Raw genomic sequence first — 144,179 nt, 5'->3', positions numbered from 1 at the left:
AAAGATGAGAACTGGTCAGGGAGGCTTCCAAGAACATTAAAGGAACTGCAGGAATTTCTAGCAAGTACTGGCTGTGTGCTACATGTGACAACAATCTCCCGTATTCTTCATATGAATGGGGTAGGGTGGCAAGACAGAAGCCTATTCTTACAAAGAAACATCCAAGCCCGGCTGAAGTTTTCAAAAACAAACATCAAGTCTCCCAAAAGCACGTGGGAAAATGTGTTATGGTCTGATGAAACCAAGGTTGAACTTTTTGGCCATAATTCCAAAAGGTATGTTTGGCACAAAAACACTGCACATCGCCCAAAGAACACCATACCCAGAGTGAAGCATGGTGGTGGCAGCATCATGCTTTGAGGCTGTTTTTCTTCAGTTGGAACCGGGGCCTTAGTCAGGGTGGAGGGGAATTATGAACAGTTCCAAATACCAGGCAATTCTGGCACACAAACTTCAGGCGTCCATTAGAAAGCTGAAGATGAAGTTCACCTTTCAGCACGACAACGACCCAAAGCACACATCCAAATCCACAAAAGCATAGCTTCACCAGAAGAAGTTAAACGTTTTGGAATGGACCAGTCAGAGCCCAGACCTGAATCCTATTGAACATCTCTGGGGTGTTCTGAAGAGGGCTGTGCACAGGAGATGTCCTCGCAATCGGACAGATTTGGAGCACTTTTGCAAAGAAGAGTGGGCAAATATTGCCACGTCAAGATGTGCCATGCTAATAGACTCCTACCCAAAAAGACAGTGCTGTAATAAAATCAAAAGGTGCTTCAACAAAGTATTAGTTTTAAGGGTGTGCACACTTAAGCAACCAGGTTGTGAGTTTATTTTTCCCCCTCAAAGATTTTTGTTTTTCAATTGAATTGTTCACGTTATAGGTCACATTAAAGGTGGAAAAAGTGTTGTCACATGTAGCACACAGCCAGTACTTGACAGAAATTCCTGCAGTTCCATTGTTGCTGTAGGCCTCTTGGAAGCCTCCCTGACCAGTTCTCGTCTTTTAAATTGGAGGGACGTCCAGTTCTTGGTAATGTCTCTGTTGTGCTATATATTTTCTCCACTTGATGATGACTGTCTTCACTGTGTTCCATGGTATATGTAATGCTTTGGAAATTATTTTGTACCCTTCTCCTGACTAATATCTTTCAACAATGATATCCCTCTGATGCCTTGGAAGCTGTCTGCGGACCATGGCTTTTTCTCTGAGATGCAACTAAGAAAATGTCAGGAAAATCCTACTAGAACAGCTGAACTTTATTTGTGATTAATCAGTCACTTTAAATGATGACAGGTGTGTAATGACTTCTATTTAACATGAGTTTGAATGTGATTGGTTAATTCTGAACACAGCCACATCCCCAGTTATAAGAGGGTGTGCACACTTATGCAACCAGGTCATTGTAAGGTTTTTATTTTTCATTTTTCCTCCTCGAAGATTTCAGTTTGTTTTTCAATTGAATTGTTCACATTATAGGTCACATTAACAGTGGAAAAAGTTCTGACGTGATTTATCTTTGTCTCATTCTTTTACATCACAAAAACATGGCATTTTAACAGGGGTGTATAGACTTTTTATATCCACTGTAGCCATTCCGGGGCAATCCAAATATCCCTCGGGGTACAGTAAAGATTGATGAATGTTGACTCTGTTGTTCTGTGTGTGTTTCAGTGGGCTGATTGGGCGCTCCTGGGCCATGGTGTTTATGAGTGGGGGCTACAGAGTGAAGATCTATGACAACCAGCCAGGCCAGGCTGCCAGGGCCATCCAGGAGGTCAGGTGAGTGCTGGAAAACAAGGCGAAACATTACCAAAATATATCATAACCGCATCGACTCATACATGGTCCTCTGTAGCTCAATTGGTAGAGCATGGCGCTTGTAATGCCAGGGTAGTGGGTTCGATCCCCGGGACCACCCATACGTAAAAATGTATGCACACATGACTGTAAGTCGCTTTGGAAAAAAGTGTCTGCTAAATGGCATATTATTATTATTATTACATAACATGCATGACCAAAATACCCCTCTGTCCTCTTTTCCACTCACACCGAAGACACACCAAAAAACATGATCAAATGTTATTTGCCACATGCGCCGAATACAACAGGTGTAGACATTACAGTGAAATGCTTACTTACAAGCCCTTAACCAGCAATGCAATTTTGTAAGTTTTTAAAATATATTTTTTAAAGTGGTAAGTAAAAAAAAATTAAGCAAATAACTAAAGAGCAGCAGTAAAATAAAATAACAGTATGGAGGCTATATACAGGGGGGTACCAGTGCAGAGTCAATGGGCGGGGGCTCCGGCTAGTCGAGGTAATTGAGGTAATATGTACATGTGGGTAGATGACGAGATGACACAGCGCTTTAGGTGAACATGGGCCTCTTCCCTGTGGTGTTTCTATTATATGTAACAAAATGTAACTTTAACCCAGTGTATTTTGAGCTCAAGGTTCTGGAAGATGGGAAAAGGTTCTTAGAGTGACATTTGTAATAATAATGAATAGTTGATTGGATAATAATATTTCTACCAACTGAGCTACTCAAAGCGCTTTACATAGTAAGGGGGGAATGCACCTCATCCACCACCAATGCGGGGACCATTTTTGTGCCAGAATGCGCACTGCACGTCAGCTAACAGGTGGAGAGGTGAGGAGTGATATATGCCAATTAGGAATGAGTGGTGCAGCGGTCAAAAGCACTGCATCTTAGTGCTAGAGGCGTCACTACAGACCCCGGTATCACAATCCGGCCGTGATTGGGAGTCCCATAGGGCGGTGCACAATTGGCCCAGCGTCGCCGGGATAGGCCGTCATTGTAAATCAGAATTTGTTCTTAACTGACTTGCCTAGTTAAATAAAGGTTATATATATATTTATTAGGTGGCCATGATGGAATGGGGCCATGTTAGGAATTTAGCCATGACATTGGGGTTAACGCACCATTTGTAGGGAGAGGACTACTAGCCTATTCCAGAAATGCTCCGTTATGATTCATTTAGAAGAGTTTCACATCCAGCATCATACAGACACTTTGAGGTTGGGCACTAAAAATATTCCAAACAATCTGCTAGTCGAATAAATAGCTATTTGCTACTGTATATCCTAACTGTTTGAGACACTGTATGTCTTGTTTGCTTCAAGTCTATACCAGTACTTCCCAACAGATATGTGAAGTATGTCAAACATCTGGTGGTCCCAGAGGAGAGGGTTTGGAAACCTTGTTCTATATACCATACTGTTTTGCAATGTATAATGAGATTTCCTCAACTGCACATTGGTTAAATAAAATAAACCTTTTTGGACTTTAGGGGGCATTCTTGATCTTTTATTTTCTACAGGTAACTGCCAAAATAAAGGAAACACCAGTATTAAAGCCTGGTTCACATTTGCAGTTTGAAGTGACTCAAATCCAATTTATTTGCATATCTGATTTGAAATTTGTGAATGTGCTAGAAAGCTAAACAGCTACATAGCTATCTAATTGACTGCTGTGGCTAGCCTAAAATGACTTGTTTTGAAAGTTGGATCATGTTATCCTTACCCCTATGATTTTGAACATTCAAAGCAACTGGGAAACACCCATGGCAGGCATTGTCACCTTAGCTTGCTACATAACTTCTGAGCGACAGGAAGCACAAGCACCACCACCAATCAGCCTACACCACTGCACACACACCTGTTGTTACTATGACAACTAGCGTAGCCTTGTCAGCAAATTACTGCTGTCTGAACACACACAAATCCGATTTGGTCACTTGTAACTTGCTGTTTGGACAGTCAGTAGATCAAAACGGATTTGAAAAACAAAACTGATTTGAGCATTAAGGCCTGCAGTGTGAACAAGGCTAAAAGTGGAACTGACAGCATTTTAGCAACATGAAATGTTATTCAAATCTGTTCATATAAACCCCCAGGAAGAATATGACAACTTTTTATTTATTTTCTGACAAGCGAGCACTTAGATATAGTCCTTTTCACGTTTTCATAAATTCTTAGAATACTAAGGCAAATTCTATAGCAATATAGAGTGGGAAAGCAGCCATGTGTTTGGACAATTAATAGACACTGCAGTAAATAAAACCTAATAAAAACATCTGTCTCGTCCAGGACCAGAGTCTACGCAGCCGGTGCACCATAGCCAATCGGAGCTTCAGTAGGCCTTTATGCAAATAAGCCATTTGCCACACGGGCCTGCCATCATTCAATTTGAACTGGACTGTGTGTTTACAGGCAGTAGCAACAGTGTGACTTTAGATCATTAGAACGCATTCGCAAAAAGTCACAAAATTGGATTTCTGTAAATACCACGGGAGTCCTCATACATTTGGGAACTTTACAGTCCTATTGATCAAACAACCATGAACAGGTAGGCTCTCTCTCCCTCAGTTATGCACATCAACAACAAGATCAACAACTAATGCTAGCTAAAGCGAGATGAGCTCAAATCTAACGAGGGAATATTCGATAAACCCTCAAACTTTTTCAGCTAGTTGGCCGTCAAAATTGCACTTATAAACGATGGGGAATAGTAGCCTGCTCATCCATCTACAGCTTGCCTGCCAATGCATGCTTGTCCCAACCAAGCACCCAAGCTAACTAGCTAAAGTTGGCTAGCTTCTAGCTAGCTACTTCCAGACACAAATGAGAGAACATCTCACTCTGACCATTTTACTCGGCCTTGCAGAGCTGGTTAGGCTGTTTACATGTAATCTGGAGCTAGCTAGCAAAGCAATTCGCATTTCTTGCTAGCTAACCAAATGACACCTACATCTCTAGCTGTGTAGCAAAGATTTGTATAACTAACCCAAGATAGACCACAGCCTGTCGTTTCCAATGGGAACAAATGAGTCATAGTGGGCAGAACAAGCAAGGAAGTGGGCAGAGCCAAGCACAAGCTAGCGAGATCCTATTGGCACGTTCTAGCAAACATTTGCATATTTCCGTTAGGGAACGCCTACTCTGTGAAGTGCGCATGTGCAATAACTCAATACCCCTTTGTACTCCTAAACAACGCAATTTTTTTTACACTTTGGCAAAGGGTAAAGTCTACAAAACTTAGTCCACTCTGTTCATAACAGATTCTAGTTTTGGTTACAGAAAACTGTATTAAGATCAAATATTTCATCGATGAGAAAATGTGCACAATGTCAGCCAAAATCCATCTCGTTGCATATTCTCCCACTGCCGGCTACTGGGCTTTCTCTCACTACCAGTGGATGCTTCACATTTATATATCCGGTGAAATATCTGTCTCATTGTTCTATCTGTGTAGCCACTGAAAAACTATATGAGGGGAAAAAGTCAGTCACTCACCCACCCACTTCTCCAATGACATTACATCCTCCTAGCAGCTAGCTAGTGATCTAGCTAACGTTAGGCTCCGTGTTTTTAGCTTGCTACATAAATAGATACACTAGCCTATTAGCCACGTGACTTGTGATCATTGCCCTTGCTAGTTTGATTGTATTGACATTCCCAGCCTTAGTTACATTTGTCAGTTTTTGTCCAAAATTTGTCCATTGAAACTGAAACAGTGCATCCTAAATGGAGGCAGCAAACAATGTACTAGGCCAGCTGTGATTTACAACCTGATAGCAATATTTTTTTGGACTACCAAGAAATGTATTGGTGAATTACATTAATCATGCATTGAACTGCATCCATCTATTCTGCTGACAATGCCTTACTGTACGTCTATTTTGAAAACATCTTATGAAGTTGTTTTTGTAGCATAAACTGGGAATTTGATATTTTTGACTGATATTATGATTGTCTGTTTGTTTCATATCTGCAAAGTAGTTAAAACGCTGTCAGTTCCACTTTAAGTGTCTTAATAGGGCATTGGGCCACCACAAGCCGTCAGAACAGCTTCAATGTGCCTTGGCATAGATTCTACAAGTGTCTGGAACTCTATTGGAGGGATGCGACCCCATTCTTCCTCAAGAAATTCCATGATTTGGTGTTTTGTTGATGGTCTCAGGCACCACTCCAGAATCTCTGTCACGAGAATTTCTATCTCTAATTAATCAAACTTAATGCTCTGAATAATTCCCAGAGGGTGTAAGGCTCTGGTTTAATCATGAATTAAACAAAGGTCCACAACCAGCAAGAATGATCTGTATGTTTAATCATGGAGAGCTCTGCCGCCAAAATACACATATACAGCTTTTATACTTCACACAAAGGCACTTTGCTCCGCCCATCTTTAGGAGGCCTTTAACCAGTTTCTCAGTCCCCTTCATCCTGGAATGTTTGTCTCAGCAGTTTCTAACTCACCCCCTCTGTTAGTGGGTTTATAATGATAACCCTAACACAGTTCACACAGTCATCATCAGTATTGGGGTTAACAATTTTAGTCATAATCATAATTCCTCTATCAGTCTACCCTTTGACTAAATTTTTACACCCTTAGGATAAATGTATTTACAAGCATGACCAATCTGATCTTCATACGTCAGAACTAATAAACATTTCATCCAATTGCGGTCTTTCAGGGTCAAAGTCCTCGTCATCCACCAAGCCTGGAGGATCATTTTTCCCACTCCCCTGGTCAGAGTCCGGAGTCGGTCCATCTCTCATCATTTGTTGAGATACTGCATTCACCAACGCCTTACTCACCAATCCCCGGACACAGGGAACAAGACAACAATCACATAATACAAGAATACCCATACAAACGCTGCTATGGTTTTCCATTTACCAGACATTTCATCAAACCACCCTATCCACGATGTACTAACTTCTGAGTTCTCAGCTCATTCTTCACTTAGAGCAGTTAATTCTGCAAGAGCTCTGGTGACCGTCCCATCCGGTGTGGTGTTGTTAGGGATAAATGTGCAACAATGGCTTACCATTCTATAGACACCGCCCCTTTCTGCCTGATCTAGAGCCAACCTCTTTTCCTAAGTCATGAGTGAGATGGCGGATAATTGTTCAGAGATCCCTTTTACTGCATCCCTAGTCTGGCCAATAAATAATTGTTGGTCGTAATAGATATACAGTGGGGAGAACAAGTATTTGATACACTGCCGATTTTGCAGGTTTTCCTACTTACAAAGCATGTAGAGGTCTGTCATTTTTATCATAGGTACACTTCAACTGTGAGAGACGGAATCTAAAACAAAAATCCAGAAAATCACATTGTATGATTTTTAAGTAATTATTTAGCATTTTATTGCATGACATAAGTATTTGATACATCAGAAAAGCAGAACTTAATATTTGGTACAGAAACCTTTGTTTGCAATTACAGAGATCATACGTTTCCTGTAGGTCTTGACCAGGTTTGCACACACTGCAGCAGGGATTTTGGCCCACTCCTCCATACAGACCTTCTCCAGATCCTTCAGGTTTCGGGGCTGTCGCTGGGCAATACGGACTTTCAGCTCCCTCCAAAGATGTTCTATTGGGTTCAGGTCTGGAGACTGGCTAGGCCACTCCAGGACCTTGAGATGCTTCTTACGGAGCAACTCCTTAGTTGCCCTGGCTGTGTGTTTCGGGTCGTTGTCATGCTGGAAGACCCAGCCACGACCCATCTTCAATGCTCTTACTGAGGGAAGGAGGTTGTTGGCCAAGATCTTGCGATACATGGCCCCATCCATCCTCCCCTCAATACGGTGCAGTCGTCCTGTCCCCTTTGCAGAAAAGCATCCCCAAAGAATGATGTTTCCACCTCCATGCTTCACGGTTGGGATGGTGTTCTTGGGGTTGTACTCATCCTTCTTCTTCCTCCAAACACGGCGAGTGGAGTTTAGACCAAAAAGCTCTATTTTTGTCTCATCAGACCACATGACCTTCTCCCATTCCTCCTCTGGATCATCCAGATGGTCTTTGGCAAACTTCAGACGGGACATGTGCTGGCTTGAGCAGGGGGACCTTGCGTGCGCTGCAGGATTTTAATCCATGACGGCATAGTGTGTTACTAATGGTTTTCTTTGAGACTGTGGTCCCAGCTCTCTTCAGGTCATTGACCAGGTCCTGCCGTGTAGTTCTGGGCTGATCCCTCACCTTCCTCATGATCATTGATGCCCCACGAGGTGAGATCTTGCATGGAGCCCCAGACCGAGGGTGATTGACCGTCATCTTGAACTTCTTCCATTTTCTAATAATTGCGCCAACAGTTGTTGCCTTCTCACCAAGCTGCTTGCCTATTGTCCTGTAGCCCATCCCAGCCTTGTGCAGGTCTACAATTTTATCCCTGATGTCCTTACACAGCTCTCTGGTCTTGGCCATTGTGGAGAGGTTGGAGTCTTTTTGATTGAGTGTGTGGACAGGTGTCTTTTATACAGGTAACGAGTTCAAACAGGTGCAGTTAATACAGGTAATGAGTGGAGAACAGGAGGGCTTCTTAAAGAAAAACTAATAGGTCTGTGAGAGCCGGAATTCTTACTGGTTGGTAGGTGATCAAATACTTATGTCATGCAATAAAATGCAAATTAATTACTTAAAAATCATACAATGTGATTTTCTGGATTTTTGTTTTAGATTCCGTCTCTCACAGTTGAAGTGTACCTATGATAACAATTACAGACCTCTACATGCTTTGTAAGTAGGAAAACCTGCAAAATCGGCAGTGTATCAAATACTTGTTCTCCCCACTGTAATTAATCCAATCCACAATTTTGTTTATTGTCACCCACCAAAAGAACGTGATAGTAAATCCTTCCCCTAATTCTTTCATAGCTTGGTATCCATCCGGTACCCCCCTTGATACCCCAATCGCATCCATCTAAATAGGGCTATTTGTCACGAGAATATCAAATCAAATCAAATCAAATTTTATTGGTCACATGCGCCGAATACAACAGGTGCAGACATTACAGTGAAATGCTTACTTACAGCCCTTAACCAACAGTGCATTTATTTTAAACAAAAAAGTAAGAATAAAACAACAACAAAAAAGTGTTGAGAAAAAAAGAGCAGAAGTAAAAATAAAGTGACAGTAGGGAGGCTATATATACAATAGAATAAAGTGACAGTAGGGAGGCTATATATACAGGGGGGTACCGTTGCATAGTCAATGTGCGGGGGCACCGGCTAGTTGAGGTAGTTGAGGTAATATGTACATGTGGGTAGAGTTAAAGTGACTATGCATAAATACTTAACAGAGTAGCAGCAGCGTAAAAAGTATGGGGTGGGGGGGCAGTGCAAATAGTCCGGGTAGCCATGATTAGCTGTTCAGGAGTCTTATGGCTTGGGGGTAGAAGCTGTTGAGAAGTCTTTTGGACCTAGACTTGGCACTCCGGTACCGCTTGCCGTGCGGTAGCAGAGAGAACAGTCTATGACTAGGGTGACTGGAGTCTTTGACAATTTTGAGGGCCTTCCTCTGACACCGCCTGGTATAGAGGTCCTGGATGGCAGGGAGCTTTGCCCCTGTGATGTACTGGGCCGTACGCACTACCCTCTGTAGTGCCTTGCGGTCAGAGGCCAAGCAGTTGCCATACCAGGCGGTGATGCAACCAGTCAGGATGCTCTCGATGGTGCAGCTGTAGAATTTTTTGAGGATCTGAGGACCCATGCCAAATCTTTTTAGTCTCCTGAGGGGGAATAGGCTTTGTCGTGCCCTCTTCACGACTGTCTTGGTGTGTTTGGACCATGATAGTTCGTTGGTGATGTGGACACCAAGGAACTTGAAGCTCTCAACCTGTTCCACTGCACATATTGAATTTCTATCTCTAATTAATCAAACTTAATGCTCTGAATAATTCCCAGAGGGTGTAAGGCTCTGGTTTAATCATGAATTAAACAAAGGTCCACAACCAGCAAGAATGATCTGTATGTTTAATCATGGAGAGCTCTGCCGCCAAAAAACACATATACAGCTTTTATACTTCACACAAAGGCACTTTGCTCCGCCCATCTTTAGGAGGCCTTTAACCAGTTTCTCAGTCCCCTTCATCCTGGAATGTTTGTCTCAGCAGTTTCTAACTCACCCCCTCTGTTAGTGTGTTTATAATGATAACCCTAACACAGTTCACACAGTCATCATCAGTATTGGGGTTAACCATTTTTGTCATAATCATAATTCCTCTATCAATCTCCAATAAGTCTTCAATTGGGTTAAGACCTGGTTACTGAGACACACAGAGAGAGAGACACACACACCCTTTAAACCCCATATGATCCTTTGAGACCCCTATTTCAAAGTCACTAACCAGGTTTCCATCCAAACTTTTTGAGAGTAAAGTACATGTCAGATAAAAAAATATAATGACAGGCCTGATTGAAACAGAACATTTGTTGGTAAACTTTCCAAATGTCGATAAAACAAAATACGCTAGACAAGGTGGGATCTTTTTTTGTCAGTAAAATGTATTATGCGACAAATGTTGGTGGAAGCACTTTTATGCGCAAATATTAATATAATAACCATTTATATCGAGGTAAACTTGGAGTCACGCAATGACATGTTGTGTGGTCCTGCAGTGTATTATGTTTATTAGGCTACAGATGAAATAAGTGATGAACTTCACAGGGTGGTGAAAGTGCAAGGTGATGAGCTTGACGCTCCTTTCCAATAAATATCGAGGGTCTTATTCTAGTGACATGATCATCGATGCTTGGCTGCCGTTTTGACAAATAAAAATAATCTTGCTTTTTTGTCGAGCTGTTGGCTAGAGTGCACATGCCAATACCAGAGTGGGCACACTCGCTATAACGCAATTTCTTTGTGAGAGAACCATCAGTAGAGTTGAAAATGCGATGGAAACACATTTAACTTGTATTTTTTATTCAGTACATGGAATTTAACAGCAAAAGTTATTTTTATGTGCACTACATCATCACGCACAGCCTTTTATCCGCAACAAATCAATTTGATGGAAACACATCTCTGGTGGGAAAATGCACATATTGTTTTTATGCAGAGTTTCACCAATTGGATGGAAACCTAGCTACTGAGATCTCTTATTCTAGCCATGGTAGCCAGAATAATGGGCAACTGGGCATTTTTATACATTACCCTAAGCATGATGGGATGTTAATTGCTTAATTAACTCAGGAACCACACCTGTGTGTAAGCACCTGCTTTCAATATATTTTGTATCCCTCATTTATTCAAGTGTTTCCTTTTATTTTGGCAGTTACCTGTATCTTGCTTGCTGGTTACCTTTTAAACAAGCTTTCACACACCACTGAAACAACTACACATTCATTCCCTCATACCACAGGCCTCACCATAGAGCTACCGGAAAGATATGTTATTTACACTCAAAGGTTTTCATTGAATTTCCGGTGTAGCACAGTTGTTAGTCCCGTGTAGCTCAGTTGGTAGAGCATGGCGCTTGCAACGCCAGGGTTGTGGGTTCGATTCCCACGGGGGGCCAGTATGATTTATTAATTAATTATGCACTCACTAACTGTAAGTCTCTCTGGATAAGAGCGTCTGCTAAATGACTAAAATGTAAAAATTCACTTTGAAATACAGTCTGTTTGGATCGTTGAGTGATTTGATCACTATTCAAAGCCCGAGAAACCATAGCATAGGGAATGCACCGTTGCATTTGGTATTGGCTAGAAAACCAACCCGACAACGTTCAGTCTCACAGTATCACAGTGTATTCATTATGTATTAAGGTGGCACTTCATATTCCACAGGTCACTGAGTTTTCTGTGTAGTTATGGGTTATTGAAAAAGCTTTTGGGGTTTATGTGTGTATGTTTGCACACTTGCTTGCGTGTATGTGTGTTAACCCTTTCTCCCTCTCTCTGCTGGCCTAGGAAACAGCTTGAGGATCTGCAGGAAGAGTGCATGCTGAGGGGGGATCGGAGTGCCTCAGAGCAGCTAGCCCTACTGAGCAGCCACGATGACCTCTGCCAGGCACTAGAGGGAGCCTTCTTCATCCAGGTACAGTAGGATGACTGGTATGAGTATCATCTATGAGAAAAATGCTGGAATGGCAATAACACTTACCTAGGGTGCACAGGGCCGTAGGAGTTTAAAAACTCTAAAATGCCATTTGGTGAACAGCAAAAACAAGCAAAAATTACCCTAGCCATTATCACATTGGTTGCTGTAGCTTCATTCACCTCAGTCGATCTACAAACACATAGCCTATTAGTTATACAATTAGCCGCTGCACATTAACTCCGCGCCAGGATTAAAAACTATAATTTTGTACATACAGAGGGATCTGTTAGCATAAAAATAATTGTATTAACAAAAGGTAAACAAATATGTTTGCTTTACATAACCTTTGTTGTTGTTGCTGTTTTACAGCTAATTTCCTGCAATTCTAAACATTTTGCAATGGGGTGGGGATAATTCTTTGCAGTTTTAAAAGCTAATTTCCTACAAATCTACACAATTTGCCATGACTTATGCCATCTTAATATGTGCCCAGTCGGTAATTTGGCCATGACTACTACAAGTTCAGATAGCTGGCTAAGTAGACTAATTTACCAATCTAAAACATTTTAACTGGCAAGGGCTAATTGAGTGACTGTCAGTGAGTGACATATAACAAGAGGAAATCTGCTGATGCACAACCAAGTTTCGAAATTGCACTTTGTGTATTACTATTCTAACTCGCAACAGTAAGTTGAGACCCCAACTGAGTTCCCAAAAACAGTTAATATATATTATTTTTCTTAATTCTAAAAAATTAGAGGCCCTGAGGGTGCATCTCAATAGTCTAGAACAAAAGCCAGGAGACACTTAGGATACCAAGGAGGTTTGCCCATCCCTTCACCAGATCTGCCCATCCCTTGACTACATAGAGCCAATTTGCCCCTACCTAGACAGGTTGGCTATCAGAGCTTCCCTGTAATTGAAGGTGTAGGAGGATGTGGTATGGGAGAGTCCACATGACTGTTGAATTCATCACAGAGTGGTTAACCATCTCGTCACTCATCTGGTCTTAGTCCCGCTCTACACACGCTCACAAACACACCACGCGAGCCAGGAAGTGTGGTCTTTAAGCCAAAGACAGGAGTCACATTCCATCCGACACACCAATATAGACAACACTGTCTCTCTTTAAGGGAAAGGAAGGCCTGCTCAGTGGGCACATGGGAGATAGGTACATGGTATTACACATAGGTTTAATCATTACAGTGTATCGATTCAAATCATCATGTAATACTGTGGCGGAGAACAATAGAGGGTGTTTTAGAGAGTTACAGGGAAATGCTTCTGGGAAATATTGAGTATCTCCTTTCCCTGTCTGAGACCGCACTTTCCTGGTACAGATACGTTTCCTCACTGAATGCAGTTCACTCAGTGTTTCCCTAGTGTTTTTGTTTTTAGAAACACTGTCAAATCAAATGTATTTGTCACATGCTTTGTAAACCACAGGTGTAGACTAACAGTGAAATGCTTACTTACGGGCCCTTCCCAACAATACAGAGAGAAACATTTTTTTTATAGAAAAATAACAACACAAGGGATAAATACACAATGAGGAATAAATACACAATGAGTAACTATAACTTGGCTATATACAGTACCAGTACCGAGTCGATGTGCAGGAGTACGAGGTAATTCAGGTAGATAAACTCAGCATAAAAAGAAACTCACTGTCAACTGCGTTTATTTTCAGCAAACTTAACATGTATGAACATAACAAGATTCAACAACTGAGACATAAACTGAACAAGTTCCACAGACATGTGACTAGCAGAAATGGAATAATGTGTCCCTGAACAAAGGGGGGGTCAAAATCAAAAGTAACAGTCAGTATCTGGTGTGGCCACTAGCTGCATTAAGTACCGCAGTGCATCTCCTCTTCATGGACTGCACCAGATTTGCCAGTTCTTGCTGTGAGATGTTACCCCACTCTTCCACCAAGGCACCTGCAAGTTCCCGGACATTTCTGGGGGGAATGGCCCTAGCCCTCACCCTCCGATCCAACAGGTCCCAAACCTGCTCAATGGGATTGAGATCCGGGCTCTTCGCTGGCCATGGCAGAACACTGACATTCCTGTCTTGCAGGAAATCACGCACAGAACGAGCAGTATGGCTGGTGGCATTGTCATGCTGGAAGGTCATGTCAGGATGAGCCTGCAGGAAGGGTACCACATGAGGGAGGATGTCTTCCCTGTAACGCACAGCATTGAGATTGCCTGCAATGACAACAAGCTCAGTCCGATGATGCTGTGACACACCACCCCAGACCATGACGGACCCTCCACCTCCAAATCGATCCCGCTCCAGAGTACAGACCTCGGTGTAACGCTCATTCCTTCGATGATAAACGCTAATCCGACCATCACCCCTGGTGAGACAAAACTGCGAATTGTCAGTGAAGAGCACTTTTTGCCAGTCCTGTCTGGTCCAGCGACGGTGGGTTTGTGTCCATAGGCGACGTTGTTGCCGGTGATGTCTGGTGAGGACCTGCCTTACAACAGGCCTACAAGCCCTAAGTCCAGCCTCTCTCAGCCTATTGCGGACAGTCTGAGCACTGATGGAGGGATTGTGTGTTCTTGGTGTAACTGTGGCAGTTGTTGTTGCCATCCTGTACCTGTCCCGCAGGTGTGATGTTCGGATGTACCGATCCTGTGCCGGTGTTGTTACACGTGGTCTGCCACTGCGAGGATGATCAGCTGTCCATTCTGTCTCCCTGTAGCGCTGTCTTAGGCGTCTCACAGTACGGACATTGTAATTTATTGCCCTGGCCACATCTGCAGTCCTCATGCCTCCTTGCAGCATGCCTAAGGCACATTCACGCAGATGAGCAGGGACCCAGGGCGTCTTTCTTTTGGTGTTTTTCAGAGTCAGTAGAAAGGCATCTTTTAGTGTCCTAAGTTTTCATAACTGTGACCTTAATTGCCTACTGTTAGTGTCTTAACGACCGTTCCACAGGTGCATGTTCATTAATTGTTTATGGTTCATTGAACAAGTATGGGAAACAGTGTTTAAACCCTTTACAATGAAGATCTGTGAAGTTATTTGGATTTTTACAAATTATCTTTAAAAGACAGGGTCCTGAAAAAGGAAAGTTTATTTTTTTGCTGAGTTTATGTACATATACAGTACCAGTCAAAAGTTTGGACACTCCTACTCATTCAAGGGTTTTTCTTTATTTTTACTATTTTATACATTGTAGAAGAATAGTGACCAAAAAATTATATATTTTATATTCTTCAAAGTAGCCACCCTTTGCCTTGATGACAGCTTTGCACACTCTTGGCATTCTCTCAACCAGCTTCACCTGGAATGCTTTTCCAACAGTCTTGAAGGAGTTCCCACATATGCTGAGCACTCGTTGGCTGCTTTTCCTTCACTCTGCGGTCCAACTCATCCCAAACAATCTCAATTGGGTTGAGGTCGGGTGATTGTGGAGGCCAGGTCATCTGATTCAGCACTCCATCACTCTCCTTCTTTGTCAAATAGCCCTTACACAGCCTGGAGGTGTGTTGGGTCATTGTCCTGTTGAAAACAAATGATAGTCCCACTAAGCGCAAACCAGATGGGATGATATCGCTGCAGAATGCTGTGGTAGCCATGCTGGTTAAGTGTGCCTTGAATTCTAAATAAATCACTGACAGTGTCACCAGCAAACTACCCCCACACCATCACACCACCTCCTCTATGCTTTACGGTGGGAAATACACATGCGGCGATCATCCGTTCACCTACTCTGCGTCTCACAAAGACACTGCGGTTGGAACCAAAAATCTTACATTTGGACTCATCAGACCAAAGGACAGATTTCCACCGGTCTAATGTCCATTGCTCGTGTTTCTTGGCCCAAGCAAGTCTCTTCCTATTATTGGTGTCCTTTAGTAGTGGTTTCTTTGCAGCAATTCGACCATGAAGGCCTGATTCACGCAGTCTTCTCTGAACAGTTTATGTTGAGATGTGTCTGTTACTTGAACTCTGTGAAGCATTTATTTGGGCTGCAATTTCTGAGGCTGGTATCTCTAATGAACTTATCCTCTGCAACAGAGGTAACACTGGGTCTTCCTTTCCTGTGGCTGTCCTCATGAGAGCGAGTTTCATCATAGTGCTTGATGGTTTTTGCGACTGCACTTGAAGAAACGTTCAAAGTTCTTGAAATTGTCTGTATTGACTGACCTTCATGTCTTAAAGTAATGAAGGACTGTCGTTTCTCTTTGCTTATTTGAGTTGTTCTTGCCATAATATGGACTTGGTCTTTTACTAAATAGGGCTATCTTATCTATACCCCCCCTACCTTGTCACAACACAACTGATTGGCTCAAACGCATTAATTCCACAAATTAACTTTTAACAAGGCACACCTGTTAATTGAAATGCATTCCAGGTAAATACCTCATGAAGCTGGTTGAGAGAATGCCAAGAGTGTGCAAAGCTGTCATCAAGGCAAAGGGTGGCTACTTTGAAGAATCTAAAATATAAAATATATTTTAATTTGTTAAAGCAATTTTTTGTTACTACATGATTCCATATGTGTTATTTCATAATTTTGATGTCTTCACTATTATTCTACAATGTAGAAAATAGTACAAATAAAGAAAAACCCTTGAATGAGTAGGTGTGTCCAAACTTTTGACTGTTACTGTAGGTAGGGATGAAGTGACTAGGCAACAGGATAGATAATAAACAGTAGCAGCAGCGTATGTGATTTTATTTATTTTATTTTTTATTTTTATTTTTTGGTCATTTAGCAGACGCTCTTATCCAGAGCGACTTACAGGAGCAATTAGGGTTAAGTGCCTTGCTCAAGGGCACTTCGACAGATTTTTCACCTAGTCGGCTCGGGGATTAGAACCAGCGACCTTTCGGTTACTGGCACAACGCTCTTACCCACTAAGCTACCTGCCGCCCTAGTAAAAAGAGTAAAAAGAGTAAAAAGAGTTGGTGCAAAAAGGGTCAATGCAGATAGTTAAATAGTTAAGCAATAGCTCCCCGGACTAACTATTTAGCAGTCTTATGGCTTGGGGGTAGAAGCTGTTCAGGGTTCTGTTGGTTCCAGACTTGGTACACCGGTACCGCTTGCCGTTCGGTGGCAGACAGAACACTCTATGACTTGGGTGATTGGAGTCTTTGACTATTTTTAGGTCTTTCCTCTGACACTGCCTGGTATAGAGGTCCTGGATGGCAAGGAGCTTGGCCCCAGTGATGCACTACCTTCTGCAGCGCCTTGTGGTCGGATGCCGAGCAGTTGCCATACGAAGCGGTGATGCAGCCAGACAAGATGCTCTGCATGGTGCAGCTGTAGAGCTTTTGAGGATCTGAGGGGCCCATTCCAAATATTTTCAGCCTCCTGAGGGGGAAAAGGCATTGTCGTGCGTTCTTCACAACTGAATTGGTGTGTGTTGACCATGATAATTCCTTAGAGTTGTGGACACAGAGGAACTTGAAGCTCTCGACCCGCTCCTCTACAGCCCCATCGATGTGGATGGGGGCGTGCTCGGCCCTCCGTTTCCTGTAGTCTACGATCAGCTCCTTTGTCTTGTTGACGTTGAGGGAGAGGTTGTTGTGCTGGCACCACTTTGCCAGGTCACTGACATCCTCCCTATAGGCTGTCTCATCGTCTTCGGTGATCAGGCCAACCACTGTCGTGTCGTCAGCAAACTTAATGTTGGTGTTGGAGTCGTGCGCTGCCACGCAGTTGTGGGTGAACAGGGAGTACAGGAGGGAACTAAGCACGCACCCCTGAAGGGCCCCAGTGTTGAGGGTCAGCGTGACTGATGTGGTGTTGCCTACCCTCAGCACCTGGGGACGGCCCGTCAGGAAGTCCAGGATCCAGTTCCAGAGGGAGGTGTTCAGTCGCAGGGTACTGAGCTTATTGATGAGCTTGAAGGGCACTAGGGTGTTGAATGCTGAGCTGTAGTCAATGAACAGCATTCTCACGTAGGTGTTCCTCTTGTTCAGGTGGGAGAGGGCAGTGTGGAGTGCAATACAAATTGCGTCGTCTGTGGATCTGTTGGAGTGGGTCCAGGGTGTCTGGGATGATGGTATTGATGTGAGCTATGACTAGCTTTTCAAAGCATTTCATGACTACAGATGTGAGTGCTACGGGGCGATAGTCATTTAGACAGGTTACCTTGGCATTCTTGGGCACAGGGACTATAGTGGTCTGCTTGAAACATGTAGGTATTACAGACTGGGTCAGGGAGAGGTTGAAAATGTCAGTGAAGACACTTGCCAGCTTGTCAGTGCATACTCTGAGGATGCGTCCTGGTAATCAGTCTGGCCCCGCGGCCTTGTGAATGTTGACCTGTTTAGTCTTACTCACATCGACTACGGAGAGTGAGATCACACAGTCGTCCGGAACAGCTGGTGCTCTCATGCATGATTCAAAGCGAGCATAGAAGGAATTTAGCTCGTCTGGTATGCTCGCATTACTAGGCAGCTCGCGGTTGGGTTTCCCTTCGTAATCCGTGATGGTTTGCAAGCCCTGCCACATCCGACGAACTTCAGAGCCAGCTTCACTCCTTCATTTATGCTGACCTCATTCTGAATCAATAGGCTTTATAATTGTTTTCCCACTTAAGACTTAAATGAGGAATATCTTCTCCTTTAGGCAAAATGTGTCCCGCCTCAGTTGGTCATTGTTGGTTTTTGTGTCTCTCTTTATGTGAGCGAGCGTCACGAGTTTAATCTGGTGACGTTCAACTTTGTCATTAAGTTATTATTCTACTGTTAAAGGCGTCGTAACTATTGCAAGGGTGACTGACAGACGCACCTTACCTTACCACCACCTTACATTACTGACCTGACACAGACCTGAACCCAATGTTCCCTCAAATATTTTTCTGCAATGAGCAAATGTCAGGTCTGCTGAGCGCAAACTTCAATGTTGTGAAAATTCTATGCAACTTCCAGCGTACATTTACTGTGAACACTGAGGCTGTACCCGCTTTAAGTTACAGTTTCAGACAGTGGTCAAGTAGGCTACTGTGGCTATTTGATCATAATGTAGGCCTACCAGAGTGGCCTACCATTAAAAAACAATGGAGAAAATGCATCCCATAACATTTTAACATGGAAATAGCTGTTCTATCATTCAGCCTACAGTAGCAGCCAATGTGTGGTGTTCAATGTAGGCTTACATTCCATGATACTTTTGATAAAAACATGTGGGGCTTGACATTAACCCATTTATCCACTTGTCCTTCAGACAAGGAACATGTTGCTGTGTTGTTTGATACAAGAAACCACTTTACAAAATAAAAAGCATTATTATTCCCATACCATTAATACAGAGAATCAGACAAATTATGCTACCCTCTGCCTATTGGCTACTTAGCTTATTCAAAATACAACACTACCCCTTTAAGACAAAAAAAAGCTCTTTACCCAACTCGCTTTTCAAAGATGTCTAGAAATGTAAACGTTTTGTGCTCTTGTAGGAAGCAATCACTCCCCCATTGCTGACTACAAATGATCTATAACTGGGCTAATAACTCAATAACTAGCAAAGGGTATGAACAAATGTGCACACGTGGCTACAGGCAGCTCTCGCTTTGATCTCAAAACAAGCGCATCTACGACCGCTCATGCTGTAAACACAGACCAGTTCAAAGTGAATGGCACAGATCCATTTATGGCAATGGTCTATTTGCATATAGGCCTACTACAGCTCTGATTGGTTATGCCAAACCGGTCTGTGTAGAGTATGGGCTGAGTCGTGCGTGTCAATGCAATAGAATCCTACTCTGATGCCTTCTGCTTACAACAAAATCTCTTGCATACATAGTTTTGCATACTAAGTCTTGAATTGTTCGTTTTGTTTCAGTATGTTGCATTGAAAGTGGCTAATATTGCGTTGATTCGATCACAATTCCCACAGTAAAGGGAAACGTTGATAGTGTTAACTAACGGGGAAAACTCTAGAAAGTTGAGAAGTTCAAAGTCGTGCTTCTCTGCGCGGGCTGATATTTATTCTGCATGGCAGTCCAGGGGGAGCTGCGCGCTCCTGCACACGCAGTTTAGAGGGAACATTACCTGCAGCCATTGTGTAGTTAATATAAGCTGGTTAGTTTAGTTAGAAGGTGAAAGAGCATCATGGGGAGGGAGCATCATGGCCTTCAAGACACTTGTCTGTGCATATTATCATGGTGAGCGATGAATTAAACAGGACTACGCACAAGCAGTGTTCTTTTATTAATATATAAGAAGCGATGATATTATCATGTCAAATATATATTTTTTCGATGTGGTTTTTGTGGTACACATAACATTCTCATGACTGGGGACCATGAGAAGTACTGAGGGAAATATATTGTAAACCACCATTCCTTCCATCATTGGAGTTGGACATTTCCCCTTACTGTTCAAATAAAGGGGAACCTCATGTTTGAAGGTTTTCAGTGGAAAACAATATTCCATTTCAGTCTTAAGAAATAGGCAGTATTATAGGAAGATTACATTTTTACATTTTAGTCATTTAGCAGACGCTCTTATCCAGAGCGATTTACAGTTAGTGAGTGCATACATTTTTCATACTGACCCCCGTGGGAAGATGTCATGACATGTCTTTATAACTATGTGCTCAAGACATTAAATCTCATATCATATGCCATAGCTTAGTTAACGACACAGCCGTATAGCTGGGAAAGTAGTTTTTTTACCCAAATAAAAATGGTGTGAAATAGAACAATACAATTTTCCCAGCAGAAAATGTTTCATTTGAAAGTACACCATGTTTGTTCTCATCAGTCTTTACATTGTATTTCTGTATGTCCTAATATTTGTTCATAATGTTGCACTGAAGGTCCCTGTTGGTCCACTGCGATGACCTTAAATCTGTTAAATGTATTAACTTTCCTGTCACATTGTCTCTGATAAACCAACGTGTGTGTCTGTGTACAGGAGTGTGTGTTTGAGGAGATCGAGGCCAAACGAAGTGTCTTCCAGGCGGTGGAGAGTCATGTGGGAGAGGGCGTGATCCTCAGTAGCTCCACCTCCTGCCTGTTGCCTAGCAATGTCTTCTCCCAGGTCCAGAACCGGAAGCGCTGCATCATATCTCACCCGGTCAGTACAGCGCTACCACAAACACCAAGGCTGTGTCCAATATGGCACTCTTTACATGGCACTACTTTTGGCCAAAACCCTGCACAGCATAGGGAACAGGATGCCATTTCAGATTTGCACAAACTCTCTCTCTCCGAGCCAGTACTTTTTTTTGTTTGCACAAGGGAATGACCCATCCATTCCAGCTGTGGCATTTGTAGCCTTCAGGTTCTAATCCCTAGGTTGCAACACTATATTTTATTGCAATCCGTGTTGTTATCCAGCCCTTGTCTAGTCTTAAATAAGTATTATAAACGCTTCTGGACTTTACCCCCTCCCCTTCCCTCAGTCTCCTAACAACTAGCTCAGAAATTCCACCCTTATCATCACCTTGATGCTGAAACACACACACGTGCAGTCCTTCTATGGCCGGAGAGAGACGAGTTCACCTTTACCTGGGAAGGTGCGCGTACGTGCATGTATATGGTGAATGTTTAGCCTAATCCCCCAATGGTTTTACCTCAGTGCCAGTCCTATCAGAGAGGCCTTCACAGCGGACAATGTGTGAGATAGCCCCTGTGTGTATAATGGCTTACAGTGTAATGTGGTCCAACACAGAGAAAGGACAACACACCCTGGATGTGTAGCATAGCATCTCAATAGTCTCAATTAGCTTCCTCCCCCTGTCTCCTCTCCCTCATCTGCACTGATGTGAGGGAGCTGTACTAGTCTACGTCCACCGTATTGTTTATTTATTTTTAATCCTATCAAATAAAGAAAATAGCACGGTTCCCCAACTGGCGGGCCGAATTTGGCCTGCTGGTGGTTTTATTTGGCCAAGTTTTCTGAGCAAAAACAAACTATTTTTATTTTATTGTTGGACATAAAAGACTGTAAAAATACCAAGAAATCAGCTCCAAGTGATTTTAGTTTAAGAAATCTGTTCCCAAGTATTCCCACGCATAAATAAAGTGACACGTGATCATATACAAATGTAAGCAAGGTTTGAAATGATCTGTTTCGGCATCTTGCAGTCTACAAATTATTTGTAATAATTATGTTCCGGCGCGCGGCTGAATCTAGTCGATGATGCCTAGAATAGAGGAAATGAAGAGATGGTCTCTCTCTGTTGTTGTTTTGAGCTGACGAGTTTCGCCCCCTACAGGTGAACCCGCCCTACTACGTGCGTCTGGTGGAGCTGGTGCCACACCCAGAGACATTGCCGGAGGTGATGGACACCACCCATGCCCTGATGACTGCCGTGGGCCAGGCTCCCGTCAGGCTGAAGAAGGAGATTGACGGCTTCGCCCTGAACCGTGTGCAGTACGCCATCATCGCTGAGTCCTGGAGGCTGGTCAAGGTGGGAGGCAGACTGAATACTGTGCAACATACCCTCCTCTCTTATCACTGTATTGGTCTCTTAAATAGTTAGGAACCAAGGGATTATGTATCATGAGTGGAGGTGGATTTGGCTGATGTTGACATTGGCAGTCCTTGTAGACAAGAGTCCCTCAGTCCTTGCAGCTTTGAACTTTGGATCCTTAATACCGGTAGTTCTGTTGATGGTCGTGTTTAAATAGGAGTGGAGGGGGAAGTGTCTGTCAGCTGGCTAATCTCCATGCTATCTTTCTAAAACTGTATCTGTGATACAATGGGGGCTAAATGAACCTCCAGCTCTATTACCACCACACGGATGGAGGATGTGAGGGGATGAATCCTTCCTGGAGACACATGCACTCAACTTAATTAATTGATTGATTGATTTAATTGGGAGATTTGTGTGACAGTTTGAGTTACATACGCGCATCTCAAGTCGAGATTCGTCCCGATGTATTTTATTTCCTAGTGCTTGTTTAAAGAGCTGAACTCTTAGGGCTGGTTTTCAGATCTGAGATTAAGCCTAGTCCTGGACTAAAAACAAGCTCAATGGAGAATATCTATTGAAAGTGATTTTTAGTCTATGAATAAGATTACGATCACTTAATCACTCTGGTTAAACAGCCCTACTGTATGTATGGAGAGCCAACAATGTCCCTTTGATTTTCTATCTACAATCCCACCCCAACAGACTGTTGAACAGGTCATATCACTGTACCAGCCTGATACTGAGGCTAATACCTTGAATGGTACACCACTGTATTCTGCCCTGCTGCACTGTTCACCCCTTCAGACATGAATTGGCTCAGCCACATGGCAGCAGGGAGGATAATGTGTAAGAAATCCCATCACTCATCCCAATGCTGACAGAGAAAAGAGCTAATGGCTGCAATCTAGGGCTTATGTCAATCAGTGAGCTCTATTATCTCAGATGGAAGATCAACCACAGTCCCTCTGTCTTTGTCAGCACACAACTATAATGGAGCAATCCCCTGATTACAAAATGTATTTTTTTGTCTTTTTGGGGGGGGTTAGATTTACAATAGACTCCCCACATTCAGCTGCCTGACACCGTATGCGTTGTCCCTGCAGTACAGTTACAGTACACCTGAATGACAGTGTATCAGATGCTCATGGACCGGTCTGAACTGGTCTCCCAGACCCACCCAGCGCTAACGGCTAGGGTACTGCTATCCTGTAAAAAAAAAACAGTAGTTAACCAGGACAAGAGAAGCACTTACAACAGGAGCTGCTTTTGCCACAACAGCAGGCTAGGAATCAGCTGAAATAGACATGTTCACAAAAAACAAAGGTGTTTGTACATAACCTTTACACTCAATACAGTTAACGAGGCATCATGGATTATGTTTATGTCTTGGTATCCATATAGCCTACCGCCCTCCTCTCATTTTCACTCAAATGGACTGTGTGGGTAGAGTGAGCCAAGCGTGAGAGAGCTGTGTGTACTGTCTAATAGGTGGGTGTGGGGGCAGTAAGGGGAACCCAAGAGGATAATTATTCTACTTCCATGGTCTTCCTTGACCTGAAGCATACAACAACAGGGTTTACATCCCAGTGGAATGCACACAGACAGTCGGAACAGGCCGACCTACTCGATTAGCGCTTCAGTCTGGATGTGCATTAGCTTAGCTCTTCAGTCTGAATGTGCATTAGCGTGTAACACTGTAGTGTCTTTAAAGAGTTACTCTCGGCTCATAGACGGGTTAAGTGAGCCTTCAGAGTGAAAGTCACAGCTCTTGTGAGCTCAGTCAGTCCACTCAACAAAGCGGTGTGGTCACGCTCCAATGGAAATCCAATGGAGTCTGTTACTGAGAACGCCGGCGTTGTTTTTAGTTCAGAGAAACGGTGCAGGGAACTGAGCATCTTCACGTTGCATCCATTCCCCACCCCCCCATATGCATCCCATCTGTGTGTAGATATTTACGTCTTAACACTGCCCTGTAGAAACTCAGACGCATGTCTTTATGACATTCCTTACTGAAACGGAGCCAGGCAGTGATTTGTACCTCCTTCTTGTTGAGCTGGTTGCCATCTAGGTGAACCAGCGAAACTGGCTGACCTACTCTGTGTCCTCCAGCTAGTGATTTATATGGGTTAATGTTTAGTATCCCAGTATTGACTGAACATGAATGGTAGTTAAAGAAATTGTATGGAACCTTTGTGGAGGAATAGTGCTAAACTTAAGCAATAAGGCCAGAGGATATGTGGTATATTGCCAATATACCACGGCTAAGGGCTGTTCTTAAGCACGACTCAACACGGAGTGCCTGGACACAGCCCTTAGCCGTGGTATATTGACCATATACCACAAACCCCCGAAATGCTGTATTGCTATTATAAACTGGTTACCAACGTAATTTAAAACAGTAACAATTAGATTTTTGTCATACCCGTGGTACACGGTCTGATATACCATGGCTTTCAGCCGATCAGCATTCAGGGCTCGAACCCCATACAGTGCCGTGAAAAAGTATTTGCCTCATTTCTGATTTTCTCTATGTTTGCATGTTTTTTTTTATACTATATGATATCAGATATTCAACCAATACCTAATAATAGGTCAAGGCAACCTGAGTAAAAAAAAAAAAAAAGTATACTTATTTCATTTATTTAACAAAGTTATGCATCACCCAATTCCCCTGTGGGTGAAAAAGTAATTGCCCCCTTACACTCAATAACTGGTTGTGCCACCTTTAGCTGCAATGACTGCAACCAAATGCTTCCTGTAGATGTTAATCAGTCTTTCACATTGCTGTGGAGGAATTTTTGCCTAATCTTGCATGCTGAACTGCTTGCATGCAGAACTGCTTTAAGTCAGCGACATTTGTGGGTTTTCAAGCATGAACTGCTCGTTTCAAGTCCTGCCACAACATCTCAATTGGGATTAGGTCTGGACTTTGACTAGGCCATTCCAAAACTTAAGATTTGTTGCTTTTTAACCATTTTCATGTAGACTTGATTGTTTTGGATCATTGTCTTGCTGCATGACCCACCTGCGCTTCAGCTTCAGCTCACAGATGGATGGCCTTACATTCTCCTGTAGAATTCTTTGATACAGAGCATAATTCATGGTTCCTTCTATTAAGGAAAGTCGTCCAGGTCCTGAGGCAGCAAAGCATCCCCAACCCATCACACTACCACCACCATTACTTGACCGTTGGTATAAGGTTCTGACTGTGGAATGCAGTGTTTGGTTTTCGCCAGACATATTGGGACCCATCTCGTCCAAAAAGTTGACTCAAGTTAGCCAAAAAGCACCTGGATGATCAAGACTCTTGGAAGAATGTTCTATGGACAGATTAGTCAAAATTTTAACTTTTTGGACGACAGGGGTCCCATTATGCCTGGCAAAAACCGAACACTGTAACATTCCACAGTAAGAACCTTGCATGGTGGTGGTAGTGTGATGGTTTGGGGATGCTTTGCTGCCTCAGGACCTGGACTACTTGCCTTAATAGAAGGAATCATGAATTCTGCTCTGTATCAGAGAATTCTGCAGGAGAATGTCAGGCCATCCGTCTATGACGGAGCTGGGTCATGCAGCAAGACAATGAGCCAAAACACACAATCAAGTCTACATGAAAATGGCTAAAAAGTAACATATTTTATGTTTTGGAATGGCCTAGTCAGAGTCCAGACCTAATCCCAATTGAGATGTTGTGGCAGGACAGTTCATGCTTGAAAACCCACAAATGTCGCTGAGTTAAAGCAGTTCTGCATGGAAAAGTGGGCCAAAATTCCTCCACAGCGACGAGAGAGACTGATCAACAACTACAGGAAGCGTTTGGTTGGAGTCAATGCAGCTAAAGGTGGCACAACCAGTTATTGTCATAAGCGTCAGTGAAATGCGGTGGGCGAAGTCAAACACAGGACACAGAGCTGGTCAGAAAACGTACTTTACTAGAAAGTAATCTGAGAATACACAATCTCCACACAGGGAGGAAAATAACCCGCACACTAACGACTGCCGATAACAATAACAATCACACACAACACACAGTGTAAGGCAGAGGGTTAAATAGGGAAGACAATACTACATAATGGGAAACAGGTGTACACAATCAAGACAGAACAAGTAGACCACAGAAACATAGATCGGTAGCAGCTAGTACTCCGGTGACGACGAACGCCAAAGCCTGCCCGAGCAAGGAGGAGGGGCAGCCTCGGCTGAATCCGTGACAGTTATTGAGTGTAAGAGGGCAATTACTTTTTCACACAGGGGCAATGGGTGTTGGGTAACTTTGTTTATGAAATAAATGAAATAGGTATGTAATTGTTGTGTTATTTGTTCACTCAGGTTTCCTTTTATTTAATATAGGTTTAGGTTGAAGATCTGATAACATTCAGTATCAAAAATATGCAAAAGTAGAGAAAATTAGAAACGGGGCAAATAATTTTTCACAGCACTGTAGTTTATAATACCTTTCACTTTCAAACTTTTTTTTAGTCATTTAGCAGACGTTCTTATCCAGAGCGACTTATAGTTAGTGAATACATATTTTTTTATACTGGTCACCCGTGGGAATCGAACCCACAACCCTGGCGTTGCAAACGCCATGCTCTATCAACTGAGCTACATCCCTGCCGGCCATTCCCTCCCCTACCCTGGACGACGCTAGGCCAATTGTGCGCCGCCCATGAGTCTCCCGGTCGCGGCCGATACTTTGTTATTTACCAGTCTGGGTCAATATCAATTTAATCACTGCCAATTAGCTAATGCAGATATTTCAGTATTTTCTGAATATATTACAGCATTTCTGAACTGAATCTCCTCAATTCACATGTAATAATATTGACACACTTTGCTTATCTTAAAGCCAGCATCAACTCAGCTGTTGGCATGTTATCATCGTTTACCTAGATACACACACCTAGCCTCGGTGCATGACAATGTAAATTCACCGTAGGGTGTGGCTCACTGTGATGTCACAGTTTGGGAATCTGGTCTATCTGTCAGAAAATGTGTTGATGTGGATGCGGTGGGTGAGTCAATCGCAGGACACAGAGGATCAGTCAAAGCGACTTTACTGTACTTGTAAATAGACACAAAAAGAAACGGCCTCAAACACAGGAGGCGAACAAAATACGCGCAGTGCGTAAAACACTAAACTCAGACAAGGCATCGAACCTACAACACACGACATGTGGAACAATAACACACAACTACAAAACATAACACAGGGAAACTTATAGGTGACATAATCAGGACAGAATACGAAACAGGTGCACTAAACTAGACATGACCAAACAAACATCGAAAACATCAAACGGTGGCAGCTAGTACTCCGTGGACGACGAACGCCGAAGCCTGCCCGAACAAGGAGGAGGAGCAGCCTCGGCGGTATTCGTGACACTATCCTGCATGGTTTGGCCTAGAACTCTCCTGTTGATATGTCTCATTTCGTCATTAGCACTCAGACAGAGGAAGTTGGAAACATTTAATTGTACGGTATTGTACTGTTAACACCAGGGGTTGGGCTACCTGGTAACTAATAGGAAATTATATGGCATCAATAGAAATGTACTAGTCACATAGCCTATTTAGAATAATTCAACTTAGTTGGTAACTACCTGGTATCTAGTGGTGTTATTATGATTTGACCTTGCAAGTACATAGGCCTACCTGGTCATTTGCTGTAAAAGTTTCAGAAAGCTGAGTGTTATGGTCTTATGTAGACCTAATGATGGAGAGTTCAAGTGAAGTGTCACTGATATTAATATTACATAACATACCCCCCAATCACACACACACAGAACTTGGCCTTTGAGTCCAAGCCAGCATCGGAAAGCGGAGTGGCTGAGAACGCAGCCAGTAGCCCCCAGTGATTACAGCAGAGGAAAGGACCCTTTTCACGGCTGTCCCCCGCCTGGACGCCGCCTCGCGATGCCAAGATAACGGGCCCGTTGTTGGCCCGCGGGAAGCAAACAAAGACGACCCTGTCCCCCTTCCCCTCTAGATCTGTGTGCGAGCTTTGATTTCCCCCTGGTTAGCCAACAGGTATCTGTTGAGCAGTAATCTGACCCTGTCCCAGGCCTGGAGTAGCCTTAATGCTGCTCTGCTCTGGTGGGATGAAAGGAGAAGGTTCTTCTAGTCTACTGCTCCCTCAGCCCTCCTGACAGACAGACAGACAGACAGACCAGTGGTTGTTGGGCAGGTAGAGCACTTCAGTGGGGAGCACAGTGTCCCTAGCATCTTATTAGGGGTGTCATTTAGGGTGAATAGCCCCTCGTCTGTGTCCTCCTTGGTATTCCGATTTGGGGGGGGTGGGGTCTTTTTCAGTCTTTTGTTGAATCTGAGGTCATTGCTTCCTACCGTTTCAGGACGGTGTCATCTCAGTCAAGGACATTGACCTGGTGATGTCAGAGGGGCTGGGAATGCGTTACGCATTTATTGGTCCCATGGAAACCATGCACCTCAACGCAGCTGAAGGTAAGTTCCTCCTTTGACTTACACCAAATAATAAATATTTATATACTGTCCTGTGTGATTGTGACAAATTAACCATGTACGATGGTCACACAGTTGTGTGAGGGGCAGAGCTTATGACCAGACCGTGATATTAGGGTTCAAAAAGGTCGCTCTGCCAGACCCTGAACAGCTGATGAGAGGAGGGGGAACTGTGGCTGCCATCAAATGCCTTACATGTTTCAGTCCCTTTTTACCATATAAGTATATATTGGGGGATGACGTGGTTGTGTGTTTTAGAGAGAGAGAGTGGGAGTGTGTGGGTTGGTGTATGTGTTTGTGCGTGCGTGCGTGCGTGTGTGTGTGTGTGCTCACGCGTGATTCTGTGAGAGTCTGAAACATCAAATAGATGGAAAATATGAAAGGGCAGTGTGAAAACTGGAAAGTGACACTGCTCTGGCTGCACCACCGTGCTCAGAGAGAGAGAGAACACTTTGACAGAACAAAGCTGTCTTTTGATCAACACAGGTGAATGAACTCCCTCACACCAGTCATCTAAAACCACTGTCACCAGGGGAGAATACATGTTGTACAGTACTCACACGTTCTACTTTACCTGTTTTGATTTTCTCTTAATTATCATTTTATACCAGTCCTCTGGTGTTAGTCCATGGTCATATTCCCAAGTGGCAAAATAAGAGGCCTTTGTTAGCCACATTCTAACAGTGGTACTTCAGTGGAGCATGTAGTTTCTAAGTTACCTGTGTGTTTTCCTTTCTACCTTTGCATCCAATAAACATTCAATAAAAACAACAGTGGCATGTGTTACATTATGTTGCTCAGGTCCTCCAAAGGTTACACACTCCTGTTATCACTGTAGGTCCTCTAGTCCAACCAGTCCAATCAGATAGTAAAACACTCAGGTCCACTCCTGTTATCACTACAGGTCTTCTAGTCCAACCAGTCCAATCAGATAGTAAAACACTCAGGTCCACTCCTGTTATCACTATAGGTCCTCTAGTCCAACCAGTCCAATCAGATAGTAAAACACTCAGGTCCACTCCTGTTATCACTACAGGTCTTCTAGTCCAACTAGTCCAATCAGATAGTAAAACACTCAGGTCCACTCCTGTTATCACTATAGGTCCTCTAGTCCAACCAGTCCAATCAGATAGTAAAACACTCAGGTCCACTCCTGTTATCACTATAGGTCTTCTAGTCCAACTAGTCCAATCAGATAGTAAAACACTCAGGTCCACTCCTGTTATCACTATAGGTCCTCTAGTCCAACCAGTCCAATCAGATAGTAAAACACTCAGGTCCACTCCTGTTATCACTATAGGTCCTCTAGTCCAACCAGTCCAATCAGATAGTAAAACACTCAGGTCCACTCCTGTTATCACTATAGGTCCTCTAGTCCAACCAGTCCAATCAGATAGTAAAACACTCAGGTCCACTCCTGTTATCACTACAGGTCTTCTAGTCCAACCAGTCCAATCAGATAGTAAAACACTCAGGTCCACTCCTGTTATCACTACAGGTCCTCTAGTCCAACCAGTCCAATCAGATAGTAAAACACTCAGGTCCACTCCTGTTATCACTATAGGTCCTCTAGTCCAACCAGTCCAATCAGATAGTAAAACACTCAGGTCCACTCCTGTTATCACTACAGGTCTTCTAGTCCAACCAGTCCAATCAGATAGTAAAACACTCAGGTCCACTCCTGTTGTCACTATAGGTCCTCTAGTCCAACCAGTCCAATCAGATAGTAAAACACTCAGGTCCACTCCTGTTGTCACTATAGGCCCTCTAGTCCAGTGGTTACCAACCAGGTGTGCTAAGACCCCTGGGGGTACTTGGCCCGTCCACATGGGGTACTTGAAGAGTCATGAGACCATTGGTAAAATGCACATGAGGGGGTACTTCAGGGGTATTCCGGGCAGAGCAAAATTCCGTTGTTGGTACAGTAACCGAAAAAGGTTGGGAACCACTGCTCTAGTCCAAACAGTCCAATCAGATAGTTAAACACTCAACAGTCCACTCTCTGCTCTGGCTGAGTAACAATCATTTCCAAACAGGACACAGAAGAGCCCTTACACCCAGAAAGCTGAGTCATTTTATCAGACAGAAGGAGCCTTGCACTTATTTTGTTCAGACTATTGAAGCAGAAGAGAGAAGGATCTTTGAAAACAGCCCATCAGGTGAGGTCTCTCCCACCAAAAACAAAACTCTGTGAGAGAGTTTAGTTGGACGTAGCTGGCAGTTATCACACTGAAGTGTTAGCTTTAGTCTGTCCCTGTAATGTTCATGTACACATTCAATGTTCAACTTGGGAGTAAGAAACAAATGAACAAGCTTTTTACACCTAAGAAAGAAGTTGACTAGTTTTAATGTTTTAACCCACTTACTAAATTCATTCAAATACACTGAACAAAAATATGAATGCAACATGTAAAGTGTTGGTCCCATGTTTCATGAACTGAAATAAAAGGTCCCAGAAATGTTCCATACACACAAAATCCTTATTTCTCTGAAATTGTGTGCACAAATTTGGTTACATCCCTGTTAGAGACAATTTCTCCTTTACCAAACTAATCCATCCACCTGACAGGTGTGGCATATCAAGAAACTGATTAAACAGCATTATCATTACACAGGTGCACCTTGTGCTGGGGACAATACAAGGCAACTCTAAAATGTGCAGTTTTGTCACAACACAATGCCACAGATGTCTCAAGTTTTGAGGGAGCATGCAATTGGCATGCTGACTGCAGGAATGTCCAACAGAGCTGTTGCCCCAGAGAATGTAATGTTAATATCTCTACCATAAGCCGCCTCCGTCGTTTTAGAGAATTTGACAGTACGTTCAACCGGCCTCACAACCACAGACCACGTGTAACCACACCAGCCCAGGACCTCCACATCCGGCTTCTTCACCTGCGGGATCGTCTGAGACCAGCCACCCGGACAGCTGATGAAACTGGACAGCTGATGAAACCGTGGGTTTGCACATCCAAAGAATTTCTGCACAAACTGTCAGAAACCATCTCAGGGAAGCTCATCTGCATGCTTGTCGTTCTCACCAGGGTCTTGACCTGACTGCAGTTTAGTGTCGTAGCAGACTTCAGTGGGCAAATGCTCACCTTCGATGGCCACTGGCATGCTGGAGAAGTGGGCTCTTCATGGATGAATCCTGGTTTCAACTGTTGGCGAGCGGTTTCCTGATTTCAACGTTGTGAACAGAGTGCCCCATGGTGGCGGTGGGGTTATTATATGGGCAGGCATAAGCTACAGACAACGAACACAATTGTATTTTATCAGTGGCAATTTTAATGCACAGAGATACCGTGACGAGATCCTGAGGCCCATTGTCGTGCCATTCATCCGCCACCATCACCTCATGTTTTCAGATTTGTACACAATTCCTGGAAGCTGAAAATGTCCCAGTTCTTCCATGGCCTGCATACTCACCAGACACCCATTGAGCATGTTTGGGTGACGCCCTGGATCGATATGTACGACAGCATGTTCCAGTTCCCGCCAATATCCAGCAACTTCGCACAGCCATTGAAGAGGAGTGGGACAAGATTCCACAGGCCACATTCAACAGCCTGATCAACTCTATGTGAAGGAGATGTGTCGAGCTGCATGAGGCAAATGGTGGTCACACCAGATACTGACTAGTTTTCTGATCCACGCCCCTACTTTTTTTTAAAGGTATTTGTGACCACCAGATGCATATCTGTATTCCCAGTCATGTGAAATCCATAGGTTAGAGTCTAATGAATTTATTTAAATTGACTGATTTCCTTATATGAACTGTAACTCAGTAAAATCTTTGAAATTGTTGCATGTTGAGTTTATATTTTTGTTCAGTGTAGAATACAACTAGGCATAAATGACTTGGAGCACTTTCATTCTTGGTCATGTGAGACCATACAGATCTGTTTTGTTACTCTATACTTCTGAACCGAATACAGTAAGATCTGCCCATTGCCTTAAAGTCTAGCCAACCCTCTCTGTCCGGTCCACTCCCCTAGGTCTGGAGGATTATCTCCAGCGCTACAGAGAGGGCATGAAGAGGGTTCTGAACGCCTTTGGACCTGTTCCCGAATTCTCTGGGGAGGCAGCCGAGTGCATCAACAAAGTAGGCTTATGTGTTTGTGTGTTGTACTGTTTGTACTAACTCCTCTAGATTCTAGGACTAGGTCAAATGGCTTCAGATTTTGCTCATCAAGTACAAGAAGGTATGAAAAACTGAGTTAGTTCAAAGAGGGCAATGTTAACATTTGGAACATTAAGTCCAGCGAGCTCAAGGGCGAGCATTCTACAGTTTTCCCCCTCTAGTACTATATCCTGTTAACTAGACGTTACTTAATCACATGCCGTCAGGCTGTTCAAACCTCATTCTCCACACTCCGATGGAAGCCGTCATGTGAGAACACCCTGACCATAAGCGTAAAATATTTCACAAGCGTAAAATATTTAATATTGGACCGATTTTAAATGCATATAATTGCAGAGGTTCCCAAAGAGCTCTATGCGTACCCCTGGGGGTTCTTTCCCAGGTCCTCGAGTCTTGGTTCATCCAGCCATGCACTGCAGAAGTCATAGTAAAACTGCTTTTATACTATTTTGATCGCACTCTAAAGTAGGAGTTGTGTTCTGATATTATGAGGGGGTCCCTGATGAATTTGCTATCACAAAAGGTGTCCCGACGCTGTAACCGCAGACCATGTGTAACCACGCCAGCCCAGGACCTCCACATCCTGCTTCTTCACCTGCGGGATCGTCTGAGACCAGCCACCGGACAGCTGATGAAACTGTGGGTTTGCACAACGGAATAATTTCTGCACAAACTGTCAGAAACCGTCTCAGGGAAGCTCATCTGCGTGCTCGTCATCCTCATCAGGAGATGTGTCGCGCTGCATGAGCCAAATGGTGGTCACACCAGATACTGACTGGTTATATGATCCACGCCCCTACCCTTTTTTTTAAGGTATCTGTGACCAACAGATACATATCTGTATTTCCAGTCATGTGAAATCCATAGATGAATGAATTTATTCCAATTAACTGATTTCCTTATATGAACTGTAACTCAGTAAAATCTTTGACATTCTTGCATGTTGCATTTTATTTTTGTTCAGTGTAGAATTAAGAGAAGAAACTATGCATTCTCTCTCTACTTGTCTCATTTCCCTTTCTCTCCCTTCCTCCTCTGATGTGTCCATATAGGAGATGTGTGAGCTGATCCCAGCTGACCAGCAGCACCTGTCTGCCAGGAGAGAGAGGAGGGACCAGCTTCTCATGGGCCTGGCCAAGCTCAAGAAGTGACCCCAGGACTATCACCACCACTGATGAACAGGGTGGGGTGGGGTATGGGACTCTGCTGTCCATCACTCAGCCAAAGAGCATGGTGATAAGAATGACCTGATCTCTCAGTGGTGCTTACACTGGGGATGTTACTGAATACTGTAGCCCTGAGTCCTCAAACACAATCAATCAACTCATCTGGGATGTTACAGTAGCCCTCACACACAATAAACCAATCTAGGGATTGATTACCATGTCATCTCAGAAATCTAACCACCACATGTTTTATGCAATCAACAAGTTGATCAGACAAGGGAATTAATGGTTTGGTCATACCACAATGGCTTCTTGAATTATGTATACGAAATGTTAATGTGAAAACCTTATGGGAGATTTTTTTATTAAAATTGTGAATTTCTCAAGAATGTTAATACATTTGAATTTTTCCTTCACAATAACACAGATGCACAACAAACAGTGTTCTGTACTATATCTGGTATTTTCCTTAGGTCTCCCAAAAGAGCAGAATCGCTAGATTGATCTTCAGTCACCATAACTTCATGCCTACTTTGTTGTGGTAATCTTGATTTTACAGAGAAAGTTTACATCATCACTTGACCAAGCTGACTGTCTCATGACGATTTAGCCCTTGATCATGACTCTCAGTTCCATTACATTACGCAGAAGAGTCATTGGACGAAGGCTTCTTCTGTAGGGGGGAGTTTTGTTAAGACCCGGAACGCTCGGTCTGAACGTTAACACGCATTGCTTGCGGTAATGTTTTGGAAGCATAAGGACCTTATCTTTCATATCGGCGGGAAATAATCATACTAATAACAAAAAAAAGTTACATTAATACACACCTTTATAGGGTTAGGGTTCCCACACGGACATATTTCCATGTTACAGCGCTTGTTTAGGGAGACAGAGTGGACTACCTTCGCTAGTTGGCTATCTGCGTCTCTGAACACCTGTGTGTAAATGGAAGACAGACGCCACAAACACGATGTCACTGAAACATACTGCCGACTGCAACTTGTGCTAAAACTGGTTAAAGCAGTGTGATGTGATATGAAAGTAGAGGGATTTATGTTTCTAGAACCATGCTGCAATTGAGACTCTATTCACGTTTATATGGAGTATTTGGCTGTTTTGGCTTCCAGAGCCAATTCGCCCTTTAAACAGGACATGTAAGGTCCTTGGACTAAGGAGTAATATTAGGCTCCTTCAGTCCAATATTGGGCTAATGATGACTGTGTGCTTTATAGCTTGAACCTTAAATTAACACTGAATTCAAGTGTATCTGTCTGAAGTGTCTATAATCAGTCAATGTGAAATTAATGTGATTGTTTTTGCTTCAAATAAACAAATCACAGTGTATTTCAGTGAAATTAGTTCAAACTACACGACCGACACATTAATCTAAAAGTTACACACTCCTGAACAGACTTCCGTTTTCTGATGAGCGCTGTTTTTCTACGTCCAGCCCCCTAGCAGGTGGATTATCCTCAAGTGAAGATCATAAAAACTCCGGTAGGCTACATCTCATCAGAGTGCACACGCGCAGCTTTCACAGTCAGACCTACTTCCAAACAACTCACTTTTCCCCTCTGCTTTGTTTGGAGTTTCTTGAAACGACGGCCTTAAAGAGCACCGAAAACTGAAAATAATGGGAGTTTGCTGAAATTCAGAGAAAGTGAGTGCTGTGATTTGTGAATCCGATATTTTGTGGGGCATACTCACCTGTCTTATTCGTCTTTATGTAATGATACAGCCACTGGTGATTGTTTTTATTTCTTCTGATGTTTAGGATTTTAGTAAAGGAATTATTGTTGCTTATTTTTTTCCCAATATACAGGTTAGAATTTACAGATTAGAAATTCGACAAGGAAACCGAACATGATATGATTCATTGGCAAATTGTTATGGACAGTTTACATTTTGAATTTGTTTGTTCGTGTAACTTGATTAAAATGCAGTCATAGTAACTAGCAGCAGCCCATTTTAGTAAGTGTATATTATATAATAAACTAATGCTAATTTATTGATTCTCTTAAGTTAATGGAATTCACTTTCTTGTGTACTGTTTGATATGATTATTCATTGTTTACTACACTGTTTTATCCATCTGTCAATATAGCCTCACTTTTGATAGCCAGTGTTGTGTAAAAGTAATTACTTGAAAGAAAACACATACATTATTATATAGTTTGATTAAATTGTATTGGAAAGAAACACCACCTAGTGTTCAATTGAATACTTCATAGTTGGACATTTTGGTTAGGTTTTTCAAATATCTAATTGTAAAAGACAAAATGAAACACTTAACAGTGATATAGGCCTACTGGTCTCCTTCCCAGTGCTGTTTGGTTTTCTGAAAATGAAACCTTTTTGAAGTCCACTAAGAACTGAAATTAATTTGTTTCCATTCTTGTGTTCTCCAGGTGGTGAAGCTGCTGTAGAGATGAGTTGGGGGGCTCTGTACGCCCAGCTGGGCGGGGTGAACAAACACTCCACCAGCCTGGGGAAGATATGGCTGTCTGTCCTCTTCATCTTCCGTATCACCATCCTGGTACTGGCTGCAGAGAGCGTGTGGGGAGACGAGCAGTCTGACTTCACCTGCAACACCCAGCAGCCCGGCTGTAAGAACGTCTGCTATGACCACTTCTTCCCTGTGTCGCACATCCGTCTCTGGTGCCTGCAGCTAATCTTCGTGTCTACACCGGCCCTGCTGGTGGCCATGCACGTGGCTTACAGGAAGCGTGGGGACAAGAGGCACATCATCGCCACGGCCTTGCACAGCGGTGGTGATGACAAGACCAGGCAGGTGGACCTGGAGAGCCTGAAGAGGAGGCGTCTGCCCATCACCGGGCCTCTGTGGTGGACCTACACCTGCAGCCTGTTCTTCCGCCTGATCTTTGAGGCTGGCTTTATGTACGCCCTCTACTTTGTTTACGATGGCTTCGCGATGCCTCGTCTGGTGAAGTGTGAGCAGTGGCCCTGCCCCAACAAGGTGGACTGCTTCATCTCACGGCCCACAGAGAAGACCATCTTCACCATCTTCATGGTTGCTTCCTCTGCCATCTGCATGGTGCTCAACGTGGCCGAGCTGGCCTACCTCATCGTCAAGGCCCTGATGAGGTGCTCCACCAGGATGTCTAAGAAGAGCCGCGCCTACGCTCACCCCGATCAAGTGATCACGGCCAAGTCTCTACTACAGAATAAAAAGAACGAGATGCTGCTGTCATCTCTTACCGATTCCTCCAGCAACAAGACTGTGTGAGCACAGCCCAGTGCCAATGTTCTTCCCCATTAGACGACAGAGAACTAGGAAGTAGAAACCTATCAGTGTTTTGTTACCATGAGAAGAGAACATGCTTGTGAGGACATACCTGTAGCAGCTGAGAGGACTGGCCTAACCCTGAGTCTGCTTTTGTAGATAATTTTTCAAATTCCAGTCCTCGAGTACAACATCAACACACGTTGTTGTAACCCTGGACAAACACGCCTGATTCAACTCATTGAGGGCTTGATGATTAGTTGACAAGTTCAATCAGGTGTGCTTGTCCCAGGGCAAAAATTCTAATGTGTATTGTTGGGGTATTCGAGGACTGGAGTTGGGAAACACTGTTGTAGAGGATATTACTTTCTCTGTGCCTTCCACTATGTCACAAATATAGAGCATTGCCCTGACTGACCCATGGGGTAACGTTTTAAAGGGTTAGCATTTTTTATGTATTATTGTTTATTGATCTCGGTGCTTGTATGTTTGAGCTACATGTTTGTTCAGGTAGTTTGGGAGGTTGAACAGCAGTGACAAATGGGTCTAGAGCGCCACCTTCTGGTTTACAATGAGCTTGCAGGAGTTTAATATTTTATTGTGGAGCGCAACCAGAATTGGTTTACGTTACTTGTTCAGCTTTTGTGGGAGACTTTACCAAAGCAGAAGTGTGCAGTATAGCTCCAAGTTCTATTTGAGGCATTCTAACAGCGGCGAGGGAAATTTCTCGAGTACCAAAGCAATATTAAAACAGTGCCTTCGTCTATTAGCAGTGTCAAATAGTATGATGTACATAATGGTGTATATTGAGCATTTACATTTTAGTCATTTAGCAGACGCTCTTATCCAGAGCGACTTACAGTAGTGAGTGCATACATTTTCATATTTGTTTGTACTGGTCCCCTGTGGGAATCGAACCCACAACCCTGGCATTGTAAGTGCCACGCACTACCAACTAAGCCACACAGAGCATGATGTTTTCAGGTGAAGCCTATTCCTGGACTTAAAAAGCATGTTCAATGGGAAAAACTGACCCTCTGAGCATTATGCCAACTGAGACAGACATATAGCCTATTGTTGTCAAGACTGATTGTAAACCTGGCTACAGAGCCTAACTGGGGGTATCGTCTTTCAGCTTGTTCCTTGTTTTAGCCACTGAACTAATCACTGCACCTCTTTCAATGTGAGTAAGCGGGTTGATCTGCAGGCAAAAATGGCCTGTGTTCTGTCCAAAAATGCATGTAGAAGTTGGACCATAATAACTTGTATCACTGTAGTGACAACTTGACTGTTACCTGTGAAAAGGCAAGGACCGTTTTACCAATGAGATGCATCACACACATTTGATGTCTCATGATTTGGACATTGACATGGAAAGCACTCTGTAGGCTAACTTTTTCTCACAATCTTCACAGTTGTAGGGGCACTTTTTGTTTGTCTGTTTTTATATTGTGACTGTTTGGAGGAAATGCAAAATTCGGAAGTACAAATATTTCTTGGACATTTTTTTGAAAGCCTCAACATTGTCACACTTTATAACAGCTAGAGCCTAGCTATTAATGTACAGCTTTCTAAACTGCATGTTTTTTGAAAAATGAAGGATGTTTGTATTATTAGATCTGCACTTTGACCCTGGGTCTTGACTGTTTTAATAAAAAAACATAAATAATACTGTGTGTTTACTTAATGCTTTCACACTATCTGTTGTAATAACAACGATTGATTGCATTGTTATCAACCTCCAGTCACTGGGATGCGCTTCTCTGGACAACCAAGAGAGGGCGAGAGGCTATGTGGGTGACTGGATTTGCAGTGTAACAAGTACATTTTATTCTAGTGAGGTGTAGAATCATAAATTCCTAAATCACAAATGTAAGACTATTTTATTTGACAGGCCTATGTTCTCGCCAGAATTCCAAATTAACTATTTCTCACAGATGGGTTACTGTATTGTCAGAAATGGCCAACTTCAGTCACTACAGGCCAAAGGTCAGATGTAAAACCATGAAAGAAGAACCAACTTTTCCCGGATGGTAACATGCACCCCCAGACTCCATACCCTATTTGACGCTTGAAGTTTATAGGGGCGTGGCGTGCATCGGTCCAGGTTGATGACTTTCTGAATTCACTCATGCATGGTCACACAATGTGACAGTCGCGATGGCTGGGAACGGGAGGGAGCTGCACTTCGCGGAAACCAATCTTCATGTTCAATTCGCCTCGAAAAACTAACTTTTCTTGCTCAAGTTTGGCGGCGAATCCACGTGTGAAGAAGTTTGTGAATGAATAACTTGGCCTGGCTGTGTTTAAAAGAGTTTGGTAAGCTGGCAGAGGTGCCAGGATTTGGGGAAGGGGGAAGAGGGGAGGGCACCAGCTTCCTTGGGAGGTCTGTAGGCTATACGACGCACTCAAAATATGGCACCAATGGCAGATGGATATTGCTTTCGATATTTAAATTGGGCATCTCCTGTCAAATAAGGTATGATTGAAATGAGGTGTGAATATCTTTCCTGGCACTGTCGTCCTAGACCATGATGCTGGTGACTGGTAACTCGTATCAATGCACATTTTATTTAATTAACATTTAAATGTTGAGGATTTAAATATGAGAAATTACAGTAGTGACCTATTGTAATCGGGGTCAAACAATAGGATAACAAATGTATCGGGGAGCTTAAATAAAGCCAGTGGCCACAAAGCCTATCGGGCACCCTCTGTATTGTCTACTTGTCAGGCAGCACACTTTGTAGGTTACTGTTGGCTATCTGAACTTAATCTAGTTAAGCATTGTTACTTATTTAATGGTCATCAAAACCTTCATAAATCATCTGATATTCAATCTATTCGATTTGTATAATATGATGAGACATTTTCTGGACTGATACACGTGTTTAGACAAAACAAATGTTGAGACAACAAAGAACATGCAACATTCCAACCTTATCAGATAGGCTATTTTAATACTGTAGTCCTTATAATAGCAGTAATAATGATAATACAAATAAATATTAAACAAATAACTTTTAAAGCATTTTGATTTTTGTATTTGTATTTTTGACTATGTGCTTTATACAGTCATTTATTTATCCAATCGTTAGGTGCGCGTTTCTTTTCGATCAAAGTATTTCCCTTGATCAGCACTTCAAATGCTGATGAGACAATCATTCATTTGGGGTATGTTACTTTTAATATGTTTATAATGTTAACACTTTTAATATATATTTCATATGTATTTGCCATGAAGAAAAAACAAAAATCCCACAATATTTTCATCAGGATACAAACTATGCGGTGGGATATTGATATGGCGAGAGAAATAGGTTAAAACTCTCTCAACTCTCGACATTAAAATTTCTTTGCATATAAATTCTGTGTCTAAATGTCTTGTTTTTCCAATCTAATTAATATCTTAATTTATGACGTCAATTACTATTTACGAATCAGAGCATGGTAATTTTCACTTCAATAAGAGTTAAAAAATACTAGTAAACCAAAAAAATACCTATCACGTGTGCCAGTCTGCTTAAAGATAAGGGAATAAATAAAGAATGGATGAATATGTTCATTGGTTTTTCTTCTTTTTCTTTACAGGTGTCATATTTATTCTGAACCCTAGTCGATGGATTTATTACCCTCAATACAAGAACATTTGAGTAAGTTCAAACTATTTTATGTTTCTGCTTGTGTTTTGCTTTTGGTGTGAATAGTAGATTGATAGGCCTCTACTGGCAAGTTCATGTGAACAACGCTAACCAAGCGCTATACATGGATAACAAAGGTCAGTATTTGGCTTCATTCTCCTGTATTTAACAGTGTTTCTTGTGACTAGGGCTGGCAAATGTTGTGCAATGTCTTAGTTTCAAACATATATTCAGAGATTAGTTAAATATCATTCTCATAGCTTGTTTTTGAGGATCACATATCGGGAAAGTGTAATCTGATTATTATGTTTGGTTTAACTTATGCAGTATGACAATGTACATTATTAGATAGTTAATAGCTTAGTCAATATATGTAATTGTGAATATGGTGTCTTTGCATTTATTGGCTGCAATTTCTTATACAAATGACCATTAAATTGCCATTAAAAGAGCACACATTTTTCAGAGGCCATTGGTTATTTTTCTCTCATCCTTTTTTAACATGTGTGTTACAAATGTATTCGATTTAGCTAATGAATTATCAGCATGTTAAAAGAGGCCTATAGCTGCCCCCGTTCTCAATGAAAATGTAATTCTGTACATCACAGGCTATAAAGGCCTATTAGATGTTGAACATTGTATGTTATATTGTTGGACTTGACACCTATGGCTCTGTTGGATCTGTAACAGTGGGAGTCAGGGCCTACACACCGCAGCCCAACCTCTGCTCACTGCTGTTTTTCAACATTATAATGTTGATCTCAGCAAATGCCTGCTGGGCAGTGGAGCGAGCAGGTGAGAGAGAGAGAGAGAGAGAGAGAGAGAGAGTGTATGGGAGTGTGTGTGTGCGTGTATGTGTGACAGTGACTGAGTGAAAGAGTGGGAGAGAGAGAACAGGAGAGTGAAAGAGTGTTAGCATAAATGTCAGGTTCATAGTTAAAGCTAAATAGTGCTAAATAGTGAAATAGGGGGCTTCACAAAATTCTATGGCATTACAGAACATTTCTATACTGTTCACTTGCTTTGACCGATTGTTCGATTAAAACAATTGATTTAGCGGTTAACGTCAATGACTTCTTCAAGGCCATTTTATGGAATTCATTTTAATAAGTGCTTAATGTGTTGTGCCGATGTTAAGTGTGATTAACCCTTTGTATGTTTGTGGGTGACGAGACCATTGCTTGCTCTCTCTAGGTTTGTAGTGCTTTTCTGTCCTTTATCCCACTGCAGTTTATGCTGGGTTATTCATGCTTTCCGTTGGCATCACTTTAACAGGTGTCCTGGCATCACTTGAACAGGTTTGCTGACAATCTCTTTCCATCCTCTCTGTCTTTTCTTCCCCTGCTCCCTCTCTCCTCCCTCTGTTCACTCCAGACTGTACTTTCTCCCTAGGCTAGAAATCTTGAAGCATGGGTGACTGGAGCTTTCTGGGGCGGCTGTTGGAGAACGCACAGGAACACTCGACAGTAATCGGCAAGGTCTGGCTGACTGTCCTCTTCATCTTCAGGATCCTGGTGCTGGGAGCGGCAGCTGAGGACGTGTGGGGCGACGAGCAGTCTGACTTCACCTGCAACACACAGCAGCCTGGCTGTGAGAACGTCTGCTATGATGAGGCTTTCCCCATCTCGCACATTCGCTTCTGGGTGCTGCAGATCATCTTTGTGTCCACGCCCACACTCATCTACCTGGGTCACGTACTGCACATCGTCCGCATGGAGGAGAAGCGGAAAGAGAAGGAGGAGGAGCTGCGAAAGGCCAACAGACTCCAGGAGGAAAAGGAACTCCTTTACAATGAAGGAGGGGATGCAGGGGAAGGAGGAAGAGGTGGTAAAAAAGAGAAGCCACCTATCAGGGATGAGCATGGCAAGATCCGCATTAGGGGTGCCCTGCTGCGCACCTATGTGTTCAACATCATTTTCAAGACCCTGTTTGAAGTGGGGTTCATTTTAGGTCAGTATTTTCTTTATGGCTTCCAGCTGAGGCCACTATACAAGTGTGCACGGTGGCCTTGTCCCAACACTGTGGACTGCTTCATATCTAGGCCCACTGAAAAGACGATTTTCATAATATTTATGCTTGTGGTGGCTTGCGTGTCTCTTTTGCTGAATTTGTTAGAGATCTATCACCTTGGGTGGAAGAAAGTTAAACAGGGAATGGCCACCCCTGATCATGTGTTGTTGCCCCGCTCTGATGGTGTGGGTCCGGAGTCTATAACTTCTGCCTCCAGAACTGCCCGTCCCAACCTCAGCTACCCACCGACGTACACAGATGTGACGGCTGGGAGTGGTGCGTTCCTGCCGCCCAAGGTAGAGGCCTCCACGGTAGAGTTCAAGGTGGACCCCCTGCAGGAGGAGCCCTCATCCTCCTACTACATGAGCAGCAACAACAACCACAGGCTGACCACGCAGCAGAACTGGGCCAACCTGGCCACCGAGCAGCAGACCCGGGAGGTGAAGGCCACCTCCCCCTCCTCTTCCCCCTCCTCCTCCCCTTCCTACGCCCCGTCCTCTGATAGTAAGCAGCAGCCCTGTGATGCTGCTCCCCCCACCACCACCAGCAGCCCCAGCTCCAGTGGGGGCAGTTTGAGTGGGGGGAATGTTGATCAGGAGGAAGGCCACGTCACCACCACAGTGGAAATGCATGAGCCCCCCGTCATGGTCACAGACCCTCGCCGGCTCAGCAGGGCCAGCAAGAGCAGCAGCATCAGAGCCAGGCCCAACGACCTGGCAGTATAGTCAGTTCCCCTAAATACACCTCCAACCTTCCAAAGCCCTCCCAACCCCCCCAATGATTTTTCTATAAAATAATAACTAAATAAAGAATAATTGAGGCAATGTGAGGCAAGGGTCTGGATCTGGAGTTGTTGCCTAGTATATAAATATATTAACAGCTGTTGATATCAGTGCAATCGGTGAGTTGTAGCATGCGCATTATGATAAAAAAATGTGCAGTGTGATTGTGCAATGTGCGTTAAAATGGTCTCACAGGCCGAAGGCTTCATTATACTGGACATCAGGGGATATTAGGGTTCTCATTCCAGTTTAAAATGGCCAAGTAACTTTTTTGTTTGATTTCGGTTTCAATGGCCTAGTATGTGTCAATGTGCTCTTGTCAACAGTGGTTGTTGTTGTTGATGTGTTTATTTGATGAACATAAAAGCCTATTTATTCCAATTAGGAATGATACTGTATATTCATCAAGTCGTTAAGTTCGATTAGCAAATTGCTGAGAACCAACTTTGAATAAAACTGTAATGTGGAACAAGTACAGGGTGTTTTGAAACCAGTTGTTTGTTTAGTATGTTTTCTCTTATGCTGTTATACAAGTTTAGCCTTTCTTAAAGGTCTCAATATCAAATAATTTCTGGATAACAATTAAGTACCTTACTGTGATTGTTTTCAATTAAAATGGTGAAAAAGAAACAAAAATAGCTTCTTAGCAAAGAGCAAATTCTCAGAGCAAGAATGTTGTTAGGACTGTCTGGGAGTGGTCTGAGTGGGGAGGGGAAAACTGAAAACTAGCTGTTATTGGCAGAGAGGTTTGCAACTCTCTTTCTTATTGGTCTATTAACTAATTTACCGCCTGGTGATGTCACCAGGCAGGTCAAAACTCCATCCCACCAAAACAGGCTGACATTTCAGGCAGCTCTTACACTAAAGGGCCATTATTACATTTTACATTTTAGTCATTTAGCAGACGTTCACAATTTTACAGTATTATTCCAACCTCAATGTGGAAATATAAAATACAGGAAAATCACGTTTTTAACTGCACTGGGCCTTTAAAATACATTTTTTAAAACTCATTTCTTGGTGTCTCATAGAAAGTCCATTGCAAGACAAACTAAATCCAACAGCATGTATGCTCTCATCCTTTCTCTAGGATGAAGAATATTGTACAATGTCTGAAATGACACAGATATGGGGATAATAACATTTGCTTGTTCATTATTGAACTTTTATCTTGTACTTTATGACACTTCCTGAATTTCACAGTCTAAATTACTTTTATAATATTCAGGAAATAGCTTAGCTATCAGTGTTTGGAAATACATTTTTTGTATTATGTGTTTGAAGAGTAATGGTGGAATCTGTAAATACAAAACTACAACTCACTGATTCACTAACAGGTCTGCAGGTGCATTTCTTTGTCTTAGTTTTACCCAGGATCCACTTACTGAACACATCCTTTACACAAAAACTATAAGCAGATTATGGGTCAAAACTAGGAGTTGAATGTATTCTTGTAGTCCACAGCTGTTATTACTGTAGGTTCCATGGTTCCAGACCCTGCTCCTACATTTGATTCTCGAATGCAGAAATTAAGCAAATAACGTTTTTTTTTTGCCTGAAATTAGAAAGCATACTGCCATATGCACAATGAAACGTTGACATCCAATTTTCAAGAGGTTGAAAACAAAATAAACCAAATGCTTTCAATTAAGAGGGTAAATAAACCAATTACAGGATATTTAAGTATCACACATCTTGCAAATGTGATAAAACTAGATTAACAACATTTAGGAGATTTCCAAATAGTTTTTCCAGATGTTTAGTTCAATCAAAAGTAACAAAGCTCTTTGATTTGACTGGAAATATTTGTTTATATATATATAATATATATATATATGATGACCGTGTTTATTGCTGCCATCAAAAACACAATATCACTTTTTAATCATTGCATCTTCATGTTGAGGGTAACTCACTCTCATACATCACATGTGATACTTTATTGGTTTTTCTTAAAAGTGATATTTTTTAAAAACAGAATTGAATGATAATGAAATCAAATTTCTTGACTGTAATCAGTTTGTGACAACCAAAACAGCTATTTGGTACAAAACGGACAAAGGCAATGACGATGCAAGTGTCATAACGCCAGGATGAAAAGTAAATCCCCATTTATTGTATTTTTTTTGCGTTTCAGTTAACATCTTGATATAACCTCAACTATTACTACTACACCTGTTATAAGCAGTGGCATGCACAGTCTTCCATCTAGTTAGTGTAAATGTAATATTTCACCCTGTAGATTACCTGAACCATCTTGAATAACTGAAAAACTATGCAAGTCAATGCATGACACGACCACACTTAAAATAGGCCTTTTCTTAAATGACTTAGGCTACTTGTGAAACATGATTGGTATGGTACAACACCTGTACCAAAATAGATGTATTTCTTACATATTTCTTATTCCTTCAAATGACCATATGTTAATAGTTTATAGTTAGAGAAGGATCTGAAATAAACACAATAACAAACAATACAAACTAAAAACCATAGTTAAAACAGTGGAGAGACTACCAGAGGAGACTATGCAATGCTTTGCTTATAACAGTGTTACTCTTATTGGAAGAATCCGTTTTTTCCCAATGTATGTTACCTTTTCATTTAAACTATTTCAATGTACCAAACCACAAAATAATCTGTGTTATTTGCGTTTGTCATTTTGGTTCTTAAAGTTTACATTTTAGGAAAAAGATCAAAGATTTGCACATTTAGGCAAAACATGCTGTTCTATGAATCATATATCTATCTATAGGAGAGAGAGGTAAAGACACCAGACTGCTGATGTTTATCATCCTTAAAGGAAAATGTCTTAACCGTTAAACACAGCGGCATTTGCGTTAAAGACAGTATTTCAAAAAATGACATCAAATGTGAATATAGGATACATCTATAAGTTAACTCATGGTCTGAGACGATTGCAGAACGTTTGGGTTTTCAAATATAGAAAAAAGTGGGCTGTGAGTATTTTCTGTGTGCTCACTCAGTGCTTTCACTGTGTTCTCATCTCACAACATTCATGTGACTCTCTAGATAGCTTGTATTACTACGTCACACTAACGTTGAGAGAATGTTAGCTGGGTAGCTGGCCCTTCCTCTCTTCTACACACAGCAACGTGTGTATTTTTTTGAGTTGCCCGCAAGCCCCTCATCCAATAGGTTAATATACAGTAGCTTTCTTCAAACTCTTGATGTGTGTCATGCAGAGCGTGATTTCTCTGGCCAGTCAGGGAGTAGGAACCATCTACATTATGCTCAGAACAGCAGCCTGTTTCAATGCTGTCTTAAGAGAAGTGCCTTGTGTATGATCTTTTGTAAGAACAAGTTGATGTAAATGTTAATTTACCTCAAATGTTTACAAAACCGTTACTAAATAAACTTTTTGTACCATATTTCTGGAGTATGTGTTGATCAATAAAATTGAGCCAGTATGTGGACCTACTGTACTTGAGTATGCATTTGCAACACACACACACACATACTGTACCTCCATGAGTACACTACATGACCAAAAGTATGTGGACACCTGCTCGTCGAACATCTCATTCCAAAATCATGGGCATTAATATGAAGTTGGTCCCCCCTTTGGTGCTATAACAGCCTCCACTCTTCTGGGAAGGCTTTCCACTAGATGTTGGAACATTGCTGCGGGGACTTGCTTCCATTCAGCCACAAGAGCATTAGTGAGGTTGGCCACTGATGTTGGGCGATTAGGCCTGGCTCGCAGTCGGCGTTCCAATTCATCCCAAAGGTGTTCGATGGAGTAGAGGTCAGGGCTCTGTGCAGGCCAGTCAAGTTCTTCCACACCGATCTCAACAAACCATTTCTGTATGGACGTTGCTTTGTGTATGGGGGCATTGTCATGCTGAAACAGGAAAGGCCCTTCCCAAAACTGTTGCCACAAAGTTGGAAGCACAGAATCGTCTAGAATGTCATTGTATGCTGTAGCGTTAAGATTTCCCTTCATTGGCACTAAGGGGCCTAGCCTGAACCATGAAAAACAGCCCCAGACCATTATTCCTCCTCCACCAAACTTTACAGTTGGCACTATGCATTTGGGCAGGTGGCGTTCTCCTGGCATCTGCCAAACACAGATTCGTCCGTCGGACTGCCAGATGGTGAAGCGTGATTCATCAGTTTCCACAGCTCCAGAGTCCAATGACTACGAGCTTTACTCATTTACATTTACGTCATTTAGCAGAAGCTCTTATCCAGAGCGACTTACAAATTGGTGCATTCACCTTATGATAGCCAGTGGGACAAACACTTTACCATTTTTTTTTTTTTTATTCATTTTTTAAAGTTTTTCTTTTTCTTTAATTTTTGTCTTTTTATATTAGTTTCTTTTTTATTTTATTTTTTATTTTGTATTGTTATTATTTTTATTTATTTTTAAATATTTTTGTGGGGGTGGGGTAGGGGGGGGGGGGTAGAAGGATTACTTTTATACTATCCCAGGTATTCCTTAAAGAGGTAGGGTTTCAAGTGTCTCCGGAAGGTGGTCAGTGACTCCGCTGTCCTGGCGTCGTGAGGGAGCTTGTTCCACCATTGGGGTGCCAGAGCAGCGAACAGTTTTGACTGGGCTGAGCGGGAACTGTGCTTCCGCAGAGGTAGGGGGACCAGCAGGCCAGAGGTGGAAGAACGCAATGCCCTCGTTTGGGTGTAGGGACTGATCAAAGCCTGAAGGTAAGGAGGTGCCGTTCCCCTCACAGCTCCGTAGGCAAGCACCATGGTCTTGTAGCAGATGCGAGCTTCAACTGGAAGCCAGTGGAGTGTGCGGAGGAGCGGGGTGACGTGAGAGAACTTGGGAAGGTTGAACACTAGACGGGCTGCAGCGTTCTGGATGAGTTGTAGGGGTTTAATGGCACAGGCAGGGAGCCCAGCCAACAGCGAGTTGCAGTAATCCAGACGGGAGATGACAAGTGCCTGGATTAGGACCTGTGCCGCTTCCTGTGTAAGGTAGGGTCGTACTCTGCGAATGTTGTAGAGCATGAACCTACAGGATCGGGTCACCACTTTGATGTTAGCGGAGAACGACAGGGTGTTGTCCAGGGTCACACCAAGGTTCTGTGCACTCTGGGAGGAGGACACAACAGAGTTGTCAACCGTGATGGCAAGATCATTGAGCGGGCAGTCCTTCCCCGGGAGGAAGAGCAGCTCCGTCTTGCCGAGGTTCAGATTGAGGTGGTGATCCGACATCCACACAGATATGTCTGCCAGACATGCAGAGATGCGATTCGCCACTTGGTTATCAGAAGAGGGAAAGGAGAAGATTAATTGTGTGTCGTCTGCGTAGCAATGATAGGAGAGACCATGTGAGGATATGACAGAGCCAAGTGACTTGGTGTATAGCGAGAATAGGAGAGGGCCTAGAACTGAGCCCTGGGGGACACCAGTGGTGAGAGCACATGGTGCGGAGACAGATTCTCGCCACGCCACCTGGTAGGAGCGACCTGTCAGGTAGGACGCAATCCAAGAGTGAGCCACGCCGGAGATGCCCAACTCGGAGAGGGTGGAGAGGAGGATCTGATGGTTCACAGTATCAAAGGCAGCAGATAGGTCTAGAAGGATGAGAGCAGAGGAGAGAGAGTTAGCTTTAGCAGTGCGGAGAGCCTCCGTGACACAGAGAAGAGCAGTCTCAGTTGAATGACCAGTCTTGAAACCTGACTGGTTTGGATCAAGAAGGTAATTCTGAGAGAGATAGCAAGAGAGTTGGCTAAAGATGGCACACTCAAGAGTTTTGGAGAGAAAAGAAAGAAGGGATACTGGTCTGTAGTTGTTGACATCGGAGGGATCGAGTGTAGGTTTTTTGAGAAGGGGTGCAACTCTCGCTCTCTTGAAGACGAAAGGGACATAGCCAGCGGTCAAGGATGAGTTGATGAGCGAGGTGAGGTAAGGGAGAAGGTCTCCGGAAATGGTCTGGAGAAGAGAGGAGGGGATAGGGTCAAGCGGGCAGGTTGTTGGGCGGCCGGCCGTCACAAGTCGCAAGATTTCATCTGGAGAGAGAGGGGAGAAAGAAGTCAAAGCATAGGGTAGGGCAGTGTGAGCAGGACCAGCGGTGTCATTTGACTTAATAAATTAGGATCGGATGTCGTCAATCTTCTTTTCAAATGGTTGACGAAGTCATCCACAGAGAGGGAGGAGGGAGGGGAAGGAGGAAGAGGATATAGCAGGGAGGAGAAGGTGGCAAAGAGCTTCCTAGGGTTAGAGGCAGAGGCTTGACATTTAGAGTGGTAGAAAGTGGCTTTAGCAGCAGAAACGGAGGAAGAGAATGTAGAGAGGAGGGAGTGAAAAGATGACAGGTCCGCAGGGAGTCTAGTTTTCTTCCATTTCCGCTCGGCTGCCCGGAGCCCTGTTCTGTGAGCTCGCAATGAATCGTCAAGCCACGGAGCAGGAGGGGAGGACCGAGCCGGCCGGGAGGATAGGGGACATAGAGTCAAAATACTCAGAGAGGGAGGAGAGGAGGGTTGAGGAGGCAGAATCAGGAGATTGGAGGGAGAAGGATTTAGCAGAGGGAAGAGATGATAGGATGGAAGAGGAGAGAGTAGCGGGAGAGAGAGAGCGAAGGTTGCGACGGCACATTACCATCTGAGTAGGGGCAGAGTGAGTAGTGTTGGAGGAGAGCGAGAGAGAAAAGGATACGAAGTAGTGGTCGGAGACTTGGAGGGGAGTTGCAGTGAGATTAGTAGAAGAACAGCATCTAGTAAAGATGAGGTCAAGCGTATTGCCTGCCTTGTGAATAGGGGGGGACGGTGTGAGGGTGAGGTCAAAAGAGGAAAGGAGTGGAAAGAAGGAGGCAGAGAGAAATGAGTCAAAGGCAGACGTAGGGAGGTTAAAGTCACCCAGAACTGTGAGGGGTGAGCCATCCTCAGGAAAGGAACTTATCAAGGCATCAAGCTCATTGATGAACTCTCCAAGGGAACCTGGAGGGCGATAAATTACAAGGATGTTAAGCTTGAATGGGCTAGTGACTGTGACAGCATGGAATTCAAATGAGGAGATAGACAGATGGGTCAGGGGGAAAAGAGAGAATGTCCACTTGGGAGAGATGAGGATTCCTGTGCCACCGCCGCGATGACCAGATGCTCTCGGGGTATGCGAGAACACATGATCAGACAAGGAAAGAGCAGTAGGAGTAGCAGTGTTTTCTGTGGTAATCCATGTTTCCGTCAGCGCCAAGAAGTCGAGGGACTGGAGGGTGGCATAGGCTGAGATGAACTCTGCCTTGTTGGCCGCAGAACGGCAGTTCCAGAGGCTACCGGAGACCTGGAACTCCACTCCAGCCGACACTTGGCATTGCACATGGTGATCTTAGGCTTGTATGCGGCTGCTCAGCCATGGAAACCCATTTCAGGAAGCTCCCGACGAACAGTTCTTGTGCTGACGTTGCTTCCAGAGGCAGTTTGGAACTTGGTAGTGAGTGTTGCAACCGAGGACAGACGATTTCTAAGCGCTATGCGCTTCAGCACTCGGTCGTCCCGTTCTGTGAGCTTGTATGGCCTACCACTTCACGGCTGAGCCGTTGTTGCTCCTCCAAAAGTTCTACAGCTGCACCATCGAGAGCATCCTGACTGGTTGCATCACCGCCTGGTATGGCAAGTACTCGGCCTCCGACCGCAAGGCACTACAGAGGGTAGTGCGTACGGCCCAGTACATCACTGGGGCCAAGCTTCCTGCCATCCAGGACCTCTATACCAGGCGGTGTCAGAGGAAGGCCCTAAAAATGATCAAAGACTCCAGCCACCCTAGTCATAGACTGTTCTCTCTGCCACCGCACGGCAAGTGTTACCGGAGCGCCAAGTCTAGGTCCAAAAGGCTTCTTAACAGCTTCTACCCCCAAGCCATAAGACTCCTGAACAGCTAATCATGGCTAGAAGTGATTTATAGATGACCTGGAGCCAGTGGGTTTGGCGACAAATATGTAGTGAGGGCCAGCCAACGAGAGCGTACAGGTCACAATGGTGGGTAGTATATATGGCTTTGGTGACAAAGCGTATGGCACTGTGATAGACTACATCCAATTTTCTGAGTAGAGTGTTGGAAGCTATTTTGTAAATGACATCGCCGAAGTCAAGGATCGGTAGGATAGTCAGTTTTACGAGGGCATGTTTAGCAACATGAGTGAAGGAGGCTTTGTTGCGAAATAGGAAGCCGATTCTAGATTTAACTTTGTATTGGAGATGCTTAATGTGAGTCTGGAAGGAGAGTTTACGGTCTAACCAGACACCTAGGTATTTGTAGTTGTCCACATATTCTAAGTCAGACCCGCCGAGAGTAGTGATTCTAGTCGGGCGGGCGGGTGCCAGCAGCGTTCGATTGAAGAGCATGCATTTAGTTTTACTAGCGTTTAAGAGCAGTTGGAGCTCATTTGGAGGTTTGTTAACAGTGTCCAATGAAGGGCCAGATGTATACAAAATGGTGTCGTCTGCGTAGATGTGGATCTGAGAGTCACCAGCAGCAAGAGCGACATCATTGATATACACAGAGAATAGAGTCGGCCCGAGAATTGAACCCTGTGGCACCCCCATAGAGACTGCCAAAGGTCCAGACAACAGGCCCTCCGATTTGACACATTGAACTTTATCTGAGAAGTAGTTGGTGAACCAGACGAGGCAGTCATTTGAGAAACCAAGGCTATTTAGTCTGCCAATAAGAATGCGGTGATTGACAGAGTCAAAAGCCTTGGCCAGGTCGATGAAGACGGCTGCACAGTACTGTCTTTTATCGATCGCGGTTATAATATCGTTTAGGACCTTGAGCGTGGCTGAGGTGCACCCATGACCAGCTCGGAAACCAGATTGCATAGCGGAGAAGGTACAGTGGGCTTCGAAATGGTCGGTGATCTGTTTGTTAACTTGGCTTTCAAATAATTTTCGAAAGGCAGGGCAGGATGGATATAGGTCTGTAACAGTTTGGATCTAGAGTGTCACCCCCTTTGAAGAGGGGGATGACCGCGGCAGCTTTCCAATCTCTGGGGATCTCAGATGATACGAACAGGCTAGTAATAGGGGTTGCGACAATTTCAGCGGCTAATTTTAGAAAGAAAGGGTCCAGATTGTCTAGCCCAGCTGATTTGTAGGGGTCCAGATTTTGCAGCTCTTTCAGGACATCAGCTATCTGAATTTGGGTGAAGGAGAAGCGGGGGGGGGGGGGGGGGGCATGGGCAAGTTGCAGCGGAGGGTGCAGAGCTGGTGGCCGGGGTAGGGGTAGCCAGGTGGACAGCATGGCCAGCCGTAGCAAAATGCTTATTGAAATTCTCTGTGGTGACAGTGTTTCCTAGCCTCAGTGCAGTGGGTAGCAGGGAGGAGGTGCTCTTATTCTCCATGGACTTAACAGTGTTGTCACGCTCTGGCTCCGGGACTGTGTATTTTGAGCCAGGGTGTGTTCATTTGGTTGTGTTTGGTATTGGTTGTGTTGTATTTGGTTGTGTTGCCTTGTTTGGTCGTGTGACTCCCAATCAGTGGTAACGAGTGTCAGCTGTCGGCTCGTTATCTCTGATTGGGAGCCATATTTAAACTGTCAGTGTTCACCTTAGTGTTGTGGGTTTTTGCTCCGTATCAGTCATTGTAACTGAGGACTTCACGATTCGTCATTGTTTGTTGTTTTTGTATTGAGTACTTTAATTAAATAAAGTCATGTTCGTATCGCACGCTGCGCCTTGGTCCACTCACTTAGTAGACGTTCGTGACAGAAAAACCCACCGTACCAGGACCAAGCAGCGTGTCCAGGAGCCAAGGGTCTGGACATGGGAGGAGATTTTGGATGGTAAAGGGTCTTGGACTTGGGAGGAAATCCTGGATGGGATGGATCGCCGGCCATGGAGTAAAACAGTGGAGAGGCGACTGAGAGAGGAGCAACGGCGTCAGCAGGGCCATCGTCGGAAGGACGAGAGGCAACCCCAAAACGTTTTTTGGGGGGGGCACATGGCTTGGGCGGCTGGGCAGCAGGAGGCTGCCACAGGGAGACGTGGAGAGAAGGCTACCGGATTACGGGAGCCATTGGCGAGTAGAGGGAGGGAAGTAGTTGAGGCACGGCGTGAGAGACTGAGGTGTGTTACCAGTCCGGTCCGGCCCGTTCCTGATCCTCGGTTAAGGCCAGTGGTGTGTGTTCCCAGTACGGACCGGTCTGTTCCTGCTCCACGCACCAAGCCCACGGTGTGCGTCGCCAGTCCAGCCCGGCCGGTTCCTGTTCCACGCACTAAGCCTGCGGTGTGCGTCACCAGCCCTGCCCGGCCGGTTCCTGCTCCACGCACTAAGCCTACGGTGTGCGTCGCCAGCCCAGCCCGGCCTGTCCCTGCTCCACGCACAAAGCCTACGGTGTGCGTCGCCAGCCCAGCCCGGCCTGTTCCTGCTCCACGCACAAAGCCTACGGTGTGCGTCGCCAGCCCAGCCCGGCCTGTTCCTGCTCCACGCACAAAGCCTACGGTGTGCGTCGCCAGCCCAGCCCGGCCTGTTCCTGCTCCACGCACAAAGCCTACGGTGTGCGTCGCCAGCCCAGCCCGGCCTGTTCCTGCTCCACGCACAAAGCCTACGGTGTGCGTCGCCAGCCCAGCCCGGCCTGTCCCTGCTCCACGCACAAAGCCTACGGTGTGCGTCGCCAGCCCGACCCGGCCTGTCCTGCTCCACGCACAAAGCCTACGGTGTGCGTCGCCAGCCCAGCCCGGCCTGTTCCTGCTCCACGCACAAAGCCTACGGTGTGCGTCGCCAGCCCAGCCCGGCCTGTCCCTGCTCCACGCACAAAGCCTACGGTGTGCGTCGCCAGCCCGACCCGGCCTGTTCCTGCTCCACGCACAAAGCCTACGGTGTGCGTCGCCAGCCCAGCCCGGCCTGTCCCTGCTCTACGCACAAAGCCTACGGTGTGCGTCGTCGGCCTGGTCCAGCCCGTTCCTGCTACTCGCACCAAGCCAAGGGTGCGAGTCGTCAGCCTGGTCCAGCCCGTTCCTGCTACTCGCACCAAGCCAGGGGTACGAGTCGTCGGCCTGGTCCAGCCCGTTCCTGCTACTCGCACCAAGCCAAGGGTGCGAGTCGTCAGCCTGGTTCAGCTCGTCCCTGCTACTCGCACCAAGCCAAGGGTGCGAGCCGTCAGCCTGATCCAGCCCATTCCTGCTACTCGCACCAAGCCAGGGATGCGAGTCGTCAGCCTGGTGAGGCCCGTTCCGGCTCCACGCATCAAGCCTACGGTGTGCGTCGCCAGCCCAGCCCGGCCTGTTCCTGCTCCACGCACAAAGCCTACGGTGTGCGTCGCCAGCCCAGCCCGGCCTGTCCCTGCTCCACGCACAAAGCCTACGGTGTGCGTCGCCAGCCCGACCCGGCCTGTTCCTGCTCCACGCACAAAGCCTACGGTGTGCGTCGCCAGCCCGACCCGGCCTGTTCCTGCTCCACGCACAAAGCCTACGGTGTGCGTCGCCAGCCCAGCCCGGCCTGTTCCTGCTCCACGCACAAAGCCTACGGTGTGCGTCGCCAGCCCAGCCCGGCCTGTCCCTGCTCCACGCACAAAGCCTACGGTGTGCGTCGCCAGCCCGACCCGGCCTGTTCCTGCTCCACGCACAAAGCCTACGGTGTGCGTCGCCAGCCCAGCCCGGCCTGTCCCTGCTCTACGCACAAAGCCTACGGTGTGCGTCGTCGGCCTGGTCCAGCCCGTTCCTGCTACTCGCACCAAGCCAAGGGTGCGAGTCGTCAGCCTGGTCCAGCCCGTTCCTGCTACTCGCACCAAGCCAGGGGTACGAGTCGTCGGCCTGGTCCAGCCCGTTCCTGCTACTCGTACCAAGCCAAGGGTGCGAGTCGTCAGCCTGGTTCAGCTCGTCCCTGCTACTCGCACCAAGCCAAGGGTGCGAGCCGTCAGCCTGATCCAGCCCATTCCTGCTACTCGCACCAAGCCAGGGATGCGAGTCGTCAGCCTGGTGAGGCCCGTTCCGGCTCCACGCATCAAGCCTAGGGTGCGTATCGTCAGCCAGGTCCGGTCCGTTCCTGCCTCACGCGCCAAGCCAGGGGTGCGCGTCGTCAGTCCAGATCCTACCAGCTGGGTCAGATCGGACCGGGGGCGCTACGGGGGGATTGAAGAAGGGTGGTGGTCAAGGCCGGAGCCGGAGCCGCCTCCGAGGAGCAACACCCACCCAGCCCTCCCCTATTTGGGGTGTAGGCGCGGTCGGAGTCCGCGCCTTTAGGGGGGGGTACTGTCACGCTCTGGCTCCGGGACTGTGTATTTTGAGCCAGGGTGTGTTCATTTGGTTGTGTTTGGTATTGGTTGTGTTGTATTTGGTTGTGTTGCCTTGTTTGGTCGTGTGACTCCCAATCAGTGGTAATGAGTGTCAGCTGTCGGCTCGTTATCTCTGATTGGGAGCCATATTTAAACTGTCAGTGTTCACCTTAGTGTTGTGGGTTTTTGTTCCGTATCAGTCATTGTAACTGAGGACTTCACGATTCGTCATTGTTTGTTGTTTTTGTATTGAGTACTTTAATTAAATAAAGTCATGTTCGTATCGCACGCTGCGCCTTGGTCCACTCACTTAGTAGACGTTCGTGACAAGTGTCCCAAACTTTTTGGAGTTAGTGCTACAGGATGCAAATTTCTGTTTGAAAAAGCTAGCCTTTGCTTTCCTAACTGCTTGTGTATATTGGTTCCTGACTACCCTGAAAAGTTGCATATCGCGGGGGCAGTTCGATGCTAATGCAGTACGCCACAGGATGTTTTTGTGCTGGTCAAGGGCAGTCAAGTCTGGGGTGAACCAGGGGCTATATCTGTTCTTAGTTCTGAATTTTTTGAATGGGGCATGCTTATTTAAGATGGAGAGGAAAGCACTTTTGAAGAACATCCAGGCATCATCTACTGACGGAATGAGGTCAATATCCATCCAGGATACCCGGGCCAGGTCAATTAGAAAGGCCTGCTCGCTGAAGTGTTTTAGGGAGCGTTTGACAGTGATGAGGGGTGGTCGTTTGACTGCGGACCATTACGGATGCAGGCAATGAGGCAGTGATCGCTGAGATCCTGGTTGAAGACAGCGGAGGTGTATTTAGAGGGTCAATTAGTCAGGATGATATCTATGAGGGTGCCCATGTTTACGGATTTAGGGTTGTACCTGGTAGGTTCCTTGATAATTTGTGTGAGATTGAGGGCATCTAGTTTAGATTGTAGGACGGCCGGGGTGTTAAGCATATCCCAGTTTAGGTCACCAAAAAGTACGAACTCTGAGAATAGATGGGGGGCAAGCAATTCACATATGGTGTCCAGGGCACAACTGGGGGCTGAGGGGGGTCTGTAGCAAGCGGCAACAGTGAGAGACTTATTTCTGGAAAGGTGGATTTTTAGAAGTAGAAGCTCAAACTGTTTGGGCACAGACCTGGATAGTATGATAGAGCTCTGCAGGCTATCTCTACAGTAGATTGCAACTCCGCCCCCTTTGGCAGTTCTATCTAGACAGAAAATGTTGTAGTTCGGGATGGACATTTCTGAATTTTTGGTGGCCTTCCTAAGCCAGGATTCAGACACTGCTAGAACATCAGGGTTGGCGGAGTGTGCTAACGCAGTGAATAACTCAAACTTGGGGAGGAGGCTTCTGATGTTAACATGCAAGAAACCAAGGCTTTTACGGTTACAGAAGTCAACAAATGATAGTGCCTGGGGAGTAGGAGTGATACTGGGGGCTACAGGGCCTGGGTTAACCTCTACATCACCAGAGGAACAGAGGAAGAATAGAATAAGGATCCGGCTAAAGGCTTTAAGAACTGGTCTTCTAGTGCGTTGGGTACAGAGAATAAAAGTGGCAGATTTCCGGGCGTTGTAGAATAGATTCAGGGCATTATGTACAGACAAGGATATGGAAGGATATGAGTACAGTGGAGGTACACCTAAGCATTGGGTAACGATGAAAGAGATAGCATCACTGGTAGTACCGATTGAGCCGGTCTCCGCGTGTATGGGGGGTGGGACAAAGGAGCTCTCTGAGGCAGGTTGAGCGGGACTGGGGGCTCTACAATGAAATAGTACAATATTAACTAACCCAAACAGCAATAGGCTAGGCATATTGACATGGGAGAGAGGCATAACGCAATCACAGGTGTTATTCGAGAGGGCTAAGACAACAACTGGTAATGGCGACGAAAGTTTGGGCTGAGGCTAAACAGATTAACAGGATGGGGTACCGTGTAAAGGAACAGTCCAGCAGGCATCAGCTGTGTAGCTGAGTGATCATAAAGTACAGTGAACAGCAATAGGTGAGTCCGGGAGCAGTTCGTAGGCTGCTACAGCACAGGCGAGCAGGAGGCACGGCTGTTGATTGTGCGTGCTAGCGGGCCGGGGCTAGCAGATGGATCTTCGTGGTCTAACTGGTGCGTCGGGACAGTGGTGATTAGCCAACAACAGCCATTCGGTTGCAGCTAGCTGGTGCTTCGGGACAGTGGTGATTAGCCAACAACAGCCATTCGGTTGAAGCTAGCTAGTTGCGATGATCCGGTGTTACGGTCCAGTGATTCAGTGATTCCAGCAGAAAATCCGATATGCTCTGGGTCGATAGCACGCTGTGCAGACTGGCCGATAATTGTCCAGGCTATAGCTGGCTGGTAGGTAGTGCAGGCCACGGACAGTGGTGAAGACCGCTAATGGTGGCTAATAGCAAGTAGCTAGTTAGCTGGCTAGCTGGCTAGTTTCAGCCGTAGGTTCTTGATAAAAGGTATAAAGAAATAATATAATCCGTTCCACATTGGGTGAGGCGGGTTGCAGGAAAGTATATTTAGTTAAAGGATGGAAAGTGAGATAGAGAAATATATACGAAAAAATACAAAAAACTGGCTATTTACACGAGGACACAACAGAATAGACGACCACACTGCTACGCCATCTTCGATCAATGTACTTATCTATTTTCTACTTAACTTTTTTTCTATTTTTTTCCTTAAAAACTGCATTGTTGGTTAAGGGCTTGTAAGTAAGCATTTCACTGTAATGTCTACACCTGTTGTATTCGGCGCATGTGGCAAATATAATTTGATTTGATTTGATTAGACGTTTCCACTTCACAATAACAGCACTTACAGTTGACCGGGGCAGCTCTAGCAGGACATAAATTACTTTTGTATATATAGTGTATATCATATCTTGGGGAAGCTGGGGTGCATCTTGTACAAGAAGAGCTCACACTCATTGACCTACACAACCTTTAAACTTATCGCTCCCTCTCTTCACATTCCAAGAGGGGATGTGAGAATGTGATAGTGAGCTGGAAGGGAGGAAGGAGTGACACATCACTCCCCACAGTGCGGACTACCCTGCGTACACACATCTGCACGTATAATTAAAGTGAGACCAGCGTGTTTACAACACCCTGCCGTATAAGATTGTCTAGCCCAGTGGGCCAACTTCCGAACATTAAACCTCCAGGAAAGTTAATATGAGTTTGGCAGAGAGGTGAAATATAACAAGTAGGATAAAATAAGAGACAATCAACAGTATAGTAGTAAACTGCAACCTGAAAAAACTGATGGAAATGGAGCCACTTTCTCAGGGTCTATTTCAAGGTAGCCAGCTAGCTTACAAATAAGAATTGAAACATCAATGTGGGAACCCCATAAGTGTCAAAAATATCTACATTTGGCACTCACAGGAGTCAATGTGTGATTTGCAACCTTCCTAAAAGAACAATGACCAGGCTGAGGGGAGTCTAGTGTACTAGGGGGGCTTAGAGTAGCACCTGGATCAGGAGCACCTGACGCATGAGAATGAGGAAGGAATGACCCTTCAAGCTGTTCCTGGAACTCAGGGTTACAAATTACATGGACACCTGTTTTGTATTTGTGGACATTTTTGAGAGTCGAGAAGAACAGTGGGTAGCAGCAGATGTGAAATTTAGGGAGATTGACAATGTTAAAATAAATGTGAGTAGGTTCTGTAGAAGGAGGAGGAGAGATGGGGAATATTGAGTGCATAGATCAGGGCCGGCCAGACAGGCAGAGGGACAGGACAGAGGGACAGGACAGAGGGACAGGAGATAGGTGCGGGGGTACAGGGCCAGTGGCTAAGGAGTGTTGGTAGATTGCTGGTGGGTTGGCAGGGGGATGCAGTGTGAAGGCTGCTCTGCATGCAGCCAGGCAGGGCCGGATTACCGAACGGGCACGCAGGGGCCCCCCAGATAGCAGATGAACACGTCATAAGCAATGGCAAAATTTGTAGAATTGCAGGAAATTAGCTTTAAAACTGCAACATTTTCTCTCATCCTCTCACAGATGAGCTGTTTTCCTAAGATAATAGTTTTCCCTTTTTTGGGAGGGTTGGGGAGGTAGTTGCCCCGGGGCCCCAAATGCAGTAATCCGGCTCTGCAGCCAGGGAGACACCAGCCCAGCCTGCTGGGCCTAGGGCCTAAAACAGACAGCAGTTATTTATAGCCTTTAATCACCTAACAAATTCACACTGGCCCCAGAGTCCGAATACTTCAGTCAGCCAGTCAGTCAGTACCCCCGTTGTTTATTTCACTAGTGCCCTGAATGTTTTTATGGGGCCTAGTATAGCCTTCACACAGACATCATCTTCTAATACAAGGCCTCAAAATTCAGTGACAAGGTGTGCGTGGGTACGCATGTGTGCGTGTGTGAGAGATAATAAGTGATATACAGTGATGTTAATTCAACCTACAGCAAAGACAGGGTGGCCAAACAGTAAATTCCATTTTTTATTCTGTCAATTCAGCAAGCTAATTGAAATTTGATTCATGAATCGTATCCACATTGAATTAGAGTGAATTGAAAATGGAATTGACCCTAACCCTGGTATTGAGTACTTCATGTCCTGTGACTGTTCTACAGTGTGGTGAAACAGGGCATCCAATAGGGAGCCTGTGTTTTGACTGTCCATGAGAATGAGGGGCTTGTCATGAGAAAGTGAGGTATGGGTCGCGTTCCCCTGCTCAGACGTTGCATGCATCAACCAATGGTTGCGTGCCACGTCATTGACTGTGTCATCAACTGACAGATTGCTATAATATATTATGTGTTTAGCTAATATGTTAAATACCTATCTAAGCGTTGTAAGATCTGCCAGGCGTCAGCAACACCTGGGCAGAGAAACGCACCCAAAGCTGACAACACATCCCAGCAACAGGGATGTGGGGACATGGGGTTGAGAAGAGGGAGGCTAATCTCAACAGAGACACCTATAGGCAAAGCCAGGGCCCAGTTTTTCAAAAGTTATCTGGATTTTGCCTATCGGATAGGATTAAATGCATAAAAATATGAATAGAACGGACAAATCATTGACTTGAATGGGGACTTCGGTTCTATTCATTCGATTTCTATGGATTTAATCTTATCCGATAAGCAAAATCCAGATAGATAACTTTTGAAAAACTCTGTTTGAGCGAGAGAGCTATGTGTGTGTTTCCATACATCCCCCAAATAAGGATAGGTCATCCTAAATGTAACTTAATCCACCCCCAACAACCCTTTGTTGAGAGCCAGCCTTTAAAACCAGCTTCTCAAGGTTACGGGGCTTTGTTATGAAGGTGGACACTGTCCTGTCCATCAAAGATAATCCAGGTATTTTCAGCACCTCTTTGGGCCAATGGGAAGGACAAACTAAACCCTCCATAACTTACACAGGGAGCAAATAAGGCTGAGAAAACAGCTACACTATTGTGGAGTACTGACAATGAGAACCAAAAGCTCAACAAGTTGTCATGTGTTTCACTTTATTCCTCATTTCCATCTTTGCCCCTGGGCTTTTTTAATATTTCTTCACTGGGTCTGAGGCATGTGTTGGGAGCACAAAATGTTAGAAATGCAGTTGTCATCCATTCCACCCCCCCCATGGTCTGGTGCAGCTGTATGCTCTGCACCCCCCTCCCACTCTGTTGTTTTATAATTAAATGGCGACATTAGTTCATATCATGTGATTCTAAAAGAATTCATCACACATTAGAGGCTCTAATCACCACCTATAGTCTGCCCCTCGCCTGGGGCGCAGGGTTCGCCCACAGGACCCTGCTGAGCTCAGCGCTTCCTTTATGCCCCCTGAAAGAACCGGGGATTGAGCCCAAACAAAAAAAAAACACGAGAGTGAAAAATGTTTTTACACCCGGCCCGCTCTCTCGCAGGGCTGGCTGTGTGCGCACAGGGCCGTTTTAGCTTTAGATCAATGGGACAAGTTATTGGAGTCTGGCCAACTCTAACCGATAGAAAAGAAAGAAAAAAGCTGTCTCTTCAAAAAAAAAATAAAGAGAAAAAAATAATAATAAAGAAGGGTTTGTCATAAATGCTCATGATGAAATTGCCCGTTTTTTTTAAACACCTTAAGTTTATGCTTGACCCTTTAAAAGACTTCTAGATACATTTTACACTGATAATGCTTAGGCCTACACCCTGGTGGGAGGGGGGGGGGGGTTACAGGGGTCTATGACATACTAGTGGGATGGCTTTTAAGGCCTTACGTCAGTCACACACACGGGGGAAACACTGCAGCCCCTTTCAGACACCCCTGTCGTGGAGCTCAGCATAGCAGCGCTCATGTTGGGAATGATGGGTATTATTTTAACACAGCCTTTCGCTGTGATGTTAATGAATCAACAGTTTAGGCACCATATGGGCCTCTATGCATGGGTCAATGAAACATGTGCGCGCTCATGGCAATAGCGCCCCCCGATTGGGAACATATATTCAATACCATAAACACTAAACAGGAATAAGAATAACATATCATGGAAATCAATGGACAATTTTGAGTTCATTCATTTAATTTAAATTCACTTCCTGAGTCGACCCCAATCACTTTACAAGGATAATTTACCAGAATGTCATCCTCATGATGATACTGTATGGCAAGACATTAACATTTCAATTCAGTGAGAGAAAATAGGAATGGAATGCCAAGCTTTTCATGGAAAATCCTTACTGAATTTGATACTTTTCATAATTTTACATCATCACTTCCTGTCATACGATTCCCCAGCCTCTTCTCCTGGGCGAGTCTCAATAGTCTAACATGGCTTCCACTAATTGGCTCCTCCTCAGGTGTTGGTTTTAGACTATTGAGATGCACCCCCAGAGTTGTTGACATGCAACACCCCTTTATGACCCCTCTATCTGCCATCTAACAGATATGGGCCTTCATCAGTAGCCTGTGTTTGCCTGTCACCTTGTAACTGAAGGGGTCTCTGACCAACGCCTACGCACCTGCTCTACTGAGCCTGTGTCTGGCACAGACATCCAAGCTGTCTGGTTCTGTGAAAAGAGGACGCTGCAACTAACCACTGAAAAAAAACCTTCAGCTAGAAGATGCTTACTTCTCCCTTATGAAATGTCGAATGTCACAAGATGATATTGCCCAGTTCCTGTATGAGAAGTCAAGTATCGGTCAAACCCATGTTCTTGAAGCTATTAAAATACTGACAAGATGATTGGCACTTACAGGGATAGGTAGATGTATTAAGCTGTTGTTGTTAGGGGAAGTCAAGCTAGGAAGGGTTGGGGAGGCTTTATAAGTTACAGGATCTCTTAGACAACTCGCAGAACTTGGGGAGAGCTATCAATATCGTACTCTGTACTAACTTCTGCCTGCAATTGCATTAACTAAAGAATAATCTGAATACTTTGACGAAGTGTCTGTGTTTCCTTCTTACCACCACATATTGATTTGAGCATCATTACACCTGATCATCAGTTGAAGAATTTGAGCCAACATAACCCAGGAAATGAGTTACCGTGACTACAGGCAAGGGCCCCTCTGTTACGCCATAGACAAAGCCAGTGATGTCTCACTCACATGGACACATCACACAGCTTCACAAACGTGAGCGCCATCATCCACATAGAGAACTTCAGAACTTTGTAACTCATGTAAGAGAAATATAAGCAATGTAAGAGCAATGTAAAACATCTAAGAAATTAAATGATTTATTTTTAACAATTTGGCAGATCAGCCCACACACTGAATTAACCTCTCGTGAAGTTACACACACTTTCAGTACACACAGGCACATTCACATTAGGCTTTGGAGCCAGCCGGCCAGTCACAGAACCAACTGTGACTCCTTTCCTTGACAGGCTTCATCCCGACATACTCCAGCCTTGAAGCGTAGTCTACAGACAGTACATGGAAGGCAAGGCAGGTGCCATTCAAAGAAAAATCAAACAAAATCCTATTCAGAAGTCAACTTAAAAACAAGGTATTCGCTTGTAATTTATTGATAGAAAATAATACAAATAAAACTTAAAAGGGTAACAGTAAAAAAACATAAATAAGTTAAGGATAAATGCAGAGCTTTCTAGTGTAATTTGGATGCCTAGAGATGGAGTGAATTTGGGAAACGTCACTAGGCATGTCTATACTGTGCTAATCCAGAAAGAGATCTGTCCACCCTAGTTACAACACAAACAGTTTCAGTTGTTGCCGTGTTAACAGAATATCACTCATTAGCTGAGAGTAATACAACACCCATTGCTACATTTACAACTAAATAATCAACATCAAATAGCTTCAAGGAGACAAAACAAAATACACTGGGATTAAAACGGACAAAATATAGTCTTTCAAAATGTAGTCTTTAGGCAGGATACCATCTCCTTCATACTTGTACCGGCAACTTGGTCAAGTAGATGGGATACAGCTTTTGTCAAATTTGATGTCAAAAGTAGATTTGTTTTGCATTTTCGCTAACCCTAACCATTTTCATAACCTTAACCTAAATCTCCTAACCTGCTACGTTAATTCTCCTAACCTGCAGCGTAATTTCCCTTAAACCTGCTACGAAAAGTCAATTTTGACAAAAGCTGTATCCCCTCTAGACAAAACCCTGCAGGTCCTCTGAAGCCCCACACAGTACCCCGGCACCCACCTCTACCGCTCCCCTCGGAACAAAGAGAAGGGAAAGACAGAGACACAGGACAGCTCCAGGCTGCAGCAGGTTTAATTCATCAACTAATTAATGCTCTTAACGGAGGAGAGAAAAATGGCACACGCAGCACAATGGAACACGCATCCCATCCCGGCGTACAAATAGAACCAAGACCAATCGATCAACCGCAATAAATAAATGTCTTATCTTTAAAAGGCTTCTGGGGGTCAAAGCTGAGGAGGATTCAGTGGGATGAATTCTGGTGGATGTCTATCTGTCTCTTCCTGTCACCTACTTAACTTTCAGAAATATTTACACAGCATAGCAGCCCAATCTGGGCTTAGTAAGTAATGCTACATCACATGAACGGAGTTCCCCTATGGAAGGAAGGAAGGGCAGCAGTTCATGGGGAATTGCCTTTTCACATGTCACACTCCCAATATCACCCCTAGCTACTCGCAGACTGAGTCCCCTTCCTTAGCCCTTCAGTGAAACGCTTTCCTCCGATCAGCTCTGGACATGTGCAGCATAGAAATAGAATGAATAGAACGGGCTTGGAACCTCTAACCCTAACAATTTGACTGGTAAACGCCACCAGTCCACCCATTAAGCCATTATTGACTTAAATGGGGATGCCCGTTCTATTCATTCTATTTCTACGATGTGCAGTTCCTTCTCACCTGACATCCAATGTACGCTCACAGCTGGCCTGAGATCGGTGTATAATGGTGGAGTAATGGTGTAAAAGATAGAGAATGCAGCAACCCAGTTGTAATGTTGTTGAGGATGGGACTGGATGGAGGAAAAGAGAGGACCCTAATCCTCCTCTTTTCTGAGATGGAGAGGAAGAGTGGACTCTATTCCCCGCCTCCCTCCTCCTCCTCTTCTAGATGGCGCTCTCTGTAGATGTCTTTGACCAGGAGGAGAGGGGTGAGGATGCTCTCCAGGACGCTGCGGTCCAGAGGAGTAGAGGAGAACCACAGGGAGCTGTCACTGTCACAGCTGCTGCCCGATGCCTCTGGCTGCACATAGAACACATCCATACGCTGCCTCAACAACCCTGGGCTGCAGAGAGAGGAATTACCACATTAACCACAAATGAAATTATAGCTTTGTAGCTAAATTTGGGCCAATACATTTGATGCAGGTTGACATTTATTGGGATGAGTCTTGTCCTGGAGGCAGAACTGAGCGATTTCTACTAGATGGGACAGCTGCAAAGTCAAAATTGGCTATATTGTAAAAATTCATAGAAACAAAAGCTTTTTGATCTTAATTTAAGTCTAGGTTAATTTAAGGTTAGGGTTAGGCATTAGGGTTAGCAGTGTGGTTAAGGTTAGGTTTAAACTAAGATTGTATGACTTTATGTCTGTACCAGCTAGTGACCACTCTGCAGACCTGCCTCCAGAACAAGATTCATGATGAAAAACCCTAACCTGCATATTTGTTGTGCAGTGGTCCCTGACAATTAACAAATAAATGAGCACAATGTAGTAAGGGAAGTTGAAATTGACCACTTGAGGAAGTCGAAGTCATAGAAGAGAAAAGTGGCTCACCACTTGGAACGGTAGAGCTCGTAGAGTCTGCACTCGTGCTTCTTGACTGGACAGTGTGTGGAGCTTCCTGAGCCGTCGTCTGGCTCGTAGGCCAGGTCACTGTCCTCTTTACGTTTCCTCTTCCTGGACCCTGTTTGTACTGTTCACAGAGTAAAACAGACAGGGAGGATTAACAACATGACAGGCGCACACAAAAATAGGCACATCTAAAGAAATGCTGATAAAAAGATGCACTTGACCACAACAGTGTGTGTGTTTTGTGTGGTGTGTGTGTGTCTTAGTGGTCAGGCTCACAGTGGTGGTCCTGTGAGGAGATGGAGGGGACTCGGATGCAGACAGTGGTTTCCTGTGTGGTTGGGTCTGTGTGGTCGGGCCCGTAGACGTTACTGAAGGAGAGGCACAGGTGCTGCTCCACGGTGCGCAGGCCAAAGTACTTGGTGTTGAGATAGACCAGGGAGCGCAGCAATGCCGCAGGACTCTGCTCCCCCAGCAGCTTACAGCTCCACAGGCACTTCTCCTCCACACAGCCCCACCGAGAGCCTGGGGGCACAGACAGACAGCTGTTAACAACACTGATCACAATACAGTACCTCTGGATATAACATTAACACAAACACTGATCCACACAAAAGGTACACAGTATGAACCCTGCTACAAATGAATGTGGTTTTAAATTGATAATGTCTACAGTGTCCTCATATCATATATATAGTACAATCACTATTATTTCAGAATGTGAACAGCAAAAATAGTTATAATCATTGGACACTGCGGGTAGGTCTTCTATGGAGTTGCAGTTAAAAATATACACTTCCATTAAAGAGCATAGATGGAGTGTATGCTGAAGATAATTCAGGTGATCGACATGTGAATTGAGCAGTGATAAAGTGTGAGTGTATATATTTACCATCAGGCATCACGCTGGGCTGCCAGTCTTTGAGGACCTTGTTGAGCTCCTCTCCAAACGGCTCGTAACATGGGTCACTGAACAGTTCATCTTTCCTGCCTTTGGCCTGCAGATGCTACAGACAAACAAACAAGTAATAAGTCACCAGTAGAGAATAATTGGACTAGGGGAAACTCTTGTGGGAAGCCACACCTAGACCTGGTTATAAGATTGTGAAGAATATAGATGGTGTCCTCATATTTTAAATAGTCAACACCATGTTTCAGGATGTGAACAGCAAAAGTTCTAATCATCGGACACGTCTTAAAAAATATGAAAGGAGAGCGGTGGGAAATAGAGGGGTCTCTTATGATTGATGAGAATTTATGAGAATGAGAACCTGTATGCCACATCGCCATGGTTACACTGTAAATGTATCAGTCAGAACCAAGGCCTCTTCCATCAATCATAAAGGCAGCCCTCTGAGAACTATGACATCATCAGCCAGTCTGACTGACTCCCAGTCCCAACCCTGTATCTCGTCACAAACACCTAGTGCTGCCTGAGGCTATAACAGCCCTCTCCTTTCATGACTGCAGAGAGAAAGATATAGGGGGGCCTGGAGCCATTCTGATCCCTAGCACCTATTCAGTCGATGTTCATAGATCTGTATAGTAGTGGATCAGCCTTACGACAGAAGCTCCATCAGCATATTGCTTTCACCTATACAAGTCTTGTCAGATCTGTGAACACTGTCTGATGGGGGAGGAGCAAAGGGCTGAAAAGCTAAATGGAACCAGGCTACAGAAGGTGACTGAGGAGGAGGAAACTAAACAGGGAGGTGACTGACCTGCTGGATGCCCAGGCAGAGGTAGAGGACGCTGTCGGGGGCGTAGCGCTCTCCGTTGGGCCGCCGTACCTCATGGACGAATCGGGACAGGGCCAGGCTGAGCTCTGACGCTTTCAGAGAGAGCGGGTTACTCTTTGACCGGGCCGGTGGAGATTCTGAGGGAAAATAATTACAATCTCTTACCAACTTAATTATATAGCACCTTTCATTCAGAATGTCCAGTGGTTCCAAGTGCTGTACGATAATAGTTGCTGTGGGCGGAGCTTACTCACCCTGCTTGAGGCCATCTTTCCCTTTAGCGTCGCCTGATTGGTCAGCCGAGGACAGCGCCCACCGTTTCCAGGCGTTGACCCCGTAGCGAGACCTCAGGGGTAGCGAGCGGCCCTCCGTGGGGCCATCTGTCATAGGGGGAGAGGGGGAAGAGGGGTCTCCCGCTACAGCTCGCCTCTTGTGTCCCTGAAACAAACACACAGCTCCTATGATTGGAAATGTATCGGTAGAAGCCTTCGTGTGGGAGATCTTATCCACTCCACCATCTTAGATGTTTATCTTCATAAGAACATCATTCATGGTTTATTATTTCATGTCCTCGTATGAAAAATACCAATCACAGAGTTTTAGTTTATTTCTATTTTTACAGGGACAGTGCACATTAATCAACATTTCAGTAAAAGTGCCGGTTTTAGCCAGCCGGCTCATTTTCAACTGCAGTCCCTGGGCAGGTTGTGAACAGCAATAGAGTTCTAATCGTCGGACACACTTCTGCTTCCAACCGGAGCTATATGAAAGGTTAGCTAGATGAAAGGGGTCAGGGTGGGTAGAGTACCTGTCTCCTGGCTCTGGGTACCTCCTCCTTCTCCTCAGCCAGGAGAGGGGGTAGGGTGATCCCCATATCCACATACAGGCCCTTCAGCGCAGGAACAGGGTCTGGGGCGACAACAGGACACACAGACACAGGTAAGGGATGAGCCAAGTCAAAGCCCACCAGACTGAGTTGGACAAAGGTAGGCAGAGCTAAAGTGAGCCGGACTGAGCTGAACTTATCTGGACCGAACTGTGCTGTGCCAAAGCGAGCCAGACAGATGGAGAGGGAGGTGAATGAGTGAATTAGCAACTGCCCTTATCCGTAAGGGTGGGGGTGAATTGAATCCTCAAACAGCTGTTGTTACATAACTAGCTTCTCTCTAATGAACAAGTAGTCCAGTGCTGCTGGTCACTGGCTCAGTTAGCTAGGTTCTTAGTTGTATTATTATTGTATTCCTATATTATGTAGGTTCTTTATTGTATTATTAGTGTATTCATGTATTAGCTAGGTATGGTAATGTAATTCTACACCTGGCCTTCTGAATGCACTTCTGATTATAAATACACCAAAATAAATCCCTTAGTCCGATAGGAGTGAGGAGTATGACAAGCAGGCAGTCCAGAAATAACCCCTGAGGAATTTTAATCCGAATGACTATATTGTTCCATAATATATAAAAACACACCCATGTGACCTGGTGATATTTTGTAGCACCTCTCCACTGTACTGAGAGACAGAGAGCAGTCAAATAAAATATTTACCGGTCAAAAGTTTTAGAACACCTACTCATTCAAGTTTTTTTGTTTTTGTTGTTGCTATTTTCTACATTGTAGAATAATAGTGAAGACATCAAAACTATGAAACAACACATATGGAATCATATAACCAAAAAAGTGTTAAAACAAATTTGAGATTCTTCAAATAGCCACCCTTTGCCTTGATGACAGCTTTGCACACTCTTGGCATTCTCTCAACCAGCTTCACCTGGAATGCTTTTCCAACAGTCTTGAAGTAGTTCCCACATATGCTGAGCACTTGTTGGCTGCTTTTCCTTCACTCTGCGGTCCGACTCATCCCAAACCATCTCAATTTGGTTGAGGTTAGGGGATTGTGGAGGCCAGGTCATCTGATGCAGCACTCCATAACTCTCCTTCTTTGTAAAATAGCCCTTACACAGCCTGGAGGTCTGTTGGGTCATTGTCCTGTTGAAAAACAAATTAAAGTCCCACTAAGCGCAACAAGATGGGATGGCGTATCGCTGCAGAATGCTGTGTTAGCCATGCTGGTTAAGTGTGCTTTGAATTCTAAATAAATCACAGACAGTGTCACCAGCAAAGCACCCCCACACCATCACACCTCCTCCTCCATGCTTTACGGTGGGAACTACACATGCGGAGATCATCCGTTCACCCACACTGTGTCTCACAAAGACACAGCGGCTGGAACCAAAAATCTCAAATTTGGAATCCAGACCAAAGGACACATTTCCACCGGTCTAATGTCCATTGCTTGTGTTTCTTGGCCCAAGCAAGTCTCTTCTTCTTATTGGTGTCCTTTAGTAGTGGTTTCTTTGCTGCAATTCAACCATGAAGGCCTGATTCACACAGTCTCCTCTGAACAGTTGATGTTGAGATGTGTCTGTTACTTGAACTCCGTGAAGCATTTATTTGGGTTGCAATTTCTGAGGCTGGTAACTCTAATGAACTTATCCTCTGCAGCAGAGGTAACTCTGGGTCTTCCATTCCTGTGGCGGTCCTCATGAGAGCCAGTTTCATCACAGCGCTTGATGGTTTTTGCGACTGCACTTGAAGAAACCTTCAAAGTTCTTGACATTTTCCGGGTTGACTGACCTTCATGTCTTAAAAGTAATGATGGACTGTCGTTTCTCTTTGATTATTTGAGATGTTCTTGCCATAATATGGACTTGGTCTTTTACCAAATAGGGCTATCTTCTGTATACCACCACTACCTTGTCACAACACAACTGATTGGCTCAAACGCATTAAGAAGGAAATAAATTCCACAAATTAACTTTTAAGAAGGCACATCTGTTAATTGAAATGCATTCCCGGTGACTACCTCATGAAGCTGATTGAGAGAATGCCAAGAGTGTGCAAAGCTGTTATCAAGGCAAAGGGTGGCTAATTGAAGAATCTCAAATATAAAATATATATTTTTTGTTTAACACTTTTTTGGTTACTACATGATTTCATATGTGTTATTTCATACTTTTGATGTCTTCACTATTATTCTACAATGTAGAAAATAGTACAAATAAAGAAAAACCCTTGAATGAGTGGGTGTTCTAAAACTTTTGACCGGTAGTGTAATTTTCCACAATAGAGGACAGGACTAGAAAGTGTCTCACAGTGTCAGGGTGGTCAAATGTTGCTCAGTAGTCGTACCTTGAGGAAAGTCTTTCTCCAGGTCCAGATCTGGTTCATACTTCTCCTCCTCAGCCTCTGATTCAGAGCTGCTGCTACTGGAGCTGCTGGACCTGGCCTCTCCTTCTCCTCGCTCCCTCTTCACCTTCACATCTGAAACAGTCACACAACAATCAACCTTTTATCTGTGGCAGCTTGCAGTGATGTGGAAGAGAGGTGCTTCCCGTTCAGGTAGACAAAGATGCATACCGGTAGCCATGGATAAAGAAGCTCCATGGTTTGTTTCATGTCCTCATATAACAAAATACCAATCACAGAGTTTCAGGATGTGAACAGCAATAGAGTTCTAATCATCGGACACACTTAAAAGTATTTGAGTCACGCTTGATTTGGTTCAGAGTTTGCAATTTTGGAACTGGGGATGTGTAGCTCAGCTGGTAGAGCATGGTGCTTGTAACGCCAGGGTAGTCGGTTCGATTCCCGGGACCACACACATACAAAATGTATTCACGCATGATTCTAAGACGCAGAGTTTGCTAAATGGCATATATTAAGTCAGTACCTGGCTTTCTGTGTGTGTGTGTGTACCTGGCTTCTGGTCCTCTGCAATCATGTCAGCCTCATGGGGGTCAGTGGGGACTTTGGCCTTCAGCTTGTTGATGGTCTGGACAATCTGCTCTGTACCCTGCAGTGTGGTGGGCAGGAACACCGGCACTGGAACCTGAGGGATGGACAGAGACCACTGGTTGGTTAGCGACTGTTCATATGTTAAATACTTGAAAGACTAATTTGAGAGTAAATATCTGCTCCACCTTGTTATTTTCATAACAAGAGCATTATCCATGGTTGTCCTCATATTTACAAAATACCAATCACAGAGTTTCAGGATGTGAACAGCAATGGAGTTCTAATCATCGGACACACTTCTGCATACAATTATTCCGGATTTGCACTTTTGGGACTATTCCATTGGCTTCTTACCGGGATGGGTAGTGTGATGGGAATGGGTGTGATCTGGGCGTAGAGGTTCATGGGGACTGGGATGAACACGGGTACAGGGATGGGCACGGGAATGTACTCCCTCTTCACCCCGTCATCCTCATCTGGAGACAGACACACAGGTCAAAGGTCAAACCAAGGACATACTACTTCGTGGGAGATGTCATGTGCTGTACATTTCAAACTACAATTTCTCAAACAGTAATATTGTGGTGTGTACCTGTCTGTAGGAGCTTGCTCTGCATGTGTGGTTTGCAGTAGGTGGCCTTGGTCATAGTGAGAGGCTTGCAGAGTACAGCTTTATTCTTCACATCCTTTAGGATCCCTCCACCAGTGTACGGCTGACTCAACATCTAGTAGATAGGAAGGATAACAGATGATACTTGTTAAAGAAGGAGAATTATATTCTTTACCTAACAGTCAGCTGTGCTGTAACGATTATAGGGTTCAAACATGAAGTACTTTTTTCTCACCGCAATGTTGGTTGCCTCAGTTTGTATTCCAAATCCTGTCAATAGAAAACATGGTTCCGTAAGTCAAACACACAGATGCACTTGTTTTAAAAAAGACTAAATGCACAAAAATTAGTACCAAGTCTGGTGTTCTCTGGGCCCTTCTGCGTTGCCAGGTTGGGTTCGTTCTGCTGGCAGTAAAAGCGGAGGAGACAATGCTGGTCACAGAAGTGCTTCATCTCTGCTCTCCACTGCACCGACTCAGTCAGGTTCCCTTGCACCTTACAGCAGTCACAGCGTGCCGCCTGGTGGACATAATGGGAAACACACACAAATCAAATCACCTCCTGGAGGCACAATTTTGAGAAATATGATTTTTCATAGTGAGACTGATTTAGGTACGCGCTCTGACCTTGTAGTACCACTCGTGGAACTTCTTGGCGCAGGTTTCACTGCAGAAGTCCCTGGACACCCCGGCCAGCTGCCTGGTCACCCCTCTCTTACACAGCTGAGTGCAGTAGTTACAGGTGACACACTTCAGACCCAGCCGCTTGGCAAAGTCCTGCTTGAACAGCAGCTTACAACCTGAGGGGAAATAGGGACAACAACGTTTAGAGGTTACACGATGTCAAGTGACAAACTGTAGCTCAACTCATGTGTTGTGTGGGTAAAGTAGGGCTGGGCGATATGGCAAGTTTTTTCAAACTTCTGGGCGATTCATGATATATATCTACTTTTTAAAAATGTTTTCTCTAAATACGCTTTGTTGTACAATTAAAGGTCAAATATACTGCATTTCAAACAAACTAATGAATTCAGGGCCTGTGAAGTTATACCCAGGCTAAATATAAGCCTTCCACAACCATAAGACCCACTAATAATGTAATTATTTCATCAAAATAGATCAACTTGCTTTTTTGCAATAATCACTGATCTGGCTTTCAAGTCTGTCTATTAAAATGCAATTTTTTGTTACAAATTTAACCAGAACCATGCATTATGCACATTCACTAATAATGACTAACTTCTTCTAGCAGGCATTAAGCTATAGAAAAGTAACCCAGATCTCAAACAATGCCACGCGACAACCTGAGCATTCATTTTCCAGAATCAATGTTCATTGAACTCTCGTTTTAGTAGTGTCTGCTCTGCACGTAATTTGACTAGTTGAGACATAAAAACGGTATCGTTAGAAAGGTTAACTTCTCCTCTATTACAGTAAAATAATGTCTCAATGTGTTTCGGTCTCCATATGACCGATTCTGTTGGACCAAACGTCAAATGCAAATAGCGAGTTGAAACCGTTTGTCAGAGAGGAAGAAGTGATCTCTCATCTTTGTTGTTGTGAGTGGCAGAGGGAAGGGCTTGGTGTGTGGGGGAGGAGCTTGGTGTGTTTGTGTAAACTAGAGGAAGAGGCAAAGCGAGATGTTTCACTCTCGCTAAAATATTTCCAAAATAAGCCCAATGCGTTTCTATGGGCTTATTTTGGACCTAAGCTTGTCGCCTGCCTTCCCGCCTTTGGGACAACGACTGCCATTGTTAGGAAGGAAGCATGTGCATCTCGTCATTATATACAGATCTCTGGTGTAAATGGGAAGGTGCACAGCACAGAAGGAGCGAAGGAGACGAGACCAAAAAGACAACAAGCGGACATAAAATAAAACTTGATTCTTGCGATACAGGCATTTGGAATATCACGCAAAAAAAACAAAAATTAGAATGAATCGAATTCATTCTATATATCGCCCAGCCCTAGGGTAAAGTGCCCCAGCTAGTGGCAAAACATGTCAAGAACAGGGAGAAATATGGGATGAGGACAAGTATTATTCACTCTGGGTTCTCTCACTCTCCCAATCAAAACAGACTAGCTGACAAGGACACAGATTAGGGAGTGAGAGCATTGTCGGACCTTCGCTGCAGAAAGGCCTCTTGACCCCGGAAAACTTGACCGTCTCGTGGAGCGTCTTCTCCTCCTGGCAGTACTCGCAGAAGGTGACGATGCAGTGCAGCTTCTTGTAGTCCTCACAACATATCTTACTGCAGAACTGGTACACTTTATCCTGCGGGGAAAAATAGATACCCACACAATGTTGAATGCTCCTGCATATTTAATTGAGGTTTGACCACTTGATATTTATCCTGGACACAGAGGGAGAGGTGGAGCATGTACACTCACAGGCTTCAACAGAAAGGTGTACAATTAACTTTGATGCTAAATTTTTGTGTTATATTTTACATTTACATTTTAGTCATTTAGCAGACGCTCTTATCCAGAGCGACTTACAGTTGAAAAATATATATATATTTTACCTTTATTTAACTAGGCAAGTCAGTTAAGAACAAATTCTTATTTACAATGACGGCCTTAGTGAGTGCATACATTTTATATAAACCAAGTTCATGACCACAAAGTTAATTTACCTCCCACTCCAAGGTTTCAGGCTTTAGGCTGAATGCTCCTCGACAGTAATTACATTTGAGCTGGATGTTGTGGTTCATTGTAGACAGGGGAGCCTGTCCATTGGTTACTGTTTGAATGGTTGCATTCTGAAGAGAGAAATAAACATTTCCTTGAGCTGCAGGAAACTAGATAAGGTACCCAGAAAGTCAGGGAGTTTTTAATTGTTTAGTTGCAATGCATGCACTAAACATGTTCTTTCTAACTTGAAACCTAACTGTCAGTAGGCTTTTAGAATTCTTATTCAAATGTTTTTTCCTGGTTAACAAGGTGATATTTTAAATAATAAAGAAAGGAGTCAGTACATACCTGAAACTTGGTGACACACGTTGAGCTGCAGAAGTTTAGTACATTCCCCTCAAGCAGCGTGGCCTGGTACTGAGGTAACGATGTCTTGTTACAGAAGTGACACGTGGGCTCCGAGTCTGCAAAGGAACAAAAACACCCCTTGACACATAACCTTCCTACACACAGTATGATTAACTCCCGAGTGGCGCAGTGGTCTAAGGCACTGCATCGCAGTGCTAGCTGTGCCACTAGAGACCCTGGTTCGAATCCAGGCTCTGCTGTAGCCGGCCGCAACCGGGAGACCAATGGGGCAGCGCACAATTGGCCCAGCGTCGTCCAGGGTAGGGGAGGGAATGGCAGGCAGGGAGGTAGCTCAGTTGATAGAGCATGGCGTTTGCAACGCCAGGGTTGTGGGTTCGTTTCCCACGGGGGGCCAGTATGAAAAATAATAATGTATGCACTAACTGTAAGTCGCTCTGGATAAGAGCGTCAGCTAAATGACGTAAATGTAAATGTATGATCAAATGTAGGTACTGTAAGTCCCAGCACCTTCATAATTGTACTTGCTGTCCTGCACCCACACACCCATGCATATGTACACAGAAGAAAATTATACAACTTCGACTACCACATATACCACATCCCACACATCAAAGCAACCACACCATCAGTCAGTGTGAATGACGTAAGATGTGGGCTCACTGGAGAGTGAGAGTGGCAGTGCTCTAATATGTGGCAGGTAGCCTTGCTGTTAAGAGCGTTGGGCCAGCAACCGAAAAGTTGCTGGTTCGAATCCCCGAGCCGACTAGGTGAAAAATCTATCATTGTGCATTTGAGCAAGGCACAACCCTAATTGCTCCTGTAAGTCGCTCTGGATAAGAGTGTTTGCTAAATTACTAAAATGTAAATGTGTGAGACGGGGTTCAATTCAGAAAGTGAAACTATAATCCAAGTAATAAAGTGAAAATTGAGGACAGTGATGCACTGATGGTGAGGTATAAACAAATACTAACTGAGGACAGTGGTAGAGGCGCTGGCAATCTTGGTCTTGTTCATGCAGGCTGTGGAGCAGTATGGTTCCATGGTGCCGCTGGCCCCGATACAGTGAGTGACTTCACTAGACCTGACCATGGCACTACAGCCAGTACACGTCGTCATCTTAGAGTGGGGCTAGAGGAATAAGGGAATACAAATACATTGCCTTCAGAAAGTATTCATACCCCTTGACTTTTTCCACATTTTGTTGTGTTACAGCCTGAATTTAAAATTGATTAAATTGAGATTTGTTTGTCACTAGCCTACACACAATACCCCATAATGTCAAAGTGTCATATTTTGGGGGGGAATTTTTACAAATTAATTAAGAGTGAAAAGCTGAAATCTAAGTATTCAACCCCTTTGTTATGGCAATAATAAATACATTCAGGAGTAATAATTAACTTAACAAGCCACATAATAAGTTGCATGGACTCACTCTGTGTGCAATAATAGTGTTTAACATGATTTTTGAACACATACAATTATCTGTAAGGTCTCTCAGTCGAGCAGTGAATTTCAAACACAGATTCAACCACAAAGACCAGGGAGATTTTCCAATGCCTTGCAAAGAAGGGCACATATTGGTAGATGAGTAAAAAAAAAAGCTGACATTGAATATACCTTTGAGCATGGTGAAGTTATTCATTACACATTGGATGGTGTATCAATACACCCAGTCAGTATAAAGATGCAGGCGTCCTTCCTAACTCTGTTGCTGGAGAGGAAGGAAACCTCTCAGGGATTTCACCATGAGGGCAATTGTGACTTTAAAACAGTTACAGAGTTTAATGGCTGTGATAAGAGAAAACTGATGATGGATCAACAACATCGTTTGCAACAACGCACTAAAGTAATACTGCAAATAAATGTGGCAAAGCAATTCACTTTTTGTCCTGAATACAAAGTGTTATGTTTGGGGCAAATCCAATACAACACATTACTGAGTACCACTCTCCATATTTTCAAGCATAGTGGTGGCTGCATCATGTTATGGGTATGCTTGTAATTGTTAAGGACTGGAGAGTTTTTCAGGATAAAAAATAAACTAAATGGAGCTCTGCACAGGCAAAATCCTAGAGGAAAATCTGGTTTAGTCTGCTTTCCACCAGACACTGGGAGATGAATTCACCTTTCAGCAGGACAATAACCTAAAACACAATGTAAAATCTACACTGGTGTTGTTTACCACTAATACAGTGAATGTTCCTGAGTGGCCGAGTTAGAGAATTGACTCTTAAATCTACTTGAAACTATATGGCAAAACCTGAAAATGGTTGTCTAGCAATGATCAACAACCAATTTGACAGAGCTTGAAGAATTCTGAAAATAATAAATGGGCAAATGTTGCACAATCCAGGTGTGGCAAGACTCACAGCTGTAATCACTGCCAAAGGTGCTTCTACAAAGTATTGACTCAGGGGTGTGAATACTTATGTAAATGAGATATTTCTGTATTTCATCTTCAATACATTTGCGAAAAGAATATTAAACATGTTTTCACTTTGTCATTATGGGGTATTGTGTGTAGAGGGGTGAGAGAAAAATAAATATTTAATCCACTTTGTATTCAGGCTGTAACACAACAACATGTGGAATAAGTCAAGGGGTATGAATACTTTCTGAAGGCACTGTATTTGTAGACATGTGACATAACTTTATGAATAACATCCAAGACAGATACTACTGTTAACAAATATCAATGTGTCCTGTTGCCACAAGGGGACACAAAACTTGTGAATTGGGCCGTCATCGCAGTGTTAACTTTGCCACTATTTTTTTTATTTAGTCTAGTCTTAGTCATTTTCACAAAAATATACTTAAGTCATATGTTTATCATTTGAATAATGATTTAGTGTAGTTATTGTCAAACTGACTAAAACAGTGGGACATTTTAGTCAAAAGAGAGAGAAAGAGTAGCACAATCACCAGAGTGTGCAGAAAAATATTGGCAAAGTAGTATAGGTTGCACCTCCATCACTCGGTCGCGTCATTGCCATTGTTATCAACGTTCCACAGACACCACAGCCACATTGATGTCCAAAAGAAGAACGGGAGCTAATGACTGTTTCGCCCGGTGATGTAGTCGAGTCACTAAACCTTGAGTCCGAATCGAGTCCCAAGTCCCCTGTGCTCGAGTTCCAGTCACGAGTCCCTAGGCTGAAGTCATGTCTGAGTCACTGGGTCCACATTAACTCAAAATAAAAAAGTTATTTACCCAGTCAGATATAGTGTAGTGACAAGAGGAATGTAGTCAATAAATCGTTTGCTATCCCTTTTCCCTTCTGCCTGTACCACCAAATGTTTGCTTTTAGGCTACTGGTAATGTTACCAGGAAAACGCTCAGTTGAAAAACGCTCTCGAACGTTGCAGATAGAAATTCCATGAATTAGGCCGACGTTATTCCTTATTCACACATTAGAGAGGCATGTTTGTTCTACATAGCATATTTCTATCTGAACGTTTCAAAACATTCCGTCCTGCTGAACGAGCCCCAGGTCGATAGCTATAGCTAGCTAATGAGGTAACATGACTGAACAAGGTGTAGCCTAAACAAATGGTTAATGGTCCGGTCTGCAAGTAGCCTAGTTTTACGGCAGAAATCTATCTAGCATGTTGGGGGTGATGAAACAACGGAGCCCCATTCATTTTCAATGAAGGGAAGCTAAGTGGGAGGGGGGAATGAAGGGAAGCTAAGTGGGCGGGGGGAATGAAGGGAAGCTAAGTGGGCGGGGGGAATGAAGGGAAGCTAAGTGGGCGGGGGGAATGAAGGGAAGCTAAGTGGGAGGGTGGACCGTTTGGCGATGCGAGCATGGGCGAGGGAGCATGAACAGGGCGGGACCAAAGCTGGGAAAAGCTTAACTTTTGTTGCGTACTCCGCGACATTGTGCTGCTATTGAGTAATCAAAGCTCACTACTGGATTGGCTGTTGATACCTAGCATTACCTAGCCTGTTTGCTAGCACCGACATGAGAGCGGAGCTAGAGTGGCTATCCTTATAGTGGATCACTGCTGTTAAATTGGCTCACGATATGCTTTATGAATGTAAAATGCGGCCAGCTTCTTAACCAGGCAAAGGGTAGCTAACTTGAAGGCTGGTGGTGACTGGTTAGCTTAGGTGAAGCAAGAGAGTCGCCTACGCAATGTGTATTATCGGAGGCGGAGCCGGAGCGGTGCCTGTCTGCCCACACTCCAACGCTTACTTCCCCGCAGCTCACCAGCTGATGTAGGCTGTGTTTGCTGGGTGTGACGCGTCCTTCCCACTGCTGAACAGAACTGCGTTGCGCATCTGTGCTGCTAATATTAATTGTGCTTATCACTGAAAAGCTCTCAATCTCTCCAAAATGAGTAAACTGAAATGAAAAAGCATTTTTTTATTTAGTCAGTTATAGTCTTGTCAATTGCCACTTAAAAATAGGTGTTTGACAAATATTTTAGTCACTATTTTTGTTGACGAAATTAACACTGCGTCATCATCATGTTACACTCTCAGCGGGATGCGTAAGGGAACACCAGGGAAAGGCTGGTTGGTGCAGCCTGGCTTTTAACCTGCTTGTAATCCCTGATAAAGTTCTGACTGTCTGTTATGTGCTTGTAGTCCCTGACACATTCTAGCTGTTACCTGCTTGTAATCCCTGATATAGTTCTTACTGTCTGTTACCTGCTTGTAATCCCTGATACATTCTAGCTGTTACCTGCTTGTAATCCCTGATACACTTCTGACTGTCTTTTACCTGCTTGTAATCCCTGATACATTCTAGCTGTTACCTGCTTGTAATCCCTGATACACTTCTGACTGTCTGTTATGTGCTTGTAGTCCCTGACACATTCTAGCTGTTACCTGCTTGTAATCCCTGATATAGTTCTTACTGTCTGTTACCTGCTTGTAATCCCTGATACATTCTAGCTGTTACCTGCTTGTAATCCCTGATACACTTCTGACTGTCTTTTACCTGCTTGTAATCCCTGATACATTCTAGCTGTTACCTGCTTGTAATCCCTGATACACTTCTGACTGTCTGTTACCTGCTTGTAATCCCTGATACACTTATGACTGGCTGTTACCTGCATGTAATCCCGCATACAGTTCTGACTGACTGTTACCTACTTGTAATCCCTGATACTGTTCTGACTGGCTGTTACCTGTTTGTAATCCCGCATACAGTTCTGACAAGCTCTTACCTGCTTGTAATCCCGCATACAGTTCTGGCAGCAGAAGCGTTTCTGCTTGCCGTCGATGATGAGAAAGTGGTTGGCAGTGGCGCGGCTGGGCAGGTATTCACCACACTGCTCACAGCAGTTCACGATGAGCCCGTTGGCCATGCGGTAACGGTTGAAACAGGCATCGCTGCATATCTTATGGGTGACCGTCTTGAAGCTCACCTCATGGCGGATCTGTTATGAGGAAAGAAAGAATGATTTATAATAATGTGTGTGAAAATTCAATCATATTGAATGAATACACTGGCAAGGGGTGAGATCGGTGTGAGATTCTAGCTGGTGGCTGGCTGATGTTGTTGTGGTTGTTTATAAACGTTCCATTGTCAGATGGGAACCACCCTCCATTTTGATGCCAACTGTTTTCCATGCAGTAACCATGGACACCAGGCTCAAGGCCTGGACAGACACAGTGGATGAGAAACTGTGCCGTCGGCAGCCATGTTGGAGGGAGAGCGAGTGGAATGCGTCTCATATACTCAGTCCCAAATCGACCCCTACCCACTTCTGTTGATCTAAGACAGGGATGGCCCCCCTTTTTTAGGCCGGCGGATCAATTTCCCCCCTACAAAAAAAGAAAAAAAAAGTGTATTTTCAATTTTTAGGAACTCAGTCAGTGTCTCAACTTAACGTTGAGAGTTAGAATAGTAGAATACACAAGGTGCAATTTCGACATTCGGTTGTGCATCAGTAGTTTTTCTTAGGGGTGTGCCGAGTACCCAGACAAAACGAGTATCGTAAAAAGGTATCGTAACGGATATGGAGAATTTTCCGAATACGATTATGACACTAGTATTTATTTATTTATTTATCCTTGATCAGAAAAAAATATTTTCAGCTGCCAGCACGCATCTCTCTTCCACTCAAACAGTGTGAAGCGCTGTGTACTGTAACCCACTATTGGCTAGTTCATCTGTCTGTAAAGATACGGGAGGGGTATCGGTTGAGAAACAACATTTCACTTAGGGGCAGGCCTGGAATTTCGTGATTTTAGGGGCAAGGCCATTTGGCCTTCAAGAGGTGTCCAATCTGCCAGGGCACCAAGGCCATCTGCTAGGGCACCAAGGCCATTAACCAAAATAGCAACATGTAAAGTGTTGGTCGCATGTTTCATGAGCTGAAATAAAAGATCCCAGAAATGTTCCATGCGCTTTAAAAGCTATTTTTTTCTAAAATGTGGTGCACAAATATGTTTACATCCCTGTTAGTGAGCATTTCTCCTTTGCCAAGATAATCCATCCACCTGACAGGTTTGGCATATCAAGAAGCTGATTAAACTGAATGCTCATTACACAGGTGCACCTTGTGCAGGGGACAATAAAAGGCCACTAAAATGTTTTGTCACACAACACGTCACAGATCTCAAGTTTTGAGGGAGCGTGCAATTGGCATGCTGCAGGAATGTCCACCAGAGCTGTTGGCAGAGAATTGAATGTTAATTTCTCAACCATAAGCCGCCACCAACTTTTTTTTTAGAGGATTTGGCAGTACGTCCAACCGGCCTCATAAATGCTGACCACATGTAACCAGACCAGAACCTCCACATCCGGCTTCTTCACCTGCGGGATCGTCTGAGACCAGCCACCCGGACAGCTGATGAAACTGTGGGTTTGCACAACTGATTAATTTCTGCACAAACTGTCGGAAACCGTCTCAGGGAAGCTCATCTGCATGCTCGTCGTCCTCACCAGGGTCTTGACCTGACTGCAGTTCGGCGTCGTAACCGACTTCAGTGGGCAAATGCTCACCTTCAAAAGGGCACTGCACATGCGAGCGGTTTTATTTGACAGATGAAAATATCCATTCGAAATTTAGAAATAGGGGAGATCTAATATGCAACAACTAGCATTGGTTGCTAATATGACTAGGATTGTGCCTTTGGCTACTGGACAATGAAAGGAAATTGATATAAAATAATTGCCTCCAAGGATGTGGTCTGATTTTGGTTAGGCTACTTTGAAGCACGGTAAGACATGCCTCATAATATGTATTATAACATTCAGGTTTCAAACAATTACAGTGGGGGAAAAAATAATTTAGTCAGCCACCAATTGTGCAAGTTCTCCCACTTAAAAAGATGAGAGAGGCCTGTAATTTTCATCATAGGTACACGTCAACTATGACAGACAAATTGAGATTTTTTTTTCCAGAAAATCACATTGTAGGATTTTTAATGAATTTATTTGCAAATTATGGTGGAAAATAAGTATTTGGTGACCTACAAACAAGCAAGATTTCTGGCTCTCACAGACCTGTAACTTCTTCTTTAAGAGGCTCCTCTGTCCTCCACTCGTTACCTGTATTAATGGCACCTGTTTGAACTTGTTATCAGTATAAAAAGACACCTGTCCACAACCTCAAACAGTCACACTCCAAACTCCACTATGGCCAAGACCAAAGAGCTGTCAAAGGACACCAGAAACAAAATTGTAGACCTGCACCAGGCTGGGAAGACTGAATCTGCAATAGGTAAGCAGCTTGGTTTGAAGAAATCAACTGTGGGAGCAATTATTAGGAAATGGAAGACATACAAGACCACTGATAATCTCCCTCGATCTGGGGCTCCACGCAAGATCTCACCCCGTGGGGTCAAAATGATCACAAGAACGGTGAGCAAAAATTCCAGAACCACACGGGGGGACCTAGTGAATGACCTGCAGAGAGCTGGGACCAAAGTAACAAAGCCTACCATCAGTAACACACTACGCCGCCAGGGACTCAAATCCTGTAGTGCCAGACATGTCCCCCTGCTTAAGCCAGTACATGTTAGGGAGTGTGGAGCACGGGTGAGGTCGTCGGGTCGTCGGGTAAGCTTGGCTTTATACATAGTTTGGGCTTTGTCGAGTAAGGCTTAAACTATGTATTTAGATTGTAGTTAGGTATTGTAGTTAGGTATTGTAGGTAGTTATCGTGGGTTGTTGTATGTAATTATTGTAGGTTAGTATTGTATTCGGCTGAGCCCGGTGAAGCACGAAGCTAGCTGGCTAACCCACTACCTAGCGGGTAGCTACTGGCAACTATTAGCAACGGTATAGTTGTTTCACGCCTGAGAGTGCCTGTAATTACGCCAGCTGGCTGCCTACAATAATTACATACAATAATTGCCTACCATTCAGCTGTTTTCTAACCTCATTGTCTGAACTGTTAACGTTAGGTAGTAAGTGGCTACTGTGCTTGAACTTTAGCTAGCTTGTTGCTACCTGGATAGCAACTAGTAAACAATAGCTGGAACGACCTAGCGAACAGACGCGAACAGGCTGAGTCAATTCAGTGGCTAGCTTTGCACTTGGCTAGCTAACAGTAGCTGCTAGGGGTAAGTCATAACCTACATTTGTTTTATTTTTACATATTGGTAGCTAGAGTCGTTCAAGGAATTCGGGACATGGGTGACTAGTTAACGTTAGTTTGGCTCTCTCTGTGTGTTCGTGCCGTGAAAGGAGGGGTTTCTTCTTTGTCTGAAAGCAATGGCTAGCTAGTATGCTAACTATTCTAGCTAACTAACTGGCTGAATAAGTTGACGACGGAGTCGCTCAAGCTGTCGGGACTAACCCACAACGTTAGACACGGACACGAACGATCTGCTTGGCGTGTTGACACACTGGTGGTTTGTTGTGGCCGAGTATTGGTGCTAAACCGTGTTGTTGGAGTCCGGCATGCTAGCTGGCTGTGGCGTCTTATGACTAGGTGCCCTGGACAATTTTCACAGAAGAATACTGTACCTAGTTAGCTAGCTGAATAAACTAAGTTAGTCTATTCCTAGAAAACATTGAACCGCTGTAGTTTACAACAATTATAGTTTCTGAGGTGGAAGTTGGGAGAGCTATATTTGGGTGTTGTGGTGAGGGAGGCCCAGCTCTCTCCTTTCCCAGATGTTTAGTTCATTTCATTCCGATCTCCTTTGCATTATTGTAGCCATTTTCTGCAGCCTGTCAACTATGCCTCTGTCGATCCCTGTTCTCTCCTCTCCGCACAGGCTATACAAACGCCTCACACCACGTGGCTGCTACCTCTCTAACCTGGTGGTCCCTGCACGCACCACCCACGTGGAGTTCCAGGTCTCGGGCAGCCTCTGGAACTGCCGTTCTGCTGCCAACAAGGCAGAGTTCATCTCAGCCTATGCTACCCTCCAGTCCCTCGACTTCTTGGCGCTGACGGAAACATGGATTACCACTGAAAACACTGCTACTCCTACTGCTCTCTCCTCGTCTGACCATGTGTTCTCGCATACCCCGAGAGCATCTGGTCAGCGGGGTGGTGGCACAGGAATCCTCATCTCTCCCAAATGGACATTCTCTATTTTTCCCCTGACCCATCTGTCTATCTCCTCATTTGAATTCCATGCTGTCACAGTCACTAGCCCATTTAAGCTTAATATCCTTGTCATCTATCGCCCTCCAGGTTCCCTTGGAGAGTTCATCAATGAGCTTGATGCCTTGATAAGTTCCTTTCCTGAGGATGGCTCACCCCACAGAGTTCTGGGGGACGTCAACCTCCCTACGTCTACCTTTGACTCATTTCTCTCTGCCTCCTTCTTTCCACTCCTCTCCTCTTTTGACCTCACCCTCTCACCATCCCCCCCTACTCACAAGGCAGGCAATACGCTTGACCTCATCTTTACTAGATGCTGTTCTTCTACTAATCTCACTGCAACTCCCCTCCATGTCTCCGACCACTACTTTGTATCCTTTTCTCTCTCGCTCTCCTCCAACACTACTCACTCTGCCCCTACTCAGATGGTAATGCACCGTCGCAACCATCGCTCTCTCTCCCGCTACTCTCTCCTCTTCCATCCTATCATCTCTTCCCTCTGCTAAATCCTTCTCCCTCCAATCTCCTGATTCTGCCTCCTCAACCCTCCTCTCCTCCCTTTCTGCATCCTTTGACTCTCTATGTACCCTATCCTCCCGGCAGGCTCGGTCCTCCCCTCCAGCTCCGTGGCTTGATGACTCATTGCGAGCTCACAGAACAGGGCTCCGGGCAGCCGAGCGGAAATGGAGGAAAACTAGACTCCCTGCGGACCTGTCATCTTTTCACTCCCTCCTCTCTACATTTTCTTCATCTGTTTCTGCTGCTAAGGCCACTTTCTACCACTCTAAATTCCAAGCATCTGCCTCTAACCCTAGGAAGCTCTTTGCCACCTTCTCCTCCCTGCTGAATCCTCCTCCCCCCTCCTCCCTCTCTGTGGATGACTTCATCAACCATTTTGAAAAGAAGGTTGACAACATCCGATCCTCGTTTGTTAAGTCAAATGACACTGCTGGTCCTGCTCACACTGCCCTACCCTATGCTTTGACTTCTTTCTCCCCTCTCTCTCCAGATAAAATCTTGCGACTTGTGACGGCCGGCCGCCCAACAACCTGCCCGCTTGACCCTATCCCCTCCTCTCTTCTCCAGACCATCTCCGGTGACCTTCTCCCTTACCTCACCTCGCTGATCAACTCATCCTTGACCGCTGGATATGTCCCTTCCGTCTTCAAGAGAGCGAGAGTTGCACCCCTTCTCAAAAAACCAACACTCGATCCCTCTGATGTCAACAACTACAGACCAGTATCCCTTCTTTCTTTTCTCTCAAACTATTGAGCGTGCCGTCTTTAGCCAACTCTCTTGCTATCTCTCTCAGAATGACCTTCTTGATCCAAACCAGTCAGGTTTAAAGACTGGTCAACTGAGACTGCTCTTCTCTGTGTCACGGAGGCTCTCCGCACTGCTAAAGCTAACTCTCTCTCCTCTGCTCTTGTCCTTCTAGACCTATCTGCTGCCTTTGATACTGTGAACCATCAGATCCTCCTCTCCACCCTCTCCGAGCTGGGCATCTCCGGCGCGGCTCACTCTTGGATTGCGTCCTACCTGACCGGTCGCTCCTACCAAGTGGCGTGGCGAGAAGCTGTCTCCGCACCACGTGCTCTCACCACTGGTGTCCCCCAGGGCTCAGTTCTAGGCCCTCTCCTATTCTCGCTATACACCAAGTTACTTGGCCCTGTCATATCCTCACATGGCCTCTCCTATCATTGCTACGCAGACGACACACAACTAATCTTCTCCTTTCCCCCTTCTGATAACCAGGTGGTGAATCGCATCTCTGCATGTCTGGCAGACATATCAGTATGGATGACGGATCACCACCTCAAGCTGAACCTTGGCAAGACGGAGCTGCTCTTCCTCCCGGAGAAGGACTGCCCGTTCCATGATCTCGCCATCACGGTTGACAACTCCGTTGTGTCCTCCTCCCAGAGTGCGAAGAGCCTTGGCGTGACCCTGGACAACACCCTGTCGTTCTCCGCTAACATCAAGGCGGTGACCCAATCCTGTAGGTTCATGCTCTACAACATTCGGAGAGTACGACCCTGCCTTACACAGGAAGCGGCACAGGTCCTAATCCAGGCACTTGTCATCTCCCGTCTGGATTACTGCAACTCGCTGTTGGCTGGGCTCCCTGCCTGTGCCATTGAACCCCTACAACTCATCCAGAATGCCGCAGCCCGTCTGGTGTTCAACCTTCCCAAGTTCTTTCACGTCACCCCGCTCCTCCGCACACTACACTGGCTTCCAGTTGAAGCTCGCATCTGCTACAAGACCATGGTGCTTGCCTACGGAGCTGTGAGGGGAACGGCACCTCCGTACCTTCAGGCTCTGATCAGTCCCTACACCCAAACGAGGGCATTGCGTTCATCCACCTCTGGCCTGCTGGCTCCCCTATCTCTGCTGAAGCACAGTTCCCGCTCAGCCCAGTCAAAACTGTTCGCTGCTCTGGCACCCCAATGGTTATCCCACTGGCTATAAGGTGAATGCACCAATTTGTAAGTCGCTCTGGATAAGAGTGTCTGCTAAATGACGTAAATGTAAATGTAATGTCCAGGCCCATCTGAAGTTTGCTAGAGTGCATTTGGATGATCCAGAAGAGGATTGGGAGAATGTCATATGGTCAGATGAAACCAAAATAGAACTTTTTGGTAAAAACTCAACTCGTCGTGTTTGGAGGACAAAGAATGCTGAGTTGCATCCAAAGAACACCATACCTACTGTGAAGCATGGGGGTGGAAACATCATGCTTTGGGGCTGTTTTTCTGCAAAGGGACCAGGACGACTGATCCGTGTAAAGGAAAGAATGAATGGGGCCATGTATCGTGAGATTTTGTGAAAACCTCCTTCCATCAGCAAGGGCATTGAAGATGAAACGTGGCTGGGTCTTTCAGCATGACAATGATCCCAAACACACCGCCCGGGCAACGAAGGAGTGGCTTCGTAAGAAGCATTTCAAGGTCCTGGAGTGGCCTAGCCAGTCTCCAGATCTCAACCCCATAGAAAATCTTTGGAGGGAGTTGAAAGTCCGTGTTGCCCAGCGACAGCCCCAAAACATCACTGCTCTAGAGGAGATCTGCATGGAGGAATGGGCCAAAATACCAGCAACATTGTGTGAAAACCTTGTGAAGACTTACAGAAAACGTTTGACCTGTGTCATTGCCAACAATGGGTATATAACAAAGTATTGAGAAACTTTTGTTATTGACCAAATACTTATTTTCCACCATAATTTGCAAATAAATTCATTAAAAATCCTACAATGTGATTTTCTGGATTTTTTTTTCTCATTTTGTCTGTCATTGTTGACGTGTACCTATGATGAAAATTACAGGCCTCTCTCATCTTTTTAAGTGGGAGAACTTGCACAATTGGTGGCTGACTAAATACTTTTTTCCCCCACTGTAAGTATACGTTTTCTAAATCCATTCAGCCTCCAGCTCATTGCAAAGTGGTGTGTGACACCTTATATTTGACATTTTTGTCATTTAGCAGACGCTCTTATCCAGAGCGACTTACAAATTGGTGCATTCACCTTATGATAGCCAGTGGGACAACCACTTTACAATATATATAATTGTATATATGTTTAGGCTACACCATATTCTGTTGCCTATTGCCGCGTTCACGTGCTAGTCGGAACTAGGAAACTGACATTTCCGACTTGCTAACTGGTTGTAGTTCTACACGTGCCGCGTTCAACCAGTTAGAAAGTACAACATTTCCGAGTTCCGACTAGCACGTGAACGCGGCGTATGCATTTACTGTTTGAGATGCTGTAGCAGGAGCTCTAGCGCTGTCTGACAGATTTTCTGCTCAAGGGCTCTGTATCAGTATGCTAAACGCGTGTGATAAATAAGTTACATAATTAATATACTGTATACTGCCAATTTAATTCCACTAAATTATGCAAATTAACCTATAGACCGATAAGCATGACCAGTCAAATGTATTGGTATATCTATTGGTATTTCCATCAATGAATAGGCTAAAAAGCATTATTTCGCAATGGGATTTTTTCTTGTTCTCCCGGACAATTTGTCGGCGCCAAGTTTATTTATTGGCTTTCAATTCTTATTTTTTTCCGTTAGCTATCCCTGCCGCGAGCCACTGCAGCCCCTAATAATGAGTTCAGATTTTTTGTGGCCCCCGCCCCCATCAAATTTGCCCATCCCTAATCTAAGTAATCACGGTTGAATTACCGGCCGGGGGACCCCATTCATTTTGTTAGTCAGTCTCACTCAGATATCATATTCTCTTCACGTCTCCTGAGTGGCGCAGTGGTCTAAGGCACCGCATCGCAGTACTAACTGTGCCACTAGAGATCCTGGTTCGAATCCAGGCTCTGTCGCAGCCGGCCGCGACCGGGAGACTCATGGGCGGCGCACAATTGGCCCAGCGTCGTCCAGGGTAGGGGAGGGAATGGCCGGCAGGGATGTAGCTCAGTTGATAGAGCATGGCGTTTGCAACGCCAGGGTTGTGGGTTCGATTCCCACGGGGGCCAGTATAAAAAATACAAAAAATAAAAATTGTATTCACTAACTGTAAGTCGCTCTGGATAAGAGCGTCTGCTAAATGACTAAAATGTAAATGTAAATGTATATTAAAACCTGCAAACATTTCTCTCCACCCTATGGAAAACTTTGTAGAATTGCAGGAAATTAGCTGTAAAACAGCACATTTTTCTCTACCCCCCATGGCAAAATGTGTAGAATTGCACAAAATTAACTCTAAAACGTAAAAAATGTATCTCCGCTGTCAAGAGGGGGGCTGCCCAAATGTTTTGCTCGCAATGTGGTGGAGTGGTACGCACATGTGGGTAAACAGACCCGCGAGCAACTGCGGCCCCTGATGATAAATTCAGATTTTTTGTGGCCCCCACCCCCATCAAAGTTGCCCATCCCTGGTGTAATGTGTTGCACTGACCTCAGTGAGCTTGCCGCAGACAGTGCACTTGGTTTTGAGGGAGGACTTGGGTGGGTTCTGTTTGTTCTCGTAGGCTCCCAGACAGCCTGTACTGCAGAACTCCTGGAACGACTCACTGGAGTCCACCTGGGCCACGATTGTGCCCTTCATTGTAGTGATGTCCCTGGAAGACACACGTTAACACACACAGACATTAGAAATAAAGTAGCAAATTAGATATATCAACACACACACACACAGCGACACTTCTTACTTTTTGCACATGGTGCAGCTCTTCTTGGGGGTGGGTTTGTGTGAGAAGGCAGAGAGGCAGGTGGTGGAACAGAACAGGTGTGTGGATCCTTTCCGCTGGTAGGCCGTCTGTCCTTTCTTCAGAGGCTTCTTACAATTGGCACAGGTCACCTTGACAGTGCGAGGGGAGTTCTGGGAGCCCGAGGGGGAGGGGCCAGGTGGTTTGGGCAGAGAGGCGGTTGGCGACGGAGAGTCCACCCCCGTCTGTTTCTGGTTCCGTGGGAACGAGGCCGACTGGGAGATCCACAAATCTGTGGAGAGAAAAAACACGTACAAACAAACTTTAGCAGACCTGAAGAAACAACGTAACAGGTGCAATGTGAAAAGAAGCTGTAAACCAGCATAGAATGGTTCAGCACAATAGTGTTAAAACCATATGAGTTTGTGTTTACTACCAGGCCTCTGGTGGGTCCCTGTGTCTCCGTTCTGTACAGGCTGGCTAGTGGTGGAGGTGTTGCTGACCCGGCCAGGGTTGAAAGTGGGCGGGGGCCTGGTGGTGCTGATAGAGCTCCGGGCCTCAGGGTTCAGACTGAAGGTGCTGCTGATCTGCAAGCCCTTCTCCGCTACACCCGACCCCACGACCCCCACCCCACCTTGCAGCGACGTCACACTGGTGATCATCAGGTTCATGTCCCTCTCTGCCACTGGCTCTGCTGCTGTAGCTGCCGTGGCTAAGGCAGAGGGCCCCAGCGTTGTGACGTTGCCGATCTTTATCTCCGAGTCCGGCTCCGTGCTGCTCAGAATACCTCCGCTGTACGAAGAGGAGGGGCCTCCGGCTGTGGCCAGTGAGGAAGAGCCTCTGTGCCCGGGATCCTCCTCATCGTCAATGACAATGGGCTCTGTGGATGGTGCTGATGAAGTGGCGGGTGGACTGGGTTTTTTGAAGGGAGCTGTTGCTGCTGTGGCGGTTGTCGTGTTTACTATTGCCATGGTTTCTATTTCTGAGGGGTGGGGCTCAGTGCAGTCTGTGAGGGTGTAAGATGCGGGTGCGCCAGCTTGGGAAGGGGGAGTAGCAGAGGGGGTGGGGGGCTGTTTCCCTGAGGGAGGTGGGGCCTCTTCCACCAGCACCACATCATCATCATTGTCATTGTTCTCCGGAACCCTGGAGGATTCCTCTGTTACCGTGGTGACGGGAGCCTGGGTTCCCGTGGGGTGTGTGGTTTTCTCTGAGGAGGGAGTGATGTCTGTGTCCATGGGTTCCTCTTCTGTGGCTGGGGTTGTGCTCCCCTCCACTACCCCAGGCTTGGGCTCCAATTCCCCATCCATCATTTAGGCTGCTACCACCTGTCCTGCACCTACACAAACACAGCACAGGTTATTAGGAGTGACCTACCATAAGCCTAGTCCATGGTAAACATGTTGAGTGCAGGTATCCCAGGTACAAGCTGTGTGTATGTGAAGAAATAGGAACACAGCCAACCTCTGTTTAGGCTACCTGGTTGATTACAAAATAATCATTAATGAGCTCAGGTAAAGCCCAGTTAAGAGACTGTGATTTCTTTCCAGACACACAATACCACTGACTGTCCAAGGGACCCACTGTCCTGCAAGAATACCAACCTCTATACATGTTCCCTCTTATCCTTTCCCTCTTCCCTTGTCCCTTCACCCCTTTTAGTCTCCATCTACTCCTTCTGTCCAGGTTCTCCTCTCCTCATTCAAACCTCTAACCCCCCCTACAAACAGTTAAGCTACAGGACTGTTTTGCTAGCACAGACTGGAATATGTTCCGGGATTCTTCAGATAGCATTGAGGAGTACACCACATCAGTCACTGGCTTCATCAATAAGTGCATCGATGACGTTGTCCCCACAGTGACCGTACGTACATACAATGGGGACATTTTTTATTTCGTCAGCCACCAATTGTGCAAGTTCTCCCACTTAAAAAGATGAGAGAGGCCTGTAATACACGTCAACTATGACAGACAAATTGAGAAAAAAAAATCCAGAAAATCACATTGTAGGATTTTTAATGAATTTATTTGCAAATTATGGTGGAAAATAAGTATTTGGTCAATAACAAAAGTTTCTCAATACTTTGTTATATACTCTTTGTTGGCAATGACACAGGTCAAACGTTTTCTGTAAGTCTTCACAAGGTTTTCACACACTGTTGCTGGTATTTTGGCCCATTCCTCCATGCAGATCTCCTCTAGAGCAGTGATGTTTTGGGGCTGTTGCTGGGCAACACGGACTTTCAACTCCCTCCAAAGATTTTCTATGGGGTTGAGATCTGGAGACTGGCTAGGCCACTCCAGGACCTTGAAATGCTTCTTACGAAGCCACTCCTTCATTGCCCGGGCGGTGTGTTTGGGATCATTGTCATGCTGAAAGACCCAGCCACGTTTCATCTTCAATGCCCTCGCTGATGGAAGGAGGTTTTCACTCAAAATCTCACGATACATGGCCCTATTCATTCTTTCCTTTACACGGATCAGTCGTCCTGGTCCCTTTGCAGAAAAACAGCCCCAAAGCATGATGTTTCCACCCCCATGCTTCACAGTAGGTATGGTGTTCTTTGGATGCAACTCAGCATTCTTTGTCCTCCAAACACGACGAGTTGAGTTTTTACCAAAAAGTTCTATTTTGGTTTCATCTGACCATATGACATTCTCCCAATCCTCTTCTGGATCATCCAAATGCACTCTAGCAAACTTCAGACGGGCCTGGACATGTACTGGCTTAAGCAGGGGGACACGTCTGGCACTGCAGGATTTGAGTCCCTGGCGGCGTAGTGTGTTACTGATGGTAGGCTTTGTTACTTTGGTCCCAGCTCTCTGCAGGTCATTCACTAGGTCCCCCCGTGTGGTTCTGGGATTTTTGCTCACCGTTCTTGTGATCATTTTGACCCCACAGGGTGAGATCTTGCGTGGAGCCCCAGATCGAGGGAGATTATCAGTGGTCTTGTATGTCTTCCATTTCCTAATAATTGCTCCCACAGTTGATTTCTTCAAACCAAGCTGCTTACCTATTGCAGATTCACTCTTCCCAGCCTGGTGCAGGTCTACAATTTTGTTTCTGGTGTCCTTTGACAGCTCTTTGATCTTGGCCATAGTGGAGTTTGGAGTGTGACTGTTTGAGGTTGTGGACAGGTGTCTTTTATACTGATAACAAGTTCAAACAGGTGCCATTAATACAGGTAACGAGTGGAGCACAGAGGAGCCTCTTAAAGAAGAAGTTACAGGTCTGTGAGAGCCAGAAATCTTGCTTGTTTGTAGGTGACCAAATACTTATTTTCCACCATAATTTGCAAATAAATTCATTAAAAATCCTACAATGTGATTTTCTGGAAAAGAAATTCTCAATTTGTCTGTCATAGTTGACGTGTACCTATGATGAAAATTACAGGCCTCTCTCATCTTTTTAAGTGGGAGAACTTGCACAATTGGTGGCTGACTAAATACTTTTTTTCCCCACTGTACCCCAACCAGAAGCCATAGATTACAGGCAACATCCGCACTGAGCTAAAGGGTAGAGCCGCCGCTTTCAAGGAGCGGGACTCTAACCCGGAAGCTTATAAGAAATCCCGCTATGCCCTCCGACGAACCATCAAACAGGCAAAGAGTCAATACAGGACTAAGATTGAATTGTACTACACCGGCTCTGACGCTCGTCGGATGTGGCAGGGCTTGAAAACTATTACAGACTGCAAAGGGAAGCACAGCCGCGAACTGCCCAGTGACACAAGCCTACCAGACGAGCTAAATCACTTCTATGCTCGCTTCGAGGCAAGCAACACTGAAGCATGCATGAGAGCATCAGCTGTTCCGGATGACTATGTGATCACGCTCTCCGTAGCCGATGTGAGGAAGACTTTTAAGCAGGTCAACATTCACAAGGCCGCAGGGCCAGACGGATTACCAGGACGTGTACTCCGAGCATGTGCTGACCAACTACAAGTGTCTTCACTGATATTTTCAACATGTCCCTGACTGAGTCTGTAATACCAACATGTTTCAAGCACGACAAAACCTATTCCCCCTCAGGAGACTGAAAAGATTTGGCATGGGTCCTCAGATCCTCAAAAAGTTATACAGCTGCACCATCGAGAGCATCCTGATTGGTTTCATCACCGCCTGGTATGGCAACTGCTCGGCCTCCGACCGCAAGGCACTACAGAGGGTAGTGCGTACGGTCCAGTACATCACTGGGGCCAAGCTTCCTGCCATCCAGGACCTCTATACCAGGCGGTGTCAGAGGAAGGCCCTAAAAATTGTCAAAGACTTAAGCCACTCTAGTCATAGACTGTTCTCTCTGCTACCGCACGGCAAGCGGTACCGGAGCGCCAAGTCTAGGTCCAAAAGGCTTCTCAACAGCTTCTACCCCCAAGCCATAAGACTCCTGAACAGCTAATCATGGCTACCCGGACTATTTGCACTGCCCCCCCACCCCACCTCATCCCCTTCTTTTACACTGCTGCTACTCTGTTTATTATTTATGCATAGTCACTTTAACTCTACCCACATGTACATATGACCTCAATTACCTCGACTAACCGGTGCCCCCGCACATTGACTCTGTACCGGTACCTCCCTACTGTTCTTTTATTTTACTGCTGCTCTTTAGTTATTTGCTTTTATTTTTATTTAATTTATTTAATTAACACTTCTTTTATTTTATTTTACATTTTTATTTAAAAAACTGCATTGTTGGTTAAGGGCTTGTAAGTAAGCATTTCACTGTAATGTCTACACCTGTTGTATTCGGCACATACGGTCCAGTACATCACTGGGGCCAAGCTTCCTGCCATCCAGGACCTCTATACCAGGCGGTGTCAGAGGAAGGCCCTAAAAATTGTCAAAGACTTAAGCCACTCTAGTCATAGACTGTTCTCTCTGCTACCGCACGGCAAGCGGTACCGGAGCGCCAAGTCTAGGTCCAAAAGGCTTCTCAACAGCTTCTACCCCCAAGCCATAAGACTCCTGAACAGCTAATCATGGCTACCCGGACTATTTGCACTGCCCCCCCACCCCACCTCATCCCCTTCTTTTACACTGCTGCTACTCTGTTTATTATTTATGCATAGTCACTTTAACTCTACCCACATGTACATATGACCTCAATTACCTCGACTAACCGGTGCCCCCGCACATTGACTCTGTACCGGTACCTCCCTACTGTTCTTTTATTTTACTGCTGCTCTTTAGTTATTTGCTTTTATTTTTATTTAATTAACACTTCTTTTATTTTACATTTTTATTTAAAAAACTGCATTGTTGGTTAAGGGCTTGTAAGTAAGCATTTCACTGTAATGTCTACACCTGTTGTATTCGGCACATGGGGCAAATAAAATTTGATTTGATTTGATCTATCCTCGATCTCAACTAGAGCCCGACCGATAAAAATGTTGACGGATATTAGCCTTTCACAGAAATATTTGTATCGGTCTTTATTCCACAGATAAAGCGCTGATATTATATACATAGAATGAACAAATACGTCTGCTCATTTGCGGTTATTTTAAAAAAAATTTCAATGGTTGCCAGAAGAGGGCGCGCTACGATCTGTTTATTGAACATCATTCAGCCCTAAGTCACGACGGGAGAGAGAGTAGGCATGGTGGTTTGACTGTGAGTAGCATGCCACAGCCAGCCACAGCGTATTTGAATAAAATAAAATAGTATTTGTCACATGCGCCGAATACAACAGGTGTAGACCTTACCGTGAAATGCTTACTTACAAACCCTTAACCAAAAATGCAGTTCAAGAAATAGAGTTAATATTGACTAAATAACTAAAGTACAAAATAAAATAAAAAGTTACACAATAAAATAACAATAACAAGGCTATATAAGTAAATAATCCAAAGTACACTTCACCAAGCAAGCCGCCCTGTCCTCATCACATTCTCACTTAGTTAACGTTAGCTGGCTAGCTAACCAGCAATGTAGTTAAGCTCTATCTAGCCAGCAAGGTAGTTAGCCTAGCTAACGTTAGCTAACAATCTGTGCTATGTGTGAACACTGGACTGGCGCCAAAGTGAAAACCCTTGATACAAAAATAACACCATTACTGTCTGAGCCTATTATGTTAGTGGGCTTATTTAGTTAGTTTTCCGAAATATGCTATCTACAAAAAGCACAACAATTGGTGCATATCTATCATTCAGGCCAGGTGCTTGCATTCATGATGAGATAAGATTGTTGTTAGCTAGCTAGATAGCTAAATTAGAATGTGTGTGACTAAAACCAGTGCAGAAATCATTTTCCTGCATGTTCGTTTTCAGTCATCAGTGCATGCCATTTGCTGTTGAAATATATAGCCAATACATTTTGTATTAAATAACAGCGTAATTTACATGATGGTTTCAGTAAGAAAACACTGTCGTAATAAACAGCTAGCGTGCGCTTGTCATAACAATCTCTCATTGCGAGATTAACATAATGTGTTTCTTTATATGACTGTTGTAAAGCACTGCAGTGAATCTACTCAATACAAATGCTGACATCTAGTGGTGACTTTACGAACTGCAAGTTACTGTATTTCACTCCATAGGTTGTAGGGATGGGCATGAGTAATCAAGTACTACAATGGACGTCAAAGCGCGATCTTTAACCAACTATCTTTTTTTATATATACTGTAAAACTATTTGCTGGAATGTGATTTGTGGTTGCTCGAACGGGCAAGTTACATTTTCTTTAAGACAGTGTTAATTTGCTTTGACTCTAGTGTTCCATTTATACATGTGCATTTTCTGGGCACAACAAAAAAGAATTGCGTTCCAACCGCTCCCTCCACACGCACATGCTGAGTGCGCACACAAGCTCTAGATAGGCCTACAGAACTAAATGGCTATAAAAATGTACAGTGCCTTCAGAAAGTATTCATTCACCTTGACTAATTCGACATTTTGTTGTGTTACAGCCTGAATTCAAAATGGATTCAATCGTTTTTTTCTACACACAATACCCCATAATGACAAAGTGAAAACATGTTTTTAGAAATTGTAGCACATTTTTGGAAAATGAAATACAGAAATCTCATTTACACTGAACAAAAATATAAACGAAACATGCAACAATTTCAAAGATTTTACTAAGTTACAGTTCATATAAGGAAATCAGTCAATTAAAATAAAAAAATGAGGCCCTAATCAATGGATTTCACATGACTGGGAATACAGATATGCATCTGTTGGTTACAGATACCTTAAAAAAAAGCAGGGGTGTAGATCAGAAAACCAGTCAGCATCTGGTGTGACCACCATTTGCCTCATGCAGCGCGACGCATCTACTTTGCATAGAGTTGATCAGGCTGTTGATTGTGGCCTGTGGAATGTTGTCCCACTCCTCTTCAATGGCTGTGCAAAGTTGCTGGATATTGGCGGGAACTGGAACACGCTGTCGTACACATCGATCCAGAGCATCCCCCCAAACATGCTCAATGGGAGACATGTCTGGTGAGTATGTAGGCCATGGAAGAACTGGGACATTTTTCAGCTTCCAGGAATTGTGTACAGATCCTTGCAACATGGGGCCGTGCATTATCATGCTGAAACATGACGCCTGCCCGGTACAGTTGAAACCGGGATTCATTCCTGAAGAGCACACTTCTCCAACGTGTCAGCAGCCATCGAAGCTGAGCTTTGCCCACTGAAATTGGTTATGACGCCGAACAGGTCAAGACCCTGGTGAGGCTGACGAGCACGCACATGAGCTTCCCTGAGACGGTTTATGACAGTTTGTGCAGAAATGCTTTGGTTGTGCAAAGAAATAAGCTTTTTGTGCGTATGGGACATTTCTGGGATCTTTTATTTCAGCTCATGAAACATGGGACCAACACTTTACATGTTGCGTTTATATCAATTTGTTCAGTATACATAAGTATTCACACCCCTGAGTCAATACCAGTGGAGGCTCCTCAGAGGAGGAAGGACCATCCTCCTCAGTGATTTTTTTTATTTTTATTATCATAGTGAAACATTAAAAAGGTTATCCTTGATTAAAATACACTGTTTAGCAATGAAGGTCTACAGTAACTTCAACAGCAATGTCTGGGGAAGCACCATGGTGTAGCCGGAGGACAGCTAGCTTCTGTCCTCCTCTGGCTAAATTGACTTCAATACAAAACCTAGGAGGCTCGTAGGCCTCATCCCCTTCCATAGACATACATGGTAATTATGACCACTTCCGGAGGACGTCCTCCAACCAATCAAAGCTTTTGCAGTATGAACTGACATGTTGTCCATCCAATCATAGAATTAGGATCAGAGAATGAACCTAGTGTGTTGTATTGGGATTGTGCCACAAAGCATAATAATAATAATAATAATAATAATAATATGCCATTTAGCAGACGCTTTTATCCAAAGCGACTTACAGTCATGCGTGCATACATTTTTGTGTATGGGAGGTCCCGGGGATCGAACCCACTACCTTGGCGTTACAAGCGCCGTGCTCTACCAGTTGAGCTACAGAGGACCACATTATGGGGGTTCTATGTGTTGAGAAGCTTTATTTTTTCAAATTACAGGAGACGGAGGAGGTATATTCTAAATTGTTTTCTTGGTTTTAGAACTTTATTTTTGTGTCCAGTTAGTGCAATTATTTAAATTTGCCTTGCTAACTTCAGTAGCTAGCTAGCTATCAGCGCGAGTGTACCGTTTTCTCCGGCAGAATGGTAGAATGGCCAACGCTGCCGAAAATGTTGTGGACTTTTTTTAAAGAACCCCTTTCATTCTCTGGGGTACGCGGAAAAGGTGCGAATTAAAAGCGAGGGTCGACCTCTGCCTGAGATCAGTTTCATGAAGAAGGATGAAAAGGTGAGGGCGTTCAATACCAACTGGTATCAAAAGTATAGCTGGTTAACAGGGAGCCTTTCATCAAGCCACCTGTATTGCTGGCCTTGCCTGCTTTTGGAAAGTCTGAGCCTTGGTCGAAAGGTGGGTACAGTGACCCGAAGAACATATATCGTTCAGCTAAACAGCAAAACAAAAGCAGGTAGCATATAAATGGCCACATCAGATTCAAGCTTCTGGGAAAAAGCTGCATCGATTATGACGAAGGTCTGCGTATTCAAACTGCGCAACACAACAAGAAAGTAAGAAGAAACAGGGATGTTCTCAAGGAAAGTTCAGATAACAAGGAGCTTGCAGAGGTAATTGCACATTACGATGCTTTACTTGCTGAACATATCAAACTTTCGACTGTCTTTTTTGGGATGTCGAAAATAATTCAGAATGATTTGATAGCTTCCATCGCAACATCCATTAAAAATTAGATTAAAGAGAGAGGTTGACGCATCCAAATTGAGTAACGATTGAAAGCCATAGCGTATCTGAACATTGTTGCTGACCAAAGCCAATAGAGCATATTTGGGATGAGATGGAACGGGCTGTTCGCAGCATGATGCCATCGCAACTTTGTGATGTCATCGCATCAGCATGGACCAACATCCCTGTGGAACATTTCCAACACCTTATAGAATCCATACCCCAAAGAATTCAGGCTGTTTAGGTACACCCAACCAGGTACTAGATGGGTGTACCTAAAAAAACTGGCCACTGAGTGTATATTTTGTAACAAAAGTTTGGACACACCTACTCATTCAAGGGTTTGTCTTTGGGTTGAGGTCGGGTGATTGTGGAGGCCAGGTCATCTGATGCAGTACTCCATCACTCTCCTTCTTGGTCAGAGAGCTGTTTTGTCCCACCCCCCATACACGCGGAGACCGGCTCAATCGGTACCTCCAGTGATGCTATCTCTTTCATAGTTACCCAATGCTTAGGTGTACCTCCACTGTACTCATATCCTTCCATATCCTTGTCTGTACATAATGCCCTGAATCTATTCTACAACGCCCGGAAATCTGCTCCTCTTCTCTGTACCCAACGCACTAGAAGACCAGTTCTTAAAGCCTTTAGCCGTATCCTTATTGTATTCCTCCTCTGTTCCTCTGGTGATGTAGAGGTTAACCCAGGCCCTGTAGCCCCCAGTATCACTCCTACCCCCCAGGCGCTATCATTTGTTGACTTCTGTAACCGTAAAAGCCTTGGTTTCTTGCATGTTAACATCAGAAGTCTCCTCCCCAAGTTTGAGTTATTCACTGCGTTAGCACACTCTGCCAACCCTGATGTTCTAGCAGTGTCTGAATCTTGGCTTAGGGAGGCCACGAAAAATTCAGAAATGTCCATCCCGAACTACAACATTTTCCATCTAGATAGAACTGCCAAAGGGGGCGGAGTTGCAATCTACTGTAGAGATAGCCTGCAGAGCTCTATCATACTATCCAGGTCTGTGCCCAAACAGTTTGAGCTTCTACTTCTAAAAATCCACCTTTCCAGAAATAAGTCTCTCACTGTTGCCGCTTGCTACAGACCCCCCTCAGCCCCCAGTTGTGCCCTGGACACCATATGTGAATTGCTTGCCCCCCATCTATCTCAGAGTTTGTACTGCTTGGTGACCTAAACTGGGATATGCTTAACACCCCAGCCGTCCTACAATCTAAACTAGATGCCCTCAATCTCACACAAATTATCAGGAACCTACCAGGTACAACCCTAAATCCGTAAACATGGGCACCCTCATAGATATCATCCTGACTAATTGACCCTCTAAATACACCTCTGCTGTCTTCAACCAGGATCTCAGTGATCACTGCCTCATTGCCTGCGTCCGTAATGGGTCCGCGGTCAAACGACCACACCTCATCACTGTCAAACGCTCCCTAAAACACTTCAGCGAGCAGGCCTTTCTAATTGACCTGGCCAGGGTATCCTGGATGGATATTGACCTCATTCCGTCAGTAGAGGATGCCTGGATGTTTTTCAAAAGTGCTTTCCTCTCCATCTTAAATAAGCATGCCCCCATTCAAAAAATTCAGAACTAAGAACAGATATAGCCCCTGGTTCACCCCAGACTTGACTGCCCTTGACCAGGACAAGAACATCCTGTGGCATACTGCATTAGCATCGAACAGCCCCTGCGATATGCAACTTTTCAAGGAAGTCAGGAACCAATATACACAAGCAGTTAGGAAAGCAAAGGCTAGCTTTTTCAAACAGAAATTTGCATCCTGTAGCACTAACTCCAAAAAGTTTTGGACACTGTAAAATCCATGGAGAATAAGAGCACCTCCTCCCAGCTACCCACTGCACTGAGGCTAGGAAACACTGTCACCTCCGATAAATCTACGATAATTTCTTTCTAAAATTAGCCGCCAAAATTGTCGCAACCCCTATTACTAGCCTGTTCAAACTCTCTTTCGTATCGTCTGAGATCCCCAGAGATTGGAAAGCTGCCGCGGTCATCCCCCTCTTCAAAGGGGGTGACACTCTAGATCCAAACTGTTACAGACCTATATCCATCCTGCCCTGCCTTTCGAAAGTATTTGAAAGCCAAGTTAACAAACAGATCACCGACCATTTCGAATCCCACCATACCTTCTCCGCTATGCAATCTGGTTTCCGAGCTGGTCATGGGTATACCTCAGTCACGCTCAAGGTCCTAAACGATATAATAACCGCAATCGATAAAAGACAGTACTGTGCAGCCGTATTCATCGACCTGGCCAAGGCTTTTGACTCTGTCAATCACCGCATTCTTCTTGGCAGACTAAATAGCCTTGGTTTCTCAAATGACTGCCTCGCCTGGTTCACCAACTACTTCTCAGATAGAGTTCAATGTGTCAAATCGGAGGGCCTGTTGTCTGGACCTCTGGCAGTCTATGGGGATGCCACAGGGTTCAATTCTCGGACCGACTCTATTCTCTGTGTATATCAATGATGTCACTCTTGCTGCTGGTGACTCTCAGATCCACCTCTACGCAGACGACACCATTTTGTTTACATCTGGCCCTTCATTGGACACTGTGTTAACAAACCTCCAAACGAGCTTCAATGCCATACAACACTCCTTCAGTAGCCTCCAACTGCTCTTAAACACTAGTAAAACTAAATGCATGCTCTTCAATCGAACGCTGCTTGCACCCGCCCGCCCGACTAGAATCACTACTGTCGGCGGATCTGACTTAGAATATGTGGACAACTACAAATACCTAGATGTCTGGTTAGACCGTAAACTCTCCTTCCAGACTCACATTAAGAATCTCCAATCCAAAGTTACATCTAGAATTGGCTTCCTATTTCGCAACAAAGCCTCCTTAACTCATGCTGCTAAACATGCCCTCGTAAAACTGACTATCCTACCGATCCTTGACTTCGGCGATGTCATTTACAAAATAGCTTCCAACACTCTACTCAGCAAATTGGATGTAGTCTATCACAGTGCCATGCGTTTTGTCACCAAAGCCCCATATACTACCCACCATTGTGACCTGTACGCTCTCATTGGCTCGCCCTCACTACATATTCATCGCCAAACCCACTGGCTCCAGGTCATCTATAAATCATTTCTAGGCAAATCCCCGCCTTATCTTAAATCATTGGTCACCATAGCAACACCTACCCGTAGTATGCGTTCCAGCTGGTATATCTCACTGGTCATCCCCAAAGCCAACACCTCCTTTAGCCGCCACTCCTTCCAGTTCTCTGCTGCAAATGACTGGAACGAACTGCAAAAATCTCTGAAGCTGGAGACACTTAGCTCCCTCACTAACTTTAAGCATCAGTTGTCAGAGCAGTTTACCGATCACTGCACCTGTACACAGCCCATCTGAAATTAGCCCACCCAACTACCTCATTCCCATATTGTTATTTACATTGTTATATATTTTGCTCATTTGCACCCCAGTATCTCTATTTGTACATCATCTTCTGCACATCTATCACTCCAGTGTTAATACTAAATTGTAATTATTTTGCACTATGGCCTATTTATTGCCTTACCTCCATAACTTACTACATTTGCACACACTGTATATAGATTTTCTATTGTGTTATTGACTGTACGTTTTGTTTATTCCATTTGTAACTCTGTGTTGTTGTTTTTTTTATCACACTGCTTTGCTTTATCTTGGCCAGGTCGCAGTTGTAAATGAGAACTTGTTCTCAACTGGCTTACCTGGTTAAATAAAGGTTAAATAAAAATAAAAAAAATAAAAAATAACCCTTACACAGCCTGGAGGTGTGTTTTGGGTCGTTGTTCTGTTGAAAAACAAATTAAAGTCCCACTAAGCGCAACCAGATGGGATGGCGTATCGCTGCAGAATGCTGTGTTAGCCATGCTGGTTAAGTGTGCTTTGAATTCTAAATACATCACAGACAGTGTCACCAGCAAAGCACCCCCACACCATCACACCTCCTCCTCCATGCTTCACGGTGGGAACAACACATGCAGAGATCATCAGTTCACCTACTCTGTGTCTCACAAAGACACGGCGGCTGGAACAAAAAACCTCCAATTTGGACTCATCAGACCAAAGGACAGATTTCCACCGGTCTAATGTCCATTGCTTTTGTTTCTTGGCAAGTCTCTTCTTATTATTGGTGTCCTTTAGTAGTGTTCTTTTTGCAGCAATTCGACCATGAAGGCCTGATTCACGCAGTCTCCTCTGAACAGTTGATGTTGAGATGTGTCTGTTACTTAAACTCTGTGAAGCATTTATTTGGGCTGCAATTTCTGAGGCTGGTAACTCTAATGAACTTATCCTCTGCAGCAGAGGTAGCTCTGGGTCTTCCTTTCCTGTGGCGGTCCTCATGAGAGCCAGTTTCATCATAGCGCTTGATGTTTTTTGCGACTGCACTTGAAGAAACTTTTCCGCATTGACTGACCTTCATGTCTTAAAGTAAATATGGACTGTCGTTTCTCTTTGCTTATTTGAGCTGGTCTTGCCATAATATGGACTTGGTCTTTTACCAAATAGGGCTATCTTCTGTATACCACCCCTTTCTTGTCACAACACAACTGATTGGCTCAAATGCATTAAGAAGGAAATAAATTCCACAAATTAACTTTTAACAAGGCACACCTGTTAATTGAAATGCATTCCAGGTGACTACCTCATGAAGCTGGTTGAGAGAATGCCAAGAGTGTGCAAAGCTGTCATCAAGGCAAAGGGTGGCTACTTTGAAGAATCTCAAATATAAAATATATTTTGATTTGTTTAACACTTTTTTGGTTACTACATGATTCCATATGTGTTATTTCATAGTTTTGATGTCTTCACTATTATTCTACAATGCAGAAAATAGTAAAAACAAAGAAAAACCCTTGAACGAGTAGGTGTGTCCAAACTTTTGACTGGTACTGTATATTTTTTAAATAACAATCACAACTTGGGTGCTGCCCCTAACACCTTAATGGGAGGGGCGCTGCTGCTTTGTAACCAATTATCCACAGTTGCTAATAGTTACCGGTAGCTAGCTAGCTTTATTGGTCCAGGGAGTAGCTAGGTTACCTAACCTCTAGCTTTGCTGGTAAAACTCCAGTATTACCGCTAAACTCTGTATTCATCCTTCATCATTCAATTCTGTTGCAGAAGAGGGAGGAGGAGAGTGGATGGTCCTTCGCCATGTCGTAGCTAACATTACCATTAACTGTGCTGTGCTCCATAGCTAAGCTACCCTGAGCCTGGCTGTTTGGTTTGTTTACAAATCGTGGAGTGTGGGCTGTGCCAGAGACCATAGGGGCAGTGCACATGTTGGAAGATGGAGATGTGCACGCCCGATTAATCAATATTTGTAAGGAGCCATACGTCGGTGTTCGGAGGGTGGAACTAAATGAGCATTTCTACACTAGGACAGGAATTAGGTCGATATAGTGGCAGCAACTTCCTCTGGAGGGGGCCTTCAAAAAAAGGTATGTTTTTCATTCCACCTCTAAAAAACAATATTATGGCAGATATATCGGTAACTTTAGCCTCCCTAAAATCGGTCGCGCTCTAGTCTCAACTGTCTCTCTCCTCGCCCCTTGTCTGCCTTTACCAACTCTGTTGCCAAGAGATACAACACCTTGGTTACTGACCCGTAGTGATCAGGAGACTACCATGGAGGTTGGTTGTGCTCTGTAGACATCAGGGTCACGTTCAGTACAAGGCAGTAGGCGCCAAACGGGAGCCGAGATGCAGCACTACCTGGCCACGCTCATTCTCCAGTTTGGGTCCATGTACAGAGTATACCAAACATTTGGAAAACATTCCTAATATTGAATTGCACTCAGCCCTTTTTCCCTCAGAACAGACTCAATTCGTCGGGGCATGGACTCTACAAGGTGTCGAAAGCGTTCCACAGGGATGGTGGCCGGTGTTGACTCCAATGCTTCCCACAGTTGTGTCAAGTTGGCTGGATGTCCTTTGGGTGGTGGACCATTCTTGATACACATGGGAAACTGTTGAGAGTGAAAAACCCAGCAGCGTTGCAGTTCTTGGCACACTCAAACCAGTGCACCTGGCACATACTACCATACCCCGTTCAAAGGCACTTAAATTTTTTGTCTTGCCCATTCACCCTCTGAATGGCACACATACACAATCCATCTCTCAATTATCTCATGGCTTAAAAATCCATCTTTAACCTGGCTCCTCCCATTAATCTACACTGATTGAGGTGGATTTAACCAGTGACATCAACAAGGGATCATAGCGTTCACTAGGGTTGCACAATATTGGAAATAACTGACATTGCGATATTTTGTTTTTCTGTGATACAGTGAGGGAAAAAAGTATTTGATCCCCTGCTGATTTTGTAAGTTTGCCCACTGACAAAGACATGATCAGTCTATAATTTTAATGGTAGGTTTATTTGAACAGTGAGAGACAGAATAACAACAAAAAAATCCAGAAAAACGCATGTTAAAAATGTTATAAATTGATTTGCATTTTAATGAGGGAAATAAGTATTTGACCCCTCTGCAAAACATGACTTAGTACTTGGTGGCAAAACCCTTGTTAGCAATCACAGAGGTCAGACGTTTCTTGTAGTTGGCCACCAGGTTTGCACACATCTCAGGAGGGATTTTGTCCCACTCCTCTTTGCAGATCTCCAAGTCATTAAGGTTTCGAGGCTGACGTTTGGCAACTCGAACCTTCAGCTCCCTCCACAGATTTTCTATGGGATTAAGGTCTGGAGACTGGCTAGGCCACTCCAGGACCTTTATGTGCTTCTTCTTGAGCCACTCCTTTGTTGCCTTGGCCGTGTGTTTTGGGTCATTGTCATGCTGGAATACCCATCCACGACCCATTTTCAATGCCCTGGCTGAGGGAAGGAGGTTCTCACCCAAGATTTGACGGTACATGGCCCCGTCCATCGTCCCTTTGATGCGGTGAAGTTGTCCTGTCCCCTTAGCAGAAAAACACCCCCAAAGCATAATGTTTCCACCTCCATGTTTGACGGTGGGGATGGTGTTCTTGGGGTCATAGGCAGAATTCCTCCTCCTCCAAACACGGCGAGTTGAGTTGATGCCAAAGAGCTCGATTTTGATCTCATCTGACCACAACACTTTCACCCAGTTCTCCTCTGAATCATTCAGATGTTCATTGGCAAACTTCAAACTGGCCTGTTATGTGCTTTCTTGAGCAGGGGGACCTTGCGGGCGCTGCAGGATTTCAGTCCTTCACGGCGTAGTGTGTTACCAATTGTTTTCTTGGTGACTATGGTCCCAGCTGCCTTGAGATCATTGACAAGATCCTCCCGTGTAGTTCTGGGCTGATTCCTCACCATTCTCATGATCATTGCAACTCCACGAGGTGAGATCTTGCATGGAGCCCCAGGCCGAGGGAGATTGACAGGTCTTTTGTGTTTCTTTCATTTGCGAATAATCGCACCAACTGTTGTCACCTTCTCACCAAGCTGCTTGGCGATGGTCTTGTAGCCCATTCCAGCCTTGTGTAGGTCTACAATCTTGTCCCTGACATCCTTGGAGAGCTCTTTGGTCTTGGCCATGGTGGAGAGTTTGGAATCTGATTGATTGCTTCTGTGGACAGGTGTCTTTTATACAGGTAACAAGCTGAGATTAGGAGCACTCCCTTTAAGAGTGTGCTCCTAATCTCAGCTCGTTACCTGTATAAAAGACACCTGGGAGCCAGAAATCTTTCTGTTTGAGATCAAATATTTATTTCCCTAATTAAAATGCAAATCAATTTATAACATTTTTGACATGCATTTTTCTGGATTTTTTTGTTGTTATTCTGTCTCTCACTGTTCAAATAAACCTACCATTAAAATTATAGACTGATAATTTCTTTGTCAGTGGGCAAACATACAAAATCAGCAGGGGATCAAATACTTTTTTCGCTCACTGTATATATTGCCATTTGAAAAAATACAGGATGTCTTCACCAGATGACTTGAAAAGCTCTATTTGAGAATAATTAATTATTCTAGAATGATTGGGTTGATTTTGTAGGGAACTGCATCTTCATGGAAAATAAAAATAAAAAAATGAAACTGAAAATGACTTTTTACCTTTCGACTTATTTTGGGTAGTTTAATTTATTATATTAATTAATACACAGTTTAATTCACCATGGTTCTATTGTATTCATGTAATACTCTTCTATCAATTCAGGCTAAAGTCAATGATCTAACATGTTATGATATTAATAATGCATGTTGCTTACCCTAAAATAAAGGGGCTCCTTTGTGAATAAAGAGGTGTGGTGTCTATAAGGGATCCAGGAGATTACAGGAGGCTTTATCTCAGTACTCCAACCAGGTTAAAACAGAGCATTCTCTACGGAGGAAGTTTCATTATCACAATAGGGAATTAATGTGAATAACAAAATCAAATCAAAAAGTAATTTAACATTTTATTACATTACAAATTAAATTAAACCTCCTTTTTGAAAAATGAAAAAGTGCAGCTATACACCAATCCTGAGTGGTTTACAAAAACATAATACAGTGTTTATAAAACAAATAATTTGTAATAATAAAAGCAAAACCTAACTAATAAATACCAATGAACTTAACATGAATAACAAATATCAACACTGTTGAGACTTCTAGCTCACTCAGGAAAAAAAAAAAATATATATAAATAGATAAAAGAGAAGCAAATGGGTCTGATGTGTTCAATTAAATGGGGAACGAGTGATTTCTTTAAGTTTCTTAGATGCTCAGATATGTTACGTTATGTGCGCATAAGCAGCTTCACTAGAGACTTAAATTATGGCAGCTGGTAATCATTTCACCGCAGACAATCATCAGGAGCACACAGCCCGTTGGTATGTAACTGTGAACTACTCACAGTCTAGCATTAAATGTTTAAGTCACTTATATGTATGAGCACTGAACGTTTACCTCACTGTGTCGGTGTTAGTTGGCCGAGAGTAACTTGTAGCTCGCTGGGTGCGGTAGCTCAGCGACCCAGATGCTGTATAGCATTAGGCTATCATTCTCAGCCATTTGCGTTGTGCTGATTGTTCGGAGCACTCTGCTGGTTTCTGGTGGCGGTGGTGATAGCGGTGGTTTGGTTCGGTGATCCATGGTGGAGTGCCGCGTTATGTTGCGTTTGTGCGTGTGTAAATCCTTTGGACGAGGCATGTGGTGGCATGGGTTCTATGTCCTGTGACAGCGTCCATAGCAACCAGTGACTGCAGAGTCACTGTGCGCATGCTCCTCTGGCGCTAGGCATTCTGGGTGATGTAGTCAATGTTGTTTTAAGCCAGATTTGCCACATTTTTTATGGTGTTGCAGGCTTATTTGATTTTCATTATTTACATTATATATTATTATATTATATTATTTGAATAATATATTTACATTATATATTTGAATAATATATTGTCATTATTTGTTTGTTGTATTTCAGGTTTATGACCTGTGGTCATTTGATTTAAAATAAAATTAAGGACAAAACACGAGTCATGACATTGTGTGCTTCCTGGTGAGCCTTTTCGGAGGGCTAAATAACGAAAAATCCGAACAGTCATAAACCACGGTTCTCCTTTTACATGGATAATGCAAGGACTAGAACATTCGTCATGAGACTAACTTCTGATAAGCTAACAGTCCACCCATAAAGCTGTCTGCTCATCTGCTGACTTACTAGGCAAATCATTAATGAGTGAAAGCCAAGAAGAGGATAGAGTCTACAGTTAAAGGACTACTTAAAACCCAGTTGGCGGAAAACACTTGAACTTGAGTTAAACGCTAGAAAAGTTGGCAAGATGGCAGCATCAGAGGAGGAGCTGGAGAGGCTAAAACAGAAGCGGTCAGCAGCCCAGACTGCGTTCACTAGAAGAGCCAATTACCTCGCCTCCAGAGCTAGTGCACTGGGGGAAAGTGAAATGAGAAGTGAGTGGAGGAACTTTAAAGTGGATCACTCCAGAGTCAGAGATGCAGGGTTTGAGTATGCCACGGCCCTGAGAGAAGTGGACGACGATGAAGTCAAAAAGAAGGCGGAAAACATTGATGGAAAAACAGCAGAATGTGACTAAGTTTGATGAAACTGAACAAATCATCCTGATCAGCTTCTGGACAAGGTTCGCTGAGGCGGAAATTACCACCCTCACTGAAGAGGCTGGATCAGCCATGGACCAGGCCGAGGCAACCGATCACCACCATATGACCAGGAGGGAATGTGAATTGATTCATAGGAACCTGGAACGGGAGGTCTACAACTTCGAACGAGGATTGGATGAGTGGAATGATTTGATCCCTCGGTCCAAGGCAACAGAGTCAAAGGACCAGATCCGGAAGTTGAAGAAAAGGCGTGAAAAACTGTGGGATGAGTGGGCATGGAAAGGCGGTTCTCAATCCGACGACGAAGAGAAACTGGGAAAAGTGAAAATTGTGAAGCAGGAGGAGCCAGTTGGGGCTTACAACTACAGGCCCCAGATCAGCCTAGAACGTGCACGCTTGCCCATGTTTGCTGGTAATATGAGGGATTACTACCGCTGGAAAGCTGAATGGGAGGACTTGCAACGTCTGGGAAACCCTCATGGATTGGAAAATGTGAGGAAATTCCATCTCTTGAGAAGCCTAGATAAAAAAGTCAAGAGGGACCTCGTATTGTCCAGCTGTGGATCCGCCAACGACGTGTTCAGGCTCCTGGACAACAAGTACGGAAATAAGCCGAAAATAGTGCTGCTGATTGCACAAGAAGTGCAAGGACTTTTCCCCATCAAAGGAAACCATCAGAGGAAGACAATCGAACTGATTCAAGCCGTGGAGAGAGCTCTTCGTGACCTACAAGTCTTAGGGGAGGAAGATGCTGTAAAGAACCGAGTGGTTGTGCAGTCGATTGAAAGTAAGCTTCCTGACTCCCTGAAAGAAAAACGACCCTGGAAGCGGGTTTTCACCACGCAACCACTTCGACTGTCTACTGCAATACTTGAAAAAGCAGGAGGACATTCTTGAGGAGCTAGACCAGCTACAGCCTAGCCCGGCGGACAATACTGAGAGGTCAAGCGAAAATAAAAAAGAAAGGAGGGCATTCACCAGAGCCACATCAGGAAACACCCTAAAGGGCTCTCAACCAAGCTCATGCATCACATGTGGAGACAACGAGCATGGAGGTAGGCTGTTCGCCTGCAAGGTCTTCAAGAAGCTCAATCTGACAGGCAAGAAGGCTCAGTTTAGGAGAGCAGGAGCATGCTTTAAGTGCTTGCGCCTTCATGGTGACGATGGCGGCTGCACACAAAAGTATCTATGCTCAAAGGATGACTGTCAGAAAGAGGGCTCTTCAGACCACAATTAATTGTTCTGTCCAAAGCCACAGATCAAGAAGAAAGAGGAAAAGAGCGGAGAGCAGAGTGATGCAAAATTGGGGGAAAGGGGGCTTGGACTAACCAACAAACAGGAGGAGCTCCTTGCCAAACTTTCTCCAGAGCTGCGAGCAGAGTTCAAAGAAGCCTTTTCAAATAAGATCACGACAAAAGTGTGTGCTAGCACTGGTTGTGAGCCTAAAGAGTGCACTGTCATAATGATGCTGTTGGATGTGACGACAAACTCTGGCCAGCTAGTCGGTACGTTGATTGATCTCGCTTCAGATACTAATTATATCTCTAATAAAGCAGCAGAGCGTCTCAAGCTAAATGGTGAGAACATTAAGTTGATTGTCCAAGGTGTTGGAGGGATGGAGAAAACCATTACTACCAAGAAGTATACCCTGAGGCTGAGAGTAAAAACTCCCAAAGGTACAATAGCAGAGCACAAACTCCTTTGTTACAGCTTGGAAGATGTTGTGAAGGTGAACCAAGCTGTCACGCCACAGCAACTGCAGAAGTTCTTTCCAAATGTTCCACTCAAGGACTTGGTCCGGCCCGAAAAGATCGACCTGTTGATTAGCCACAGGGAGGGTCGCCTGGTCCCACAGCCAGTCAGAGTAGTTGGAGACCTCGTCCTCTGGGATGGCCCCCTTGGGAAGACTGTTGGTGGAACGGATCCTGACCTCTTTGAAGTGATAGACCTAGCAGTGTACAGGTCTGAAACACATTTCGCTAGGCCAATGAGAACAGCTTCAAGGGCGTACAAAGAGATTCTCGTGAAGACAGAAGGACCCAGTGGAGTTTCGGTGGAAGAAGAAGACGCAATCCTCCGAAACACTGCAACTACCAACAAATACGTTTTTGAATGGTTCAAGTGGGACAGTATTGGCGCCGCCTGTGATCCTCAGTGTGGTGGCTGCAGATGCGGTAGGTGCCCCCCTGGAGGCAAGGAAATGACCCTAGGAGAGGAAAGAGACTTGGAGAAAATAAAGGAATGTCTCACCTACGTGCAAGCTGACAAGCACAGCGAATCCCCTCACTGGGATGCAGCTTACCCGTGGAAAGGAGACCCCGCAACGCTACCTGACAATCGACGTGCAGTGGAAGCGACTTTTTTAAACAATGAGAAACGACTGTAGAGGGAGCCGGAATGGAAGGCTGCGTACAGAGAGCAAATCCACGATATGGTCTCAAGAGGGGCTGCCGTTAAAGTCACCCAAGAGGAAATCGAGAGCTGGAAGGGACCTACAGTGAGGGAAAAATGTATTTAATCCCCTGCTGATTTTGTACGTTTGCCCACTGACAAAGAAATGATCAGTCTATAATTTTAATGGTAGGTTTATTTGAACAGTGAGAGACAGAATAACAACAAAAAAATCCAGAAAAACGCATGTCAAAAATGTTATAAAAAATGTTATAAATTGATTTGCATTTTAATTAGGGAAATAAGTATTTGACCCCTCTGCAAAACATGACTTAGTACTTGGTGGCAAAACCCTTGTTGGCAATCACAGAGGTCAGACGTTTCTTGTAGTTGGCCACCAGGTTTGCACACATCTCAGGAAGGATTTTGTCCCACTCCTCTTTGCATATCTTCTCCAAGTCATTAAGGTTTCGAGGCTGACGTTTGGCAACTCGAACCTTGAGCTCCCTCCACAGATTTCCTATGGGATTAAGGTCTGGAGACTGGCTACGCCACTCCAGGACCTTAATGTGCTTCTTCTTGAACCACTCCTTTGTTGCCTTGGCCGTGTGTTTTGGGTCATTGTCATGCTGGAATACCCATCCACGACACATTTTCAATGCCCTGGCTGAGGGAAGGAGGTTCTCTCCCAAGATTTGACAGTACATGGCCCCGTCCATCGTCCCTTTGATGCGGTGAAGTTGTCCTGTCCCCTTAGCAGAAAAACACCCCCAAAGCATAATGTTTCCACCTCCATGTTTGACGGTGGGGATGGTGTTCTTGGGGTCATAGGCAGGATTCCTCCTCCTCCAAACACGGCGAGTTGAGTTGATGCCAAAGAGCTCGATTTTTGTCTCATCTGACCACAACACTTTCACCCAGTTCTTCTCTGAATCATTCAGATGTTCATTGGCAAACTTCAGACGGGCCTGTATATGTGCTTTCTTGAGCAGGGGGACCTTGAGGGCGCTGCAGGATTTCAGTTTTTCACGGCGTAGTGTGTTACCAATTGTTTTCTTGGTGACTATGGTCCCAGCTGCCTTGAGATCATTGACAAGATCCTCCCGTATAGTTCTGGGCTGATTCCTCACCGTTCTCATGATCATTGCAACTCCACGAGGTGAGATCTTGCATGGAGCCCCAGGCCGAGGGAGATTGACAGTTATTTTGTGTTTCTTCCATTTGCGAATAATCGCACCAACTGTTGTCACCTTCTCACCAAGCTGCTTGGCGATGGTCTTGTAGCCCATTCCAGCCTTGTGTAGGTCTACAGTCTTGTCCCTGACATCCTTGGAGAGCTCTTTGGTCTTGGCCATGGTGGAGAGTTTGGAATCTGATTGATTGATTGCTTCTGTGGACAGGTGTCTTTTATACAGGTAACAAACTGAGATTAGGAGCACTCCCTTTAAGAGTGTGCTCCTAATCTCAGCTCGTTACCTGTATAAAAGACACCTGGGAGCCAGAAATCTTTCTGATTGAGAGGGGGTCAAATACTTATTTCCCTCATTAAAATGCAAATCAATTTATAACATTTTTGACATGTGTTTTTCTGGATTGTTTTGTTGTTATTCTGTCTCTCACTGTTTAAATAAACCTACCATTAAAATGATAGACTGATCATTTCTTTGTCAGTGGGCAAACGTACAAAATCAGCAGGGGATCAAATACTTTATATGGCCTGTGTTTGGTCTAATGAACGAAATCCTGAATTAATGTAATAAATAACTGATAATTAACTGAATTATCGAAAACAAATAGGCCTACCTTCTTGCACTTTGTGCAGGCTGTGTATTTATCTACCCTGTTGTTGTCCTTCCAAACTGGGGATTTCACTCACGCAGCACCTGTTTCCACGATGGTGTTGTAGCCTATTCCCTGATCATTACCTTTCTTTTTATTTCTCTGGTTAGGCCTATGTTAGCCATTGTCGCGTGAGCTAGGCTATCCAGGGAAGGTAAACATGGCAATGTGTCATATTCTCACGTGGGGAGAGGGAACATAAGCTATGCGCGTGGACAAATTATAAACGTTTTAGCACCACACAAATAGGGGACAGTTCCCGGCTCCACATCTCAATGTGTGCGTGGCTGGTAGCCTTATGTCTGCCTCGCCAAGCACAGAATAGAATTCGCATCACAATGCAAAACAACAAGCTCCTGGGTTTTTAAAAAGTGTATTATCTTGATTTAAAATGTAATTATTCTAAACTGCGAGCCGACCCACGGGTTGAAATAATGTTTTAATTCCACCCGCCAGCTGATTTTTTTGCGGCTCACCCATGGGTATCTGACCCGATGTAGGACTCTACTAATGATTAAAAGAATAGGGTAAATGCAGGTAGGCAACCCCATGCTTCAGCCTATTTATTATAGACACTATGCTGATTCAGTTGGGCTACAGGTGGTAATGCTTATTACTAATAGCATACCTGATAATATGGACCATATCCTTTAAAAAAGTAACCAATTGGGGGCTAAATCAAGTAGCCTAGTTTAATCTAATGTGACACGTTGACAAAAATCCCATTTAATTCCACTCAGGTAAAAAGAGCTGTAATAAGCTGTAACTCTTTTCCATTTGATAAATTCAATTCCAAAATGTGTTTGTTTGCTTGCTTGATGACATCAGAAATTCTGACCAATCTCTCTGCTGTAATTAGCAACAGGGAAATGAAGTGGGGTGGTGTTCAAGATCCCTAATCGGTTTATTAATGTTTTGAAAAAGGTTTCTACAAATGCCATATAGGACAGTGGGGGCTCTACTCCACATCCTTATAAAGCCAATCTACCAGTTATGCTCAATACTTTTGCAATAGTGGTTGAAGGGGTGGACAGGTGTTAAATAGTATCCATAAGGTTGTTGTGGGTTCTATACATTAAAAGTAACAAGATGCATTATTCATATCAAAATGGCAAAAATAAATAGCAAAATAACCCATATGTTGATATGTGCTAGAACCAAGTCACTGATACAGATACAGCAAGGAGAAAATAGACTCCAGACTGCAGTGCAGCACTGTGAATGTAGTCTTCATTCACGTGTCTCCTTCCTGCAAAGAGCTTGGACAGGCAATGTTCCACCAACAAGACTAATCAGATGATGCCTCTACCCTCATAACAGAGGTGTGGTTAGAGACATTCGGGATTCGAACTGAACACTGAAGCACTGCATTACACAGACTGTACACAGGCCACAATGTCATACATTATCTGCAAACTGGCAACACAGCATACAGCTAAAACGGCATAATTGTCATTAGATCATGGAGAGTGACTTAGGTATGATGTAATTACGACAAGCACATGCCCATGCCATCATCAAACCCCGGGTGGTCCCTGGTACTCTTCTGCGCTCAACATAATTACCATTTGGTCATATTATATAATGCTCAAGCCACTGTTTATGACTGATGCGTGATGCACAGTGAAGCAGCTACCAGACACCTGAATATGCCAAATTACAAACTATTTTATTCCTGCTGCTAGACTGCGAATGCAACTCATATCATTTATATAATTTCTTGCCATCAAGACCCATGTTTAGGGCTACTAATGATCCCTAATGATGTGACTCAGTACATGAAAAAGCCTACCACATATGGCCCAAAGCTCTCCCTCTCTCCCCATCAGGCCGTGCCTTTGACTACACAAACTGGGTAAAACCTCCGTTCCATCGCGAGGACCACAGCTCCTCCGGCTCCACTCAAGGCAACCGGATTACGATGTCAACCCGCCCTGCTATCATTTTTATTTAGAAAACTTAGAGCGAATGTTCCAAAACTTTAGGTGGACAATAGACCGATGACAAATATAATTCATTGATACCCGATAAGCCGCTCTGACGAACAGACGAGCGGGAGAGATTGGGTCTGTGAGCTAACTTGAGGACCACAAAACGTGGTTCAGTTCCGTTCCCACCCCTGCTACCCCGGCCTTCCACGGAATGGATTAGCGGCGAACTGGAGGGAGAGCCAACGAGACTGCGCCATTGTTATTACAGAAAAAAATATCCCAAGTTATTCGCGACTATTCGTGACCCATGTGATGTTTAGTCGCATAAGCAACAAAAATCCTACAGAGCAACGTATTATTCACGTTTCTACAGTACCCTCGCAACCCTGCTTCAAATGTCAGTGTGATGATAGGCTACATCGCTAGCTAGAAGAAAAAAAAATCACCGTGCTCAGATGCTAACACACATTATTATTCAGTGGACATTACTTGTTTTCACAACACTGTCTGAAAACCAAAACAAATGTCTTGTTTTTGTGATACCTGTGTAATGTAAACGTTTAATTGCCCCAGAGACTACCCGGGGCAATCACAAAAAAGACACGTTCAGTTGCCACCCGAAAGGGGGCGCTATAGTGTTACATATCTAAAAACTGCCCTGTTTGTGTCAATAAAATAGTTGACAGACCTAAAAACATATGTAATCTCAGTATGTCATTTTTACAACACAATCCAAACCTGAGGGGGTAACTGAACATTTTTAACAAGGCAGGGGCAAAAATTTGCCCCCCTTCCGTCAGCAAGCAGCACTGCCTCACGTCCGCCATTAGAGAGCGAGCGAAACAATACGAGAAAGCGGAGGCAATATAGCTAGTACCCTGCCACGGCAGAGAGGGGGAGGAAATCTCAAGCGGGGTAAAAATGTTGACTTTATAGCATAGCAGGAGACTCAAGGGAGCCCATGGACATATACCTAGTTGCTGAAACTTTGACTAACTAACCGTAACATTTCAATCAAAAGTATCTGAAATTCTTACCCGAGTAGAGCTTGAAACGATATAGCGCCACTTTTGTGCCTTGACATAAATCGGGGAACGCATGCGCCCCAATGTAAAGACCAGAGATGGTGGATAAATGAAGATATCCCATAAAGGCCGTTTACAATTGAGAAAAATGGCCAGAGTTCCGGGCTACTTAAGGGGTGGCTCTCCCATAGGCACCAATGCGATAGCAGCTGGGTCTGATCTACTTAGGTCACTGACTGTATATGAACCAGAAAAAAGGAACCTATGAAATGTCTCGATTTCTCTTCCGTCTCTGGTAAAGACGTTCTAGTCCGCGCGTAGGATACTGCCAACGGAATCCTTCTGTTTTTTCATCGTCGCGCAAGCGCACAATGTTCAATCAGAAGTGGTGCTGTTGACAATTAAATTGGTCTCGAATAATTCATCTACCTGAAACTCATATATAAATAGCTGCACTTTACCATAAACCATCCGCATAATGAATGTGGCAATGACTAAGCATTTTACTTTGCCATCTGGCGTGTTTACGGTTGGACCGCAATCGAGGTCGCATTGACCACACTAGTGAGATCCAATCATCATTCACTCGGTCACGGTTGCGTTCAGGTCTAACACACGTCTACCTACCGGTGGTTCAATGCATTACATCATACTTTTCCAATATAAGAATACGATATGTCAAATGTTTCATGAATAAAATACATGTTTAAACGGTTGAAAATTATGTCAAACGACACCCTTGAAATGTTGTAGCATATGGGGAGATATGAAAAACCGAGTCATATACTCTTGAACATCTGGTTGCTCAAAAATATCCTATGAATTTATTCAAACCATCCTCTTTACACTTTGGTCAGAGTGTCTGTGCTCATTGAGCTGTACGGTAGCCAAAACAATGTTCTCTACAACAATTTCGGAACCATCTTGCAACGGTGTGGGACCATCCTCACATGTTGAGAGAGAGAGCACAGGGCACCTTTTATACAATGTACACAGGACTAGAGGGCGTCTGAAAATGGCGGATCAGGTGTGTTTGCTTGAGTTAAAATGTGGTCCTGAGTCAAGTATGGGCTAATAAAAAATAATAACCTACATCTGCAAACTTACCGAATTAAGACGACCCAAGGACATAACATTCATGGTGATGATGCTATAACGGCAATATCTGTCAAAGTTTGCTCATGTACTGAATGATTCAGGATCAGCTTGCTCTGACCTAGCTCCAAACCTTATTAATACGTAACGTTAAAAAAAAGTTGGTCACACAAGCGCATCCTAAATCAGTGCTTATTATACAATTATGATCCTTTATAGTCAATAGGCCATTACTAGATATACATTATCAATAGAGATTTGATGGACCTATTTAAAAAATACTCTATAGATGTACAGTGGGGAGAACAAGTATTTGATACACTGCCGATTTTGCAGGTTTTCCTACTTACAAAGCACCTAGAGGTCTGTAATTTTTATCATAGGTACACTTCAACTGTGAGAGACGGAATCTAAAACAAAAATCCAGAAAATCACATTGTATGATTTTTAAGTAATTAATTTGCATTTTATTGCATGACATAAGTATTTGATACATCAGAAAAGCAGAACTTAATATTTGGTACAGAAACCTTTGTTTGCAATTACAGATATCATACGTTTCCTGTAGGTCTTGACCAGGTTTGCACACACTGCAGCAGGGATTTTGGCCCACTCCTCCATACAGACCTTCTCCAGATCTTTCAGGTTTCGGGGCTGTCGCTGGGCAATACGGACTTTCAGCTCCCTCCAAAGATGTTCTATTGGGTTCAGGTCTGGAGATTGGCTAGGCCACTCCAGGACCTTTAGATGCTTCTTACGGAGCCACTCCTTAGTTGCCCTGGCTGTGTGTTTCGGGTCGTTGTTATGCTGGAAGACCCAGCCACGACCCATCTTCAATGCTCTTACTGAGGGAAGGAGGTTGTTGGCCAAGATCTCGTGATACATGGCCCCATCCATCCTCCCCTCAATACGGTGCAGTCGTCCTGTCCCCTTTGCAGAAAAGCATCCCCAAAGAATGGTTTCCACCTCCATGCTTCACGGTTGGGATGGTGTTCTTGGGGTTGTACTCATCCTTCTTCTTCCTCCAAACACGGCGAGTGGAGTTTAGACCAAAAAGCTATATTTTTGTCTCAACAGACCACATGACCTTCTCCCATTCCTCCTCTGGATCATCCAGATGGTCATTGGCAAACTTCAGACAAGCCTGGACATGCGCTGGCTTGAGCAGGGGGACCTTGCGTGCGCTGCAGGATTTTAATCCATGACAGCGTAGTGTGTCACTAATTGTTTTCTTTGAGACTGTGGTCCCAGCTCTCTTCAGGTCATTGACCAGGTCCTGCTGTGTAGTTCTGGGCTGATCCCTCACCTTCCTCATGATCATTGATGCCCCACGAGGTGAGATCTTGCATGGAGCCCCAGACCGAGGGTGATTGACCGTCATCTTGAACTTCTTCCATTTTCTAATAATTGCGCCAACAGTTGTTGCCTTCTCACCAAGCTGCTTGCCTATTGTACTGTAGCCCATCCCAGCCTTGTGCAGGTCTACAATTTTATCCCTGATGTCCTTACACAGCTCTCTGGTCTTGGCCATTGTGGAGAGGTTGGAGTCTGTTTGATTTAGTGTGTGGACAGGTGTCTTTTATACAGGTAACGAGTTCAAACAGGTGCAGTTAATACAGGTAATGAGTGGAGAACAGGAGGGCTTCTTAAAGAAAAACGAACAGGTCTGTGAGAGCCAGAATTCTTACTGGTTGGTAGGTGATCAAATACTTATGTCATGCAATAAAATGCAAATTAATTACTTTAAAATCATACATTGTGATTTTCTGGATTTTTGTTTTAGATTTCGTCTCTCACAGTTGAAGTGTACATATGATAAAAATTACAGACCTCTACATGCTTTGTAAGTAGGAAAACCTGCAAAATCGGCAGTGTATCAAATACTTGTTCTCCCCACTGTACATGGGTGTATGGTGTATATATAACCTAATTCCAAACCATTCACAAGCACGTGTCCTTTTTTGCAGTCGCTCCAATTCTATTGCAACAAATGGGCAACACAGACTTGAATGGTTGGTCAAGATTGTGATGTAATCTGGCTTGTGTAGTTCATCAACAGGATTTGCTGTCATGAGCCCTCTCACTCCACCGGGTTACCACCTTAATTTGTTTCCACTATCTTCCACTTTGCTCACCACTCTCTCTCTACTCAGCCTAACTAGCTCCACCTGTCCCTGCTCTGCTCGGCTCTAATTACTCTGCCAGCTGCGCTGCATTACCCACTAACCTCTCCCAGTATTTAAAGTCCTGTCTTTCAGCTCTCCTTTGTCAGATCGTCTGCAAAGCTCACACCCGGAACCTGTTTGCTCGCGCTTCTGGCTCACCCTTGTTTTGTGACCCCGGACCTGCCTGATTCTTGGATACTCTTCGGCCCCAGGAAAACCAGACCTGCTTTCTGCCATTACGACTCCTGACTACTCTTCGACCCCGGTAACTCTGACCAGCCTTCTGCCTTGCTACAACGTGTTTGGATTTCCCTTGAACTGTACTTCTGCCTTGTTTCATCCGCCCCGTTGTGTCTGTGTTTCCTCCCCCCCAGGACTTCTGGACCACCAACCACCGGCGTCATCGGACGCATCGCTGCCACTGGGGGGGGGCACAGACCCAGCACATTGGACGGAATAACCCCTGGAGCCTTCACTCACTCCCTACTTCCCTTTTCCCTTAAGTTTAATAAACTTTCTGGTGTGACGCAATTGTGGTCCTCTTGTCGTCTGTCTGAACCGTGACAGTACGATCTGACCATTATGGACTCAGCGCACACCTCCCCCGACATGGAAACCGAAGAACCTGAGCAACCCACCGCCATGCTACGCCTGGAACACACTGAGAGAGAGCTAGGCCGCATGAGCGGCGACATCACCTCTCTGCTTCAGGTCGGCCACCAACAGCATCAGCAGTTCCAGCAGCACCAGCAGCAGTCCCAGCAGCAGCAACAACAACTCGCCATGATCATCCAACTCCTCACCAACCTTACCCCAGCCAGTCTGCCCACCAGCCCTGCCTCCGAGTTACCTGCCCCGGTCATTGCAGCCGCTGCCCCGGAACCCAAGATTGGAAACCCCGAGCGGTTCAACGGCGATTCTACCCAGGTCCGGCCATTCCTGACTAGCTGCCGACTTCAGTTCTCCTTGCAGCCAAGGACCTTCGCCACGGAGGGGGCTAAGGTCGGGTATGCCATCACTCACCTGACGGGCCGAGCTCGACTCTGGGGAACAGCAGAGTTCGAACGTCAAACCCCCGCATGTGCAACCTTCGACCTGTTTGCTGAGGAGATGCTGAAGGTGTTTGACCTGGATTCACCAACCGCAGAGGCGTCTCGTGAACTGTTCAGTATTCGACAAGGCAGACGTACAGTCGCAGACCATTCCATCGACTTCCGAACCCTGGCAAGACGAAGTTCTTGGAACACACCATCGTTGGTGGACGCGTTCTTCCATAGCTTGGCTGACTATATCAAGGACGAGTTGGTCTCCCATGAACTGCCTTCCACTCTTGATGAAGCCATCGCACTGACTGTCCGGATCGACAGAAGGATACAGACCCGTCGTCGTGAGAGGGGGCGCCAAGGTCCACCAACTACCGGCATTCGGAGAGATCCGACTGGGCTCCTGTCAGCTACTGCCACTCACCCAAGTCAGCTTGATCAGTCTGAGCCTATGGAGATTGGGCGAGCCTCTCTCACTCCTGCAGAGCGCCAGCGCCGCTTCACCTCAAACCTCTGCCTCTATTGTGGAGGTGATGGACATCGTGTGGTAACCTGCCCTTTAAAAGCCGAAGCTCACCGGGCATAGGGGGAGTCCGGTTGAGCTCAATGACCATCCAGTCCTCCGACCGCAAACCCCTGCTGCAAGTTCACCTCCGCCTCTCTGACTCAACTCACACCCTGGCTGCTCTGGTGGATTCTGGCGCCGAAGCCAACATAATGGACATCAAGCTGGCACGCCAACTGGGACTGGAGAACCTCCGTTTGACACCTCCTATTCCTGCCCGGGCACTGGACGGACACTTACTCGGATCGGTCACTCATGTCACGGCCCCGGTCTTGATGGGTCTGTCCGGAAACCATCAAGAAACTATCCAGTTTCACCTGCTCCCCTCTCCAGGCCAACCCCTCATCCTGGGTTACCCATGGCTCCGCCGGCACAACCCTCAGCTCGACTGGGTGACCGGGGTGATCAGGGAGTGGGGAGAGGACTGCCACCGAACCTGCCTGCTTGCTGCCGCACTACCCCCTCGGCCAGTACCTACTAACTCCGCTCCTGACCTCTCCCATGTCCCAGAATGCTACCATGGTCTCAGAGAAGTGTTTAACAAAGCAAGAGCCACATCTCTGCCCCCTCACCGACCGTACGACTGTGCCATCGACCTCCTCCCTGGAACAGCCCCTCCAAGGGGCCGTCTTTATTCGTTGTCTGCTCCTGAAAGAAAGTCCATGGAGGATTACATCAATGACTCGCTGTCCACAGGATTGATCCGTTCATCTTCATCTCCGGCTGGTGCTGGCTTCTTCTTTGTGGGGAAGAGGGACGGATCTCTTCGCCCCTGCATCGACTACAGGGGACTCAACGACATCACAGTGAAAAACCGTTACCCTCTCCCTCTGCTCACCTCTGCTTTTGAGTTGCTCCAGGGAGCCACTGTTTTTACCAAGTTGGATCTCAGAAACGCTTACCACCTAGTGCGGATCCGGGAGGGAGATGAATGGAAGACCGCATTCAATACACCAACAGGCCACTACGAGTATCTGGTTATGCCTTTTGGCCTCACCAATGCTCCTGCTGTGTTCCAGGCTCTAGTGAATGATGTACTGCGGGACATGTTAAACAAGTTTGTCTTCGTTTACCTGGATGACATCTTAATCTACTCCAGAAACCTGTCTGAACACACCCGCCATGTCCAGCAAGTCCTTCATCGTCTTCTGGAGAATTCCCTCTACGCCAAGGCAGAGAAATGTGAGTTTCACGTCAAGACAGTGGCCTTCCTGGGGTACATAGTGGCAGAGGGAAGTATCCAAATGGATCCTGCCAAAGTATCAGCAGTCACTTCATGGCCAGTTCCGGAGAACAGAAAGAAGCTGCAACAGTTTCTGGGGTTTGCTAACTTCTATAGAAAGTTTATCCGGAACTACAGTACCGTTGCTGCCCCTCTCACTGCTCTAACCAGCACCAAGCAACCCTTCACCTGGACCCCAGCAGCCGACAAGGCCTTCAGTACCCTCAAGGTAAGGTTCACCTCCGCTCCCATCCTCCAGATGCCTGATGTGGACCGGCAATTCATTGTGGAGGTGGACGCCTCGGATGTGGGAGTTGGTGCTGTGATTTCTCAGTGGGCTGCGGAGGATAGGAAGCTCCATCCCTGTGCCTTTTTCTCACGTCGGTTGTCCCCCTCTGAGTGCAATTACGACATAGGGAACCGAGAGCTGCTGGCTGTGAAGCTTGCCTTGGAGGAGTGGCGTCACTGGCTGGAGGGGTCCACCATTCCATTTCTCGTTTGGACCGATCATAAGAACTTGGAGTACATCCGCACGGCCAAACGGTTGAACTCCAGGCAGTCCCGCTGGGCCCTGTTCTTCACCAGGTTTAATTTCACTCTGTCATACCGGCCTGGATCACGCAACACCAAGCCAGACGCCCTCTCCCGTCAATTCCAGAAGGATGACAACCCCTCCAAGGATCCTGTGTCGATTCTGCCAAGTCCCTGCATCGTAGCAGCTCTGACCTGGGCTGTTGAGGAACAGGTGCTGGAAGCTCTCCGTAACCAGCCCGGTCCCAGCACTTGCCCAGCTGACCGCCTTTTTGTCCCCGAAAACCTGAGGTCCCAGGTCGTTCAGTGGGGACATGACTCCCGCCTAGCTTGTCACCCTGGCTCCACCCGCACTTACAACCTGCTCGCCCAGAGGTTCTGGTGGCCCTCTCTGAGAAAGGATGTACGGGAATTCGTCCAGGCCTGCCCCATCTGCAACCAACACAAGTCGTCCTGCCAGCCCCCAGCCGGATTGCTGCAGCCCCTGCCTGTGCCCAGACGTCCCTGGTCTCACATCGCCCTTGACTTTGTCACGGGGCTGCCCCCTTCAAGTGGCATGACCGTCATTCTCACCATAGTTGACCGATTCAGCAAGATGGCACACTTCATTCCCCTCCCCAAGCTCCCAACCGCCAAGGAGACCGCCCAGGTGGTCCTGGAACACGTCTTCCGGATCCACGGACTGCCAAAGGATGTAGTTTCTGACCGTGGTCCACAATTCTCCTCCGCTTTTTGGAAGGAGTTCTGTCACCTGCTGGGAGCCACAGTCAGTCTGACTTCCGGATTCCATCCCCAATCCAATGGGCAGTCAGAGCGGGCAAATCAGGAGCTCGAGAAGGCACTGCGATGCATGACTTCACGCAACCCCCACTCCTGGTCGCAGCAATTGACATGGGTGGAGTACGCACACAATTCTCTGACCTGCTCTGCCATCGGTATGTCCCCTTTCCAATGTGTTTATGGTTACCAGCCTCCTCTATTTGCCAGCCAGGAAGGGGAGGTTACTTGCCCATCTGCACTTGCTTTTGCCCGTCGATGTCGCCGCACCTGGTCACAAGCCCGAGCCACACTTCTCAGATCCGTTGCCAGCTACACTACCGGGGCCAACCGTCGGAGAATCCCTGCTCCCACCTACCATGTTGGTCAAAGGGTGTGGTTGTCGTCAAGGAACCTGCCACTCAGGGTGGAGTCGCAAAAGCTGGCACCTCGGTTCATTGGCCCATTCCCTATCATAAGAGTGATTAGCCCAACTGCTGTCCGGCTCCAACTGCCTAATTCCATGAGGGTGCACCCCACTTTCCATGTGTCTAAGATTAAGCCCATTCATGAGAGTCCGCTGGTCCCTGCTGCGCCTTGTCCTCCTCCTCCACAGCTCGTCGATGGTGGTCTGGTTTACACCGTCCGCCGCCTGCTTCGGTCCAGACGGAGGGGTAGGGGTCTCCAGTACCTCATTGACTGGGAGGGCTATGGACCTGAGGAAAGGACCTGGGTGCCAGCTAGTCGGATTGTGGATAGGACTCTCATCACCGCCTTCCACCAACGGCATCCTGATCAACCTGCAATCCGTAGGGGCCGCCCCAGAGGGATCCCTAACCGTCCTGCCCGCTCGGCTTCCTGTCCTGTGCCTGATCCTGTCTCGGGACCTGTCCCATCTCCCGACCACGGCCCTCCGGCTTCCTCCGAGGATGAGGACGTTCGCTCGGACCGTTCGGAGGAGTTCTAGCCCTCCTCCGGCTCCCCTCCTCCCGCCCGGCGTGGTGTTGCTCTTGGGACTTCTGGGGCCGTCCCTTGGGGGGGGGGTTCTGTCATGAGCCCTCTCACTCCACCGGGTTACCACCTTAATTTGTTTCCACTATCTTCCACTTTGCTCACCACTCTCTCTCTACTCAGCCTAACTAGCTCCACCTGTCCCTGCTCTGCTCGGCTCTAATTACTCTGCCAGCTGCGCTGCATTACCCACTAACCTCTCCCAGTATTTAAAGTCCTGTCTTTCAGCTCTCCTTTGTCAGATCGTCTGCAAAGCTCACACCCGGAACCTGTTTGCTCGCGCTTCTGGCTCACCCTTGTTTTGTGACCCCGGACCTGCCTGATTCTTGGATACTCTTCGGCCCCAGGAAAACCAGACCTGCTTTCTGCCATTACGACTCCTGACTACTCTTCGACCCCGGTAACTCTGACCAGCCTTCTGCCTTGCTACAACGTGTTTGGATTTCCCTTGAACTGTACTTCTGCCTTGTTTCATCCGCCCCGTTGTGTCTGTGTTTCCTCCCCCCCAGGACTTCTGGACCACCAACCACCGGCGTCATCGGACGCATCGCTGCCACTGGGGGGGGGCACAGACCCAGCACATTGGACGGAATAACCCCTGGAGCCTTCACTCACTCCCTACTTCCCTTTTCCCTTAAGTTTAATAAACTTTCTGGTGTGACGCAATTGTGGTCCTCTTGTCGTCTGTCTGAACCGTGACATTTGCATTCTAAAAACTTCCACACAAGCAGGGACAGCCACCTTGTTTCAAAATACTGCATTTCAGCTTTTTACTCTTCTCCCCAAAGTGTGCACTTGATCATTCCTCCTCATGGATTTAAAAGCATTGGATTGGTGTAAGAATGAGCCAGAAGGAGTTTCTACCATACTTCTTAGTCCATTTCTTTTTAATCCATGAGGGGAAGTGAACGAGTGCACAAGAAGGGGAGAGATTGGACCATAGCACTCTGAGTCTTGCAACTGTCACTCAATTCACTCCAGCTATTTTGTTCTTCCTCAAAGGACTCTCCGCTGATGATGTTAAGATAAAGGACCGTCCAGGGGCCTGTACAGGATATTGAAACGGTACAAGACGTTCAGATATAAATATATTGTGTAGAAAATATGATTTTGTGTCATTAGAATAGGATATAGAATCCTGTGTCAACTCTATACATTACATTTCTATCAGCAACATTCTGATTGAACATGTCACCTGACTGAATAGGACCCTGCTCAGCATTCAGATGACACTTGATTAGACAGGATGGATTTAACATTACTAGGGGGGTACATTGATAAACTAGTCACCAAAATACAACAAGTGCATGGCTTCCTAAGGCACTACTCTTTTCTGCTTCCATGCCATGGCGTTGGGTGAGATTGGGTGAGATTTCATCCAGATATACCAACTGTGTACATAATGGTATGATCTTTCCTTTGTGTGAGGGAAACAGAAACTAGTCTTCTCATGTTTAGAGTCTTTCTATTGGCGACTTGCCATTCAGGAAATAAAGGAGAACATTGTTATCCTGTTTCTCTGACAGCTTGAAGCTACCTTTGTGAACTCTTCAAAACACCTTAAATTCCCATTGCATTTAGTCATTTATCAATAATCTTTAAAAATGAAATTATTTTATATGGAAACATATGTACACTTTATTTATCATAGGCACAGACATAGCCTCAAGGTGTCAGGGGTATCAGACTGCAGCAGGGTCAGAAGAAGAACACACACACAGAGGAGTGAAAATAATTATCAACAAACCGGCAGACAGCATAGACAGAAATAAAACCGCACTATTTTCTTGAACTAGGCCTACAGTCTTCAGTATTATGCATGGGTTACAGATTTCATATGCAGATTCTTGTAAAAAGGCACTGTTTGAAGTCAAACAGAATGTATCGACATTCAACAAAGACGATGTCTGGAAAATGTTGACAGGCCAGTAATGTAATCAACTTACATAAGGACATACAGTTGAAGTCGTAAGTTTACATACACCTCAGCCAAATACATTTAAACTCAGTTTTTCACAATTCCTGACATTTAATCCTAGTAAAAATTCTCTGTCTTAGGTCAGTTAGGATCACCACTTTATTTTAAGAATGTGAAAAGTCAAAATAATAGTAGAGAGAATGATTTATTTCAGCTTTTATTTCTTTCATCACATTCCTAGTGGGTCAGAAGTTTACATACACTCAATTAGTATTTGGTAGCGTTGCCGTTAAATTGTTTAACTTGGGTCAAATGTTTCGCCTTCCACAAGCTTCCCAAAATAAGTTGGGTGAATTTTGGCCCATTCCTCCTGACAGAGCTGGTGTAACTGAGTCAGGTTTGTAGGCCTCCTTGCTCGCACACGCTTTTTCAGTTCTGCCCACAAATTTTCTATAGGATTGAGGTCAGGGCTTTGTGATGGCCACTCTAATACCTTGACTTTTGTCACGGTTTCGGCCGAGGCTGCTCCTCCTCCTTGTTCGGGCAGGTTTCGGCGGTCGTCGTCCCCGGAGTACTAGCTGCCACCGATCTATGTTTCATGTTCGTTTGGTTTTGTCTTGATGTTGTACACCTGTGTCTAGTTAGTCCTCATTAGTGTCCTATTTAGTTCTCGTTGTGTGTGTATGGTGTTGTGTGTGATTGCTCTTCTGTTTTGGTGTTCTGAGCTACGTACTCCCCTCCGTTGTTTGGAGAGGTTTTCGCACATGTTAGTGCGCCTTTTGTTTGACGCCTGTGTGCGCCTTTATTTCGCCTCCGGGCTGATTGTGCTCGTTTACTACGTGAATAACTCACTAAAGTCTTTTGGATTTAGCTTCTGCGTCCTGCTCTTGATTCCTGCACCACACCCACCTTCAGCACCCCTGACAACTTTGTTGTCCTTAAGCCATTTTCCATAACTTTGGAAGTATGCTTGGGGTCATTGTCCAATTGGAAGACCCATTTGCGACCAAGCTTTAACTTCCTGACTGATGTCTTGAGATGTTGCTTCAATATATCCACATAATTTTCCTTCCTCATGATGCCATCTATTTTGTGAAGTGCACCAGTCCCTCCTGCAGCAAAGCACTCCCACAGCATGATGCTGCCACCCCCGTGCTTCACGGTTGGGATGGTGTTCTTCGGCTTGGAAGCGTCCCCCTTTTTCCTCCAAACATAATGATGGTCATTATGGCCAAACAGTTCTATTTTTGTTTAATCAGACCAGAGGACATTTCTCCAAAAAGTACAATCTTTGTCCCCATGTGCAGTTGCAAACCGTAGTCTGTCTTTTTTATGGCGGTTTTGGAGCAGTAGCTTCTTCCTTGCTGAGCGGCCTTTCAGGTTATGTCGATATAGGACTCATTTTACTGTGGATATAGATACTTTTGTACCTGTTTCCTCAAGCATCTTCACAAGGTCCTTTGCTGTTGTTCTGGGATTGATTTGCACTTTACGCACCAAAGTACGTTCATCACTAGGAGACAGAACACGTCTCCTTCCTGAGCGGTATGACGGCTGCGTGGTCCCATGGTGTTTATACTTCCGTACTATTGTTTGTACAGATGAACCTTCAGGCGTTTGGAAATTCCTCCCAAGGATGAACCAGACTTGTGGAGGTCTACACATTTTTTTCTGAGGTCTTGGCTGATTTCTTTCGATTTTCCCATGATATCAAGCAAAGAGGTACTGAGTTTGAAGGTAGGCCTTGAAATACATCCACAGGTACACCTCCAATTGACTCAAATGATGGAATTTTCCAAGCTGTTTAAAGGCACAGTCAACTTAGTGTATGTAAACTTCTGACCCACTGGAATTGTGATACAGTGAATTATAAGTGAAATAATCTGTCTGTAAAATTTTTTGGAAAAATTACTTGTGTCATGCACAAAGTAGATGTCCTAAACGACTTGCCAAAACTATAGTTTGTTAACAATACATTTGTGGAGTGGTTGAAAAACAAGTTTTAATGACTCCAACCTAAGTGTACGTAAACTTCCGACTTCAACTGTATCTTCAGAATAAACTACAGATGGGTAGGTATCCTTGGTGATGTCACGATCGTCGTAATGAGTGGACCAAGGCACAGCGTGAAATGCGTACATCTTTTATTGAGTACTATAACAATAACAAAACAACAAAACGAAACGTGAAGTCCTCGGTCATAAACACAAACCTACACGGAACAAGATCCCACAAAAGACAAGTGCACAACAGGCTGCCTAAGTATGGTTCCCAAATCAGAGACAACAAGACACAGCTGCCTCCGATTGGGAACCACCCCCGGCCAACACAGAAACACACGATCTAGAAAAGAACACATAGAAAACAAAACATAGACACAACACATATAAACTAACACCCTGGCTCAACATATAAGAGTCCCCAGAGCCAGGGCGTGAGAGTACCCCCCCCCCCAAAGGCGCGGACTGCGACCGCGCCAACTAAACCCAACAGGGGAGGGGCCGGGTGGGCATTCCGCCTCGGAGGCGGATCCGGCTCCGGGCGTGACCACCACCCTCTAACTACCCCCCCGTAGCGCCCCTGGTCTGGTCCCGCTGGCTGGAGCTGGACTGGACATTGGTGGAGCGGATTGACCAGGCACCGGTGAAACAGGCACGGGCTGTGCCGGACTGACGACGCGCACCACAGGCTTGGTGCGGGGAGCAGGGACGGGCCGGACCGGGCTGGCGACGCGCACCACTGGCTTGGTGCGGGGAGCAGGAACGGGCCGGACCGGGCTGATGACGCGCACCACTGGCTTGGTGCGGGGAGCAGGAACGGGCCGGACCGGGCTGACGACGCGCACCACTGGCTTGGTGCGGGGAGCAGGAACAGGCCGGACCGGGCTGACGACGCGCACCACAGGCTTGGTGCGGGGAGCAGGAACAGGCCGGGCCGGGCTGGCGACGCGCACCACAGGCTTGGTGCGAGGGGCAGGAACAGGCCGGGCCGGGCTGGCGACGCGCACCACAGGCTTGGTGCGAGGGGCAGGAACAGGCCGGGCCGGGCTGGCGACGTGCACCACAGGCTTGGTGCGGGGAGCAGGAACAGGCCGGGCCGGGCTGGCGACGCGCACCACAGGCTTGGTGCGAGGGGCAGGAACAGGCCGGGCCGGGCTGGCGTCGCGCACCACAGGCTTGGTGCGAGGGGCAGGAACAGGCCGGGCCGGGCTGACGACGCGCACCACAGGCTTGGTGCGAGGGGCAGGAACAGGCCGGGCCGGGCTGGCGACGCGCACCACAGGCTTGGTGCGGGGAACAGGAACAGGCCGGACCGGGCTGTGGAGACGGACTGGAGGTCTGGAGCGAAGAGCTGACACAACCTGTCCTGGCTGAATGCCTATTTTTACACACTCTGTGTGAGGCATCAGCACAGGATGTACAGGGCTGTGTACTCGTACTGGCACTACAGCACGTGGCACTGCCGCAGGATATCCGGGACCGAGGAGGGGTACTGGAGGCCACTCCGTCCTGGCTGCATGCCCACCTTAGCACGACACGTGCGTGGTGCTAGCACAGGACGTACAGGACTGTGCCGGACCACTCGCGGCACAGTACGCAGCTCCGCATACCTCGGAACCTGCCCAGTCTCACGCTGCCTAGCCTGAGTACGGGGAGTTGGCTCTGCTCTTCCTCTAGGCTCCGCCAACCTCCCTTCCAGCCCCCCAAACCCGGTGGCCTCCTCTCCTAATCCACAAACTCGCCCTGTAGCTGCCTCCAGCAGCCCCGTCGTCCATGCCGTGTGCCCCCCCCCCCAAAATGTCTTGGGGTTGCCTCTTGCGTGTCCGACGTCGGCACGGTTGGCGCCGCTGCTCCTCTCTATGGCGCGCCTCCACCGTCTCCTCCCACGGACGGCGATCCATTCCGGCCTGGATTTCCTCCCAAGTCCAGGCTGTCTGCTCCTGGACACGCTGCTTGGTCCTGTTATGGTGGGATCTTCTGTCACGATCGTCGTAATGAGTGGACCAAGGCGCAGCGTGAAATGCGTACATCTTTTATTGAGTACTATAACAATAACAAAACGAAACGTGAAGTCCTCGGTCATAAACACAAACCTACACGGAACAAGATCCCACAAAAGACAAGTGCACAACAGGCTGCCTAAGTATACATTTATACATTTATACATTTACGTCATTTAGCAGACGCTCTTATCCAGAGCGACTTACAAATTGGTGCATTCACCCTATAGCCAGTGGGATAACCACTTTACAATTTTTTTAAATTTTTTAATTTACATTTTTTATTTTTTTTGGGGGGGGGGGGGGGTAGAAGGGTTACTTTATCCTATCCCAGTTATTCCTTAAAGAGGTCGGGTTTCAAATGTCTCCGGAAGGTGGTGAGTGACTCCGCTGTCCTGGCGTCGTGAGGGAGCTTGTTCCACCATTGGGGTGCCAGAGCAGCGAACAGTTTTGACTGGGCTGAGCGGGAACTATGCTTCCGCAGAGGAAGGGGAGCCAGCAGGCCAGAGGTGGATGAACGCAATGCCCTCGTTTGGGTGTAGGGACTGATCAGAGCCTGAAGGTACGGAGGTGCCGTTCCCCTCACAGCTCCATAGGCAAGCACCATGGTCTTGTAACAGATGCGAGCTTCAAATGGAAGCCAGTGGAGTGTGCGGAGGAGGGGGGTGACGTGAGAGAACTTGGGAAGGTTGAACACCAGACGGGCTGCGGCATTCTGGATGAGTTGTAGGGGTTTAATGGCACAGGCAGGGAGCCCAGCCAACAGCGAGTTGCAGTAATCCAGACGGGAGATGACAAGTGCCTGGATTAGGACCTGTGCCGCTTCCTGTGTAAGGCATTGTCGTACTCTCCGAATGTTGTAGAGCATGAACCTACAGGATCGGGTCACCGCCTTGATGTTAGCGGAGAACGACAGGGTGTTGTCCAGGGTCACGCCAAGGCTCTTCGCACTCTGGGAGGAGGACACAACGGAGTTGTCAACCGTGATGGCGAGATCATGGAACGGGCAGTCCTTCCCCGGGAAGAAGAGCAGCTCCGTCTTGCCAAGGTTCAGCTTGAGGTGGTGATCCGTCATCCATACTGATATGTCTGCCAGACATGCAGAGATGCGATTCGCCACCTGGTTATCAGAAGCGGGAAAGGAGAAGATTAATTGTGTATCGTCAGCGTAGCAATGATAGGAGAGGCCATGTGAGGATATGACAGAGCCAAGTGACTTGGTGTATAGCGAGAATAGGAGAGGGCCTAGAACTGAGCCCTGGGGGACACCAGTGGTGAGAGCACGTGGTGCGGAGACAGCTTCTCGCCACGCCACTTGGTAGGAGCGACCGGTCAGGTAGGACGCAATCCAAGAGTGAGCCGCGCCGGAGATGCCCAGCTCGGAGAGGGTGGAGAGGAGGATCTGATGGTTCACAGTATCAAAGGCAGCAGACAGGTCTAGAAGGACAAGAGCAGAGGAGAGAGAGTTAGCTTTAGCAGTGCGGAGAGCCTCCGTGACACAGAGAAGAGCAGTCTCAGTTGAATGACCAGTCCTGAAACCTGACTGGTTTGGATCAAGAAGGTCATTCTGAGAGAGATAGCAAGAGAGTTGGCTAAAGACGGCACGCTCAATAGTTTTGGAAAGAAAAGAAAGAAGGGATACTGGTCTGTAGTTGTTGACATCAGAGGGATCGAGTGTTGGTTTTTTGAGAAGGGGTGCAACTCTCGCTCTCTTGAAGACGGAAGGGACATAGCCAGCGGTCAAGGATGAGTTGATCAGCGAGGTGAGGTAGGGGAGAAGGTCACCGGAGATGGTCTGGAGAAGAGAGGAGGGGATAGGGTCAAGCGGGCAGGTTGTTGGGCGGCCTGCAGTCACAAGTCGCAAGATTTTATCTGGAGAGAGAGGGGAGAAAGAAGTCAAAGCATAGGGTAGGGCAGTGTGAGCAGGACCAGCAGTGTCATTTGACTTAACAAACGAGGATCGGATGTCGTCAACCTTCTTTTCAAAGTGGTTGACGAAGTCATCCACAGAGAGGGAGGAGGGGGGGGGGAGGAGGAGGATTCAGCAGGGAGGAGAATGTGGCAAAGAGCTTCCTAGGGTTAGAGGCAGATTCTTGGAATTTAGAGTGGTAGAAAGTGGCCTTAGTAGCAGAAACAGATGAAGAAAATGTAGAGAGGAGGGAGTGAAAAGATGCCAGGTCCGCAGGGAGTCTAGTTTTCTTCCATTTCCGCTCAGCTGCCCGGAGCTCTGTTCTGTGAGCTCGCAATGAGTCATCAAGCCACGGAGCTGGAGGGGAGGACCGAGCCGACCGGGAGGATAGGGGACATAGAGAGTCAAAGGATGCAGAAAGGGAGGAGAGGAGGGTTGAGGAGGCAGAATCAGGAGATTGGAGGGAGAAGGATTGAGCAGAGGGAAGAGATGATAGGATGGAAGAGGAGAGAGTAGCGGGAGAGAGAGAGCGAAGGTTGCGGCGGCGCATTACCATCTGTGTAGGGGCAGAGTGAGTAGTGTTGGAGGAGAGCGAGAGAGAAAAGGATACAAAGTAGTGGTCGGAGACATGGAGGGGAGTTGCAGTGAGATTAGTAGAAGAACAGCATCTAGTAAAGATGAGGTCAAGCGTATTGCCTGCCTTGTGAGTAGGGGGGGACGGTGAGAGTGTGAGGTCAAAAGAGGAGAGGAGTGGAAAGAAGGAGGCAGAGAGAAATGAGTCAAATGTAGACGTAGGGAGGTTGAAATCCCCCAAAACTGTGAGGGGTGAGCCATCCTCAGGAAAGGAACTTATCAAGGCGTCAAGCTCATTGATGAACTCTCCAAGGGAACCTGGAGGGCGATAGATGACAAGGATATTAAGCTTAAATGGGCTAGTGACTGTGACAGCATGGAATTCAAATGAGGAGATAGACAGATGGGTTAGGGGAAAAATTGAGAATGTCCACTTGGGAGAGATGAGGATTCCTGTGCCACCACCCCGCTGACCAGATGCTCTCGGGGTATGCGAGAACACATGGTCAGACGAGGAGAGAGCAGTAGGAGTAGCAGTGTTTTCAGTGGTATGGTTCCCAATCAGAGACAACAAGACACAGCTGCCTCCGATTGGGAACCACCCCCGGCCAACACAGAAACACACGATCTAGAAAAGAACACATAGAAAACAAAACATAGACACTACACATATAAACTAACACCCTGGCTCAACATATAAGAGTCCCCAGAGCCAGGGCGTGACAGGTGAATTTCAGCCTTTTTTATATTCAATGCCACAGTTTGAACAGCAGTTGACAAAAAAGGGGAAATTCATTCAATAATGTGGTTAAGGCAGAAGGAATTCTCACAAATGAATTCCCACATCAAATAAAACAAGGACAGCAATATTACAGTAGATTATCATTAATAAATGTTTATCCCATATCTATTGTATGTCAACAATGGCATGTCGTTGCCAGAAAGGCAAAATGCAGAAACTCAAAATTGTATAGTTTTTTTTGTAATTGTATAATTGGGCAAAGCATTAGATTGGTCCAAAGAATCCGACACTAACTCAATCTAACTTTATTCGTCACATGCTTCGTAAACAACAGGTGTGGACTAACAGTGAAACGCTTACAGGCCCTTCCCAAAAATGCAGAGAGAAAGAAAATAGAGAAATAATAGAAAAGTAAAACATGTAATAACAAAAGTAATACAATACACAATGAGTAACGATAACTTGGCTATATATACACAAGGGGTACCAGTACCGAGTCGATGTGAAGGGGTACGACGTAATTGAGGTAGATACAGTGCATTCGGAAAGTATTCAGACCCCTTCCCTTTTTCCACATTTTGTTACGTTACAGCCTTATTGTAAAATGGATTAAATAAATAAAAATCCTCATCAATCTAATAATATGCCATTTAGCAGACGCTTTTATCCAAAGCGACTTACAGTCATGTGCGCATACAATTTTACGTATGGGTGGTCCCGGGGATCAAACCCACTACTCTGGCGGTACAAGCGCCATGCTCTACCAATTGAGCTACAGAGGACCACACACAATACCCCATAATGACAAAGCGAAAACAGGTTTTTAGACATTTGTGCAAATAAAAAACAGAAATACCTTAATTACATAAGTATTCAAACCCTTTGCGATGAGACTCGAAATTGAGCTCAGGTGCATCCTGTCTCCATTGATTATCCTTGAGATGTTTCTACAACTTGATTGGAGTCCACCTGTGATAAATTAAATTGATTGGAAATGTTTTGGAAAGGCACACACTTGTCTATATAAGGTCCCACAGTTGACAGTGCAAAACCAAGCCATGAGGTCGAAGGAATTGTCCGTAGAGCTCCGAGACAGGATTGTGTCGAGGCACAGATCTGGGGAAGGGTACCAAAACATTTCTGCAGCTTTGGAGGTCCCCAAGAACACAGTGGCCTCCATCATTCTTAAATGGAAGAAGATTGGAACCACCAAGGCTCTTCCCAGAGTTGGCCGCCCGGCCAAACTGAGCAATTGGGGGAGAAGGGCCTTGGTCACTCTGACAGAGCTGCATCTCTCTGTGGAGATGGGAGAACCTTCCAGAAGGACAAACATCTCTGCAGCACTCCACCAATCAGGCCTTTATGGTAGAGTGGCCAGACGGAAGACACTCCTCAGTAAAAGGCACATGACAGCCCGCTTGGAGTTTGCCAAAAGGCACCTAGAGGACTCTCAGACCATGAGAAACAAGATTCTCTGGTCTGATGAAACCAAGATTGAACTCCTTGGCCTGAATGCCAAGCGTCACATCTGGAGGAAACCAGGCACCGCTCATCACCTGGCCAATACCATCCCTACGGTAAAGCATGGTGGTGGCAGCATCATGCTGTGGGGATGTTTTTCAGCGGCAGGGACTGGGAGACTAGTCAGGATCGAGGGAAAGATGAACGGAGCAAAGTACAGAGAGATCCTTGATGAAAACCTGCTCCAGAGCGCTCAGGACCTCAGACTGGGGCGAAGTTTCACCTTCCAACAGGATAACGACCATAAGCACACAGCCAAGACAACACAGTAGTGGCTTCGAACAAGTCTCTGAATGTCCCTGAGTGGCCAAGCTAGAGCCCAGACTTGAACCCGATCTAACATCTCAGGAGAGACCTGAAAATAGCTGTGCAGCGATGCTCCCCATCCAACCTGACAGAGCTTGAGAGGATCTGCAGAGAAGAATGGGAGAAACCCCCCAAATACATGTATGCCAAGCTTGTAGCGTCATACCCAAGAATACTTGAGGCTGTAATCGCTGCCAAAGGTGCTTCAGCAAAGTACTGAGTAAAGAGTCTGAATACTTATGTAAATGTGATATTTCAGCTTTTCATTTTTTATAAATGCGCAAAAATTTCTCAAAACCAGTTTTTGCTTTGTCATTATGGGGTATTGTTTGAAGATTGATGAGGGGGGAAAACTATTTAATCCATTTTAGAATAAGGCTGTAACGTTACAACATTTGGAAAAGGTAAAGGGAACTGAATACTTTCCGAATGCACTGTATGTACATATAACTAGGAATAAAGAGATAGTAAACAGTAGCATCAGCGTATGTGATGAGTCAAAAAATGCAAAAAGGTCAATGCAGATAGTTAAATAGTTAACCAAATAGCTACCCAGACTAACTATTTAGCAGTCTTATGGCTTGGGGGTAGGAGCTGTTCAGGGCCCTGTTGGTTCCAGACTTGTTGCATTGGTACCACTTACATTTACACTTGCCATGCAGTAGCAGAGAGAACAGTCTATGACTTCGGTGGCTGGACTCTGACAATTTTTAGGGCCTTCCTCTGACACCGCCTGATATAGAGGTCCTGGCTTTGCGGTCGGATGCCAAGCAGTTGCCATACCAAGCGATGATGCAGCCTGTCAAGATGCTCTCAATGGTGCAGCTGTAGAACCTTTTGAGGATCTGAGGACCATCCCAAATATTTTCAGCCTCCTGAGGGGGAAGAGGCGTTGTTGTGCCCTCTTCACAACTGTGTTGGTGTTTTTGGACCAGGATAGAGCCTTAGTGATGTGGACACAGAGGAACTTGAAGCTCTCGACCCACTCCACTGCAGCCCCGTTGATATGAATGGAGGCGTGCTCGGCCCTCTGTTTCCTGTGGTCCACAATCAGCTCATTTGTCGTGTTGTCAGCAAACTTAATGATGATGTTGGAGTCGTGCACGGCCATGCAGTCGTGGGTGAACAGGGAGTAAAGGAGGGGACTAAGCACGCACCCCTGAGGGGCACCCGTGTTGAGGGTCAGCGTGGCAGATGTGTTGTTGTCTACCCTCACCACCTGGAGGCGTCCCGTCAGGAAGTCCAGGATCCAGTTGCAGAGTGAGGTGTTCAGTCCCAGGGTTATTAGCTTAGTGATGAACTTCGAAGGCACTATGGTGTTGAACGCTGAGCTGTAGTCAATGAACAGCATTCTCACGTAGGTGTTCCTTTTGTCCAAGTGGGAAAGGGCAGTGTGGAGTGCAATAGAGACTACGTCCTTTGTGGATCTGTTGGGGTGGTATGCGAATTGGAGTGGGTCCAGGGTGTCTCGGATGATGGTGTTGATGTGAGCCATGACCAGCCTTTCAAAGCATTTCATGGCTACAGATGTGAGTGCTACGGGGTGATAGTCATTTAGAGTGGTTACCTTGGTGTTCTTGGGCACAGCGACTATGGTGGTCTGCTTGAAACATGTAGGTATTACAGACTGGGTCAGGGAGAGGTTGAAAATGTCAGTGAAGACACTTGCCAGTTGGTCAGCGCATGCCCCAACTACGCGTCCTTGTAATCCGTCTGGCCCTGCAGTCTGTTTCAAGGTCTTACTCACATCGGCTACGGAGAGAGTGATCACACAGTCGTCCGGAATAGCTGGTGTTTTCACACATGGTTCAGTGTTGTTTGCCTCGGCGCGAGCATAGAAAGCATTTAGCTCGTCTGGTAGGCTCGCATTACTAGGCAGCTCACCGCTGGGTTTCCCTTTGTAATCCGTGATAGTTGATGGCATCTCCCTGCCTGTGATGCCATCAAGAGCACCCAGGTCCCACAAACAAAACCTCAGGCTATTGTCCCATTACACACATACGAATCTTACACACAGACATAGACATGATTGGACAGGGTTGAGATGTGGAGTTGCTGTTCTTGTCCTTTAATCCTCTGCCAGAGAAACAGTGTCTCAAACTCTGTGTGGATGCTGAATGTCCAACAACTTTATCTGAAGGTAGCCTGGAGTGTGGCTCGAACTGTTCTTCATGTTTTGTGATTGTGCATGTGTGTGAATCTACACAGTGCACAAAACATTAGGAACACCTACCTAATATTGAGTTGCACCACCTTTTCCCCTCAGAAGAGCATAAATTCCTTCTTTAACCTGTCTCCTCCCCTTAATATACACTGATTGAACTGGATTTAACAAGTGACATCAATAAGGGATCATAGCTTTCACCTGGATTCACCTGGTCAGTCTATGTCATGGAAAAAGCATGTTTTGTAAACTCAGTGTGTGTGTGTGTGTGTGCGTGTGTGTGTGTGCGTGTGTGTGTGTGTGTGTGTGTGTGTGTGTGTGTGTGTGTGTGTTTTATCTCCCATTCTGTGCTTGGGGTCCAGACATCTTGCGAACACTGAACTCATTGTAGCTGAACATGGTATGCACAGAAGAGAAGCTTACCCTGGGGAGAGAGGAAGAGTCCATCAATCAAATGTATTGATCAAATTGTATTTATATAGCCCTTTTAACAACTTGTCAGTCTTTTACAGTAACCCGGACTAGACCCCCTCTCACCATGGCCATAGGTTATTCTGCTGTGTGTGTGTGTGTGTTTACCTTGGTTGTAGTTGACTCTGCTAGGCGAATTAACAGTTTGTTGATGCACTGGGCTGAATAAGTAGATGAAGTGACTATCCTGTGGGGTGTAATTGAAAGAGGAAAATATCAGTGACATGAATCAATCAACTAACTACGAGGTAGAACAGAAAATCAGCCGTTCTCCAGACCTCCAGGCCTGGAGTACTCCTGATCTAGAGTGAGACTCACCAGGAAGATGGGCAGCTGGAACTTGTCGTTCAGCACCATGGCATGAACACTGTAGTGCCCGCACAGCCTGGCTGTGATCTCACTCAGGAAGTTAGCAAGGAAGATTAAGAGCAGGATACCTGAGCCTGGAAGGAGATAAGAAGGAGAGGGAGAGACCGAGATTATGATGAAATGCTTTCCCCCAAACAAGAGCAGCAATCCAAATGTACTGCATCTGTATAATTGTTTAAAGTATTAAAGGGACAGTTCACTTTTTTTGAAGGTTTAGCTTATTTTCAACTTACCTAGGGTGTTGTGGAAGTCTGGAAGTCTATGGGTATCTGCTAGCATGCTGTTAGATACCCATATACTTCCAGTCATTGCGCTAATGCTAGTTAGCATTGGCTCACGAAACTACCTCTTAACTTCCTTCATACTGGACACAGATACATAAAAATGGTATCCACAAGTTCATCTGACTCTGGGGAAGTAGATAAAGGGCCTCATTGCCAAAATACCGAAGTATCCCTTTAAATCTCAAAACTGTTGAATTGTTATTGGTACAATTCTAAATCCCAGTTGGAACACTATTGATGGATATCAAGTAGGCTGTATGAATATTCTTAGAACTGAAATAACATTTAAAAGTTTACATCAAGTAACAATTTATTAACCAAGCAAATATAGGATCTTACAATTACAGTCCACAATGAGCACCAGGGGGCAACAAAAGGCAGCTTAATAAGAAATACATATTGGTGAAGAAAAAATAACTATTAATGATGTCCATTTCTTTAGACAGTAAATAGTGGGGGGTGTAACTACACTGGCAGACCCTACACAAATCAGCCTTAATGTTGAATTTAAACGGCTGTTGTGAAATCAATATGGTTAAGACAGTAGTGAATAATAGAAACATGAATATAAAAAGTGTAAATGTTTATCATTAGACAAGCAATAAAACAATTACATGGAATGCTAGAGCCTTATAATCTACATCATATTTAGTAGGAAAGACGGGTACAAGAGGAATAGGTTCTGTGTGATTCTCTGAAACCAATTCCACACGCAGAACAAAGGAACCAATTCCAATTGGCAAAATCACATTTCAGTTACTTATCAATAGTAACTTTTGGTCAAAGGCGTGGATTGGAGAACCAGAAATGGCCTGGAATTGGATGGGAAGTCAACCAACTTTAGTGAACATTAAAGTAAAGTTACTAGTGACCATAAATGATTGTGGGGCGATAGCCTCCACAATATAGTATGCTTTGATTGAGGGTGCATTCGTAAATTCATTTTGGCTATCTGTTAGATTAATTTGTATTTTAAGAATAATGACTAAAGGATTTCACCCCAAATACAGTATAAATGTGTGAACGGTGTTAGAGTTATAATGTAGTGGCAACCCACTAACAGAGGGGGGCGGGACTAAACATTCCAGGGTGAAGGGGACTGAGAAAACGGGTTAAAAAAATCCTCCTAAAGGTGGGCGGAGCAAAGTGCCTTTGTGTGTCAAGGGGTATAAAACAGGAGTGTATGGGTTTTGGCGCCAGAGCTCTCCATAAATAAAAATACAGATCATTCTTGCTGGTTGTGGACCTTGAATCATTTATGATTAAAACCAGAGCCTTACAACCTCTGGTAATGATTCAAGCTTAGGTTGAATTAGAGATAGAAATTCTCGTGACAAGTGGTCCTTCGAGCGGAGCTTAAATACGTCTTTGTCGTTCTAAGGACACCGAAACCGTGCACGGGCGGGTGATTGTATCCGTGGAGAATAGTCCTGGCCTTCGACGTTAAAGTTATAAACAGGCCGGTGATTACTCTTATGAACGATAAAGACGTTAACGAGTTTGAAAAAGCATTTAAATCCAAACTGCAAGGAAAAGGTCAGTAATTTTTATTCATGTATTTTGGTGAAATGATTTGAACTTGTATAAGAATAGTAATTCTTGTGAAGGACAGAGAATAGTTACCAAAATCTCAAAGGAAGTAATAATTATTATGATGGAAGGAAGGGGGGTCCGTAATTGACCCTAGGTAAATAGCTATTACCAAAATAATCTAGTTAATATTGAGATTGTACGAGATACAGTCTTTACAATATAAACAGGAAGGGGGATAATTTTCGTTGTGTGCGATGGATACATTAAAAAGGTCAAAAGTCGCGTAAACAACTGGGGATTTGCTCTAACTCTGTCTGTTTCATGAAACTGGAGCAGTTACGACCTCTAGGTTACGGATAGTGTTAGCAAATGATCGTATAATGTTGTATACGTGTGAGACTTGATGATCCATCAAAATACGTGATAATTGTTTCAAGGAGGGACTGAATTAGATCGCGTGAGAAAAAATGGTTATCTGACCCCTTTCATGAAACCAGAGTTTAAAAAAAAACTCTGGGTTACGGGTTAGATCATTTAAATGGTTAATTACAAAAGCAGATCATAACATTGGCTCAAGAGACGCATTTAATAATAACTCCTTGGAAAATAATTCTGGATTGAATTATTACTAAACGGGGGGATTTCTTATTTTTCCACCATGGAAAATAAATATTCTAAAGAGGTCCGAGAATTAACGGGGGATGAAAGATATATGTTAGGAAGAGATCGAAGAAATATGTTTTATGGATCCATTTGGGAGAAGAGGTATGGATTTATTGGGCATCTCGATGTGGAAAAGTTAGAAGTTATGATTAGGCAGATGCATGTAAACTGTGGAACGGATTTGAAAAAACAGCGAGGGGAGGGGCTAGAGACAGCAAGGGTCTTTTTGAAGCGCGAAGGAGAGAGGAAGTGCTTTAACTGTAACAAAGAGGAATATTTGGCAAGGGAGTGTAAGGCCCCGTGTAAATACTGTAACAGAACAGGTCATAACCATCGTGACTGCAGGGGTAAAGGAAAGGGCAGTGTCGGAGATAGGACAGTCTATTTTTTGGTTCAACGGGTAAAATGTTTGAAGAAATGATTCGTGTCGATTAAGAATTGACTAAAAACACCACGAAGCGATTATTTGAGAGGTACCTATACAATTCCAACGATATATACGTATGAACTTTCTCACCCAAACGTAGACGTACGTCATGAGTGAGAAAGTAGAGAATATTTACATTTCCATTTTTGGTCATTTGGCAGACGCTCTGGTCCGGAGCGACTTGCAGGAGCAGTTGGGGTTGGGTGCCTTGCTCGGGGGCACATCGGCAGATTTTTCGCCTGGTCGGCTCGGGAGTTGGAGCCGGCGACCTCTCGGTTGCTGACACGGTGCTCTTGGTTACTGGGCTACCAGCCGGCCGATATGAGTTTAAGGTTGTGCCGTTGTTTGATTAGGTGATAAGGTTATGTGATAAGGTTTAATGGGTAATCGGACCATAACTAAAGTGGTTATAGAAGTAATGTATAAATAGTAGAGAGCCAATAGAGGGTTCCATTGAACTATTATGTTTTGTTGGGCATTTGAATGGCATAAGGTGAAATCTGTGTGTATGAGGGAATTCAACGGCTGATATGAATGATAACCGGATACTACTTAGTATTTGGTTGGTTAATGCTGAATGGAAGATTTGAGGCGTGGTTGGGGGGTAACTAGGAAGACGCACTTATTCAATGGGGAATGGGTGTAGGGAGAGAGAGTTTTTACGTGTATTAAAAGTTGCATTAGATAGCTTTAGTAGTATTCTAGATAGGTCTATGAAAATATGTTACAAGTACGAATGACATTATTTCCTAAGAAGGAAGATTTGTAGGGAAGGTCCCCGCGCCTCCCCCATAATGTAGGAAGGAGCAGGAGAGGGGGGGAGAGGTGAGAGACAGTACATAGTTCAGATGGTAGGAATGTCATTAAGTGTATGCTTATCAACGATATCAAGTATTTGTTTTATTGATTGGGGCCGAATCAGAGAGAACGGTTAAAGAGATTGAATGGCGAGCTGGAGTGGCGATAGAGCTGTGAAAATTGAGTTGAGGACAAAGGACGATAATTTATGGCTCTGGTTAGCGGGAAAAAATTGAGACGGTCAAGCGAGTTAGATTGAGCTGGAAAATTTCAAGTAGAGGTCTAAAGACTTTACTGAAAGGAAGTGCTTTGATGAATTCAAATGGTTATTACTTTATTGTATAGGTTGAGTAACACCAGTGGTGGATGAAAATAAATGGTGGATTCTAAAAAAATAATTTAGTTTCGTTACGTGAACAATGGGATATCGTTTTTACTATTAGGATGATGGATTGAAAAAACATTGGTTATAAGTATGAAGTTAAAGGGGAAAATAACTGAGTTGTGTAATAATTTGAGGGAACATTACCATCGACATGCGGACTTCTCCAAAGTACATGAATGTAAACAGGAAGACAGTGAGACCATCAGCCAAGTGGCATACCTGAGCCTCCCCAGGGGCAGGGAAATGATACTCCGTACCATCAGCAGCTAAAAATAGCATTCCTTAGTGGAATGAGACAAGAAATAATCAGGAATATTAAGAGGACTTTAGTGGGATGGGGAACTACTTCGTTAGCCGAGGTCAAGAGATATGCAATCCAACATGAGCAGAATAGTAGACAGGATAGAGTAAGAAAAGAACAGAAGGGAGCAGAGTATTTAATGGCCACTCTAGGGGAAATAGCTGGTAGAGGTAGAACTCCAGAATAGAAGGGGAGAGAGATTTTCCTAGGGGGTGGATCAAATAATTGATAATGGATCATTTGAAATGAGATCACATGTAGCAGATTTAGGGTAATCAATTAAATAATCATTGTATACTCGAGGAATTTTGAGTGGTTTTATGGATTAGTTATGAGGAATTAGATTGATACAAACATTATTGATGGGTTAGGACTGGGGATATCTGTATCATGTTTTGTGTGTACTACCATCTTTAGATTACTGATGGTAATTGAAGGTTAACAAAATGTATAACCAGGAGAAAGAGATTAGCTTATCGCATTGGAATGTTGCTAAGGGTGAGGGGGAGCAGTAGTGAAGTTAGGCAGTATTTAGGTCATAAAAGGGAGCTACCAAATTAAGTTGAGCCTGGCTATCTTTGATTGTTGTTTTTCAATTGGGTTTTTCAAATAAAAAAACAACACACCCAGCATGATGTTTATAAAGGGTTGTTATGTTGAATTTAGGGGATTTTCAACAGTTCATAGGTGGTGTTTACTATGCTGTGGGATGGAACGGTTTGTTGGGTGATATTTGAAGCTAAATTAATGCAATGAGCTGCAGTAATCAGAGGAATGTACAATCTAAGGCGAAACAGCTATTGCCTAGATCATTGATTTAGCAATAGGATCAGGAAGATAGGGACTAGAAAAAAAATAAAAAATAGATGAAGAATGATGAGCTTTTTGGTAATGATAGACTGCTGTAAAGCTTGGGTACTCCATTATGTACTGCATACTGGTAAATTAAGTGATC

General features: G+C 45.0%; 4 protein-coding genes across 4 annotated transcripts in view; 3 read left to right on the top strand and 1 right to left on the bottom strand.

Annotated features, from left to right (window-relative positions):
* The window catches only part of cryl1 (crystallin, lambda 1), a 36,536-nt gene extending 2,097 nt beyond the window's left edge, over positions 1 to 34,439 (top strand). Inside the window, exons 2-8 of the mRNA XM_084179792.1 lie at positions 1,676 to 1,783; positions 11,726 to 11,852; positions 20,748 to 20,909; positions 22,054 to 22,248; positions 28,608 to 28,716; positions 32,733 to 32,839; positions 33,931 to 34,439. Coding sequence (XP_084035918.1) covers positions 1,676 to 1,783; positions 11,726 to 11,852; positions 20,748 to 20,909; positions 22,054 to 22,248; positions 28,608 to 28,716; positions 32,733 to 32,839; positions 33,931 to 34,029 — 907 coding nt within the window. The 3' untranslated portion in view covers positions 34,030 to 34,439. The remainder of the gene's footprint in view (positions 1 to 1,675; positions 1,784 to 11,725; positions 11,853 to 20,747; positions 20,910 to 22,053; positions 22,249 to 28,607; positions 28,717 to 32,732; positions 32,840 to 33,930) is intronic.
* A 1,115-nt stretch (positions 34,440 to 35,554) lies between these two features.
* On the top strand, positions 35,555 to 38,959 carry gjb8 (gap junction protein beta 8). The gene is made up of 2 exons (XM_084180031.1): positions 35,555 to 35,704; positions 36,453 to 38,959. Exon 2 carries the CDS (start codon positions 36,473 to 36,475, stop codon positions 37,289 to 37,291), a length of 819 nt encoding a protein of 272 aa, XP_084036157.1. The 5' UTR covers positions 35,555 to 35,704; positions 36,453 to 36,472; the 3' UTR covers positions 37,292 to 38,959.
* Positions 38,960 to 42,338: 3,379 nt separating this feature from the next.
* On the top strand, positions 42,339 to 43,664 carry gja3 (gap junction protein, alpha 3; the record flags this gene model as incomplete). The annotated part of the gene is made up of 1 exon (XM_084179891.1): positions 42,339 to 43,664. The coding sequence occupies one exon, from the start codon at positions 42,339 to 42,341 to the stop codon at positions 43,662 to 43,664; it is 1,326 nt and encodes a 441-aa protein (XP_084036017.1).
* A 20,187-nt stretch (positions 43,665 to 63,851) lies between these two features.
* Positions 63,852 to 116,627, bottom strand: LOC311143731 (zinc finger MYM-type protein 2-like). The gene is made up of 23 exons (XM_084179606.1): positions 116,485 to 116,627; positions 90,379 to 91,278; positions 89,946 to 90,234; positions 89,693 to 89,855; positions 80,432 to 80,644; positions 76,228 to 76,384; positions 75,236 to 75,351; positions 74,890 to 75,015; positions 74,378 to 74,528; positions 72,881 to 73,053; positions 72,608 to 72,773; positions 72,490 to 72,524; positions 72,237 to 72,369; positions 71,999 to 72,120; positions 71,606 to 71,738; positions 71,039 to 71,170; positions 68,655 to 68,755; positions 68,101 to 68,284; positions 67,829 to 67,983; positions 67,000 to 67,114; positions 66,387 to 66,632; positions 66,093 to 66,231; positions 63,852 to 65,601 (listed from the first exon to the last, which is right to left on the bottom strand). Exons 2-23 carry the CDS (start codon positions 91,250 to 91,252, stop codon positions 65,394 to 65,396), a joined length of 4,131 nt encoding a protein of 1,376 aa, XP_084035732.1. The 5' UTR covers positions 91,253 to 91,278; positions 116,485 to 116,627; the 3' UTR covers positions 63,852 to 65,393.
* Positions 116,628 to 144,179: the final 27,552 nt, after the last annotated feature.

The sequence above is a fragment of the Coregonus lavaretus genome (assembly GCF_964263955.1).
Source record: "Coregonus lavaretus genome assembly, chromosome: 16".
Classification (NCBI taxonomy): domain Eukaryota; kingdom Metazoa; phylum Chordata; class Actinopteri; order Salmoniformes; family Salmonidae; genus Coregonus; species Coregonus lavaretus.
Note: the sequence above shows the minus strand (reverse complement) of the source record. Positions and strands in the feature narration are given on the sequence as shown.

Bases quoted from the DNA above. Each gene is read 5' to 3' on its own strand.
- gjb8 (XM_084180031.1), top strand. From the start codon at position 36,473: ATGAGTTGGGGGGCTCTGTACGCCCAGCTGGGCGGGGTGAACAAACAC.
- LOC311143731 (XM_084179606.1), bottom strand. From the start codon at position 91,252: ATGATGGATGGGGAATTGGAGCCCAAGCCTGGGGTAGTGGAGGGGAGC. The intron at 66,232-66,386 runs GTGAGCCTGACC...CTCTGTGAACAG, and splicing joins CTCCTCACAGGACCACCACT to TACAAACAGGGTCCAGGAAG. The intron at 65,602-66,092 runs GTGAGCCACTTT...CTCTCTCTGCAG, and splicing joins GAGCTCTACCGTTCCAAGTG to CCCAGGGTTGTTGAGGCAGC.